This window comes from Glycine soja, chromosome 3 (genome assembly GCF_004193775.1).
Source record: "Glycine soja cultivar W05 chromosome 3, ASM419377v2, whole genome shotgun sequence".
Taxonomy (NCBI): domain Eukaryota; kingdom Viridiplantae; phylum Streptophyta; class Magnoliopsida; order Fabales; family Fabaceae; genus Glycine; species Glycine soja.
Genome location: NC_041004.1, coordinates 8434950 through 8579128, shown reverse-complemented (window position 1 = coordinate 8579128; position 144179 = coordinate 8434950). Strand labels below are relative to the sequence as shown.

Here is a 144179-nt window from a genome sequence, read left to right as displayed (position 1 = left end):
CCTTGAAAGTTGAAACAAAAATAACTTTCAATGCATCCATTCAACTAAGGTTCATCTCGTAAAATGTAATCTTCCACTTTGCATTTAAGCCACCTAAATCTTACTGATAAAAATTTAATTCTCAATATACATGCTTATCTTTTGGCTTGAAACTCTACAATTACTTGATGGAAATCTCTTATAAATTTTGGCATAGTAAGAGTGAAATATTGTCATTATAGGTTACTGAAGCCTTTGTTTTTTTTTTTACAAGATGATGCTCAATCATTTGTATTTGAATAAAATGCCTTTTAAATTCTTCCTTTCACTTCTTTTATGTGTGGGTGTGTGCGCGCACATTATATTAGACTAATTTGTTTCAAATTAAAAATAATAATAATTTTGATGTAAAATAATTTAGAGGTTATTATTAGATATTTAAACAAATAGAAGTTAGTTTACATTTACTTAAGATCATAAATTAGAAATTTTATTGGAATAAAACATTTAGGATTCTGCTAATCAAAATAGATTGCAAAACAAATATTATATCCTATCAAGTAGAAATTATTTTACAAGAAAAATCTCTCTCAATTTTACGTGTGTGTTCAACGACCATGCATTAGCACGTAAGCATGATTGTGCTTTAGGTTAGCATACAATGTGCTTTCCAAGCAATGGGGTGCTAAGGTGATGCTCTCAATTTGAAGAAAAATCTCCATTTCTGAGCACGACTGGATTTATTGGCAGAACATCATCTAATTTTCTTTCAACCAAAGAAGGATTCTACTAATCAAAATATATTACAAAACAAATATTATGTCATATCACTCCTGACTTACTAAAAAATCATCTAGGTCTTTTTTGGCATACTTTCAATATCACCTTGAGAAAGAACACCCAAGTATCATGTAATCACTCAATCACTTCTTGGCTTTCCAAACAACAAATTTGAATGATTACAAATCAAATAACTCTCAATAAGAGAATATACAATGAAGAATAGCATACTAAATACTCAGTGTTTGACCAACCAGAGATAAAACTTATATTAGAGTAAAAATTGCAACACTTCAAAATGTTAGATTTCAACAATTCAAGATGTTTGTTGCTGACCTTTCTTCTTGATTTATAGGCTTCAAGAATTACTGTTGTAGGGATCAGACCTTATGAAATATCCATTTTCTCGCAAAGCTTGACCTATTGCAACCTGACAACTTTGGGGCGAGAGAGAAACATGCAATAGTATTGTCCTTGCATGAGCAAAGTTCATGTTGTCTCTACTACTTGTACAAAAAGAATTTTTGCAAAGAGTGTGTGCACTGATATAATTCCTTTCTTTTGTCCTGCCTTTATACATACTTGAAATTCAAATGGTGAGATTAATTTTGAAAAGGCCATGGAACAAAAGTACACAAATATTTTTAGCTGAAAGCGTCTTTGTTCAGAGTACAAACATGTTCTTTCAAGATTGGACAAAAAGAGACTTTTTTCTATAAACTAATGTGTAAGTTATTTAACTCCAACTTAGGCTTTAAAAAAACTAGCACTTTGGATGCTAGTTTTCACAAACAATTATGGACATTTGTCTGATTGAAGTATGTTGGACGCTAGATTTATAATCTTTTAACAAATCAAGTGCCAGAGTCCATAAATATATATTAGATGCATAAAGTTCATGTTCATAACTCAATTAAGGTTAAGAAATACAATATCAAAATTGTCGTGAACATTTATGTTCCTAAAATGCTTAAAGAAACTCACTACTCCATCAAATTTTAATATATTGTTATCATAAAAAATTTAATACTTTTGAAGGGTTAGACATTATTCATAGAACTGGCAAAATGGACCTAGGCCAATAGGCCAATCTAGTCGACTTGCAATTAGTGTCAGGCTAAGCTAATAAAATGCAGCCCAAATAGAAACGAGCCTTTTTTACCCAATCCATATAGCCCGACAGGCCAAATGGATTCGGACCAAGCATGCTCGACTAGTAATATATAATAAGTATTAAATAAAATATAGTACCTTATTAATATAATGGCTTGAATATGTTTTTGGTCCCTAATAAATACTCATTGTTTGCATTTGATCCCTAATAAATTTTTTCTTTTGATCGGGTCCCTAATATTTGAAAAAAAAAAATTTGAGGTCCTTGTCGTTAGTCGGGATCCGTTAACTGCTTACATGGTCGTTAACCGATCATACAGACATGTCAGTGTGATTTTTGTATCACTGAGATTACAAGTGTATGCTTAAAAAATTTCTTTTTTTCTCTTTTCTTTTTGTTCTTTCTTTTCCCAATATGTCCCTCTGGACAACCCTTTTCTCTGTTGACTCTCTTCTACCTCTCTCACTGTTGGGAATGGCATGGAAGAGTCCACCGTCATGACACCCTCCCGAAACTGCTCTCCACCCTGGTCCCCGTCGCCTAGCCCTTAGCCCGCCCCCCATCTCCAAGTTCTTCATCGCCACCCAACCTGAGCATCACCATCTCTTTTAACAAATCCACCATTCTAGTCTAAACATAACCACTAGAAATAAAACCTTTTTTTCATAACAAGTGAATAAACTTGTTTGCAAAATATTGGAGCTCGCAAAGCACAGCAGGCCGAAAGAATGTGAATGTATGTATACATGATTTTGATGATGCCAAAGATAAGCATTTCTCAAGTTTAAATCATCATTTAGAAATTCATCTTTAAGGGAACTTAGAACTTGCATAAAAATCTGAGTAGGTTTTAATTGGGGGAATAGTTAGCATAATCTTAATTCAACCCCCCCCTTCTTAAGATTTTTGAGGCCACTTGTCTAACAAGTGGTATCAAAGCAGAATTCTTGTATAAAGTTTAAAAACTTCAAGAATAGGCCTCTTATGTTCAATGGTGAGGGTTATCATTATTGGAAAACCCGAATGCAGATCTTTATAGAAGCCATAGATTTAAAGATATAGGAAGTCATTGAATTTGATTCCTTTATTCCTACAATGGTAGAGAGAAATGCAACTATATAAAAAAAATTAGAGAAGAAGATGATGATGATGAAAGAAAAAAGAAGAAGATTCCTCCTTAGCCCCAACATGCTGAATGTGATCAATCTTGGCATATGAGATTCAATTGTCCTATCTTCAAAAAAAGAATGAAAAATCTTATAAGAGGAATTTCAAAGAGAATAAAGAAAAGAAAGGATGCATCACTTGGGAAGATAATGTCATAAATTCTTCAAGTGATTCAGAGAATAAAATCATAAGTCTGAGTATCATGATGAAAGATTATGAAAACAGAGAAGAGCAAAGTCGATACATTGATAGCAATTTCTCCAAACACATGGCATGCATCAAAGTTTATTCATATTTATCCCCAAGATAAGTGGATATGTAATTTATGAAGACAGCAAACAAAGGTCACATTTCTCCCCAAGAAAAGTGAATCTCAGGAAAAGTGAATATGTGATTTATGGAGACAACAAAGGCCACTTGATCAACAAGCCCAACAAGTGATATCAAATGATAGCAACAAGTCACTTGTCTTTGATTGATTATTTTTTATGTTTGTTTTCTACTTGAGTTTAAATTGTCCTTGATGATTGTAATTGAATTTGATTGATTGTGTTTAATGATTGATTGCTTGTGTTTTTTTATTGATGTGTTTGTTTTTGCTTGATTGATATTCAATGTTTGTTAGTTTGATTGATTAATTATATTTTATATTTGATTAATTGTTTTTTATGATTGTTTTTTATTGTCTAATCTATTAAACTTTTCAAATTAGTTTCATATTTAAAAAAAACTATTTCAAATTTAGAAAAGGAAATTTTGAAATAGAAATTTTAAATTTTAAATTTGAATTTGAAAATTGAAAATTGAAAAAAAAAATTGAAAATTGAAATTTAAAATTAAAATTTGGAAGTTGGAAGTTGGAAGTTGAAAGTTGAAAATGGAAGTTGGAAGTTGGAAGTGGTAGTTACTGAAAGTTGAAGTTGGAAGTTGGAAATTGAAAGTTGAAAGTTGGAAGTTGGAATTTAAAATTTAAAATTTAAATATGAAATTTGAAAATAGAAATTATTGTGCATAGTTAGTTGATTGTTTAATTAATTTGATTTGAAACGTTTGATGATTGATTGTATTTGTTTGTGTTTGAAGGTTATGTTGATTATTGATTACTTTTGATGGTTTTTCTTGTTTTATACTGGATATGTGTTTAATGCCTTTTGGTATCACTTGATTTTCATACATTGCAACAAGTGGTAACATTTTTTCTCCTCTCTATTCATGATTTGTTTTTTTATGTTGACAAAGAGGGAGAGATAGATAAAAGATATATGAAATATTTGTGAGACAACTTTTTATATATGAAATCTTTAACTGTCTCATATAAGCAATCATTGCAAAACAAAGGAGGAGTAAAACTATATACAAATGGATATTTTTTTGTTGTTGTTGCTCCTAACCTATAGGTAGTTGTCATCATAAAAAAGGGGGAGAATGTAAATCATGCAGGTTTTGATGATGTCAAAGAGAATTTGCTTGACAATGAGCGTCATCATCAAAAAGGGGGAGAATATAAATCATGCAGATTCTGATGATGTCAAAAAGGATTTGCTTGATAATGAGTGTCATCATCAAAAATGGGGAGAATGTGGATCATACATTGTTTTGATGATGTCGAAAAGAAATTACTTGATTGTCATCATCAAAAAGGGGGAGAATGTGAATGTATGTATACATGATTTTGATGATGCCAAAGATAAGCGCTTCTCAAGTTTGATCCAAGTCAAGAATTCAGAAATTCAGAAAATAACTCCCAAGAGTCACAACTCTTCAGAAAATAACTCTTGAGAGTCACATTTGTTCAAGAGATTTTTGAATGGTCATCAAAGGCCTATAAATAAGTGACTTGGGACACAAAATTCAATGAGAGAGTTTTGCTTGTTCAAAATGTCTTATCATCTCAAAAGGAAATGAGAGAGATTCCAAGAGAACTTCATTGTCAAATGCTCTCTCAAAAGAACATCTTGGGCAAACACTTGCAAATCTACTAAGAGTTTCTCCATGGACTTCAATTGTAATATCCTTCTCTTCAAGAGAGAATTCTTCTTTCTTCTCATTCAAAGAGATTGATTAAGGAACTGGGGGTCTCTTAAGTTGTAAGGATTCATGAACACAAGGGATGGGTTGTCCCTGTGTGGTTCAAACTTTGTAAACGGAATTTTACAAAGGGAGTGGAAAATCTCAAGTGGGTTGCTTCAGTACTGGGCGTAGGCACGGAATTTGCCGAACCAGTATAAAATTGTGTTTGCATTCTCTCTTCCCTTATCTCATTTATTTTGTTGCAATCAATTTTGTCTTTCATGTTTAAAGAACATTATTAAATTGATTGTTGCTTCTTCTGCATTCTAAGCCTATCCCTCTTAAGTTATTGAGGCCGCTGGTCCAACAAAGAACACTCCCATAGTTAAACTCATAGGCTCAACACCAAGTAAATGCATCCTACAAAACATATCCAATGACTTCTCAAACATTTGATTATGGTCAAAACCTAAATATCACGGTGTTCCAAGAAACAAGATTTGGAAGAGCAGTTGTATCAAACAGCTTGCAGGCAACAACCATGTCAGTGGATTTGAAGTACAAATCAAGCAAAGAGTTCATCAAGAATATATTAGACTGTAAATCACGAGTTATAAGCAAAAGGGCATGCAAGGTTTTTGTGTTCCTGGAACTACATTACCTTGAAAACTTGTAATCACATAAGAACCCAAAAGGGTTGGAAAAGGTGGAATTTTGTCCATGTTTAACTCGTGAAACAAATGGGTTTTGTTCAAAAGCGAGGGAACATGAGAATCTACCAGCAAATTGGTGTGAACTTTTCCACTTAAACTTTTTATAAATTAGATAATTCGTTAAGATCATACGAAAGGGGCAGAATATGATAATTCTTCATTGCTGCCCACCACCAACCACAATCTCATTCCTTAAATTTTATTGTGTTTTCATCTCTCTCCCAACCCCATCACCACCATCGCGCGGGCCGCCACATGACCTCTCTACACCATCACCACACCACAGCTCCACATTCATCATAAGATTTGTCAAATCCACGCCCAAAACCATCACCATATCTAAACAGAAAAACATCAAAATCACTACCCCGTGTTGCAACCACCTCCACAACTCCATCCATACCCAAAATCCTGCGTGCAACCATCCCTCTATCACCATAAACGTCGCACGTGCAAAACTCTTACCATCGACTCTAAATCCCAATTTTTTTTAATTTGAAATTGGAGTTTTTATTTGGGATTGTAAATCTGAATTTTAGGGTGGCACAAGATTAGGGATGAAGAGTGGCTTATCGATTTGTATCCGGTATGATGTTTGTTGAGGCTTGGAGAGAGGAAAGAGATAAATGAAGGAGAAACAAAGGAGTGGTGGCTGTCTCGTTTTGCTCCAACGGAGAAATAGAGTGGCTTTCCAAACGACGTCGTAATTATTTTTAAAAAATTAAAATAAAAAACTCACTCAGACAACGAGTGTACGTGACATGTCTGCCTGGCCAGTTAACAGCCACATAATCAGATAGCGAATTTCAACTAATGACAGGGACCTTGGAAAAAAAATTCAAATACTAGGGACTCGATCCAAAGGAAATGTTTATTATGGACCAAACACAAAAAATAAATATTTATCAGAGACCAAAAACATATTTAAGTCTAATATAATTTATAATTTTATATTGCAATTTATATTTTTTTTAAAAAAAAAGTATATTCATTAAACATAAATAAGTGTCCATAAGAAATGACAACTCTAAGACAATATTATTAAATTGAATATTCGTTAATCATAATTTAAATGGTTTTGTAAATACTTATTAGGAGATATAAATGCATAATAAATAATTTTTTACCTTTAAATTTTTTTATATTTTTTTACATAAAATCAATTTTTTTAACCTTTCTATTAATTTTTAAATTGATTAGATTATATCTTGTGGCCCAACAGTCCAATGTAGGACTAGATCGGACATAAAAAATTTCAACCCAAAAAAATATGAATCGAACCAGCCCCAATATAATCTAATCCATTTTGTCAACCTTATTCATATATTTGGTTCTAGCAATAGGGAAGTTCAGGCATGAATATAAACATAATAAGCCAATAATGATCCAAAATCCCGCGCCCCTGTATCGAACACGTAAACTGAGTATTTATCACTGATAAAGAAAGAAAATTTTCTATGTTGACTTCATCCCTACAACAATCGTTGTAGAGATTGAATTTCTATATTGATTAAAAAATTGATTAAGAAAGTATTTACTTATATCGGTTGCTTTTATATCCATCTTGAAACCAATCTAGAATGTAAAAAAATAACCATCTGAATATGTTTTTTTTTTTTTTAATTTCAGTAGTAGTAGTGAGACTATTATCAAATGTAAATTTCTTTCAAATTTAAATTTCTTTGAAAGGTTGAACCAATAGTTTTGTTTTAGAATTTTAAAAGGAAAACAGAACATGTGCTAGATGCATATGTTAATTTTTCGCGAAAAATTAATTCATATGAAGTGAAAATAATATAATTTTTAAACAAATATTACACTTTTAATTACTTATATGTACAATAATTAAAACACCTACGTGAAAGTTTGTTTATTTGTGAAAATTATAAAATTCAGCCTAGCTACATGCATGACTAAGGTATTTTCATTACATATAATAATTTATTTAATTTGATGAAAAAAATCTTTTTTTATCATTAATTAAAAAGTTTAAGTGATTCTTATCAAACGGGATCAATCTTTGTCAGTAAAAAAAATTATAATAACCTAGTCAACTATTTTTTTTAACAAATTCTTTTAAGGAGTTTTTTTTTATTCTACTTTCACCTTGGATTTTACGTCGATTCAATTTCAACGAAAATACTTCTTGGTTAAGAAATCCTAATATGTATGAGTTTCTCTATCAAAAAGATTGAATAATGCATGTACTCTATAAAAACAAAAACAAAAAAAAAATTGTTGGGTCAAAAAATATTTACATCTTAAAGATGAATTATGACTCCTAATTATTTTGATTAGATGTAAATAAATATAAATGATAAAATATATGTTTGATGTGCTATCAAATCGTGATTTGTATTTCTATGTCTGTGTTTTCAGACGATACATTCATATGATGATCTAACATAATAATTAAGTAGTTCATTTAAGATCATCATTTAATACTCTATGTCAGAAATTCTTTCAGGCAAAAAATATTCTCTATGTCAAAGTCCTATAAAGAATAAATGGAATCCAAAATCTGAAAGAATCTTAACCTCTTCAAAAGGCACACTATGTTGTTGCAGACCTGTTATGATGAAATAAGTGACTTTCCTCCTGAAGTAGAAGACACACTAGCCTATCAGCATGGACTTTGCATGAAAAAGGACATGCATCTAGTGCAAGCATTAAATACTCCAACGAACTCAAGACTTCATATGAAGAACATAATGAAGAATCTAATCTTTGTGAGAAAATGGATACTTGAAGATGAAAGTTATATATAAAAGAAACTTTGAAAAAATAAGTTACGAATCATCTATGCGAACATATTCTTTTATTCTTTCTTGTGAAGCTTTCTATAAACCTTTCCATAGATACTAAGCTTTCAAAACACTTTATATACCTTTAGATAAAAGACTAAAATTGTTGAGTGATTTATCTATCTATAAGATAGACGATCACAACTTATTTGTGCAAACTTCCAACAAATCTTGTTGATTTGTTTAGAACCAGTAGTGACTTGATACGACAAAGAATATCGGGTTTAAGACAAGCTTGTGGTAGAACTTGCATGTGGTAGAGCTTGCATGTGCAAGAGCTATAAGTGACACTAAAAAATACTTGTAACTTTGATAGCTTAATAGAAATTTGATGGATTGTCAAGAAGTGAACGTAGTCTCAAGTTTGAGATGAACTAATACAATTCTCCGTGTGCTTTCTTTTTCTTGTTTTAATTGACAAAGAATTTAATGAATTTGTTTTTAAATCTTATATATTTTTTTGTTTCACAAAGAAAACAATTTTTCTCATTGTTTAACAAAGTCTGTATCAAAACCTTCTTTCATCTGTTTTTATGTTTATCTATATCAGACGATAAACATGTTTTTATCTTTAAAAAAAATTAAATGTCTAAAAACACAGTTGAATTGTTTATGTATATCCTTCTACAAGAATAATGCATGTACTATTCAGCTTGTGACTTTCTTTTTCTTAATTTGGGGTATGTCCGATTAAATGATTCTAGACAGAGATTTTTGTTTTACGGTTAGACACAGAATTGGAAGAGATATTCTCGTTGAAATAAGGTAGTTCCCGACAATATAAGTAAACAAAGAGAATCAAATTATATAATTAAAGAATGCCACACTTGGTAATTGGACAATTGGTCTATCCGAATTGCGTCTGACTAAAAACATCTAAAGAAAATTTAATCATTTTTAGTCACACGGAAGTCACAGCAGTTTGCGTTTAATTTAATATTGTGCACGATTGGTTCTCATTTAAGTGTCACTCAAATTCAAACTAAATGAAAGGGTAATTAATTTGCTAGCACTACTAAAATAAAAGATAGACCGACGCTTCTAATGTGAATTTTGGAATAAAAGAATATACAATTTGTCAAATAAATAAAAGGCATACTTCTTGAATTTTGGAAGGAACCTATCCCAGTTCTCCTGGGCAAGTGCTGGATCCTTTTCAAGTTCTTTCTTCATCATAAGAACCTGACAATGTGAAAAGAAGTGACATATTTTCTTCGGCCAAAATCTACACCACAAAGGCAATTTATTCAGCATGCATTCTTCAACAATTCTTCTGACTTGCTTCAAGCCTTTGAATGAACCCATAGCAGCAACCGTGTTTCCCTGTGGAATTGCGTGCAAAATTAAAAAGAAATCAACTGATTCTAGACTACGCTCATATCATAGTGAAAGTAAATGTACAGTCTTCACATTCTAAACTATGAAGCAGAAGTGAAAATTACCTGGACGTGGAGAATGTAGCAGCCAGTGGGTATTTCAAGAGCCTGCACGCCAGTATTTTAGTCGGAGAAAGGTGAGTTACAAAGTTGAAGCCAATAGTGGTGGTAAGCAGTACCAGAAAACCAAAGCAAGAAAGCAACAACAAAGGGTTTATCCCCCCTCCCCATTTCTTAAAAAATAAAATCTTCACAAAAAGCACACCAGTGAGAATTCTTTTTGTTCAATATGGAGAAAAGTGTATTTAGTATCGTGAGAGTTTTTTGATAGATTAAAATATTATGCTGTTTGTTTATGAATTAGACTGGTGTAGTGGTGTTCTTAGCTGTTTTTTTCGTGCCAGTCAGTGTTGTTTGGCTATTAGCGACAGTCACTAGTCTGTGTCCAAAGTTTGCAAGTGGCCATCCTAATGTTGCAATCTTTGGCATTGTACCATGTGTTATATATTGTATTGTATTGGCAATATGTTCAATGAAGGAGGGAGCAGGTGCAATTGCTGCAGTAGGAAAATAACACATTAAAGATTATGCAAATCAAATGGTACTACTATTTACCAGGGTGGAGTCCACTCTAGAGTTGGCTTACAGCTTCCAAACTACAGTTTGCCAAAAACAAAGCAATTTTTAACCTCTACTCAAACCATGACACTAATAAAAATACTATTTTTTACAACATGGAATTTAAGTCGGTCATAAAAATCCTTCTTTGTTTATATCACAATGACAAATTTGTAAATATTATTAATATTTTAAAAACGGTTTTGGAAAATCACCTTGGAATGCTTCAAAATAAAGACGGTCTTCGAAAAATCCGTCTTAAATGGTTACTATTTTTAATTAATATAATTTATCGCTTTCTCTTTCTCTCTTTATCGGGCAGTGTACCAGACCACTCTCTCTCATTCTCACATTCCTTGTTGTCACCTCAGCTTTTTTGATTCATCGCGACACTGTGGGAGATGAGGAAGCCCAAAAGCCCACCATTTCCTTCAAGTAACTCTACCACACCCGCCACTGCTGGGAGAATGTCCTCGGCTTTTGGTGCCGAAGCAGAACAAGACTCGGTTCGGGTTCAGACTCGCGGTCAGGGTCAATGGTGAGATTCTCCTGAAGACACTGCAAAGAATGCTCTCGATCTGCAACCACGTGTTCGTCAACATCCAGGCTCTGATTTGCAGGATCTTAATACTATACCAGACAAAGCAACAAGGAAGCAAAATTAAAAGCAAAAACAAAAAGGAAACTCTTTCTTTCGTGGCAAACCAGGAGAGGTTGAAGCTGTAGGAGGAGAAGGCCGAGGAGGACAAATCCAAGGTCGATGATCTCCGAGGTTCTCCTATGAGCATTGGAAACCTCGAGGAACTCATTGACGAGAGTTATGCCATAGTTTCATCCTCGGTGGGATCCGAGTACTATGTTGGTATCTTGTCTTTCGTCAATAAAGATCAGCTCGAGCCTGGATGGGCTATTTTGTTGCATAACAAGGTAGGGTTAGGGTATGCTGCTGATTTGTTGAATTGTTTTAGCGTTTTGATTGATTGACTGCCCTATTTTGTGATAGATTTTTTTTTTGGGGGGGGGGGGTTTAGACTTTAGTGGTTAGATTGTGTGTTTGGTTTGTGATGCAAGAGCTTGTAGGCCTAGGATCTTCTTCATTAATGGATTCCTTTGCTTCTTGGAAGATGAATGGTAGCGGAATGGAGAAGGAAGAGAGAGAGGAGACGTCACTTCAAGGAGAAGATGAGTCTAGAAGAAGCTCACCACCATAGGAGGCCATGGATAAGAGCCTGGAGGAAGAAGGAGATGAATGAAGGGAGAGGGAGAGAAGAGCACGAAATTTTGTGCTCCAAATGATCTTTGAAATCTGAAGTTTAATATTCAAATCATCAAAGTTGAAAAAAATGCACACACATGACCTCTATTTATAGCCTAAGTGTCACACAAAATTGGAGGGAAATTCAAATTTCACTTGAATTTGAAATTGAATTTGTGGAGCCAAACTTTGGAGCCAAAATTTCACTAATTATGATTAGTGAATTTTAGTTATGGTTCAGCCCACTAATACAAGATCAATTCCAAGATTATCCACTAAGTGTTCTTAGGTGTCATGAGGCATGAAAAGCATGAAGGACATGCACAAAGTGTGACTATATGATGTGGCAATGGGGTGTAGTAAGCAAATGTTCACCTCCCCCTCTAAAATTTAATTGGATTGGGCTTCTACCAATTCAATTAAATTTATTTCCAACCACACACATCAAATATCCACTTATGCATGTGAAATTACAAAACTACCCCTAATACAAAAACTAGTCTAGGTGCCCTAAAATACAAGAGCTAAAAAATCCTATATTTCTAGGGTACTCTACCTACATTATGGAGCCCTAAATACAAGGCCCAAAAATAATGAAACCTTAATCTAATATTTACAAAGATAAGTGGGCTCATACTTAGCCTATGGGCCCGAAATCTACCCTAAGGCTCATAAGAACCCTAGGGCCTTCTCTTGCATCTCTAGCTCAATCTACTTGGAGTTTTCTATCCAATGTCCTTGCGGGGTAGGATTGCATCAGTTTGTGGATTGGGATTTTGTGATTTTAGATTGAATTGCTTGGGGTTAGAGACATTGTGATGTAGTGGAGTTCAAATGAAAGCTGGTTTGGTCATTTTGAGTTGGTAGAAAATTGTTATTTCCCCTCTAATGCTCTCTCTCTCAATAGGGTTTTGATTATACTTATATTTTATAGCCTGTTTTGAAAATATATTTAGTTAATCAAAGGTATGCATTAGGTTGAACACTTGACATATTTGGTAACTTTTTGACATGATAATACTGTATTAGGAAGTACTAAAAGTTCCATTGATAATGGTGCTTGTTGGAATGGTTAATGGGTACACCCTGTTGTTTTTGTTTTGGGCGGCCAGGGGTGGTTGATCTTTCATGTATCTAAAAAATGTTATTAAGAGCTGTTGAATATATATTTTAAGGTTGTTCAAGGGTTTTCTGTAGATGTGGTAACATGTTTTAGGGTTCCTATCTTGTTGAAGAAGTTATAAATTTTGAGAGATGTGAAATAACACATTACTACCTTATAACTGACATGTGGACACCAGAACCTGGAAAGAGGGTGAGAAAATTTGTGAATAAAATATTTTTGTTGAACCATGTTTTTTTGGGAAAAATGGACATGGATATTGACATAATTGTTTTTGTATTAAGATCAGTCATCTCTTTTTGTGCAATTGATATGATTAGATGATGTTGGAAATGTAATGCTTCTTATCATGTATGGTTCTTTATCAGGTTCTCTCTATTGTTGGGCTTCTTCAAGATGAAGTTGATCCAATGGTCTCTGTTATGAAGGTTGAAAAGGCACCTTTGGAATCATATGCTGATATTGGTATCAAGCCTCCTAAGGGAGTCATTTTATACGGAGAACCTGGAACTGGGAAGACGTTGCTTGCTAAGGTGTGCATTTTTTGGGGTTTCTTATACGGGGCGATGGAATATAATCTTGACATATTTTTTATTTCTCATTTTCTCTGTTTAATAACTTGGAGTTTGAAATTCTTTCTCTGTTTTTTATTCCTCACTAAAAGGTCTTATACTTTTGATATTTAGATACACACTTTAAGGATGACATTAGCTGATGATGTCAACTTAGAAGAGTTTGTTATGACTAAGGATGAGTTCTCTCGAGCTGATATAAAAGCAATATGTACTGAAGCTGGCTTACTTGCTTTACGAGAACGCCGGATGAAGGTTAGTAGTATCTTCTATATATTTGTAGAGTTATGGCCTAAATAATGTGATCCTGTGGAAATATATTATTGTACTGTTGCTGTTAGGAATTACAAAGTTATTAATATGGACAAGCTCATTTTATGGCTCAAATTCATATATTAAGATAATTAACAAAATATAGCATAGGTTGGTTGGATATTTTAAGTTTTGACATACCAAACTTTCTCAGCCTACCCCATTGAAGAAAGTGGCAGAAAAATTGGAGTGAGTTGAGATGTTGGAAATATTGACGAAATGGATCTGGAAAACAATCTCCCTATATTGGAGTAAGTAGATGTCATGTCACTACTTATTCCACACAGCCAAAAATTTGAAGGACCTACTAAAAAGTAAATAACTGCCGTTGCTCTTCCCTATGTAGTTGCGCTTATATGGCAGATCAAATAGGGTGTTTTCCAATATTGTTATATTGCTCTCAAGAGGTTCTAATTGGAGAGGCACTTAATGTATAAGACATTAAGATTACACCCTTAGATATATGTATTATGTATAGTTGACTTGCACGGCTATTAATAGTGTAACTTATTGATTAATTAATATTTTAGCCTTTTCAGTGTAAATATATATGTATTTTTTATATATAACTAAAATTTATAATAAATAAAAAATTTGAAATATATAAATTATGTTATAATTAAAGTTTGTAATAAGTATATATTTTTAAAATTATTAATTATATTTTAGATTTACGATAAATAATTTATATTGTGATGCAATATTTTTTTTTCAATATTTGATATTTGTTAAAAAAATATTAAAATCCAATTTTAAAAAATGATAAAATTGATAAATTAAAAAAAGAAAAAGAAATGGGGGAATATCAAATTTATAGATAAAGATAGAAGGAGAGTGGTTTGAGATAGTTGAGAAACAATTTTTTTGGGCTATTTGTTAAATTAAATTAAATTTAAAATTTAAATTAAGAAAAATCAAAATATACATTTATTATTATTGTTAGTTTGGTTTGCTAATTGTTAGCTCTTTTAATTTTTTGGAAAGTATTTTTTAAATGCATAAACATATGAAAAAGATAAATATAAATAATTATTAATTATATGTTTAATTATCCATTTGGTCCCTATAGTTTCCAAACTTATCCAATTTAGTCCATATAGTTAATAAGTGGCTTTAGTAGTCCCTGTATTAATAAGTGATTTTTTTAGTCCCTTTAGTTTACCTTCTAATTCCCAATAGGTCCTTGTCGTTAAAATTGTTTAAGACCGTTAGAAGATTTGTCAAAGTCCACTATGAACTCTCACTTCAAGTGTGTTTTCACATCGCACCTCGGACCGAACTGCACCTCGCACTGCATGGCACCTCGCACCCGCACGACACCTCACACCGCACCTCACACCGCACATGTGCAGAATCTGCCCCATTTTCCTTTCAGTTCATGACATAAACAACCTTAACCTCCTTCCAGACTCGCAATAAATCAACTTTGATGAGCTCTGGATTTTGCAATAAATCAACCTTAACCTTAACCTGCCCTCATTCTCTGTTAAAGAAGAACACGTCTAATTTTCAGTTGGTTGCAACAATGGACGACATCGGCCAACGCTAGGTTGACTCAAATCACAATCAGTTTTGAGTGGCTGAGATTGAGATGAATTGAAAATGGAGAGGGAGTTTTGTGATGTTGTGCAAAAAGAACAACAAAACCTAAGGTCCTGGCAACAATCTTCTAACGGTGTTAAACAATTGCAACGGTAGGGACCTATTAGGAATTAAAAAGTAAATTACAAGGACTAAAAAAGCTACTTATTAATTATATGGACTAAATTAGATAAGTTTGAAAACTATAAGGACCAAATGGGTAATTAAACCTTAATTATATATAGAGTTAGTGCTAAAAATTCTGATTCAAAATTAAATAACATTAATTAACATTATAGAGTAAAAAATAAATTATAAAAAATGTCCTAAAAATTCTAATTCAAAATTAAATAACATTAATTATTTTGATGATAAAAATTAAATAATATTAATTATTTTTGTTGAGCTCCATAGAAAGATATTTGTGTCTGAACTCTTCTGAATTCCTTATGTTTACCTTATATGTGAACTGCATGGTTCTTGTGGATAGTCACAAAAAATGGATGAATACAAAGAAACTTCTGAACCAGATGCATGATAATGTGATTTTTGGTCTGTAGAATCTTGGCATTTAGGGAGCATTGCAAGTAAGACTCTTGTAGTGTATTATAAGTTTTAGTTTTGTAATCATTTGACTAGAAATATATTAATATAAGTCAATAATGTTTTTAGAAGAATCTATAAATAATAATACAGAGAAAATTTTTGTTGTTATTTGTTCCATTTTGTTGGTCCTCCAACGGGGCCCGCACGCCCAAAGATGAAAAAACCTAGGAAGAAAAATAAGCCTAGAACAGGCTATGGAATTTCTTAGTTATAATGTTAAGCTTACATAAATTAGACACAGTAGCAGACGCTCTACATTGATTCATATAGATGAATGGTTTAGAATGGTGTTTTGTTTCTTGAAGATGATGTCTTGGTAGTTGGTACCAATTCAGTTTTTGCTAGTGATGTAGATGGGATATTTGAAGATAAGGGGATGTTATTTGGAATTCATTTAGACAAGTCTTTTGAATACATGTTTTCCTTTGGTTTTGGTGTATTTCTATTTTTCCTTGGGTTTTGCTGTCACTAGCTTGGTTTTTATTCTTTTTCCTTTTCTAATATATGTGTTCACCTTCCAAGGCTAGTCATATTCTTTTGAGTGGTGATCATTCTGAGAGGCATGAATTAGTGGAGGCAGATGGAAATTCAAGTGATGACTCTCTGTGTGATAAATATCTTGCTCAGGCTGCTGAACTATTTACTTCACAATGCATGATAGGTATTTTGACATTACCTGATATTCTTTTAATCATGCCACTACTGTTACTAGGTTTTCTGGAAATTCAAGTGATGAGTCTGTAACAAATATGTGCTTCCATTTTGCTTGATGTGTTAGGCTAACATTTGTCTAGCAATGAATCAGTCTTTTTTATTATTGTTAATTTTTATGATAAGAGTCATGTCTCTACAAGGGTAATGGGCACCAATGCAGCTCATGAGTATATAGCCACAGGTATTTCTAAGACGGTTATTCTAATAACCAGCTTAGAAAGTAAAGGATACTAAGACGGTTATAAAATAACCGTCGTAGAAAGACAACTCCACTTAAGACATTCTACGATGATTATTCCAATAACCGTCTTAGTATGTATAATCTTCTAAGACGGTTATCCCGAGAACCGTCTTAGATTCTCGACTAAAATAATAACATACTAAGACGGTTAATACAATAACCGTCTTAGATTCCAATGACATATTAAGACGGTTATTCCAATAACTATTTTAAAAAGTTGGATATACCAAGACGATTATCGGAACCTTCATTATATTTAAATTGCCTTTTTACGAAACCTTTTTTTTATGACGGTTCAAAATCGTCGTAAAAGGTTCAATTTAACCGACTTAGTAAGTATTATTTCTAGTAGTGTGACTTGGGACTCTAAACTATGTTCAAATATAATTTAATCGTGAGTTTTCCAAATAAATAATTTATGGATGAAATTCATTTTGCAAAATTGGCTAGTAGCAAAGTTTTCAGTTCAACATTATCTCTACAAATTGAAGCATAAATATATTGGATTTGAATTTGCTATTGAATGCAGTACATCAGTTGACAAATATGCAAGTAAATGTATTATATTCCATATTTCATCAATATTAAATGCAAATAACTCATCAAGGTCAACTTCAAGAAGTGTCATTTTTTCCTTGCATGCATGAAAACATAATATAAGTAGAAAGGTCTTCACCTTTCCAAGTATCTTAAGGTCTCACCCAACCGGTTCCAAAAACTTCAGGTCAACATGGATTGGCCAGACCTGTCCAAACAAATTAAAAGGGCAAAAAGTTAAAGTGCATCTCTGCCAAAAACATAATCATTCTAAAGAGCATTATACCAAAAGAGAAAATTAAGAATAGAGAAGATGTAAACATAAACTAAAAGGGGGGAAAGATGTAAAGGCAGTGTAAGTGAAGAAGCATATATCCTCCCTTCAAAAGCATCCAAAATCTTCCATAAAGTGAAAGAAACTGAAAATCACCTTTTTAGGCCTCCTTTAAATTTTAAATTGCTTGTAGAAAGAGACATTTCATCTTGCTAATTTCATGACACCAACCCACCATCTCTCTTTTCTTTCTATTCTTGTTTAATTTATTTATATTATTAGAACATGCACACAAATCTAATTGCTTAAATCCTATGCACACAAGATTCTCTTACACATTATACTCTAGCTAGTGTACTTGATAAATTAATGAGATGCATGTATATATGACTATTTATTATAAATGGTTGTCTTTCTTTTTCTCAATACATATATCTTTCACACACAAAACCCCAATGCTTAGAGAAGGTAGGAGTTCTGGGATGATACGTAGTCATTTAAAAAGAGCACAGAAATAAAAGCATCTAAAAAGTTTCTTCTTGTCTTCTTATATATTCCTTCTTTATTCCCTTCAGAAATTACAATGAAGTTGCCCCCTCTTCATCTTGAACTTAGCTTTAGTGTAAGTGAAGTCTAAAGACAAGAAAAGAAAAACTAAGATCGATCAATGTAGAAGAATATGCCACACATGGACCAAACACCATAGAGCATTTGTGAGGACAAATAGGAAAACAAAATTTATACAGTGTATTTCGTATTTCTGAGCCGTGTGGCTATTTTGATTGAAGAAATATTTGCAATGGTTGAAAAACATGTACTTACCTGTGTCACAATGGCGCCACACAACGAAAACATGACACACAGGAGACAGACACGAGGGAAGGAGTAGGTGAGTGGCTGAGGAAATGACGGAAGAGACAATGGAGGAACAACGTCAAGGAAGGACGAACTTCTGATCGAAGACTACAGGAGTGGATGAAGAAAATGACAGACTTACGACAGAGGAACGAGGAGTCGCGAGGGATGCTAGAAGAAAGGAAAAGGAGACATGTCGTGGCAATTTTGTAAAAGTAACTGGAAACGACGACGGTTTTAAGAAAAACATCGTCGTTATGGTGGCCTCTACTTACAATATTGCCAATGTGTCAAATTCGACGACAGTTCCACATAATCGTTTTCGTTTTGACGTCATTGAATCTGTTTTTTTTAGTAGTGTATTGTTTTATTACTCTAATATATATGTTTTTACTTCTTTAATTTTCGTTTGGTGTCCTTTTGTATCCTAGTGCAAAGTGTTGGTTAGCATGAAAATCACCATCTGATCTTCTTTGTACAACAGCGCTAAATGCCACAGCAAAATACAAAGGCCGGGAAAGTGGCGAGAAATTTCCCAAGTGGAGACAAAAAAAGACAACAACGCTCTTTATCTACCCTATATATATTGCATATCTCAGTTGCAGAATAATTGGAGGGTGAGTTTTGGCAAATTAAAGAAACCATGATGAGAAGTAGTTTGAATCACTACTCTTTACTTAAGAAGGTAATGTCTTGCATGTATTTCCTTAATTTACGTGTTCTAGTTAAACTCGTTAGGTTTGACTTGACATATATATAGTATAAGAACCACTGTATTTTAAAACTATTTTTTTAGTTAGTGTTGAGTTAGGTCTTAGATTATTTCTGTGGAGTTGCGTTAGTTAATCCTAAAAGGTGGGGTGAAAGAGATTTTAATGAATGAAGTCAAAAAAAAATTGCGCGTTCCAAATTCCTACCACTATTGCCAGTTTGTTCTTTTTTTTTTAGTAGCCGCTATTGTTGGTCGCCACAATAGGTTTGAGAGCTATGTTATTTGTTTTAAGTCTAAATATGTTTTTCATATTTATAATATATTTCTTTTTTAATTTAATATCTAAATAAGATAATTTAATTTTATTATCAGATATTTAAAATTTTTACTTTTGGTGCTTGTCATTTGTTATTATTTAATAGATTTAGACTAACAACAAATACTAAAAATAAAAATTTGAAAATATCAAGTGGTAAAAAAAAATAGATAGTAAGTTAAAAAAGAAGTATTGTCTTTAACTATAAAAAATATATTTAACTTTTTATTTTATTTGTTTGTTTTTCATAGGTATTTTCTTTTTAAGATAATTGAGACATCTACGGTTGGATACTATAAACAAATATTTTTAATTCAAATCTTGATTCGTTACATTTTGAGAGACTAATCTCTTCTAGTAGACCCATCAACTAGACCCAACCCCATTAATTAGTTTGTTACTTGATTTGTCTTGTGTGTGATTCATATGTTATGAGAGGCATATATATGTTGCAATGTAATGAACCAAGGGCATTTGTCCCTTGGGCTTGACCCATCTGTTGTTGGGTCATGATCACGACCATGAGTTGGGGTGTGGGGTGTGGGGTGAAGCCCTTGTGGTACAATACAAGGGTGAGTTGGTAATATTGAATCGTAGGTTTAAGGTTGTTGAGATTGTTTAGTACCTCCAACTAATTTTGTAAAAGAAATAGATAATTTAGTACCTCCAACTAAGAGTATTGTTCATCATTTGAGTTGGTGACAATTTTAACTTATTATTATTATTAAGGCTTAAATATGTTGGAGATCTCTGAAATATATCCGAATTTCGTAACTAATCCCTGAAAAAATTTTACTTCTCGTTGTGTCCTTGAAACTTTAAAAGTTTTTGTGGGAAATCTCTGTCGAAGTCTTGCTCCAAAACATGATAGCATGTACGTTAGTTGAATACGTCAGCGATACATGTGCAGAGCCACGTCAAAGGTATTAATTGAACTTGTTATCACCACCAGAAATCTCTTGGAGATTCTCCAACCACCCAATTTCATAAAAAATGACACCTGTGACACCCTCTACCCTCACAAATATAAATAAATAATAAAAAGGAAATAAAATCATACAAAATTTATTTTTCAAGTTTTTAAACACATAATAATAGAAGGAAACAAAACCATGTGGAATTAATTCATTTAAAAAAAACATTTAATTTAAATCAATTCAAAAGGATAAAAGATTCACATCCACTTAGTGAAATCATAGTATAAATTGTTCGAATAAAAGATAAAGTTATCCCGGCTCAAAACAAGGTCGTCCATTCTGAATAAATATATAAAAAAAGCTAAAACATAACACAATTATATAATTCACAAAATTATAACATATGAAGTAAAATTCTATGCCCTGATGTCACACTTATCAGAGCATATCCCTATCACAGGCTAAGTCTCTCTATCTCTAGTATGGAACTCATTATATGTTGACTCACCTGAAACAAAATGACAATCAACCCAAATAGAAATATACACCGGGAGTGAGTTATCACATTTATAAATAAAATACAGATAAATAAAAGCATAAGCAAAAATACACTATACAATTATTTATAACATAACTCAACTTAATTCAATTCACGTTATTTCAACCCTTTATCATTTAAATTTCATATTTCAATCACCCATCACATTATCCATGAATCACACACTCAATCAAGACATAACAACACTAGCTGATTTCATAATAAACAATTCACATGTGTTATGCAACAATTATACTAAGACTCAAGCCTATATGCAATGTGGTACCATGTCAGTGAAAAACTACACTAGGGTGCTTAGTAGTACATAACAAGACACACTACACAATGGGTATGTCAAGTCACTCTTACTAAGTAAAATCATAAGGTGACCAGTCAGAGCTACTCTATTTTGCGAGAATGCTTCAACCATATGGGATCGACATAGGCTTAAAGGAGTGTCTTTACCCCAAGGCCTAGACTCTGAAGAATCTGTTTGGGCCTTACCTTCCTGATTCAGGTCCAACCCCTAAAACAATTTTTACACGCAGACATTGTTCATGAATTATACAATACCCATGACCTCACACTTATATTTCAAACACATTTAACACATTACGCTACAATTTAACCGTTCAGAATCCTAACTAGGAATCTTATATTTTTCCTTTAATGTTGCGCATAAAAACTTTTCTCAAGGTAAACACTAGTTGGATTATTGTATAACTCATAGCTCATAACACAAGCAATATCACTTCAAGTATTAATCACACACTCATTCACAACCATATCTCATATCTACAATTTAACTAATTACAAACTATATTTAACAATTAGATAAAAAAATGTATAATAATAAAAACATAACACATCTAACTTCAAGGCTTATAAATATATTTACATGTAACAAATATATATAACACACCACCATACAATTACATGCAATACTATATATATATATATATCACTAGATAAATACTATGTGCATATCGGTGCATAAAAAACATTAATTAAATTTATAAGAAATCAGATGTATTATAAATATTAATATGCATATATAAGTAATTAACGTATTAAAAACATTAACATAAATACATTAAAAGCTTATTAAGTATATGTATATAAATGTATTAACATAACATTAAAAGACTAACATAATTATATTAATTATATATATAAATTATATTAATGTAAACAAAATTAATATATACATATCAATGTAAACCTAAAATATTAACATAAATGTACATTAATATAAATATATTAAAATATTAAGTAAAGTCGTTTCCTTCTCAACTATAGTTCAATTTGGTGGACACGCGTAATAATTACTCGCTATAAACCCAATAAGATAAATATTTTCCCCATGTCCATAGGATTACCTATTAAGTGTACCGTTCATAAAACTTACAATTACTTTTTCTCTAATATAACCATATTAAAATATTAACGTACATTAATATATTAAATATATTATGTTAACATTCAAATTTACTAACATAATTACATTAAACATACATATAAATTATATTAACATAAACATAATTAATATATATATATATATATATATATATATATATATATATATATATATAACATGTGATGGAATAAAACTAGATCAGAAATTTTTAAGTAGTATAGCCATAGGTATCCAAATTAAGTAGTAATTAGTTAACATTCAGATGAGTGAATGTATTTTTGTATATAAGAGTATTTTTATTCTTTAATATAACTTATAAATGTTATATATGTTAAAATATATATAGTATTATTTTAAATATCAAACATATCATTAAATAAATATAATATGTATATAAAGAATAAAAAATTTATATATTTATATTGATTTACATGGAAAACATGTATACCTATATCCTAAACATATTTCAACAAAGTCACAGACATTAAGGAAATGCCTAATTATGATGTGAATAAAGCTTTAGTTAATTTCTTCGATGACTTTAGTCAATTCAATTATCCAATAACCATTGCACATATGAATTTCATGATGAGAAATCATGTACGCAGAAGAAAATATAATGTTTGTGAAATAAAAGTGTCAATATGTGTAGTGTATACACTGGGACGTCGAAAATTTAAAAAAGAAAAAAAATCAATAAGATTGAAAGGCCAATATATCCTATCTAAACAAAATCACTACCACATAATTTTTATGCTAATTATAAAGAGTCATAATTCCTAAGGTACACACTCAACACAAGAACACATCAATTTTACAACAAATTCGCATGAGAACACCAATTGGTCCATCTAATACACTCAATCTACGATTGAAACAAAAAAACATAATTGAACTTCATAAAACATCCCAAAATAACCCAAAAATTGATCTAGGAATTTCTACACATGTTCATTCTAATCCTCAAGCATGAGTAACTCGTCCCTTACCTCGATGTAGTCGTTCAAGCGTTCCCCATTAGCAATAGTGGCGTTTCTGGTGCTCTCTAGAGCTCCTCCTCCAACTGCTCTGTTAGAGTTTTTGTGTGTCAGAGAAAAAGAAAGAAAAATGTGTTTTTATAAAAGCTGCTTTGGGTTAAAAGTTAATTTATTAAGTGAGGGAACTTATGACCTAATTAATTTTATTTATTTATTTATTAAAATGGAAAACCCAAAAGGCACGACTGTTACAAAATCGGAGAAATTGTTCTAGGGAAAAATCAACAACGACAAATTCCCCGCCCCATCAATGGTCCTAGTGATTGGAACACTAAACGAGTTATTCCCCAGTTCAAGCAAATACACATGCGGAAGACCCACATACCAGCCAAAACCTTGACGAATAATCGATTGGTACCCAATCTCACACGCAACAAGCTCTGATAGCTGCCCAAACTAGTTGGAATCTCCCCAGAGAACTCGTTCTCTAGCATCAGCAACTCCTCCAACTTGTCATGCTTACTGAGACTCCCCGGAATCCAATCGGAGAACCAATTGGTGGAAACATCAAGCCACTTCAACGAAGCATTCTTCCCCAAATTCTTCAGCAATTTCCAAACGTGCTTGTTCCTGAACAACCTCAGCTCATAGAGGTTGGCAAGTCTACAATACTCAGCGGTAACTCGCCACTGAAGTGGTTCTCATAGAGGTTAAGACTCTTGAGAGGCAAATGACACAACTAATCAACAATGGTCCCACTCAAATGATTCATGGAAACATCAATGAGTCTCAGCGAAGTGAGGTTGGACATTCCCTTGGGTAACTCCCCGGAGAGTGAGTTGTTGTAGAACTTAATCTGCATGGGAGCGATGAGGCGAGTAAGCGAACTCAAGATAGAACCTTAGAGGTTTTTGAAGGAGAAGTCCAAGACACGAAGGTTAACAAGGTTCCCGAGGGGGTCCGGGATGGGGCTCACGAGGTTGCAGCCCTTGAGCCAGAGTTTCTGGGTTGGTGAGGTTGTTGAGAGAGTAAGGGATGAGAGAAGGGAGAAAAGGGTTGAAGAAGAAGTTAAGTGTTTAAAGAGTAGTGATGTTGAAGGGGGAAGGCGGAACTAAATAACCATATTTATAACTTGATCATGCCAACCCAAAAATGAATTTGATTAAAAGGGAGGCAAAAATCAAAATAGGGACGGAATACCAATACAAATCTATTGTGGTCTATTTTACACGATCATAAACAGTTACGACCAAAACGAAAAAATGAATTTATGTGATGTATAACAAGAAAATCAAGCAAGTCAAAGAAATTGTATCATAGTTACTCTTTGCTCAAACTGATAAAAAAAAGTTTTATAGTTGGAGAAAGTTATCAACTAGGAGCTTCAAAATAATTAATCTACAAAAGTTGTAACCATTAGCAAAACAAATTGTGTTAATGGACCAACCTTCCATTTTACACTTCATTCTTCTCCCATGCATGATTGATCGAATTCAAATTTCATTAATCAAACTTTTTTTTTCTAATATCTCATTTTCAAATAGTGTGTTTCATTAAGAGATTGAAAATAAAAAATATATATTTAAATTAAAAAATATAAAAAATATGAGACTCACATGAAACTCACACAATTTCTTTTTTATTTATCTCCTCATTCCCTGGACAAAATACAGTATGAGGGATTGATGTAATGTACACGAATCCAACATGCTTCACTTCTAGACCAGCTTAATCACAAGGGAGTTGTTACGTGCACCCAGCAATATTGCTGGGGCACCCAGAAAACAGTGAATGGGCGAAAATGTCCTTCCGCGAAGACCATTTCTGGAAGAACCTTCTTACGGAATCATTCCGGAAGACACTTCTTCCGGAAAATTTCCGGAAGACCCTTCTTTCGAAAGAAGATTTCGTGATTCCGGAAAAAATCAGGAACACTTTCCGGAAGAACTTCATCCAGAATGTTTCTGGAAGAAGGTTCTTCCGGAAGATAACCTTCTTCTTCCGGAAGGAGGGTCTTCCGAAATTTTTTTAAAAAAAAAACAATGATATTTTTTGTAATAATTTAATTTTAATGAATAAACTAAGTTATAAAATAATTAATATTATTATACATAAATAATTAGTGAACATAATTATGACTAATATTTGTAATTTCTTTTTTACACGCATATAAATGAAAATATTAATTTGTGTGACAATTTAGTATAATTTAAATCATAAAAATTAATTAATTTGTATATTTTATTAAAAATATAAAATATTTATTATGATAACATTTAATTTGTATTACAAAAGTTAATATATGATAAAAAAATGATTATTATTTTATAACAATGTCAAGAAAAAATAATTTTCATTTTATAATAATAGGTAAAAATAAAATAATATTTAATGCATATGTAATGACGATTTTGCCCCTGTGTAGTTTTCTTTAAATTTACTGCGCTTCACGCTTCCATTTCTTACTGCGCTTCATCCTTCATTGTTTTCTTTCCTTTTCTTGTTGTTGCTTTCCACCCTGTGTAGCTTTGAAGATTTGGTGGTCCCGTGAAGTAGGTGTTCCGTATTTGAAGATTTGGTGGTCCCCCGTGAAGCAGGTGTTCCGTATTTGAAGTTTTGTTAGTCGTTGTTCTTCCTATTTCGTCGGAGGAACGCATTTATGGGTATTTTTGCGTATTCTGGCTAGTTTTTAGAGAAGAAAAACAGCAAAAAGTTGTTTCCGAAAGAAATTTTAAGTACAGGAGGAAGAAGTTCCGGAATGAGAATGTTGTATTTCCGGAAGAACTTCTTCCGGAAGTTACTAAGGCGGATTCCGGAAGAAGTAGTTCCGGAAGTGTTTTCCGGAACTACTTCTCCCGGAATGGGCCATAGTAACTTCCAGAAGAAGTGCTTCTGAAAATTACTAAGGCCCATTTCGGAAGAAGTAGTTCCAGAAGTGTCTTCCGGAAATACTTCTTCCGGAATGGGCCTTAGTAACTTCCGGAAGAACTTTTTCCGGAATGTTACATTATTAACAAATTTTTTATTTCTGTTTTAAAATTTATATATATATATATATATATATATATATATATATATATATATTCAATTGTGGATTATTGGTTTAATTAGGTATAATGATTTGGTATAATATTAAATGATTTAGGTAACATAATTGTATTTTGTTGTAGTAGAAAAATGTTTTATTAGTTGTTTATTATAGTGATAAGTTTAGTTTAAGTAAATAATGTAGTTATAAATTTAGAATATATTTGTATCAGTTGTTAGTATGTTTGTTAGTTAATATGTAGTCAATTTGTGGATGTGGTTATATGATAATTTGAATATACTTCTGTATGATGCATATGTCCTGTTAATATGTTTTTTATTTAATGTGTAGTAAATTTTTGGATGTGGTTATATGATAATTTGAATGTACTTGTGTATGATGCATATGTCCTTAAGATGGACGAAGATCAATGGAGGTATGACTATGCGATGTCACAAGAAGTTCATATGGATTATGATTATGATAATGAAGAAGAATGTGGGCTGAATGAACCACATGTGGATTGTTCAAATGCTTTTAATACGTCTCAGGTAATCATAGATAATTTGAGTCATTTGGTTGAATTGATGTTTTGTATAAAAATTAATATGTTTGGATTGCGTTGTAGGTATTTGGTACTCGAGATGATGTTTTGCAATGGGCTCGAACAGTTGCCCATGAAAATGGATTTGTTTCAGTGATTATGAGGTCTGACACAGAGACCGGTAGCAGAGGAAGAAGTTCATTTGTCTTAATTGGGTGTGAAAGGAGTGGTACGTACAAGTGTAGGAATAAAGAATTCGTTAGAAAAGACACTGGGAGTAGGAAATGTGGTTGTCCCTTCAGGCTTCATGGGAAACCAGTGCATGGAGGGGAAGGTTGGATGGTGAAGTTGATCTGTGGGATTCACAATCTTGAATTGGCCAAGTCCTTAGTTGGACATCCATACACTAGGCGATTGACTAAGGATGAAAAGAAAATTATTGCTGATATGACAAAGTCGATGGTGAAACCAAAAAACATCTTGCTAATGTTGAAGGAACACAATGCCAACAGTTGCACCACGATAAAGCAAATTTACAATGCAAGAAGTGCATATCGTTCTTCAATAAGAGGAGCTGATACCAGAATGCAGCATCTGATGAAGCTTCTCGAACGTGATCAATACATTCATTGGCATAGATTGAAGGATGAAGTTATGGTGCATGATCTGTTTTGGTGTCACCCAGATGCAATAAAGTTATGCAATGCATGTCATTTGGTGTTTTTTATAGACAGTACCTACAAAACAAACAGGTACAGACTCCCACTACTTGACTTTGTTGGAGTGACACCAACGGCGATGACATTCTCTGCTGGGTTTGCATATCTGGAGGCTGAGCGTGTTAATAATATTGTATGGGCTTTGGAACGATTTCGAGGCCTATTTTTAAGAAACGATTGTCTTCCTGTTGTTATTGTCACTGATAGAGACCTAGCACTGATGAATGTAGTGAAAATTGTGTTCCAGGAGTGTACTAATTTGTTGTGCAGGTTTCATATCGATAAGAATGTGAAGGTGAAGTGCAAATCTTTAATCGGTAAAAAAAATGTGTGGGACTATGTAATGGATAACTGGGGTACTTTGGTTGATTGTCCGTCCGAACACCAGTTCCATGAGTCACTTCAGAAGTTTCAAGTTCCTTGTTCTCCTTGGCCGATGTTCATTGACTATGTTAACGACACGTGGATTATCCCCCACAAGGAAAAATTTATTACAGCATGGACGAATAAGGTCATGCACCTAGGCAACACAACAACAAACAGGTATTAAGAACTGATTTTATTTGTTAGTAAGGATTAGTAATAAATGGTATTTAATTGTTGTATATTTTCATGTTTGTTGTGTATTTTAAATGTAGGGTTGAATCAACTTATTGGGCTCTCAAAAGAGTGCTACAAAATAGCGTTGGAGACCTATGTAGTGTTTGGAATGCCATGAACAACATGATCACACTGCAACACATCGAAATTAAAGCATCCTTTGAAACCAGTACGCATGTTGTTAGGCATGTATATAAAAAAACCTTATACAAGAGGCTTCTTATGATGGTTTCAAGGGACGCTTTAAATCAGATTGTTTTTAAGGTTGACCGTCTACGTTATCTCGACAACAATCTCTCTTCTTGTGGTTGTGTGATGAGAAGCACGCACGGTCTTCCTTGTGCATGTGAGCTTTCTAGGTATACTGCTGGCATCATCCCATTGGAGTCAGTCCATCTTTTTTGGAGGAGACTTTGCTTTTCAGACCAAGGGTTATGTGAGACGGAAGTCAGCATCAAGGAAGAGATAGAAATCATATCTAAAAGGTTTGATGAACTTGAGGTGTCTGGCAAAGTAACTCTGAAGAGTAAACTTCGAGAAATTGCATACCCTGATCATAACTCTATGTACCCTCCTCCGTCAAAGATTAACACTAAAGGTGCACCGAAGAAACCGATGAAAAGAAGTCAAAGATCCACAAAGCGTGATCCCTCTTACTGGGAGTATGTTGATGCTTTTCATTCTGTTCAAAGCAGCAACTCTCCAGTCAAACATAGTGCATCATGTTCTGAACCGCCTCAGCCAACAAGGATCATCCCGATGTTGGATCAATTTGCGCCATTCATTCAAGGTTTCATTCGTGACGTTGTGGATGTGAAAGCGGACGGTAACTGTGGATATCGGTCCATTGCCGCTTTATTAGGTATGGGGGAAAATTCGTGGCCATTAGTGCGTAATGAATTGATTAAAGAACTTGGCAGGTGGTCGCATGAGTACATGAACCTCTTCGGTGGCACAGAGAGATTTGAACAATTAAAGTTGTCCCTACTTGTTGATGGGTTTTCGAAGGTATGTTTTTAGGTTAATTTTTTTAATAACAAACTTTAAATAACTTACATGTATATGTTTGGTTGATTCAGGTTAGTGTGGACAAGTGGATGGATATAACGGAGATGGGATATGTGATTGCATCACGGTATAACGTAATCCTTGTATCGTTGTCCTGACAACAAAGCATGACATTTTTTCCTCTTAGAAGTCAACCACCACCTGATTCATCTGGGCACCGCATGATATGTGTCGGTCACGTGTTTGGAAATCATTTTGTTTAGGTACATTGAATATAATTAGTATAACAATTATGCAATGACTTCGCTGGTTCGTTTGACACGGTCACCGCATGATATAATCTTTGTTCATGTACAACAGGTTTATTTGAAAGACCATTGTCCCTTACTGCCTCCAGCGTTGTTGTGGTCAAGCAATTGTTATTCTCAGGCAAAGCAGTGGACAATTCCATATATTAGTAGAATGCAACAATACACAAGCTTGATGTCATTCAAAAGACACTATGTCGACCTAAATGAAGACTAAACATGCATTGTTTATGTAATTATATTCATTATGCGATGTAATTTGTTGTAACCCATTACTAACCAATTAATATTATTAAGTACTCGTTTGGTTAAGCAAGAAAATTGTTAGTCCAACAAAAATCATTTACGCATGTAGCATACATCATTGTCATAATTGACAATACATAATGACATGCATGCGTATTAAAGTTTGAGCGCGATAACACATTGACTGACTTGACTACACATTCTGAAGGAAACATAAACACGAAACATGTTCACGCGTGTCTATTTTTTTGTAAACAAAGTTAAGCAATGGTTCGGTCACAACCATCTATATATATAGCAGACACGGCTAATAAATCACACATTATCTTGCTTTCAAATAGTCTCCCAATTGATACACAAAGTATGACATTTTTAGGAGAAACTAGCGGTCAGACGATTGTCAACTAAAGGTTGGCTTTTATTTTTCCAAATGGATCAATTATTCACAATGATACTGGCGTTTACTTCCAAACTTCAACTCTGGTGCCCATTCGAGTACCAAATAGTTGTGATTTTGTAAGCCTAAAAACCAAAATACGCAATACCCTTCAGCTATCCGACAAACAATTTTTGGATGAAATTCACTACCGGAAGCCATTCACCGATACAGGTAACCAAATTCGCTTTCAGTGTATGAAATTGATAAATGATGACGATGTCAACACAATGTTAATGTGTAATGATCAATTTTCTTGTGTTGGCCAGATGGAATAATAAACTTACTTGAACGCACTATGACCCGTACTCATGACGTGATCCTGTATTACAACGAGAAATGGAACATGCCACCGCAGAACAAATTTGTTGGATGCGCGTTCACAGGAAAAAATCCTAAGAAATTCCGAATTCCTTCAACATGTACCATCGATGAACTGAAGAATTTAATAAAGCAAGTTGCACCTAAAGAGATTCCCCCTCTTGGAATTCACGAATCACAAACGGTAAGACGATTGTTTTTCTGCCAACCAGCTCGCTTTGAGTATTCAGATATGCTTATAAAATATGAAATAAATGAGCTGAGGACCAACGAAGAACTGCTGAAGGTGTTAGTACAATCTAACTACTGGAAAAAATATGGACCAATAGAAATTTTAGTTGTCTTTACTAAATATGTTGTGAAAATCGAAGACGAGGTCACTGGGACATCGCTAAACAACTGAATGTGATGTTTATTCTTTTTCTTTTTCAGTGATGTAACCTTAATCTGTTTACAGCGTGTTTTATTCCCATAATAAAGTTGAATGTGTTGTTTCAATGGTCCAAAAAATTAATTGTTAGAAGGGTCGGATTCCTATTTTTTTGGATTTTCTGGTTTTGTTTTTAGGTGTTATTTGACGGAACCAAGAAACGAGAATAATTTTTTTGGGTTCTTTGACGTCCAAACATGAGAAATAGCGGCCCTCCATTGTCTCACGGCACTGGCACACCCACGGAAAAAAAATCCCAAACACCCACTTGAACATGAAAAAGGGTCGGATTCCTATTTTTTTTTGGATTTTCTGTCTTTGTTTTTAGGTGTTATTTGACGGAACCGGGGAACGAGAATAATTTTTTTGAGTTCTTTGACGTCCAAACATGAGAAATAGCAGCCCTCCATCGTCTCACAGCACTGGCACACCCACGGAAAAAAATCCCAAACATGGGTACTTGAACATGAAAAAGGGTTGGATTCCTATTTTTTTGGATTTTCTGGTTTTGTTTTTAGGTGTTATTTGATGAAACCGGGGAACGGGAATAATTTTTTTGGGTTCTTTGACATCCAATCATGAGAAATAGCAACCCTCCATTGTCTCACGGCACTGGCACACCCACGGAAAAAAATCCCAAACATGGATACTTGAACATGAAAAAGGGTCAGATTCCTATTTTTTTGGATTTTTTGGCTTTGTTTTTAGGTGTTATTTGACGGAACCGGGGAACGGGAATAATTTTTTTGGGTTCTTCGACGTCCAAACATGAGAAATAGCGGCCCTCCATTGTCTCACGGCACTGACACACACCCACGGAAAAAAAACCCCAAAAATGGGTACTTAAACATGAATTTTTTTTTAAAAGTGATCTTTGTAGTATCTTATATGGCGATTTCATTGTCATGTAATTTTTTAAAAAAATATTTTGTTTTTGGTACGAGCTTATTATTTTTTATATAAAAAAATTATATATTAATAGTGTAAATTATGATCGAATCATAATTTATTATATATGATAATTACTTTAAAAATCTTACTAACACATAATTATGAATTATGAATGATTTTAAAAACATTTATTTTTAATGTAATTCTTACAAACAAAACTCATGATTTTAGGTTCACTTTTTTTAAAAATAAATTTAATACACTCGCAAACTTCGCTTAAGGACCACAATCGGAATAATAAACTATATTATAAAATAATAAACTGTGCAAAACAAGTCAACTATATCAAACAAAAACTGTAATAATTACAAATATTCATGTCAACTACAAGACAAAAAATAAATACAATAATCAATGCTCCGTGCGGCGTCTCTGACGAGCCCTGACACTTCCATCAGCACTAGCTCCCCCTCTGGCGATCGTTAGGCAGTCCTGCATAATCTCATACAACTCTGTGCCTGCAGTGACCATCCTAAGGTTGAGCACACGCTCTAACCTCTGTGCAATCGCCTCATATCCGTCGTAATCATCCTGTCACAGTCATTAAAAACATTTATTATAAAATTAAAAATAAATAACAACTCATCAAACATTAAAGGCGCAAAAAATCTTAGCACATGTGGAGGGGGGTCAAATGGCACTGGAACCTGGGGGCTGGGCGGCTGTATATACTCCTCAGGGTCTGCAACTGGTGCATCTCTCGGCTGGTCACCTGCCTGGGTCGGTATCATGAATGGGTGAGATACGCGAAAAAATCACTCCATGTAATCCGCAGATACCTGCCCAGGCACTAGACAAAGCTCACCCGCAGGTAGTAAGTGCTCCTCAAAATGCATCCACATGTCATCTATATCATCGTGTGACAATCGAGCACTAACAAGCGGCAGAGGGATGCTCTAGATGTAACCAAATTGTCGAACCACCCTCTCTAGTCGAGCTGTGACCACCATAGGACCCCATCTCAGCTGACCCTGGAATGATGAAATCTCCTGAAAGGCCCTAACCCCCCGATGCTCCGTGTACGGCAACCAGGACACATCTGTGACGGTCAAATCATCACAACGTGCCCTATTAGGGTGCTCCTGTGATTCCCTTCATGTGCGCCTTCGACGTCAACCACCGGGAAGCACGTGGGGATGTCTCCTGGTATGTATCATCTGTCACGCACTAGTGCACACTAGGGAAGTGCTCATACATCCAGCACTATACAATAAATGAGGTTAACATAACATAAAAACATGTTTAAATCATAATCGAACGTAACATATTAAAAAACACAAAATTTACCTGTAATAACGTCAAGTACCCCGCAAGTTGTCGTGTGGTGGTCCTACAAGCCACATCTAACTGGTCATACATATGAACCAGCGCGGCAACTCCCCAAGCATAACCACCACTCTGAGCGAGGTCCCGGAAAGCGTCAAGGTGAACCACATGCACGTATGTTGCACTCTTATTAGCAAAAAGGGTGCAACCGACAAGGTGCAATAGATAAGCGCGAGCTGCGACAATCCACCACCGGGCCTGACATCTCGTCTCATAAATGTCTCAAACCCATCCTAGTCATACATATGTCCCAGTGTCAGTGCTGTCTCGGCTCTAGCCTCCTCGGCAGACACCTCAAGCAACTCTGTCAGCAAAAATCTGGCCTCCTCCGTAGAAAGAGCATGGAAACTGTGCAACGCGCCAGTGATGGGCAAATGAAGGAGTGACAACACATCATCCAATGTGATCGTCAACTCTCCTACCGGAAAGTGGAAGGTGTTGGTCTCACCATGCCACCTCTCCACGAATGCGGATATCAGTCCAGGATCGCCAGTAATAACTGAACAATCGATCAGTGGACTTAATCCTGTGGCAGCCACCAGGCCTTCAATCTCAGGCACTGGCCTCCCAATCAGTGTCACCTTCCTCCCATGTGACACTAACTTCAAATCAGGACGTTCCTGATTTGAAGTACAAATTATACAATTATTAAAAAAAATTAATGACAAACAAATAAATCAACAATGATAAATAATTAGCAAATTAAAATACCTGTCCACTCCAAACAGCATGTGCAACATGGTCCGCAAATGATGCCAGCACTGACGGGTCATGTGGCCCACCAGGGAATCCCTCAGCAGCATCATCAACATCTGACCCCTCAGCACCACCAGCACTCTGTACGTCCGCACGCATCTCAGGTGCCTCCGCAGCCAGATCAGGGACATCGTCAGTCATGTCAGCAACGTCCTCAGCCATATCACGTCCCTCCGCAGTCATCTGATGAACCCATTGCTTACGGGCTGAGGCAGTAGGCCTACGCCTCTTGGGAACATCAGCTGCATCATGGTCATCCTGTATATCTCTGCCTACAAGTCTACTTATGGCACGACCTAAATCTCGTGTTCTAACCATGATCTGCAAATCATGTCGAACACGTATTTTTTTCGGTCAAAATATACACAACTTTCTTTATAAAAATAAAACAAGTTTATTTATAAATAAATAAAACTAATTTAAATCAAATTATTTGAAAACAAACACAACATAATTTAAAAAAAATTAAACAACTTCATTTATAAAAAAAACACAACTAATGTTAAAAAAATTAATTAGTAAACATCCACAACTTAATTTTAAAAAAAATTTAAAAACTTCATTTATAAAAAAAACACAACTAAATTATTTGGTAAACATCCACAACTTAATTTTAAAAAAAAAATAAACAACTTCATTTATAAAAAATAACACAATTAATATAAAAATAATTAATTACTAAACATCCACAACTTAATTTAAAAAAATTCATTTATAAAAAACCACAACTAATGTAAAAAAAAATTAATTAGTAAACATCCACAACTTAATTTTTAAAAAAAATTAAAAAAATTCATTTATAAAAAAAACAACTCAATTATTTAGTAAACATCCACAACTTAATTTAAAAAAAAATAAAAAACTTCATTTATAAAAAAAACACAACTATTATAAAAATAATTGATTACTAAACATCCACAACTTAATTTTAAAAAAAAAACTTCATTTATAAAAAAACCACAACATATACAAATAATTAATTATTAAACATCCACAACTTAATTTTAAAAAAAATTAAACAACTTCATTTATAAAAAAATACTTCATTTATAATAAAATAAACAACTTTATTTATAATAAAATAAAAAAGTTTATTTATAGAAAAAAAACACAACTAATTTCAAAATATATAATTAGTAAACATACACAACTAAAATTATATATAAAAATAAAACAAAAATGGGAAAAAAAATTTCCAAACATACACAACTTAATTTATATCATATATAAAAAATAATTAGTATTTAAAAAAATTTCCAAACATACACAACTTTATTTATAAAAATAAACTACTTCATTTATAAAAAAAATACATAAGTAATTTAAAATTAAATAATTAGTAAAATACTCAACTAAAATGATATAAAAAATAAACAAAAATAACCAACCTAATTTATACAAATAACCAACTTTATTTATAAATAAAATACACTAACTTTTTTTTAAAAAAAACAATATTTTAAAAAAAAAACTAACTTCCAGAAGAAGTAGTTCTTCCGGAAACTTTCTGGAATAAGGGGTCTTCCGGAAAGTGCTTCCGAAAGCACTGAAAGGTCATCCGGAAGAACTCTTCTTCCGGAATGTTTCCGGAAGAACTACTTCTTCCGGAAACTTTCCGAAAGAGGTGTTCCGGGAGCTTTCCGGAAGACCTCCGAAAGTTCCGGAAGAACCCCAAACGAGTCTTCCGGAAGGCGCCACCGTCATCAAGCTTTCGCCATTTTTTCCGGCGTCTTCTACCCTAAGGTTTCACTAACGTTCCACTAACCTAAGGTTCAACTAACCTACCTTAAATGCTACAAATATAATGCATAACTAAACCAAAGCTAAGAAGAAGGTCACCTACCTCGAATGCAAATGGGTCCAAGGGCTGGCGGAGAAGCCTCGCGGAGAAGAAGACCACAACCGAGCTCGTCGCGGAAGAGAGAAGAGAAAGGAAGCTTTCGCGGAAGAGAGAAATAAAGAAGAGAGAATGCTTCCAAAAGAGGGAAAAAGCTTTTTAAGTTTTTTAATGAAGGGCAAAATTGACATTTCAATAAATTGCTGGGTGCACCTAGCATATCCCTAATCACAACCATTGAAGAAAGTAATTCATCTTTGACAGGACCTAAAGAGGTCCATTATTTGCAAAGTGTATGTGAGAAGAGGGAGTTACTATTATTACTCTCCATTTATTTATTCTCACTCCCCACCCTTATTGTATTTTTTCTATTCCAAAACTATCCTTTTGACATAAACTTGATTTTGTTATTATTGATTAAAAAAAATCATCTTTCCTTTACAAAAGGAAAAATTTTGATGATTATGCAATACAAACACAATTCTATTGTATATAAACAACAATAAAATTTTGTTTTCATTACATTTTTCTCACCTTATAATGCAATAGAAATATAATTTTGTTGTTATAACAAAAATGGGTTTCCATTACACTTTTTGAAAAATATATATCAGAATTGCATTTCTCTTATCTATTTTTTCAAAAAAAAAATCAACAAAAACTTGATTTTATTGTGTCTTTTCTTATTTGTAAGCCTTTAATAAATATTATAAATAGTAGCAATTTAACTAATAAGTCAACATTCTGTGAAAGGCGTAACGATTCAGTGACACATAAACAGTGAACGCATATGGATCAACGCAATCTGGATCGTTGAATTCTTTGGTGTAAATCTGAATCGTTTATTTTTTTGACTCATGGGACAACTATTTTAATGATGAACTATGCGTGAACAGTACCCTAATTTGAATCGGTGTAACATAAACCGTATATTTAGTTGGTATAATCTTGATTTTTTTTTTCTGAGCCCAAGACACAGCTTTTAATAATTGACTGACCCGTAAATAGTTTATGCACTTGTATAAAACAACAAAGGTAGCCTAAGGCAAATTCATTATCTTCATATTCACTATTTTTCTAACAAGATGGAGATATGATACGATTGTTTAGATAGATACCAACTTATAAACTCACTTCATAAGTCATACTAGAGAATTGGCAAATACAACAAATCCTTGCTTATATGACCTCTTGTTCCAAAAAGAAGTTCTCATTTTTCTTGAGAATCATGCCACAAGTCTCATCTATATTACATTATGAGATGAAAATTTTGTCAAAAAATCCATTGACCTATATACACAGACAACCAAATAGATTGCAAGCTACTGCATGCAAATTTCTTCAGGTTTCTGTCTGGGGATGACAATCAGTAAAATGAACAAATAACAAATCCATTGAATCTTATCCAAAGTTTGGATGTTGCAAACCTTTATCTCACAGAAACCAAAACCAGCAATATGCCTGCAATCAAGTGCCCAAAGATAATTAATTCCATAGAGTTCTTGAATGTGTAACATCCCAATTTTTCGTAAATAAATTTAAAAAGATTTTTAGTAAAAAAATAAATAAATAAATAAATATAGAGTAAATAATAGGCTGAGTAACCTAGGTATAAATAGTTATGTTAAGTCAGCTGCCTCCTTTTGGCCTCATTTTCGTTTTTTCCCTTCTTCTCTCAAAACCCTTTCTTTTTCTCGCAGCCAACCAAACTTGTCTCAGAAAAACGATGATCTCGAACCCGTTCATCGTAAAATTTGATTATCATGTTCGCAACCCAATTCCGAACATTCTCACCGTTGGGAATTTCAAAATCATATCTGAGCTTAGAGGAAAACCCTTCGCATTGTAGCATTTTAGTTTCCCGCAGAAACCCAAAACTGTCTCGGTAAAACTACGATCCCGGTTTCGTTAGCCGTTGGATTTTCATGAAATTTGGATATGTTGTTCGAAATTCAATTTCGCACGCTTCCACCGTTGGGATTTGCGAGATAATATTCTTGGAGGGAGAAAAAGGAATCGCATGAAGACAGTACAAGTGGAGGTTTCAATCTCTTCTCCGTCTCTCTGACGTTTGGGAATTCTATCGGAGCAGTCGGAGGAATAATTGAAAGAATTTCAGGGAACCGCTAGAGATGTTGCTATCGCTGGCTGAAGACACGTCAGTCCGCTCAGAGGTAAGGGATGAGTTATTCACAATTGAGAATTAGTGAGAACATGTGTAGGGATCCTTAGAGATATCAATTGGAATGAATTTTGGGGGTGTTTTTGCAATTTTCATTTTATCCTTATAATTACTACAGGGAATTATATATGTTTGACAGACCAATTGTTGTGGAATTGATATGCTATTGTGTTGAGCGTGAACCCTATAAATCGAGTACTTTCTAATTAATATGAATTGATGAAATAAAGGATAAATTTAGAGAGAGATATTGATTTTGTATTTTCTCTTTTTCTTGCTATTTAGGTTTTTATATATAATTTAAAAAGTCAATATCATAATTGAAATTGACCAAAGTGTTCATATAATTATTTAGAATCTGTGCATTGAAAGCTTACTTTGTAATTTGTGATTCAATATGATGTATGCTAGCTTATATATATATAGAGCTTGTTATTTATATTAATAATTTATGTTGGAGTTTGAGAATATTATGGTTAAATTTGATGAACATGTGTATGTTGTACCTTATGAATATCATTAGGAATGTTATGAAATGTTAAAGTGTGGACATGATATTCTATTGTAAATAAGTGGATGTGTTTAACACTTGATTTTACATTAATTATATCGTGAGCTATGAATTATACAATAACCCGACCAGTGTTTATGCGCAGTGTTAAAGAGAAAGTGCAGGTTCCTAGTTTAGGAACCAGTGTTAAATTGTAGCGCAATTGTGTTAAACATGTGTGAAACAAGAGTGTGAGGTCGTGGTATTGTATAATTCATGAGCAGTGCTTATAAATGAAATATGTGATGAATTGTGGAATAATATGTTGCCTTGAGATTGAGTAAAAGTGTAAAGTAGAACGGGTGTTGAATTGAGAGATACGTGAAAACATGTGATGGTAAATTGTGACATTATGAGATGTGAAATTGTGAATGAGTTTTGGTTGTGAATAAGTGTGTGATTAACTCTTGATGTGACATTATTTATGTTGTAAGCTGTGAATTGTACAATAACCCGACCAGTGTTATCTTGAAAAAAGTGTAAATGCGCAGTGTTAAAGAGAAAGTGTAGGTTTCCTATTTAAGAACCAGTGTTAAAGAGAAAGTGTAGGTTCCTGTTTAGGAACCAGTGTTAAATTGTAGCGCAATATGTTGTACGTGTTTAAGACACGAGTGTGAGGTCGTGGGTATTGTATAATTCACTAGCAGTGTCTGTGTGCTAAAATGATTTTAGGGGTTGGACCTGAATCAGGAGGGAGAGGCCCTGACGGACTCTTCGGAGTGTAGGCCTTGGGGGTCACCGGGTTTGAGTGCTCCTTTAAGCCTATGCTGATCCCATATGGTTGGAGCATTCTCGCAAAACATCGTGACCCTGACTGGTCTCCCTATAATCTTACTTAGTGAGAGTGACCTGACAAACCCATTGTGTGGTGTGTCTTGTTATGTACTCCTAAGCGCCCCAGGGTGGTTTTTCACTGACATGGTACCACATTGCATATAGGATTGAGTCTTAGCATAACTATTGCATATGCTTGCTAATTGATGTGTTATTATATCTTGATCGAAGTGTGGGATTCTTGTGTAATGTGATTGATAATTGAAAAGTGAATTTTGAATGACGAAGTGGTGAAGTTACGTGAGCTATGTTTAAGCAAGTGGTATCTCATTTATATAATATGTATATTTAATTGTCTTGTTTCTCTATTAGCTAGGAATGTGATAACTCACTCCTTGTGTGTTGTTGTGTTTGGATCCTGTGATGATCTTGAACTTGTGTTCGGGGGAGCAGATGAATAGGTGGATGACTATGAAGAACCTCATGCTAGAGGACACGGGAACACAACGCTCTGATAGGATGTGACATTAGGATATAGGTTCTATATTAATTGTATGAAGCTTAGACGACCTTGTTGAGTCGAGAATACTTTATTATTTATTTGGACAAGTTTGAATATGATGTAGAAGAAAATGAATGTGAGCCTTTTTCCCCTTTGAAAGACTTGTTTAAAAAAAATGTTTTAAAAATACTTTTAATTAATATTTGAATTTTTTTATTCCTTATTAGTATATATGTGAGGGGTAGAGGGTGTCACATTTAGTGGTATCAGAGCAGGTCGAACCTTTCGGCCAGTGTGTTATGTGCTTACCATATTCTGGTGTGTACTCTGTGTGGTTACTTATGAGTACTTTTATTGAACATGCTTAAATTTTTATTTGTATTTTCTCCTACATGATTAAATAAGACTTAATAATAATGCTTGTATGTGCCTTGCATCCTTAATGTCTGTTATACCATAAATCCACTGTTGAGTCATGAGTTATGAGACTGGCCATCTCTATAATTTGTGAAGCGCGGTTGGACATTATGGCAAGCCATTGGGTGATGCAAGTAGTCTTGATATTGATTGATAATGTGTTAACGAACCTCTATCATCCTGTGTGTATGTTGTTAGTTAGCTTATTTCTCCTTTGATGCGTGGATTAGTGTTGCAAGAACCTTTTGGACCATATATATATCTTGGATGAGTGTGTCTTTCTTGATGTGTAAACGCATGACTACTTAACTCCCTTATTTTGTGTGTAGTCGTGAATGTAGTTATTGAAGCTTGTGATTACTCAATACATCTTTATTAATTGTTTAATTCTTACTTCTTAAATGTACGTTATATACTTGTTATGGGAACCTTATAATTCTAAGTATATATAGTTGTAGTATGGTGTTCTGCCTTAATTGCATAGATAGTATGGTTGTTTGTGATTTCTTGTTCTTAGTGATGCTAATACTCTATAGTTGGATGACTTATATCAAGTTATATTTCATAAGGAATACTCTTTTGATCGTACCTTCTAATTCTAGTGCAACCTATTTTTTTTGTGTTGCGTGCTTAAGTCAAATAAATTGATTTCACTTGAAAGCCTGAGTATAATTAATTCTTTGTGTTATGAGACTACATCAAACAATTGGATTACTGATGTTTCTATCACAATCAAGTGATTGTTAATGTCTTCATATGGGTGTACATTGTGGTCATGTTTTTGTTTCTAGAATTCATTGAAATATTGTTGTTGATTCTAAATAAGTGATCATTTTTTTTATTCAAAATTATTATCTCCTAATCAATCGAGTGTTCATCTTGTTATTAGTTGCTCATCTTCCAATCATGTCTAGTTAAACTGCTTGATAATCTTTCTTGTTGTTACTTCTATTACGAATAAAGAGAGACTTCGTCCTTGACAATCATGTTAAGATGTTTTGAGAGGAAACACTTGAGTATGCATTATCCTTGTTACCCATAGACGAAAGTCAAACTTAGTAAGTCATGTATTTGTGTTCCTTGAGGATATGCTTAGTTACCACCTAAGTGCAAGATTGAGAATCTTATAAGTGTAGTACCCATAGAAACTTGTAATCGTAGTTCGTGAGAAATATCTAGTATAGAGTTGTTTGAGAACATAGGGTAGTTGGAAAAGTTATGAAGTATAGCTAAGAGGTTTAATGTGGAACCTTAAGAAGAGTGTAAGGTAGTTAGTAAGACATTAATTGTTAAGCATAGAAGGATTCAAGAGTGAGTGTTCTTGCGTAAGGTAGGTGACCTAAAAGATTATTGATGATAGTTGTATGATTAGCGAGATAAATATTAGTTCTTTTTACCTTAATATGGAAAAAGTTTGTGGATGCTTTAAGAAATACCTTAGTACCTATTGTGACCTCTATGTGTACCTGGTCATGTCATAATATGATTGATGTACATGTGTGTTCGTGGAATGCGGGACAGGATCTCCCACCCTGAGTTAGCTCTTGTTATGGTTTTGATGATTAGTGTTTAGTATGTTTCCAGTTAAGTTGAATTATGATGTGTATTATAAGGTTGTTATAGACCCTTGGGACTCATGTTTCGTGCTAAGAGTTTTGTTATGCATTTTAGTTAGATGATGTTGACCCTTAGAGTATGTTATTTCTAGGTGAGAGATAACTTTAAATCCTTCTTGGGCAGAAGTTGTTTTGAGATGAATGAAACCTAAGATTAAGATAAAATTCCCTTAACCAGTAGTCGAACCAAAAGTTATTTTAGCATTCCTTGAATTAACCTTAATTCTAGTTGGAGATGACTCAAGTAAGTTTAAGTTTTCGGATGAGATCCTTGTAAGGTGTAAGTCATAAGTTCATAGAAAAGTCGGTCATTGTAAACCGTTGAGTGATATCTTGGCCGCGTAAATCCTTATTGGAGTAGTAAAATAATTGAAATAATTTTTAAGTTTAGAGGAGTGCTTGTAGAAGGACAAATAGTGATCAATGTTTCTTGATAACTTAAGACTTATGAAAAGATTTATCCTATATGTGATTTAGAATAGGTAACCATGGTGTTCACCATAAAATTTTGGGAGACATTACCGTTAGTTTGATACATTGTGAGGATCTTTGGAGTTGAATCCGGAATAAAAGAGATGGATAAAATTCTCAAGAATCTTGTTGTGAGTTTAGTTTTAAACGTTAGTACTAGCTTAGTAGTTAGAGCTTGAATAGGAAACCGATGATATGACTAGTGTCCTAGTTATAGAGTTAGATATTGTAAACAACAATCGAAACCTCAAGTTCAAGTACAAAGTTATAGGGTGACATGAGTATATATGTGTGAAGATTACCTTAAGGTGAACAAACTTACAGAAGTAAGGAGTAATCTGTATTGCTTATCTAATTAGCACCCAGTTACTATCAAGTAGGCAACCTTAGAGTTGAATCGTTACAATTTTTGGACCTAAGTGAGAGTTAAGAGTCAAGTATACGAAAATGAGAAAGATCATGTTGAAGGAAGAGGCTTAGACTTAAGGGTAGGCAAATCATGTATTCTCGATATCATTGTGAACTAGGATTGGTGGAGCGTGAAAGTCTCGCCACGTTTCTTCTTCCTTCTATTCTTGAACCGTCCCATGTTAAAAAAAAAAAAGGGTCGACCATGTGTTTAGTCGCATTTTCTTGTGTATATTTGTTTGTTTCTAATTGTTATTCATGTTTCTTATGATATTACCCTAATCCAAATAGTATGTCTTTAACATTCTATTATAGTTGAGATGTCACTCTCGTGAGAAGACTTACTTATGAAATACTATCATTGAGTAAACGAGGATCACCGGATTTAGTAGTTAAGTGCAAAGGAGTCTTGTGATCGGAGTAACGGAAAAAGAGTTTCAACTAGACACACAACTTGATATTGAGAATCATATGCGTGATATCTTTTTCTCGATCTTTCAGCAAGTTTCGGGGACGAAACTTCTTTTAAGAGGGGTGGAATTGTAACATCCCAATTTTTCGTAAATAAATTTAAAAAGATTTTTAGTAAAAAAATAAATAAATAAATAAATATAGAGTAAATAATAGGCTGAGTAACCTAGGTATAAATAGTTATGTTAAGTCAGCTGCCTCCTTTTGGCCTCATTTTCGTTTTTTCCCTTCTTCTCTCAAAACCCTTTCTTTTTCCCGCAGCCAACCAAACTTGTCTCAGAAAAACGATGATCTCGAACCCGTTCATCGTAAAATTTGATTATCATGTTCGCAACCCAATTCCGAACATTCTCACCGTTGGGAATTTCAAAATCATATCTGAGCTTAGAGGAAAACCCTTCGCATTGTAGCATTTTAGTTTCCCGCAGAAACCCAAAACTGTCTCGGTAAAACTACGATCCCGGTTTCGTTAGCCGTTGGATTTTCATGAAATTTGGATATGTTGTTCGAAATTCAATTTCGCACGCTTCCACCGTTGGGATTTGCGAGATAATATTCTTGGAGGGAGAAAAAGGAATCGCATGAAGACAGTACAAGTGGAGGTTTCAATCTCTTCTCCGTCTCTCTGACGTTTGGGAATTCTATCGGAGCAGTCGGAGGAATAATTGAAAGAATTTCAGAGAACCGCTAGAGATGTTGCTATCGCTGGCTGAAGGCACGTCAGTCCGCTCAGAGGTAAGGGATGAGTTATTCACAATTGAGAATTAGTGAGAACATGTGTAGGGATCCTTAGAGATATCAATTGGAATGAATTTTGGGGGTGTTTTTGCAATTTTCATTTTATCCTTATAATTATTACAGGGAATTATATATGTTTGACAGACCAATTGTTGTGGAATTGATATGCTATTGTGTTGAGCGTGAACCCTATAAATCGAGTACTTTCTAATTAATATGAATTGATGAAATAAAGGATAAATTTAGAGAGAGATATTGATTTTGTATTTTCTCTTTTTCTTGCTATTTAGGTTTTTATATATAATTTAAAAAGTCAATATCATAATTGAAATTGACCAAAGTGTTCATATAATTATTTAGAATCTGTGCATTGAAAGCTTACTTTGTAATTTGTGATTCAATATGATGTATGCTAGCTTATATATATATAGAGCTTGTTATTTATATTAATAATTTATGTAAATAATATTGTAGAGTGTTATAGTATGATTCCAAAAATTATTAAGTGTTGGAGTTTGAGAATATTATGGTTAAATTTGATGAACATGTGTATGTTGTACCTTATGAATATCATTAGGAATGTTATGAAATGTTAAAGTGTGGACATGATATTCTATTGTAAATAAGTGGATGTGTTTAACACTTGATTTTACATTAATTATATCGTGAGCTATGAATTATACAATAACCCGACCAGTGTTTATGCGCAGTGTTAAAGAGAAAGTGCAGGTTCCTAGTTTAGGAACCAGTGTTAAATTGTAGCGCAATTGTGTTAAACATGTGTGAAACAAGAGTGTGAGGTCGTGGTATTGTATAATTCATGAGCAGTGCTTATAAATGAAATATGTGATGAATTGTGGAATAATATGTTGCCTTGAGATTGAGTAAAAGTGTAAAGTAGAACGGGTGTTGAATTGAGAGATACGTGAAAACATGTGATGGTAAATTGTGACATTATGAGATGTGAAATTGTGAATGAGTTTTGGTTGTGAATAAGTGTGTGATTAACTCTTGATGTGACATTATTTATGTTGTAAGCTGTGAATTGTACAATAACCCAACCAGTGTTATCTTGAAAAAAGTGTAAATGCGCAGTGTTAAAGAGAAAGTGTAGGTTTCCTATTTAAGAACCAGTTTTAAAGAGAAAGTGTAGGTTCCTGTTTAGGAACCAGTGTTAAATTGTAGCGCAATATGTTGTACGTGTTTAAGACACGAGTGTGAGGTCGTGGGTATTGTATAATTCACTAGCAGTGTCTGTGTGCTAAAATGATTTTAGGGGTTGGACCTGAATCAGGAGGGAGAGGCCCTGACGGACTCTTCGGAGTGTAGGCCTTGGGGGTCACCGGGTTTGAGTGCTCCTTTAAGCCTATGCTGATCCCATATGGTTGGAGCATTCTCACAAAACATCGTGACCCTGACTGGTCTCCCTATAATCTTACTTAGTGAGAGTGACCTGACAAACCCATTGTGTGGTGTGTCTTGTTATGTACTCCTAAGCGCCCCAGGGTGGTTTTTCACTGACATGGTACCACATTGCATATAGGATTGAGTCTTAGCATAACTATTGCATATGCTTGCTAATTGATGTGTTATTATATCTTGATCGGAGTGTGGGATTCTTGTGTAATGTGATTGATAATTGAAAAGTGAATTTTGAATGACGAAGTGGTGAAGTTACGTGAGCTATGTTTAAGCAAGTGGTATCTCATTTATATAATATGTATATTTAATTGTCTTGTTTCTCTATTAGCTAGGAATGTGATAACTCACTCCCTGTGTGTTGTTGTGTTTGGATCCTGTGATGATCTTGAACTTGTGTTCGGGGGAGCAGATGAATAGGTGGATGAATATGAATAACCTCATGCTAGAGGACACGGGAACACAACGCTCTGATAGGATGTGACATTAGGATATAGGTTTTATATTAATTGTATGAAGCTTAGACGACCTTGTTGAGTCGAGAATACTTTATTATTTATTTGGACAAGTTTGAATATGATGTAGAAGAAAATGAATGTGAGCCTTTTTCCCCTTTGAAAGACTTGTTTAAAAAAAATGTTTTAAAAATACTTTTAATTAATATTTGAATTTTTTTTATTCCTTATTAGTATATATGTGAGGGGTAGAGGGTGTCACAGAATGCACACAAAAAAATTTGTCTGCATGTGTATATAGCTAGAGGACATATGAACTTACCTATTAAGCTCCAAAAACTGCTTCAGTTTGCGGATTTAAGCGTTATGTTAGAAACATTAGTTTGGTCTGGGAAAAAGATTGACCAAATTTTAGATATGGATTATAATTTCAGGATTATAAATATAAATTTTAAATATTTTTGTGACAACAAAGTGTCACATATTATACTTACTAGGGGGTGTTCTTTGTACGAAAAAGCATGCCCCAATAACAATATAGCAGAGTATGAGAACAAGGCCTTTCATGTAGTGAGAAGTTCCATCCTACAAAGATATACATGGAAAAGAAATAGTGAATCAAGATATATACCAAATCTATTTGTGATGTTTCAACCAATGAAATGATGGTATATAATAAGTATACCTGTAATGCGAAGGCTGTGATTGTTATTGCCAAAGAAAGAGAAGCTGTTTCTAGGAGGTTGAAGTTGAGGTCCATTTTGATACCCATAATCCAAGCAACAATCACACATAGGGGAACCTATATTGATATCAAACATCAAAGCTAAGTGGATGCAAACATTTTTTTTAAGGTGAATGCTTACCACAAACATGCTAATTTGAGTTGAAGAACCCAAAGAAACACCCAAAGAGATGTCCTGCAGTAACATCATTAGCTTAGTCTCAAGGAATTAAATCACATGCCCTCAATTTTTCTCCAATTAAAATAGAAGTATTTGAACTTCATAAAACTAGCTATTAAAGTTGGTACCAGTTTGTTCTTGAAACCAAATATGATTGCTGCTGCATGTTCAGTTGCATTGCCAAAAATTGGAAGCAAGATTATGCTAAGGAAGCTAACAGACAAACCCCATGAATCAGATGCATCCTGTTCAGATTCACATTTTTATAGGGGTAAAGTAGGGAGAAAATGTGTACACCAAAATTTCATATCGCCATTATATATTACTAGTGCAAAAATGTACACTTCCTGCTTGACTGGACTTGAAAGTTAATTGTATGTATATGTAATGTTTTTTTATTACATAGTGATTTGTTTTAAAAAATGTAACTACAGTTGGAAGTTAAAAATAAAATGTAATAATTTATAATAATTGAAGATAAAAATGCCAAAAAAATAGATGCCAAATATTTTTTTTATAATAGTTATAAATTATAAATTATAAATTTAATTAAAATGGATTGACAATGTAAATATTATTTTATATTGTCATATAATTAGATATGACGAATTAGATATTGTCATGTAAGATATAGGTTTCTTAACTTATACAATAACCATTATTTGCTTAAGATAATTTCTGATTAATTAATAGTGTAAAATGTTGAAATTAAACTCATGTACTATTATCTCAAGCAATAGAATAAAAGAATATTCTCATCTTTCAAAAAATAAAAAGCAGTCAGTCAATTACCTCAATTGTTTGCACCACATATTCAGACAACAAAGCAATGGTCATAGTCATCCCAACCAGCCAAGTAAACCCACTCCAGAATCCTATCACTGCTTCTGAATCACTGCCACCCTCTTCATCATCTTCCTGCAAAATGCATGATGGTAAATAATTAAGTTGTTTGGAAAAAAACAAATCATATATTATTTCTAAATTGTTGGGACAACTGGAATTTTTTTTATCTCAGCTTCTTTTTAGAAAAAAAAAATATTTGAAACATTAGCTGAAATTTGTAAAAATAAATAAATAAATAAACTATTTTCATACATTTTGAAAATTTAATGCTTATGATTATTTCCCAACAGTTTTTCCCTCAAAATGGTTATCCCCAAATTATTTTACAACTTTTTTCCAACTATTCATACCCTTTTTCGTAATTCATTAAATAAAAGCTTTTTTATTTTATCCCAAAAAAATTAATTATAAACAAATAAATTATTAGCATTATAATTGATTATTGAAATAATCTATATTTTTTTTGCAGCTGTCTTAAACACACTCTAATTAAACATTGACACGAATAACAATGCATACATTCTGGGCTTCAAATAGCTGCCTGTGAGTCCACAGTTGGAAGACAAGGTAAGCACAATATGCAATCACCATAACAATGCTAGCAGCTCTTGACAACTGCAGAGATGAGTCTCCAGTGTCAGCTGCTGAGGCACCAACATAATGAAACAACAATGGCAGCAAGTGGCAAAGCAATGCCACAAACAACATAAGCAAGTTCATATCTGCTTGTTTCTGCAAGAAAATTGCAAAACATTCAAATCCTTAATTAACACTAGCCCATATTTCACTATAAAAGAAAATAAAGAACCAAAACTATGCAATTCATAGGTGAAAGTTCTGAATGGACTAATGGAGTGCAGGGCTATACTCTGTCGTATTTTTGTTCCTGACTAAGATTTGCTAGGCCACCAATGAATAGAGAGGTTCCAAGAACCAGAAGAAGGTTAGAAATTATGGAACCCAAGAGAGAATATTTGACCAAAGCAATTTTGTTATGGCTAAGGGCAAAAATTGCTATGATGAGCTCTGTAGCATTCCCACATGTTGCATTCAAAAGTGCTCCCACTGTTATTCAAGAAATTACATAAAAGGTAACATGACAAACAATTATACTAAAGCTTCATTCGTATCAATAACCAACTTTGGTGTGAAGACAAAATCCAAAGAAGAGAGATTATGTAACAAGCATTGATGTCCTGTTATTCTATACTTTTTCTATGGTAACAATGTGATATTAATTTTTAGGTCCCGTGACGTGGGATCTATATTTTTATATTTTACTTTAATTCAAAATTTCTTAGACCGAATTAAAGAAAAATGACTAATATACATATTTAAAAAAAAATTGCTTTAATAGTACAGTTGTGGATCCATACACACCTGCAGGACCAGTGTAAAAAGCAACTTGTCTGCCAAATTTGAAAGTACCAAACACCAAGAGAGCAAATAAAACGAGAATCAGCATGCAAACATAAAGGGGTAAACGAAAGTAAAAATTGTACGTACAATGATTAATGATGACTAATGTACGATCTAACTATAAGCAGGAATGCAACAACTAACAAGATTTCCTTACTCTGTCAAGAAGCTGACTCGTTCCGCAAGTGGTGTGAGCCCAAGTAAACTCAACACAAAAACCCAAGACTTTACGAAACAAAGGAGAGAGAGAGTACAGGGTCATATCATCCCATAATATAACATTATTAACAACCGCAATATTAATCAATAGACAAGCGATAGCAAAATCCAACCTACATTGTATATACAGTTTCTAGAAACACATTTATGCATTATTATCTTTATGACAAATTCACGATATGTAGTAAAAAAGTATCCCAAGCATCCATTAACAATCTTATCATACGTAATTGCAAGACTAATTATCAAAAGTGATTGTTATGAAATAAATTTCAATGAATAAACCAGAACAGATATAACTCCATGATTGGCAAATTGGGTAGATAAAAACATTAGGGTATTATTAACCTTTTTTAAACCCGGCTAATATATATATATATATATATATTAATAAAACTCAGTTTCATATTTGAATTGGTGGGACAATGAATATTTCCTAAATCATATATGCCAAGAAAATATAGTTCACTCTAAAAGAATATAGATTCAATTTCTGTTATTGAGATAAAAATCTTGTTAATGAATAATTTTTAAATATATCTATAAACACTCTTTTGAAGCTTGAGACTTGTCTTAACTCTTATGAATCCTTTGGATTTAACTTACCTAAAGTTTTATAAGTTTTATGTATAAAAAAAAAATTCCTAGATCATATAATAAATTTTTAAAGCTGAGGGTATAAGTAAGAAGTACAGAATTAAGAAAAAGAGGGCTCACTCTTCCAAAGCCATAGCCTTCAGCAACAATGGCTAGGGGAATGGCAGGGAAAAGAATAGAGAGCTTGGTTCCAAGAATAACCTCTTGCAAATTCACCAACACATTCCTTACATGGCCAGAGCAAACCTTAGACACAAGAGTTAGGTCAGATTTCTTGCGCAAAGAAGATGATGACATGTTATGTGCCGTTCTGCCATGTCTCATTTCCTTGCTCAACCCCTTCAGGTTGTTCCCACCACCACCATTCTCCTTTACCATTGATACCTCATGGTTTCGAGAAGCCATTTTTTCTAGACCTGAAAATTATGATGCAGTGAATGACTAAGCAAAAAAGTTTATGCATGTGTTTATGATGACAACCTGACACGAATATGTATGAATTACTAGCCACGAGTAAAGCAAGGGGTGTCACATGTCGGCAGGAAGTGAAAGATCCAGCCGATAGGTTCCTGTAATTTTCTCACATAATTAAGATGGACATTATTAGTGAAAAGTCAAAACAATCTTACATAGTTGGAAAACAAACGGAGGAAGCCACATGGTGAAAAGTTACTAATAATGTATATAAATTGTGGTCATACCTACGTAGAAAAGTGTGTTAAAGTCTTATGTCATAAAAAAAATGACATTGAAATCCGATATCTAATAAAGATAGTCGAGATAAATTATATAAATAAGAAATAATCATTATTAATCAATTTTATAAGAATTAGTTAAGATGAAACTCATTATTATCATATTAGTAGGGGAGGTGTGGACACACTTAAAAATATATTTTAATTTAATGTTAAATTTGATTAGATTAATTAGATTAGTGAATTAAGATTGATCTATTTATATCACTTAAAAATTTTCTCATTTATTATAAAAACTGAGGTAGGTTATCAAAATTTATTCAAAATAGGGGAAGCCGTACATGTGAATCACGATTTCTAAATAGACGTAGTACCTATATTTTTTATCTTAGATTTTTTAAAAGAAAAATTGGATGAACATACGATATTGTGGCTTATGAAAGGCGTGGGTTTATCATCGCTTTTTCTTCAGAATATGAGCATTAATTCTGTTGGTTATACCAACATAATTGGCATTATTCCACAATGTTCATACATAAATATGTAGGTACACAATCGATATTGCTACTCTATTAAATTCTTAGTCGAACTCAGAGTGTCACTAGTGACTTAATTACTATGTACCCCCAAAAAAAAGTGACTTAATTACGGTCATGTTTAAGGTGTGTTCGATTTAAAGAATAAAAATAAAAGAAATTTTTTAAAATTAAAATAGATGGTAAAATGTGTGATTTTTATAAAAAAAATAAATAATTTTTTTCTTCAATATTATGTTTTTCCTCTCTACCAAACACACCATGCATTAACCACCAAATTTTTTTTTCAATGTACAATTTAGTGAAATCGGGAGCTGGCCTGATGGTGATTGATAGCTGCATTTATTTTGTATATGAGTGTAAGGAGCTATTCAACAAGCATATATGGATCAATATTTTTAATTTATTCAGAATTCTATAGTTGTTATTTACCTTATGTTCAAGTCTTTTTTATTAACTCCCAAGGATCATGCTTTGATCAAAAAGTTAGAGCCAACAAGACTCGCAACAATTAAGTAACTCTCCGGACATATTGATTTGAGGAACAGCTTATTTAATAGTGATTTGGGTGTATATGCAGACCGTGTAAGATTAATTATTGGTTTCAGTCTGGAGGATCCTTAATTTTATTTTGTCGTTAATTTTACTGGTTGTAGTTTCATGCATTAGACATTTAGACTTCTTCATCTTCTTCTTCTATATAGAAGTCTTAAATTAAATTCAGTACCGACTTCTGTTATTTTAAAAAATGTGAACTTTTTTCGCAAAATTAATTATTGAAGAATAGAAAAATTAATTGATTTAATATAATAATATTATATAAATTTGGAAGGACAAAAATTTATTAACTAAATAATATTAATTGATAAAATACTACAAACCATATACAAAACTTAAAATGTTTTAAAAAAATATAAGAAATTTAGAAACAAATATTTTAAAAAAAAATTCTAGTTTTTTTATAGAAACTACTAATAAAAAAATAATTTTCATTGTAAAAATTAAATGTAATGGAAATAATAAAACTAAAATTTAGAAATTAAATTAAATACTAAAACTAGATTTAAAACTAAATTAAAAAATGCCATATAATTTTATATCAAAAACTAAGAAAAACTAAAGTTGTGTTCGGTTCAGGTAAATATAGGGGATAAATGTTAAAAAGAGGGTTGAAAGTGGTCCTCATGTTGCACAGTGATTTGTAGGTGAAAGTTTTAAAAATTACATGGGCCACTGACTACACTTTCACCCAAGAATGAGGTGAAAGTTTGTGAAAATGCACAGTAAAATAAACCTCGTACAAGTACAAAATATTACTGCGAATAGTTTTTTAAAAATAAAAAATAAAACTTTGTTAACTTTAATTCTTGTATAACTTATAATTAAGAATTGAGGATTTTTTAAAAAAATAGACAAAATTAAATAATTATCAAAAGGAATTAATTTTTTTCCTTGTGAAGTTAAAGTATTTTTTTTTTTGGTTGTTTTTAGTCTGAACTAATGTGATTGTACCTCCAAATAATCCTTAGGACCAGCACCAATTTAAGTCTATCCCAATTTTATAGAAAGAATTATTTTTCATTAAAAAGATAAATTTTAAGATCAATTGTTCAAGTGTCTATCTGTAAAAATAAAAAAGTAAAATTTAAAGATTACTTAAAAATATAATTAAATTTTATGGTGTTTATCTGTGAAAGGATAAAGTTTAAGACTTAATTGGAACAAAATTAAATTTTAAGGTATCTATTTAGGAAAGACATAAATTTTAGGGATTAAAATAGTAAGATTTGAGAATTTATAAAATAAAACAGGACATGTTATATGTGTTATTTTTTGGGGCAAAATTAATTCATATGAAGCAAAATAATATAATTTTTAAATAAAAATTACACTTTTTATTATTTATATAAATTATTTAACAAATTTAAGACTAAAATATTATTTTAGTCTCCTATTTTACCTAATTTATAATTTTAGTCCCCATTTTAAAATAATGACATTCATTCTCTCAATTTTCAAAATTCCACAAACTGTGGTCAAATATATATTTTTATCACCTGATTGAAACTTTTTTCATCTTAATTACTCTCATCATATTAGTTTTTCTTAATAATACGACATTTTGTTAAAAGGATAAGCTCCACATCCTGGTGCAACACTTTTCTTACATTCATTTTATTCTAAAAGTAATGATTTTTCTTTTTATTTGATGCGTTGAAATTCATTATTGTGTATTGGAATTCTTGACGGTGTATTTGGACGAGAGAATTTAAAATTCAGACAAATTTAAAATTTTAAGAATTTTAAATATTTCAATTAAAAAAAATTATTTTTAAAATTTTGTGTTTGGATAAAAAAAATTAAAATTGTGAGGATGAAAAAAAATGAATGCAAAGAGAAGAGAAGATATAGTTGGTGTGCTTCCAAAGAGAACAATATTATATGGGGAAGGAGTCGTAGGAAAACCGGGACACGACGACATACACCATCATATTCGACCACAGCATTCAGGCCCAGGCTCTCTGCGTCGGTGAACACCTCTATCGCGTGATAGGCTGCTCCCCTGACTAGCGGGTGCAGTTCTACGTGTCCCCTACGCCCGCACTCGATCGACGTTCCGCGAACTCAAACGTTATTTCTTGAAGAATAGGATCATCATCATCAGCGTGAGGGAAGAGTCGTGAGTTCGAGAACAGAATTTCGAAAACTTTTAGGTGAAAGAGAGGATGAAGATTATAAAGGAAATACAAGAACATTTTGAAAGGTTCTCCTATCAAGAAGAGAATTTTAATTTCTCATTTTTTAGAAGAAAATTAAAATTACACATTTTTAGTTATTTAAAATTATGTTTTAAAATTTCAAAAATTTAAATTTTTCATAAAAAAATAGTCAAACAATGAATTTTAGATTAAAAAATTTAAATTCTCTAATAAATTATTTTTCTCAATTAAATTTTTTTATCCAAACGCACTCTAACAATGCGTTTGGATAGAGAATTTTAACTAAGGAAAGTAATTTATCAGAAAATTTGAATTTCTGTAATTTAGAATTCATTGTTTGGATGTTTTTTATGAAGAATTTAAAATTTTGGAATTTTAAATAAGTAAAAATATGGAATTTCAATTTCCTTCTAAAATGTGAGGAATTGAAATTCTCTTCTTACAGTCTTCTTCTTCAAGAAACACGTCTCACCTCCTAAAATATCGATCGGGTATGAACATACAGGAACACATATAACTAGCACACCAATCATATCTTCTCTTTTTTTCATTCATTTTTTTTTCATCCTCATAATTTTAATTTTTTTTATCCAAATACAAAATTTTAAAAATAAAAGAATTTCAATTGAAGTATTTAAAATTCTTAAAATTTAAAATATCTCAGAATTTTAAATTTCTCCGTCCAAACACACTTAAAGTATTTTAAAAAAAAAATAATTCAAGTATGACATTAGAGAAACGCAGTTTTTAATTCGGGCGAGAGAGTGAGAAATGAAAGTGAAAGATGTGAGTAAAGTTGTTTGATTAGACAAAGTGATATAGAAGTTAAAAAAATGAGTCCCACAAAATATTATTTGGTTGCAAAAATGAGATAAAAGTGTTGTGAAAACAACTACCAGTCTACCACTACCTTTCAACGCTTTTTTCTTCTTCTTTTACCTCATGTTTTATTAAATAATAATAATAATAATAATAATAATAATAATTAATAATATAAATAAAAATAATAAATAAGAATGACATTAACAATAAATAATTATAATAAAATTATATTTTTATCTAATATAAAGTTCTCTTATTTTTCATTTTTAATCTACTAAACAATTTTAATTTAAATATTTTTTCTCTTTTCTGCTGTATTTAACTTCAACCAAATCATCATACTTTCATTGTTTTTCTATATACTCTATTTCACTTATTTTCATTCTTTTTCCTAATTTTCTCATACAACTTTATTCATTTAATTTCTTTCCTTACCAACAAAAACACAATATAAGTCATGATAGAACAATTCAAGGGATATGTGTAATCGTCTAAGGATCCTAAAATTGTGTCTGTCCTTTTTAGTGACACTTATTTTCTTGTTGGGATCATAGAGGGATTATTGAGCTCTAATGGTGAGCTTCATTTGATCGAACCCATCAAAGCTAGGCTACATATATAATTCATTTGAAAATATCCCACCAGAAATTTCATTTTCATTCCATGAAAATAAAGCCATCGCCAGGTGACAGCTTAGACACGTACAATGTCTTACTATTTTGGGGCATTGTTCTATTCTGTCCATTTCTTCATAATGAAGTAGGCAAAGGTTCACATGCTAATCAGAGACAAATAACATCTGTGTCCTTTAATTTGTTGCTGTGTCCTTATCAATGCAGGCAGGGACGGATGCACTTACATAGTTATGGGGTAATTGTTTATATGAATATATCAAATAATTATTGTTTTTGCTCCTATAAAAAAAATAGGTATTACTCTCATAAAATATTTTTTAAAGAAAAGGAATTAAGAAATTAAAAAAGAGAAAATAGAAAATACATTTGTATTAATTTTATTTATTTTATCCTTTTAAATTCGTAAAATCTAAGGTATTTTGGGTTTTTTTATTATGAATTTATGTATTTTTTTTGTTATATGTTAGAAATCATAAATATCCTCTAACACACTGAGTCAGAGACTAATTTTACTCGCAATATATGATCATCATTGGTACAAAATAAATAAATTGTTCTCACTCACATGAACGCAACGGAACTTTACATCATTACTGTATCAATCCTCTGGATTTAAAATTATGTATTTAACAAAAATTTATAATATTTTTCATCTAAAAATATTATAGACTATTTCTTTGCCTCCACTAAAGAAAATTTTTTGGATAGGCTAATATATCTCAGCTTTACACTTACCAAATTAATATTATAGACTATTTCTTTACCTCCACCAAAGAAAATTTTTTGGATAGGCTAATATATTTCAGCTTCACACTTACCAAATTAATATTATAGACTATTTCTTTGCCTCCACCAAAGAAATTTTTTGGATAGGCTAATATATCTCAGCTTCACACCTACCAAATTATCACTTTCCCTCCAAAAGCATATTACCTGGAAATTTATGATTGCACTCCAATCCCAATCTGCTTCATTTATATAACCCTCACCCTAGCTTCAACACACCCAACAGCCACAGTAATTAGTTTTCACCTGCAAACGATAGCATGCCCCCACGTACATGTGTTTCTCAACACCTTTGCAGCTTCTGTGAAGCTTCCTCCTTTCCATTCAAAGATATATGTTGATCTATAACTTGTCTCACTAGCCAATTCAATCTCTACAAATAACTTGTTCCCCTCTTTTTTTCTTCTGACATGTTCTAAATGATCCCAATATCGTTGAGTGGCTTAAGAAATTAGAAATGCTCTTACATGAATAAATTAGAAGTACATTGACTATTGAAGCATTTGTTTGTGAAATGCGCTCAATATTTTTTAGGTCACCAGGTAATTTTATTGATAACTGTTATGGAGGTAATATTTGTTTTAATCCTTAAGTCAACATTGCTTATTCTAAATAATAATAACTTAGAATAATAACTTGGGGTAACTATTATGAAATAAATATTTGTTTTAATCTCAAGTCAGCACTGGTTAGTCTAAGCAATACTGACTTAGGAACAACCTACTTGGAGACTGACTTTGGGAAATATCCACCTTAATCCTTAAGTGAACAATGTTTATTCTAAGTAATACAGAGTTAGGGCAATTATTATGTACATCACCTCAGCTCTTTCTATTTAATTTGGGCTAAAAGGCAAACCGCTTCAAAGGGCATCGAGTTTAATAGCTAAAATCGACATCTAGACTTAACCCAAAAATATCAGTATAAGAGTAATACTTAGACTTGAGTAATCGAATACTTAGACATATGATCACGTGTTCCCACATATAACGAACCTAACAGTTTTTTCGCCAAATGTGCCTATATATAAGAACTCTCTACTCAGGTTTGGGCCTTAACTCATTTTCACTACTTTTCCATACACACTACAACTTGAATGTCAAAATCTCTACAAGTGTCACCATCAAAGTCACTCATCAAAAGCAACCAAGATACACCACACATTCCATTGGGTTATTGGCCGCAAACCTATTCTTGAAGACCAAATGTATTTTAAGAATATAGACATGTAACAACTAACTTATAATCAAGGCGTAATACCAGAGTCGTGCTAGAATATTTGGAACCTTAGATAAATTTTATATTTAAGTTCTAGTTTAATATAATAAATTTGATTTCTAACTTTTTGGACAAGAGAATCATTAATTAAAGTTTTATAATCAATTAATTTCAACATCCCACTTTATAATAATCCATTCAATCACTTTGTTGTCCATAGGATTAATTGTTCTAGTTTACCCACTTGGGAGAAGAAAATTGTCGATCATAATAATCCTATCCAAATCAAACATGATCCGCAGATTCAAATTTGATATAGACAAAAAAAAAAGTATTGCTAGCATAGATGATCTAGACAAAAAAAGTATTATGTATCATTATTGAATACCAATCTTTTACAACATAAAAGGTGATAAGTTTGATTTGTGAATCAGCTCAGAGCTTGGATCCTCCCATAGACAAAAAGGACTAAAAGCTATTACCAAAAAAGAAAGTTAGAGGATTTTAATCAGTCTTCGAAAAGTTCAGGAATTAAAACCATAAATTTGAAAAAGTTTAGGAAAAAAAACATATTTTACCCAAAAAATTACTTACCAAATATCTAATGAAATCAAACAATTTTTTTCACTGGTAAAAAAAATAAAAATAACTGAAAATGCTTACAAAACATAGCAAAAACAAGTCACTGCAAAAGAGTGATTAGTCCAAAGATTCTGTATCTCATGATATTTGAAATTAATGGTAAAGTACTAAAGTTAGTATCAATAACTTTAAAAGATGGTACCAACAACGGTTAGTATAAGTGGTAGCAGCTTCTTTTATTCTTTTACTAAGTGATCCATGGTTCGAACAAATGTATCAACCTTGAATTACTAGGCCAAGAGATCTCTATAAGGTCACATGATCTTGACAGTGACAAGCAAAACCAAGATTTAAATTTCAGTGATGTAACAACTAAAGAAAATAAAACATGATCTTTATGGTGACAACCAAAATCAAGAAATGAATTTCAGTGATGTAACAACTAATAAGAAAATAAAAACAAGTCAGAAATTGTAGCACAGTTGCTCTCGGCTCAAATTGATGAAAAGTTTTATAGTAGGTATGCGTGTTATCAAGTAGGATCCAGGAGCTGCAAATTACTCTATAGAAGCTATAACTATGACCAGAAGAAACTCTATTAATGGACCAACCTTCTAGTTTACACTTCTTTCTCCTCCCATGCATGCTTGAATACTAATTTCATTAATCAACCTTTTGTTTCTGATATCTCATTCTCTATGGAATTGATGCAATATACACGGGATCCAATATGCTTCACTTTTAGACCAGCTTTCTCACAACCATTGAAGAAAAGCAATTCATCTTCCTTCCCGATTCTGCGTCTCCAGCTCATTAAAAAGGCTGGCCGCGGCAACACTACATCTCCTGCCAGCACAAGATTCAGAAAATATGTAAACTTGAGTAGCTAAAGCATGTTGGTTAAAAGGGTCTATAACACAATACCATCATTCTCATCATTTCCAGTTGGAGAAACTGCTCTTCTCTCTTGCGGCTTGTAACAATTGAGAAGAAAGGAAATGGTCTGAATCAAATTTGCATACTGTTTCACATCTACAAATATTTAAGATTTGAGAGATATTAGGGACTATATGCATATGTAATAATCTCTTTTCTCTAGGAACGACGATCAAGAGGAAAGAAATCCATAAGACAAGATCAGAAACACAAATTAAAACATTTCCCAGAACATTGTCAAGTGGACATGTGACCGTGACCGGACACCATCCGCTCCTTGAATTTAACAAAAAAAAAATCGTTTAGGTTATTACAATTCACAAACAAAAAACTATATTCAATTGAATATTACAACAACAAAAGCCTTATCACACTAGGTGAGGAGGTTATATAAATCACATGTCATTCAGTTTGGTTAAAGACCAAAATCTTCATAGATCCAATTAAATATAACAAGATGATGAAATTAAATGACATATTTAATATTCATTAAACAAGTATAATAATTTAAATGCATCATTTTTTACTTTTAACCAAAACAGATTATTAGTGAGAATTAGAATCTGGAAATAAAAGGACAAAGTACTAGTTCACTCCATTCACAACAATCCTTCACAGATCAGATCAATCTGAGATTGAAATTACAAATCTTGGCATTCCAAGAAACAATAACCAACAAGTCACAGAGCTCAAAATAGATGGACATTGCAACTTAAATCATTGCAGAAAAAAATGAATAGTGAAACTAGGCTAGTCACTTTGATGTTATTCTCCATCACCACTTAAAGTGATACCAACTCAGCAGAGAACTAATGCATTCCAATGGGAACACGAGAACTAGCTTTTTAATTCTTCTAGTATCTTTATACATTTCCATCTGCAAGAAATACTGGTAGTTTTACTTTACAAACCATTAACAATGGCATGCTATTCCTTAATGGATGCATTGCATTAGTTACTATGAACTCATATTCAGTTTTTTAAAAAAGGAAAAATGGCTAACCAAGATAGTAAACAATAATAATCTTACATAATAGGATATCACTTGCAATGATCAGGTCCCAGTCAGGGTCAGAATTTGGAAACTTGTCTCCCCAGGTGTCTGAAATACAAGCACATTTAGTATTTGGAGAAGAGAAATTAATTATAGAATCAATAGTAATGCAAAGAACACGTAAAATGATGTGGAATTAGAGGAAGCATATTTGAGACTAATCAGTCACATATGCATAAATTCAATTTAATTTAATTTGTGTACAATATTAATTATAAATTTATAATCACCTACAAGTCAGTAACAGCTAAAACTACTCATTTTACATGTGCTTATTTCTAACAACTAATGCATGTTTTTAATTCTAACATCCCCCTCAAGTTCGCAGATATCTCACAAGAGACATCATAAATTCCGTGTCTAAACTACACAGTAGATCTAAATTATATAGACTAAAAGATAAGTCCAAAGATTAAAGTTATCCTTCTTGATGTAATAACATGATTTTGTTAGCCTATAAATGAACCTAGAGTCCTAGACATTAATTACATATTTTCTAACAGACACAAAAAACCAAGACAATGGCCAAGACTCCAAGAGTGGTGGAATAACACAGAAAGCCTAAAGTTCTTACTGAGTCTTGGGAAATGCCAAGTGAGTGAATTGAGTCTTCCAAACCAAGCATGGGAGTTTGTTTTAGGCAAGAGAGAGTGCCGCAGGTGGCGGACTAAGCCAAGTGCACTCTGTGCAGTAGAAAAAAAAGGCTATTGCATGTAAACCTTTTCATGTAATTCACCATATAAAAAGGCATTTTTAATGTCTAACAAACAATAGGGCCACTGATGAAGAGCAGTCACGACAAGAAGAGACAAATAAAAGCAAGCTTCCCCTTGGTGAAAAAGTCATGATTGAATATTTGCTAAAATCCTTTGGTCATTAACCATCAACTTTCCCATTGGGGCCCATACTGATAGTATAGACCCATGACAACCAATAGTTGTTTTGTCAGGAGCCAAGCAAAGAAAATACAGATATATTAAAAACAAGATAAATGGTGATAATTCAAATGACAGACAAAGTTAGAGGTCTATAAGTAGACTTGATATTGTGCAATGCTATAGTCAGTTCTAGTCAGTTTTAGGGCAGGAGGTGGAGCAGGAGATTTTCACTAAGATGAGAATGAAGTCTGGGAACTGAATTGGTAACAGGGAGATTTGGCTAATCAACTAGGTCTATCAACAGGTTTGAGATGTGATTGTCATTGCCTCATTGATATATGAGCAAGAAAGGAGGTGAGACAGGTCCTGAGTACTGAGCAGCCTGAATAGAAGAGTGACCAACTGGGACTGGGAGCATAGCATGAATGTCATGATGCACTCAAAAGTAGACGGGAAGAAGGAACGAGTTTCAAAGAAGCTACCTTAGCAAAGACAATAAATCTTTTGAGCTCTAGAGAGTAATACAGGTAGCAAGCGGATCAAATCACTCAAAGGAAGCAAGGTTTGTTAACTAAGCAACAAATAAGGCTCAAATATAAAATTGTTTTATGGCATAAAAGATTTTAAAGTACAATCATAAAGGCTACTTAACCAGCCAGAAAACACAGAATCTCCACTTTTAAACCCTTCTCAACAGCTAACTAAAAAGCAAAAGACAGCTAGATCAATTGAAAGAAGACTCACGTTTTATGTGAGGAACGATAGGTATTTCATTTGCCCTGCAGTTGTGAGCTATGTTCTTCTCTATTTCTTGGTCATCATAGTCTGAAGTTGTAATATCAAGATTGTAAGATTTTCGAAGAAATATGGCCAAAGCACCTGTGCCACTGAAATTGGATGCAACATGAGCAAAGCAAAAAAGAAATCAATTGTCTAAAATGTGAGATCAAAAGACATGGTGATACATTTTCATAAGAAATACAGTTAAGTATGCTTGTCACAGAAACGAAATGTACAACCAACAGCGATTATTGATAGATGTGTAGCTGGACGCAATCATAGGCTCAAGTTAAGATCCCTTCACATTGAAAATTTTGAGCAAAACTTCCACCCTTCGCAAATAAGTAATAATAACTATAGCTTAGACATAAATTAATGTACAAGTAATTTATATACCTCCCCAACTCAATGGCACGCCGTCCTTCAATGCATGACCTGTGCTGAACTAACCATTCTGCAAATGCAAATGTCCCTGGCCAGAGTAAATTAGCATTCAGTTGATGAAAGGAAAATTCTCGAATAACCAACTCCTGCACAAAAGATAATGGCATCGAGCAACTCAGACCAGTACAATACAAGTTAATGCTCTTAAAACCTCAAACATGGACAGAATTAGTAAGTTTGGAAATGATTTAAGTCATATAAAGGGAACTAACATAAAACTAGCATGTCTAGCAGCAAAAATATGATTGCCAAAATGACCATCTCAACAGAAACAACAAAAGCTATTGGCTCAACATAAATAGACAGGCAAACACACAAAGTACAGTAGAGATAAACTGAAATTTAATACCATGTCAAATCATTTGATTTAATAGTTAGGCCCACTCGTTGCAGTGAAACATTAACCAGCAAGAAACAGTGGGGTGAACATTATACAGACCTTAGAGAACCAAATCATAAAAGCTATACTATGTAGTAGACTGTAGATCACCTATCAATGGGGAAACTAACCCGGTTGTGTCTGAATGCTCCACAACATGTTTCCTTTGTCTTCATAAAACATCCTTTGACCCAAAGCATTATTAATGTATCATAAATTTTGGATCACAGTATTACTGTGATTAACACAGGGGGGGCATTAGTTTCACAAATTATTTCTTTAATCCTGGGAATATTTTTTCCTGGGAATATAAAATGGGAATGTTATTCCCAAGTATTTAAAAAAATATGTTGTATATTCGACAATAATTATTTTATTACCTCATAACAAGCATGGGAATAAATTTTTCCAACCTCATATTCCCGGGAATAAAAAAAAAGTATCCATGAAACAAACACCCCCAAGGTGATAGTATGAAATCACCACACTAAGTGCAATATATGTATGTATGTATATATATATATATATATATATATATATATATATATATATATGAGCTGGATCTTGTATGATAGTTTAGCTTCTAAGGTCCCAACTCCAAATCCACTTCCTATACCTGTCTTTCCTCTGATCCATCAAAAATTTGCTGCTTGGATCTACTAAATAAGAGGATCCATTGGGAGTATTAGTTGGTTTACAATTTATCATGCAAGTTTACTCCAATATATCCAAAGCAAATCTTTTTTTGCAATCGCAATGCCATTCCTTGACTAAGCCACCTCATGACCAAGGACGTATTTTAATTTTCCCAGGTCTTTGGTTTGAAAGTGCAAAACAAATAATTCTTCAATTCAAATATTCCCTTGTGATCATCATATGTAATAACTAATATATATATATATATATATATATATATATCATCCACATAAACAACCAGATAAATGCATCTACTGAATATGTGTCAATAAGATAACTAAACGATTAGCTTCTCACGAAATCATATAAAATTTCTATTTTCTGCACAATAACTAAACTTGTCAAACCAAACTCGAGAAGATTTTTAACCATAAAGAGTCACTTCAACTTACACACCATGCCTGACTCCCCCTAAACAATAAACCAAGCAAATATTAATCCTTCCTTCTCTTGTTTTCATCCCAAACAAGCAAACCCAATCTTTCTGAAGCAATACATAGGTTGCCCAAAAAATCGTATAACACTAAGATCTTCCTAAAAGATATAATTTCTTTCTAAGACCCTAAGCTTTCAACATTTTCCTCTTCCAAACAGTTAGGCACTTCGGTCAAATTTTGACCTTTCCATCACAAACCACACAGCATTCCCATGAGACAACACTACCTCAGCACCATTACAAAGCTCACAGCTGCTCCAGCACCAAGACTCTCATAGCAACCAACCCAATAAAAAAAATATCTAAATTGCAAATTCAGCTTCCTAAAGCGCAAAATACTTTAGCCAAAAAGCCTTCAAATAATACCCCAATTAAAACCCACATGATGAATTTGCTTAAGCAGCCAATTATGATATTAAAGAAGGAAACTTTACCATCCCAGGAAACTGGTGCTTCCTCTCAACATAGCTTTCTTGAGAGTCTGCATCTTCCTCGCCTGCATTCACAAACCCAAATTGTCTCAAAACATATAAATGACTATGAAGAGAGAGAGAGAGAGAGAGAGAGAGAGAGATTACGAGTAGGAATGTCATCTTCAGAGAAGAGGGATGATGGAGAGAAGATAGCTATATCCATTTGTTAGTGACAATGAGTGACAGAAAATTGAATAGCAGGTGAAGCTAATATACTGTTTAGCTGTTTAAGCATTCTTCTGTTAATAGTGATTTGATTTCGTTTTGGAATTTTGGGGCAAATAAGGATGCTCTTGGGTTGGTTTCGATTACATTTAAGATTTAACTCAATTAAATTTTATCGTTTGATTTTTTATAATTTTTTTAATTTAATTCAATTCAATTTATTTAGGAACGATTTGATTTGATTCAGGTTCACAATTTATTTATTTAAATTTGATTTTTTTAAACTATTATTTTATAGCATGATTTATTCAAATATCCAATATAATTAAGATAATATTATCAAATTTTTTAGGATAGTAAAATTGATTCATTTAATATCATCAACATAATATTCTAAAATAGACTAATATAAATTAAAATATAATATTCTTCAATGAAATTTATTATAATAGTCTGAATCACAAATATTTCTTATAAATTAATTTCTTACAATAAGCTTTGTTGTAATCATATATACTATAACCAGATTTGTTGCAACCATATTTGCTAAATAAATGAACAAAATATAATTCATTAATATTATAAACATAGTTACATAACAACAAAAATAAATAAAAAAGGTAAAACAAGCCGACGATTTATTCATTTAAATTTGATTTTTTTTAGAACTATTATTTATATCATGATTCATCCATCATGATTCATCCAAATGTCCAATATAATTAACATAATATTATCAAATTTTTTAAAGTAGTAAAATTGATTCATTTAATATCATCAACATAATATTCTAAAATAGACTAATACAAATTAAAATATAATATTTTTCAATGAGATTTACTATAATAGTTTGAATCACAAATATTTCTTATAAATTAATTTCTTACAATAAGCTTTGTTGCAATCATATTTGTTGCAACCATATTTCCTAAATAAATGAACAAAATATAATTCATTAGTATTGTAAACATAACAAAAATAAATAAAAAAAAGGTGAAACAAACAAGAAGTAATACTTAAGAAGGTCCAACACTAGTAATCCCCCAACACTTGGAGTCTCAATCCTAGTAGTATTTAAAGTTAAATCAAACAACTCTAGAACTTTTGATCGGTTTTAATTGGTTTAGTTTGGTTTTGATCGAATTTATAAATCTAAACTCGTGGCTCAACCCATACATGAACGGTTTGGATCGGTTTTGACCCAAATGCATAAATGACTCAATCCAAACGGTTTGGATTAGCTTGGGTCAATTCAAGTTCGTGGGTGACTCGTACCCATGAACACCCCTACTAGCCAATGATAATATGCAGACACAACGCATGTGTTTAGCCATGATTCCGTGTGTGATTCATTTTTTCCCAAAAATAGCTATTTTCTTCTCTCTTTTTTACAATTTTGAAAAAAATAAAAAAAATAGAAACTAAATTACTCACGTATTTCCTTAATTTTATGAATAAATGTCTATTTAGTCCTTGCATTTTGCGGTTGCTAACAATTCCATCCTTATATATTGTAAAAATGATCAATTTAGTTCACAAATGTATAAATGCATTGACAATTTAACCTAACCGTCAAGTTATCTTTGTTTTTGTTAACATTTAGTGCGTATTTGACATGTTGATGTTGACATGACAAATCTATGAGTGCAAGGGATGCTCCACATTAAACAATAGCATTTTGAACTAAGTTGTCAAGAAAAAAAATTAATTGTTAATTTTTAAATTTACGAAGATAATGGGTATTTGGAGAAGAAAGTTGTTCTTCATAATTTCATGTTAATATGTTCTTATGCAACAAAAAGATGGTCTTTAACAAATATAACTTACTCAAAAAAATGATTCATGATAATTATATGAATTTAAAAACACATATTCAACGGGAAGAAAACTTTTTCTTCAATTTCATTATAAATCCAAATATGAATCAATTCAAAATTTTAAGTTAGGAATTAGGATTATTAACTTAAAATCAACAAATCTCTTAACCAAATAATTTTCAATGCTCCAAAGTCCAAATCAATTTATGCACTTGAAAACAACAAAGATTTAGAAAAAGTACAACAAAGAAACCAAACAAATCCGTGTCATCAATTAGCAAAACAAACAAATACAACAAATAAAAGAAAAAGAAAAAATGGAGCATCAATCAATGAACGGTTGTCGTCGATGACCCGACAAAAATGTATGGAAAATGGTTCACTATTGGTCACTAGTGATGCAAAGGGTGGGAAAGAGCACACTTAGCAAGGATGAGTTCAGCCTCTCTCTCACAAAGGTAAAAAATGAAGCAGATAGATGAATAGTCACTTTGTGTGGTGACTTTTAGAGGTAAAACAGAAGGATAGAATTGACAACTTGGTCTACAGATACTTGGCCTGACACATGGAGATCACCTCCATCATGTGGATTAGGCACGTCGTCCTTCACATGCCACATTGCAAAAAATGTTAACAAAAATAAAGATAATTTGATGATCGAATTAAATTGTCGGTATATTTGCACATTTATGGACTAGAATGATCATTTTCATAGTATAACGACAAAATTGTTGGCGCTTGCAAAATGCAAGGACTAAAGTGAGCATTTATCCTAATTTTATTTTGGATATATACCAATTTTGGTCCCTGAAAGTGTAAGGCGGTGATAAATTAGTCTTTAAACGATGAAAAATTCAAATTTAGTCTTCGAATGTGCAAAAAATACAATAGATTTGTCTTGTCGCAAAATTTAGGAATCAATATTTCATTAATTTGCCTATAGTACTAATTTATCACACCTTTTCCACACTCAATTTATAGAGGTCAAAATTACAATTTAACCTAGTTAAAAAAGTAGATACTCAATTTGGTCCCTTAGTTTTCAATTATGCAATTGAGTCCCTTAGTTTTCTAATTTTACCTAATTGAGTCCTTTCTTTTTAGTCTGTTAAGTAGACTGATAGAAATGTCATATGTGGCACTTAGAGATAAAAAAAAATTGTTGTTTTGTCTATGACGTGTACATATAGCGACAGTTTTTAGTTGCCACTATGTTTATAATTATTTTGGAAAATCTAGCAAAACTTTGATCATCCTCTTCGCTCTATCTACCCAAACCAACCACACCCAAATCAGTCGCATGCACTGCAAAACAAAATGGGGATCAAAAGAACAAAATGAAGGAATAAGAAAAAAAATGAAGGATCACCCAAATCAACCACATGAAATGTGTTTTAGGCTCGCATCGGTGTATGCTATCAGATATGAGCATGTGAGCCATGTCTAAGATGAGTTTCAGGCATGATGCGGCGATTGTGGGGCGAGATGGGTTGATGTTGTGGTTATGGGTGAGATAGGTTTTGGTTGCAACATCGTTGTTGTCGACCGCTGCGCGACAAAAACATCATTTGGAAAGTCATCAAATTTGAGTGGGTGAGGTTGTTGTGGGTGAGATGGGTGGAAGAGTGGATCAAATTTTTCATTGAACACACAATGAGCATCAAATCTAAGTGGGAGCGAAAACTAAACTCAAGACATTATTATTGTCGAGATCAGATAAGTGTGGTTTAGATCATATACAAGATGATGAACATATGTTGCTGACGTTCTCAATGCCTTTCAGCCTCACTTCATTCACCCATACCTCGTTTATGACCTTGTTGTGGACTCCAATTAGAGCCAACTCCGACAACGAATGTTGCAACAGGGTTTCCACCTTGAAACGTTGCTCCAACAACCCATACCTGTTGGGCAATTTTGTTCTCAGAGTTTTATCTTATTTTTTGAAAATTGTTAATAAATATAGTGATGATTAAAAACAACCACTATATGTACACAAAATAAAAAATACTTGTAGGTGCCACATATGATGCTTTCGCCCATCTAGTCAACAGACTTGACATGAAGGATCTAATTGGGTAAAATTAGAAAACTAGACGAAAACTCACTACAAGAATTGTGATTTTTAGTGACTAAAAAATTATGACAAAAATTAAAGTAGTCACTAATAGTATATCATTTGTGACTAAACTTTATTTTGTCACTAATATTATTTACAATAGTGACAAAAAAGGAAGTTGTCATTGTAATTTTATTATTAGTGTTGAAAAAAATATTTATCACAAAAGACTTGTCACTAATATCTACATATTTTACTTCCATATTTTAAAATTGTCATTAATGCACATTTTAGTCAAGTAGTTAACGTTATTAAGGTATCCTTGACAAAAAAACATTGAGTTTGTCATAAATAATATATTATATTTGATTAGTCTATTTATTTTCAATTACAATGGACAAATTATTCATCATTAGAAATTTAAAGCAAAAAGAAGGGTTAAACATGTAACTTGTCACTATAAGAAACAAACCAAACCAAACCACTAAGCCACCTTTATTTCTTGTAAATTAAGTGAGAATTAATTTATTCACATTCAATTTATGTTATAAATTTACATATTGTATTATTAATATTAAAATATTAGTATTTTATTATTTATAAATAATAAAACATAAATAAGATCATATAAGTAATAAAAATATGCATGAAATATATACATAATAAAATATAATGATGCAAATATAAATATATAAATTTTAAAATTAATTACTAGTCATGAACATGAGTATCTGTCAACATAGCACAATGCTTGGTGTGTTAATATTTTAGATAAGTAATTTAAAATACTTATGATATGTCAAAAAAAACTTAAAATATTAAAATCATTCAATTATATATTTATTATCACATAATTTATTCAAACTTCTCCAATTTCTTCTATATTAATTATTACTAACATTTAAATTTTTACTGTAAAACAACTTTAAATTATTTATTGAAGTTTTCAAGAACATATATTAATTTTTCAGTGACCTTAAACTATTATTAGAATAAAATATTATTTTTTGATTGAAGGGATAGTTTTTTTAATAGAATGTCACTACACCAGTAACAACAACTTTTAGGCAATCAATTTTCATCATGTGTGAAAAAAGTACCACATGTCTTTTAGTATTAGCCTATTAAATCAACTTTTTCATCTATTATTTCTATCAAACTAAAAATATAAATTTAAATTTTAAACTCGATTGTATTCATAGAATTTTTTATTTAAAATAAATGTTAAGAAATGAAAGTATAACCTTCACAATATCAATTATTATAGCAAGCAACACACATAATATATGATTAAAAAAAATACTAAAAGTAACTAATAATAAAGTTTGGTGTACAAAAAATAATATATACAATACTAATAATCATCATCACTATTATTAGCTTCATCAATATAATCACTTTCTTCATCTTTTACTAAATAAATAATTTCGTATCACTTTCTTCTTTTTCACTGTCACTAACTTTTGAAGGTACACCAGTTTTCCATCAATTATGATTCGAGCTAAATCATTCCTATCCAAAGACAATCATTGATCTAGGGCATTACATGTAAAGAGGATCAAGTTAATATCATCATTTTCTTGACAAGCCTGAGGTATAGCTTTCTTAGGCACATCATACAAAATAACATTATTTACACCAGAATAACTTAATTCAATAATATCTATTATGACACAAAGTAAATTAGGTGCACTATTTTGTGATTTCAAATGCATATCATGGTCCTTTATGTTAAACCTCCAACCATTTATAAGATAACATCGAAAAACATGTGTATAAGGTCTACAAGTTAAGTTAAATAATGATTCGTTCATACTTTTTCTCCCATGCCTTCAAAAGTTTGCTTTATTTTGAAAAAAAAATATAAGTGATATATTCTTAAATTATATAGTAATAATAATAATTAATAACAATAATAAATAATATTATTATTATAACTAGAGGGAAACGAGACACTTTGTGTCTCTCTAAATTTTTAAAATAATAATAAAATAAAAAGAAAAAAAAGAAGTAAAAAAAATATATATGAAAAAAGAATTAATAATGGGTAATTATAAATGGTAGGATAGATGTAGAAATCTAGACATCAAAAAATGATTATACAAAAATGATATCCTCTTTATATATTGTTATAAATTATAAATAACAAACATATATAAGATCATATAAATAACAAAAATGATATCCTTTTATGCTTTTGTTCCATGTTGTGAGAATTTGCTTTCTCTAATTCTTCTTTGTATAGTCTAATCATTTAAATACATATATAATAAATATGATAAATTACAATTAGAATAAAGTAAATATATAATTTAAGAAAATTATTTGTTAGCTAATAGATGATGATACTTCATCGCAATTTTAGAAAACATAAATTTTTGCTTGCACGTTTTCTACTCAATTCTATATTTTCCTGAGCAATTGGTTGCCCATCGAGCTCAACTCTATTTTTTTGCTTTTCTTTTTTCTTATTGTTTTACCTTTTCTGATATTACCCTTCTATTTGGTTTAGTGTTTTCTAGTGTCGCATCCTCCATCTCGAGGCCATCCATGTCACCCTCACCCATCTTAAAATCGTTGTGGACGACGAACTCATGGTCCAATCATCTCATTCACTGAGAAGTTTCATCTCAGCATCTTGAGCATGTTGACCCAAGAAGCTCCCCTAGTTGTCTTTGATTAAAAAACTTAGAAGCTATAAAACATTTTCACATAATCCTCACAAACTTACGCACGGTTGACAACGATTTTACCTTTAGCACCCTAGTCTTGGGAAGAAAACTAAAAGACATAATTGCATAATAAAAAATCGAAAAACCTAATTCAACACTTTAATAATTAAAGGACCAAATTTGATATCAAGCCAAAAAAGTAAAAATAAAGGTTATTTTCGCTCTCGTTTGCCGCGGAACTTCCAAGTTCCAACCTATTTATTTGCCAGCGGTTTCCAAAGTGCATCCTTGGACGCTTACGTCACATCCTTAAACAAACAAACCAATTTTGTATTTTTTATAAAGAAAAAAAAAACATCAGTGCAAAACAAACGGCGCATCGTAAGCATTCAAATTCAACCTCGACTCACTACTATAGTACAGCCTGGTCCTGGTCTGAAGAACTTTGGAAGCTGCTACTCTTCTCTTCTCACAGCTCACACCCACCCAACCAATAAACAAAACAAACTCCCATGCCACAAGGGCAAAACGGTAATTCCACATTCCCACCCCCAACCCCAACAACGGAACCAAACAGCCAACCAAAAACCTTTCTTCTCTTCTTCCCCAATCCCCCATTCAGATCCGATTAAGCCCTAACCCTAATTTCTCCCACCAACAATGGGGGACTTCAACCTGGCGCTGGTGATCGTGGCGATCGTGGTGTGCGTCATCGTGTTCCTCTTCAACGTCTACCTCCTCGTCAACTTCCAGCACCCCGACGACGTCAACCAGGCCTACTTCCCTAAATTCGTCGTCGTCCTCGGCCTCTCTGTCGCCGCTATCTCCATTCTCATGCTCCCCGCCGACGTCGCCAACCGCCAGGCCTGCCGCCATGCCATCTACAATGGCGCCTGCAGCCTCACGCTCCCCATGAAGGACCTCTGGCTCGCAATTTACATCCTCGACGCCGTCCTCGTCTTCTTCGTCATCCCCTTCGCCATGTTCTACTACGAAGGCGACCAGGACAAGTAAGTGTATGTGGTGCTTTTTAATTTTTAAAAAATTTAAGTTTTGTGATTATTAGATACTGAAATTGATACTTTGTGCTAATAGCATGGTAACAAAAAAAATACTGAAATTGAAAATGTGTTGTGATTTTGGGAATGTGCAGGAGTGTTGGGAAGCGGATTAAGAGCGCCTTGTTGTGGATGGTGACCACTGCCATTGTGTGCGCTCTTGTTTTGGGGATTTTATATGGTACGTTCTGTTGGTCTTGTTGGTTGTTTTTGTTTTATTTTCTATTTTCAGTTGTACTTTCTTTGTTGTTTTGCTTTGTGTTTGTGTGTGAGGTGGGGGTAAGGTGGTAATTTTGCTGCGTGTGATTTGAGGGTGTAGTGTATGGATTTGGTTAATGGTGTTGGGTGGGTGGATTTGTTTGGATTAGTGAGAGTTATGTGAGACTGAACGGAATAATGTTGTTTGAGTATTGATATACAGCCACTCTTATATATCATAGTTCCTGTCAACACCTATTATTTCTGTTTTGCTCTTGATATCATATCATCTATCATATTTACATTTTTCTCTCTAAGTGTCATTTAGTGTTGGGTGTCCATAGATTATTTTGCATGTTGTTTTGGGATGGTGGTTAGCGTGTTTGAGCAGTGGGATGAAAATTTGAAACTAGAGTGAAATTGGCTGAGATGAAATTGATGTGATATTGTTGTGATAGGATTTTGATAGTTTCATGCTGTTGATCACTTGTTGGTTAGTACTTGGTAGGCATAGAAATCCATTGGTTGTGGTGCTGCCTGCTTTGGATGTGAAGCTAAATACCATGCATCCATCTCGTAATAACTTCCACATTAAGGAAAAAGTAAAACAGTGGGGTTTAGTGATATTTGTTAGTCTGTTCTTGGGGCGGTGGGGGTGAGATTATAAAGCCATGTTCAAGGATTATATGCTAAGGAAAAGAAGTTGTTTGATGTGGATTGATGGTAGCATTTAAGGTAGGGATTTAACCTAGAATAGGTTGGGTTGCACTTTTATAGCAATATTAGTGCACTGTGAGCACTAGGAAATATTTCAGTCTGTGAGTGAAAATGTTATGTGTTTTGTAGTTCCTAAATTAGTTGTGGAACTTGAACGGATAGTCGGATATTGTAAGGTAAGGTGGGAAAGACAAGGAATAACAGGTTAAAAAAATTAAGCATTGGGTATGGTGTACTTTTGACTACAATATATTTCAGAATTTCAACATATAGCATTTATTACAACTTTACAAGTTGGTTTGAGACTATATAAGTATGAGAAGTGAAAAAATGATATCCTTTCTTATGAAGATTATCATAGATGTTATTTTATTAGATGGATTTTTTTTGTACCAGAAGGTTTCATACCCCTGCCCTGTTGGATTAATTTGGATACTGTCAAGACTACAACGGTGCCGAAAATTTGGGGTTACCTAAGAAATATGCTTTTACTAGTTTATAATAATTACTGTGCTAGGACTAATCTATTTTATATGTTGTGTATATATAAAAGGCCCAAAGAAATACTTAAGCTGCTCGTATGTTTAAGGTCAAATAAACTTGTAAAAGACAAATGAAATCCTGGGAGTTGAGTCAACACCCTCAAATATGTAACTAGCAAGATAAGACGAGTTGCAGAATTTATTGCATTTTAGTTTTTAGAGACAGTTGATGGCCTGTAATACAAGATGTAAAAACCCTATCAATGCCTTTTCAGTTATTTGAGATTGACTTCAGAATGATGTGTTATTGTGGTTCTTTTCTGAATTGTTTGATTTGCAACCATTTCGCCTGATCTGGTCTAGTTCTTTTATTGAAGCATCATGTTGCCTAATTTTGTTAGAAATAAGTGAAACTGAAGAGACTTTTTCTGTGTGTTAGAAATTCAGAGCCATTCCTGGCCTTCATCTTAGAGGTTGTGTGAGAGATATAAACTTTTGTAGCCTCCATCTAACAGGTTAAGCTTTTAGAATTGGTCCTTGACATGTTTTCTGAGTCACTATGACTAAGTGGGCAGGAATTTGATTATCGCTGCCCCCATTCTTCATAAATCATAATTAAATAAAATTTCAACAAGGTAACATTGGCTTGTGTTTTATCTGTGTTTCAAGCCCAAAGGGCTCTTTCATGAAGGTGTGTGTTTTGCATATAAGACCATCTTGATCCTCCAAAATCCATAAGTATAAGGTTCCAACTTGCAAGGTATTAACTTCGCCTATGCACCAAGTATCACCCTCTTAAATTTTACTTCATTCTAATCTTTCCTAATTATACTTATTAAATGGAAAATTTGTTACTAAGTGTAAAATCTGATTGTTCAATGCTAACCACCCACAATTGAGTCAACATTTTAAATCCACTTTTGCTTGATGCCTTGATGTGAACGTTAACCTGTGTCTGACTGATGTTTTAGGACTTATTGGGAAGGTGGACTTTACTGTTAGGCATCTCTCTTCTTCCACAAGCCAATTTCCTAGCACATGGGACTTCAATAGTGGTCAACAATGTATTGGAAGCACACATCAGGTCTGTTTGTTTCTCTCTCTCTCTCTCTCACCAACAGTCCATATTTTTTTTGCCAGTTTTGTTGCTCTTAGAAGTATTTTATTTTTATTTTTTTGCTGTTTCTCATTCTGGTTTTTTTTTACCTTTGTCCTAAAATCAGTGTTCTGCATTCACTGCCAGTCCTTCATCAGAGAAAACATGGACCATGCGTACTACCTTTCCAGAATATGTTGTTGCTCTTGCCACTATTGTTGGATCTGTGCTTTTTGCTGTAAGTTAATCGTATATCGTATGCTGCCTAGGTAGTTTATGGGTTTATCTGTACTACTTTCTTTCAATTTTCATTTTTTTTCCTTGTGAAAGTGTGTGTGAATTAGGATATTGTGTTAGATGTTTTTGAATCCCTAAAAAATTTCCACTGATTGGCTGATCCCGTAAACTGCACCAAAGCAGAAGCAATTACTTGTAATAACTTTCTAAAGTCTTCAATCCCAGGTCACATTTACTTTTATTTTTCATATTAGTGATATCAACTATTGTTTTCTTTCCATTCAATCCAGATATTTGGTGGTGTTGGTATTGCTTGTCTTCCATTGGGACTTATATTTTCATTCATTCGACGTCCAAAGGCTGTTATCACTCGTTCACAGTATATCAAGGTGCTATATGCTTTTATAGCAGGAGACATACTAAATATTGATTGAATATGCTGTATTATATTTATTGTGTGGTTGGCTGGTTATGGTTGCAGGAAGCAACTGAACTGGGTAAAAAAGCAAAAGAACTGAAGAAAGCAGCTGAATCACTTCATCAGGAAGAAAGAAGTGGTTCGAAGGGTAGGAAATTTCGTAAAAATGTGAAATCAGTAGAAAAGGTAAAACAATATTGGTGATTTATCAGTACTTTATAATGCAAATTGCAAAAGTTTCTTTCAAGTATTTTATGTGTTCACATGGACTTGCATATTGTAATTTGATGTGTGCTCTTATAGTCGTGGCTGAAAGTTGTCTACAGTTAATGATTAGTGAAATGTTCTTGTTCTAGTTTGAGTGGTTCTGGTTTTTTTACTCATCTATCTCACTTAATTTGCCAGGAGTTGTTTCAATTAGAAGAAGATGTCAAGCTTCTTGAGGAGATGTATCCACAAGGGGAAAAGGTAGATACTTGATTGCTAAGCATAAACAATATCAATATGCAATGGTTCTCCCACTTATTGATCCTGTATGAATGCAGGCTGAGACAACATGGGCACTAACAGTTCTAGGGTATCTGGCAAAATTCGTTTTGGGAATATTAGGGTAAGCAATGACATAAGAATCTGAGTTGCTTGGAATGCTGGATGCTGTATGACCCCCTATGCATAGTTTTACAGATTTTCTTCCTTCCTCGAATGGGTTATTTATTACTGTTGGGCCGATTTGTTAAACTGAGCTGTATGTGATAATTTTCAAATGTTTCTCTCACCTGATACATTTCATATAGATGGATACATTTAATGGTTTCTTTTCATTATTAATTGATAGAAGAATTTAAAAATTAATGAATGAAATTACTGATAAGGAGTTTAAGTAAAATTAGGTGTGGTAATAGAAAATTAATTTAACTAGGAGAAAATAATGATATTGATAAAATAGATATGAATTAGTTGAATTGGATACAAGAGTAACAAGAGTGACAATAGACACTCCTTTGATGGGGCATTGAATACAGCTGCATAACTATTGCTGGGATATTACTCTTACTATCTCACTGTAATGAGCATTGCTTATTCTATAACAGGTGTTGTGTCTCTCGTCCCATGTATTATCTAACCTAAGTTTTGAAAACTGTGCCAGGCTTATTGTTTCTGTGGCATGGGTTGCTCATATCATTATCTATCTATTAATTGACCCTCCTCTTTCTCCTTTCTTGAATGAAGTTTTCATCAAGTTGGATGATATCTGGGGTATGTTGGATTACTCTTACCTTTAGTGATTATTCCATTACCATAAGCTAGAGAGTATACAGACATTATATATTTTAATTTTCATTCAGTTATTCTTCATGATGTCTGCATTCTACTTTCATCAGGTCTTCTGGGTACAGCTGCATTTGCATTTTTCTGCTTCTACCTTCTCCTTGCTGTGATTGCTGGAGCCATGATGCTTGGGCTGAGACTAGTTTTCATTACTATACATCCCATGAAGTAATTAAACTTTGCAATCTATGACTATCTATCATTCATATTGCTTTTTAATTTGCAATGGTCACATACTGCTTCTATTGATTACTCACTATGTGAACTTATCTATGGCAGGTGGGGAGCGACACTCATGAACTCTTTTCTGTTCAATGTGGGGCTTATTCTTCTTTGTTCCATTAGGTTAGTGTAGCCTGTATGATACATTTCCAAATGGATATTATGTGTAGTAGTTTACTTTTAAGATGGCTGCCGTTGTGATTCAACATTTATGTTAAGTATTTATTTTGGAACATGATAAATTTTAGGTTTAATTATATTTTTGGTCCTCTTATTATTTATATGTTCAATTAGGTCCTGTGTTTTTTTTTTAAATTGTTCAATTAGTTGTGTCAGTGGTATTATTAGTATCTGAGGAAGTTGTTATGGAAATGTACCAAGTCATGTTCTATACATAGTGAAAAATTGTGGTGCTTTCATGATAATGTCATGGTGTGATAACATCGATGAAAGTTCAGTTTTTTACCTTTTCAGTGTGATCCAGTTCTGCTCCACAGCATTTGCCTACTATGCTCAAGCAACTGCAGCACAGGAAATATTTGGCCACACCTTGGAGTCTCTTCGTGGAATTAAATATTTGTACAAGTAAGTCAAGCTGGATATTTTTCCCTCACTCTCCCCAACCCTCTGATTGGGTGAAGATGTGAAGTATAGAACCTAAACTTTTCGTTTACTTGCAAATTGTGACCATGTGATGGGATGGTCCTTCCAACTCCCATAAATCACTTATACAGTTGAGATTCTCTGCGGAATGCTTCTATTCACATTTCACGCACCCAAAATATGGAAAACATAAAATAAATTCTGCAGGCCATATATTGACATGACACCCGAGTATACGGCACATTGTTGAGATCTAATGACAAGCAGAGTTTTTTTTCTTGTGTGTTTTGGGTGTTTGAGACTTTAGTATGATTAACCTCTACATTGCCCACATTAGGGGACTAGTTTTTACGATTATCTGTGGTGAGTTAACTAGGGTTTGCATGTAGTATTTGGTATTGACATTTTTTATGCCTTATTATAATTAACCTATGCATTTTTCACATCACAGGTACAACGTCTTTCAGATTGCATTCGTTGCATTGGCTGGATTGACTTTTGTATATTATGCTGCCTTTGTAAGTTTGCCTATGGAAAATTTTCTTTTCTATTGTGCATGTTAATGTTCTTGCTGATACTGAAGGGTTTTGAGTTTGGAAATATCAGGGATGGAGAAGAAAGAAGCCTAGTGGCAGGTTCCAATTGTCTTCATAAAGAAAATAGCATGGAAGGGTGTCTTCTAAAGGGAGCCATTGAGTATTCTTGTCAGAAAATCTCACTTGAAGTGGCTTTTATTCGGATGTGCATTGGCCTAGTTTTGTTTTAATATTGAAAGCTATAGAGTTGGCTGATCAGCATCCGAATAGAATCATTTTCCTGCGGTGTAATCATTAGGTGGGTGCTTGTGGTGCCACTTAGGTCTTGATTATTCTTTCGTAACCCTTGTATGTATTATTCCTTCGTTTGATTTGTGCAACACATTCTTCTGATTATGTAATTGAATATATCATATGCACAAGAGACTACTGGGTTTCTACTGACCCGTTGATGTATAATGCAACTCTTCCCAAACATAAATTGTACCTGTGGACCTTTTAATGTTCATGTCTTTGTGTGTCATTCCTATATTAACAGGGTGTGTGTGTGTGTGTGTAGGGGGGGGGGGGGGGGGGAACTTGCGGGTCTTCTGAAGAATGTAATAATCTGGCAGCATAAACGTTAGTTTTCAAATTATGGTTTGACCTAAAAGGAAAGTATTATTTTTGTTCTATTAAAATCATGATTTGAGGCTAAAAAATAAAATTATGCACTTGCTCAAAATTTTTTTTGTTCGACTGTTTTAGTGCATAAAATTCCACAGTATATAGCTGTCAAAATGGACGAGACACAATCGTAAGATGCTGACACCCCGTCACAAGTTCACAACACGCTAACTAGCTCAAATGCTCAATATGCACCAAGAACACCATATTTCTTTAAGCACAATAAAAGTAATATAACCCCGCCACTTTGTGACTCAGTACATTATGGACATTTCTGTAGCGTGAAAATGCGCAATTATTCTTTCTTATATATAGGCATCAAAGATAGGAACTAGGGATTTATAATGACATGTATTCTGCTTAATCAACTGAGCTAAATCCCTTGGTCAATGCGCAATTACTCATTTCCAGTTGAGACTTTCCCTGGATGTTGTTCCAGTTAGAGACATCTATATGAGTGTTTTCATCCGCACCAATTGGTTCATATGGTGAATCTTCTGCAAACTCAACTGGCATTGACTTCCAGTCCAGACTAGGTTCCCAGTCTGCTTCTCTGAGGACTTTCAATATCTCTTTTGCCACTATCTTGCTTCCCTCATTTGACAAATGAATTCCATCCCTATCAATCACCACCACCATCAAATGGAACTTGAGTATATTTTCACTTTTCCTTCAGATACATTATAGTTTAGACATAGAGCAATTGACATATAAATACTTACGTAAAGCAAACATCTAACCAGTCATGCCTTTGCCGGAGTGCAGACCAGAGATCAATGGCTTTCACATTCATCTCGTGGCATAGCTCCAAACATGCTTCCGAGTATGTTCGACAAGCTTCATTTGTCCTTCTTAGTGGCCCCAATAGATCACTGGATTCAGTTCAACCATTAATTCATTAGAGTACAAGATTGAGATGAATTTTTTAAGAAAATCAGTTAACAAGAATGTTCAATCTATTAGGAACGATCCTTCAATCCTCTAAGTTTATCATGTGCCAGCATAATAGATTCGGGTCTTGTTAGTATAAAGCCGAAGATGCCAAGTTTTACATATCAGACAAGCCAGTATTGAAGCTTAGTCTCAAGTTTGAATACCATCACATAACCTTTGGGGCTTTGGGCCATGGTACAGGTTTGACCTTTTATATTAGTAAATACCAACCTTCGAGTTTATGAATATATGTGTCAGTGAGGTTACAAGTAGCGCACCATCAACAGGTATGTGTCTTTGTTAATCATATAGCACAAATAAAAGCAAGGTCTTAATAAAAAAATAGAAGTGCAGGCATCACTATCATAGCCTCAAGATAATGTGAAGTTATATACAATAACCAAAATGAATTGTAGTCAGAACCTGAGAGTTTCATGCATTTGCACCTCATTGATGGGAGGGGAACTGAGAAATATTATACGAGTCTTCTTTGAAAGGCTCTGACAACCATAGAGATTTTGGGTCAAATTTCATAGAAATAAATAAGGATGTAAAGAATACTTGAATCAATATCAATAAATAGTACTTGAATTCTTGAAGATATAACTTTTTTTTTTTCAAGTGATAATGTGTGGAAAAAGAGAGGAAACTTGTACTCTTGTTGTAAAAGTTTACCTTGAGATGGATAGCAATCTTCTTCATATTTTCAATGTATTCTTGGAGAGGTACATGAGGGCTAAGGCCAGATGGATGTGGATGCATAGAATCATTACCACCAAAGTACACAATTATCAGTGATGGTTGATCAGTGGCATCCTGAATTAAGATGACAGAGTAATAGGGTGATTCCCTTTAAGTCAGTCTGAGCGAGAATCAAAGTGATCACAATGTGCAAAAATGAATCTGAAGATTAATATGTGTGCGTGCGCATATGCTGCAATCATGAAATGAAGTTTATAATAATACATTTGATCTTTTAAACTTCAAACCAATGTTCTTAATATATACATGCTCAGTTCTAAGGCAAATAGAAGGCTATCATATGCTAGAATGTTTAATCTAGTCTTCAGCATAAACAAGCCAATTTACAACTAGAGATAAAATTATCACATTTTATCATTTGTCAAGAAAGGTTGAGATATTGAAGTTGAAGAAAAGGTGTGATTTATCAACACAGGGAATTACCACAGATGCTCAATACCTTGGGAAATATTTTATCCAGATTCTGAAGAGCACGCCTTGAATTCCAACCAGCGTATCCTCGCAAAACTATATCTGCCTTTGTCAAGTCAATGTGTGATAAGTTATACTCTTTTACCATCATAATGCTAAACTCACAAAAAGCATATACAAATGTAAATTGACTAGCTCTGTAAGCTTCCTTCATACGTTAAAATTAACTTATGTATAAGTAAATATGTAGAAGATTTCTCAAAAAACTGATTTTAACTAATGCGTAAACTAATTTTAACTTACGATAGAAGTTTAATTTCATTTTTTTTATTCTTATCAGTTTTACAGAGAAGTTTATCCAAATGAAACGTTTGTTATTTTGCCTTGTATTTCAAATATAGACACTTTATATGCATGTGTTCTTAGACCACTCTATTTCAAATATTAGATATTACTCTATCTGTTCTCTTGTGCTAAAAGAAAGAAAGAATGATGGAGGGGAGAGGGGTCTCAAACATCTTGGAGTGTGTAATCTGTCATAGCATTCATCTTTTTTCTGTTTCATCATTTCTTTGTACATTCATTTCTGATCCTTTCTCGTATTGATCTAAATTCGGATATGGAGGAATCTTATCAATGAAATTTCCACTTTTTTTTGTCTAATTGCTAATCCAGTTGGATTACAGGACCACCACTTCCTCAAAAAGTTCTCAATATGGTGACTTATGTTGGCACTAAATAACTTTTTTCCTCAATAATTTGCATCTTACTTTCTCATTTCTCCACAAGAAAACGACTAGCCTTACTTTGCATATATTCATGGCAATCCGAGTTAGTGATAAATAGAAACTTTTTCTTTTTTCTTTTTTCCCAAAAGGAACTGTTCCATTGCGTGCATGCAGTCCTGTTCTTAATTGAAGATTAAAAACACAAACAAAATTGAACAAAAACAAATCTCAATAAGGATCATCCATAGATCACAAAAACCCACGTCTCTATATGAAACATGAGTTCATAAACAAAACAAAACAATTCTCCAGCGAAATCAAAGGAGAACACCAACAACTTTTACCCTCTTGCAATCATCATTCACAACTGAAGCTAGAAAAGAAAGTGAGTGAATAACCTTAAAACCACACAACCCAAGATTGTGCAAATCAAAGTGCATGCAATGAAAGAAAAAGAGAAAAAACACAACATTAATTAACCTGAAGACAAAGAAGATAAGAAAACCATAATGGAATGAACAATAACAACATGAAACATAACTATATAAGTACCTTTCGAGCATACAAGTTGGCAAGAATAGCTCCCCAACCTTCATCACTATAACTGAACTCAACTATGGACGAACCAAACAACACAAATTGAGGCCTCACTGGTCCTACCATCTCTCACTTCCACAATATCAATAATACACTTAACACACTAACTTGCATTCAAAATTTATAGACGTGGATTTTGCTTTCTTTCCCACGTTGCCTTCTCTTGTCAATGTCAACTTCCACAACATCAATTGCTTTCTCTTGCTGCCTACTCTTGTCATTGGCACAGAAAATTCAATTATCAATTATCTAGTTTGGATACAGAGTGTATGGTAACGGTGTAGATAACGATAGGGAACCTATTAACATTAATATACGTCCAAATTTTTAGAAAATGACCAATGACATAAATCGAATAACAATTGGTGTTTTATTTCAACAATTTTTATTTTCCAGTTAAAATTAACGTTGGTAATGTATGTCAATCTTTGATATGAATCTTTATTGCGTGAGTTAACGAGAAAATTTTCATTTTTTATTGAAAAGCCATACTAAAAAATTTTATGGTTTTATCCTAAGTCAAATTATAAGTTAGAAATCGTGTATCAATTGGTGCGTGGTTATTTAAGCTTAATAAGCTATTTTTGAGATCAAGGTTACTGCATTATATACTTGGCATATGAAACTTTTTCTCTCATGATATTCTTATTTTTCGTAAAAAATAACTATAATCTCGTACCCAAAAATCTATACGAGAAAATAACACAACTTTTGTATAAATGTAACAAGGCAAAACTCTACCTCCTATAAACTTTTCTTATTTTATTTTCTAATAACACGTACGTTTCTTTTAACTACTCTTTGTATTATAAAATTAGATTATATATAAATTAAAATTGAGACTCTCGTTCTCCACTTTTTCAATTAGTCATTCTTAACATTTTTACTTTTGAAATTCATTTCGCACATTATTCCGCAGCTAGCAAAAATATTTCTTTCTCAATCACTTAAAACTACCCTCTCTTTTTATTTATATATTTATCTTAATTTTTAAAGTGTCTACTCTATTCCTCTCCATTTTTCTTCTTCTATCTCTATTTATAAATTATATTTCAATAAGTTTTTGAAAAAATATCAATGATTAAAAATAATCTTTTATCATAGTTTAAATTCAAAATATATTTTTTATATTAAAATATATTTATTTTTATAAATTGTAATTATAATAGTAATTATATATAAAAAGCATATTTTAGGGGATATATATAAAGAGTTTCTAACCCAAATAATATAAATAAATTAATTATTTATCCAAATAATACATCCAAATTTTTATTTACATGGATGATACATTTCAGCATACAAGGTGAAAAATCGATTTCTCTGAAACCGATATCTCACTTGTTATTTTTTTTCTTAGTTAAGTTTCTAAATGTGATTTTTTTTTAAAATTCAGTTAAGAAATCGTTTTTTTTCTTAATTAAGTTTTTTTAAACGTTTTATTTTTTAATTATTTTAATTTTTTATTAATTTATATATATATATATATATTTTATTTGCATATGTTATTGTTAATTTTATATTAAATTTATTGTTTAAAATTATTTATAAATCTTTCTATCATGTTTTTAATTTCATACAACATGTCCTAAAGATTCATTTTAAATTAATTTATTTTAAAGAAATCACTTGTAATCTATTTTTTGTCAAATAGTATTTTTTAAAATAATCCTTAAATGAAAATATTTAGAATAGGTGCCATAATTTGAAAGTAAACGTACCTAAAAAAGAGAAAAGATGAAGCCAAGTTTATCTAGATTGAAGAAAATGAAAAAAAATAATAAAGAAAGCTTAAATAAATAACTCAGGGACTAACAAGATTAAAGTACATAAAAAAGTTAGAACAACTAGTTTGTGCAATGACTACACAGATTCATCACGCATCATAGCAGTGATCTCATTAGTAGTTCTTGGTTTTCTTGGTTTGTGCAACAAGACAAGGATTTCATCTGAAAAATGTCCAAAAGTTACATTCAACTTAATCGAACCTTTGGTACTAAATTTTGAATATATGAAAAACATTTTTTCCACATAATAGTCTCATTTAAGCTCCATACAATCATGTTCAACACAACCATCACCTATGTAAATTGGTTGATGGTAAAAAAGATCAAGTAAAATTCTATAACCTCTGTTTATGTAAAAAATTGTTTTCCTTAAGACATCAAGCGACATGTCCTCACTTATTGTGATGACTTTAGGATCATTAGGGCATTCAAACGTTATCCCTTCATATGATGAAATCATGTCACCGTCACAATATACAAGAGTGGATACACTCTCCATGTTTTACGCAATATGATGAATATCAGACAAAGGTGATGAGTTGCATCTAACCCCTATTGCTATTTATATTAGGTGATCAACTATTCTCCTGTGACTCATACCAACAAATGATATCGCACTGGCAATTAAAATGGTTTAGATTGTGTCTTAAATTATTACAGTTGGTTTGTGTAATTCGAAAAAGATAGTGTTTAATCAAATCATCTCATAAAAAGTATCGTTCAATCACATTATCTCAAAAAAGCAATGTGAGGTCAAATTGTTTGGGAAAAAGCATTGTGGGGTCAAATCATGTCGAAAAAAATAATGTTCAATCAATTCATCTTAGAAAAATACAGTTCTCAGTCAATAAATGCAATTTTCATTGTTCAATCAATAAACAAGGGCAAACTGACATTCATAGTATACAATAATTTAACAAGGGCAATTAATGTCATTAGTGTCCACTGGTTCCCTATCTGGGAGGTTGCTTGTTTCTTTTGTCAATTACTGATGTACCCGTTCATGTCTTGTGGTTGAAGTTGTTCATTGGGAACAACATGTTGCTCTTCCTGGACGAAATCATTAATATTTGGTTGATTGATTGAAGAACCACCGACAATAGTTTGATGAAAGGATGCAAATAAAGGTATGAGCATACTTTACATGTACGCATAAGCAGATTTCGGTGTTCGAAGATCTGTACCTATGATGTTGCTCATAAAATCTGCTTTGTTAGCATTGAAGAACTGCAAATTGTGCCCATAATCTTGATGATGATATTGTTGTGATATGTATTTGTATGATTGAAGAGGTGGTTATAGTCCTTCATCATGCATGTTGGCAACAACTATTGGGCTTTGTGGTGAAGGATGTTGTTTAGTTTCCATCTCTAGAGTTGAGCGAGATGTGGCGAACCGTTTGGATGAGTTACAAACCATGTCAGACAAAAATTTTAATTTTCTCAACACCAGTCATGTAATGGCTCATATGTTCAAGATGTCCTTGAATAGATTAGTCAATTAACCCGTATTTGCATCTTTCCTTCCAAATTGCAATCCATCATTGTTGATGTTCTTCTGTCCAATTTGTGTCACTGTATCCTCTCATGTCAATTTGATAGAGTTTGTCAATATTACGCGGTGGATTTGGTATGTTTTTTACAAAGTCTAAATTAGAGCACGACCTTGTCATTTTACTGCCATAATACCACTGGGAAACAAATTAAAATAACACAAACAATCCATATTTTGGAATCCTTGTATGCATGTTTTGACACAAATGACTCAAACCCTCTATAAAACATCCAATGGAACTAAAAAAATAATTTGCTTCAATAATTTATAAAACAATATAATTGAAGTTTGAATAAATAAAACAAAAATAAATGGTTTAACCACATTGTTACACATCTTAACAAATCTTGATTCATAGCCTATAACATCACTGTGTGGGACTCTAGAAAATTGTAGCCCTTTGCCTCTCCATTTAGTGAAATGTAATATGTTAGTGTCTAATAATTTATCAAAAATGGTATTAGTTCGAGTGAAAAAAATTTATTTACCTAGTTGCAAGTGGATAAGACGGTTGGTGCTCCACCCTTGGTTGAATGAATGACATGCGATACTATGCCCATAACTACAACAACAATGCACATCCTTCCATTTTTTTGGATGATGGATAAATTGTCCTACACATTTCTCTGTATAAATGTGCTAAACATGTCTAACCCCAGTTGTACCGTCTAGCCCATTCAAGATCTTCTAACAGAGGTAGATTGTTTCTCCCCCGCATTACTTGTTAAAATTGGTGATGCGAAATCTAACCAGCAAGTGTACCGAGTCGTGCAAGTAATAATAAAACGGTAAGAACCGAGTATCGAACTCAGGGAACTTGTTTTATTTGGCAAAACATCATTCAATAGGCAGACATTTGTGCAAAGAATTGATTGTCATGAATTAAAAACAAATGTGATTTCTATTCTAATTGAAAACAGTAAATATGAGCAAGTGGATGTGAAAACAGATATGTAAAAGTGTTGGGTCCTCCTACTGAGATACTTGATGCAATTAAAAGTATTTCTCTATTTAAGGTTATTTCTGTATTCTACGCAGAGGGCTAAAATACCAAACATCGATGTCTCGTGAGTTTGGACTAATTCAAATTAAGCTTCATTCTCAGATGTATCTTGTTGAACTTAGCCTAACCAAATAGTGTTACGACTACAGCATAATAAAAACTAAATTACCGCACTCTGTGTCCAAACATACGATAACTTAGCCCTGTCCTATCCAATACATTTTCCAATGCTAAAGCTCCTAACAACACATACAAATGGGTGATCAAGCCACAAGCATGCGATAATAAAGCACAAATAGAAACATTGAACACATAAAACAAATTTAAATAGATAGGATAAGAGTTTACATCAAGTACTCAGCATAATTCTCCAATAATGGGTTTAGCCTTCCATCACAAGGAAGCACCTTTTACAAGTAGAAGAAGGGGTTTGAGAGCAATTCACTGATACACAGTGGGGAGGATGTGTCCTCCACCTTTAAGGACCAAAAAATCACTCAAAAACCTATAATCTACCTAAAATCTAAGCTTTTTGCTCCCTTGCTCTGTTCTGCGCTTTTATTCTCTATTTTTCTCTATTCTCTGCCAAGCTTTCTTCTCTTCTTTCACTCCAGGCTTTAAAAAGGGCTTTCTGACCTCGGCGTCACGCTTAGCGCCATTTTCGCGCTTAGTGCGAGTAAGTGGACATCCGCTGAGTGAGCTAGGCGTGCTTAGCAAAGGAAGAGACAAATGTCGTGCTAAGCGAGCTGATGATGCTCTGAGTGCACAAATGCTTCTCAGATTCTCCTCCAGATTCTCCCAACTCGCTAAGTGGGTTGAGTGCCTCGCTTAACGCATGATTCTCGCTAAGCACACAAGCCTTGCTTAGTGAGACACCAGCCGCTAGCCTTCACAAATTTCATCCTTTTTACCTGAAATTGAAGTTGAAACACATTAAATTCACAATGTTAGGCATTTCTATTGAGCAAAACTATACTAAACCTAAGCGAGGCTTTCTGACCTCGACGTCGCGCTTAGCGCCATTTTCGCGCTTAGCGCGAGTAAGTGAACATCCGTTGAGCGAGTTGGGCGCGCTTAGCGCAGGAAGAGACAAGCGTCTCGCTGAGCGAGCTGATGATGTGCTGAGCTTGCAAATGCTTCTTAGATTCTCCTCCAGATTCTCCCAACTCGCTAAGCGGGCTGAGTCCCTCGCTTAGCGCATGATTCTCGCTAAGTGCACAAGCCTCACTTAGTGAGACACCAGCTGCTAGCCTTCACAAATTTCATCTTTTTTACCTTAAATTGAAGTTGAAACATATTAAATTCACAATGTTGGGCATTTCTACTGAACAAAACTAAACTAAACCTAAAAATATGTACAAACCTACAAAAAGAACCATAAATTGGGGAAAAGACAAACATTTTATAACACTTTTCTATATAAAAGTTAGTCATAAATGAAGACTAACATAGATACATCAGATGAACTCTATTTCATGACTTGTCTGGTATCAACACTCCACCAATCAACGCTACAATGTGTGCTCTACAATGGGCGGCTAATTGTTGTGTTGTGGGTTTTGCCGAGAGAGTCAACATGTTTTATTTCAACCATTTTAGTTTCAATGTTGATCCCACTAGTGCATTCTTTTGAGGAACAACACCTATATATTCTGCACACATTTATTCCCAATCATAATATGTTGAGCCAGTAACTGGTTTTGCATCAACCCGTAAATCTAGGTGAAGAGTAACATCTTCCAAAGTGATTGTGCACTCACTAACTGGAAGATGAAATATGTGTGATTCAGGTCTCCATTTTTCTATTGAAACATTCATTAAAGCATCATAGATTTTAATCTATTCGAGCTTTGTAACATTTGAAAATCCAGCTTGAACCAATAAAGATCAATTTTGGGATCTGGAGAAGGTATAGCTTGAGCATATGACTAGCTTACATCATCTATTACATGTAGAAATCAAATTAATAACAACATGAACATTTGTAAATCATAACATAATTAACATTGAAAAGTAAAACATGTATTACATACTTTTCTTGATCTACAAAGGTGTTATTTTGCAAAGAAGAGAAGCAGTTGTAGCTTCCATGGTTTAGGCTTTGCTACTAATGTCAAGAAGAAGTTAAAGAGAAATATATTAGAACGAGAGAAAGTGAGTCTGTTTGTGTATATGATGGCAATACATGCATTGTATTTATAGAAAAATTTAACAGTAACACAATTTATTTGGTGCAATCTTGGTCGTTGATTTTGTCGGTGAAATCTTGACTGCTCAACATGTGTTGCTCCAATTGGTGTTATTTAGGCCGTTGATTTTATTGGTGCGATCATGACCGTTCAACATGTGTTGCTCTAATCGATGTTATCTAGGCCATTGATTTTGTCGGTGGGATCTTGATTGTTTAACGTGCGTTCCTCAAATCGATGTTATCTAAGTCGTTGACTTTGTCAGTGGGATCTTGGCCATTTCTCTGAGGTAACCTTGACTTTTATGCCGTTCTCTTAGTTAGTTTGAGCTTCTCTTAGTGCCCCTTGTGTTTTGGGTACTGTAATATGATGTTTTTACACTTCCTTTGAAAAACCTTTGAAAATGAGACATTGTAGAAGTTACCTTTTCATAAAATTGATGTTATTTTTGTGACCTTTGCTGAACCCTGGTCACATTGGCGTGGTCGAAATTTTAAAATGACATCTCTTTATAGTAGAACCCGAAACATCCCTTAGCCATTTTTTGTTTTGTAGAAGTTACCTTTTTATAAAATTGATGTTATTTTCGTGGCCTTCGCTGAACCTTGGTCACATTGGCGTGGTCGAAATTTTAAAATGACATCTCTTTATAGTAGAACCCGAAACACCCCTTAGCCATTTTTTGTTTTGACAAAGGCAATTGACCCCAAATGTTATTATTAACCTTAATTTTTAAATCTATACTAAATTCCTTTCGATTTGGTATATAGAACTTTGTGTTTGGACCGACGAACGGGAACGAGAAAGGCCTCTGAGCGACGCAAAGAGAAGTTGACAAAAAGCTCATGATAGCCGATGGGAGTATAATTTATGCCTTTGATACCATAATTAGGGTCAGTGGACCCAATTATGGGAATGCATGTTAGTCCCTGTGCATGCTGGTTTTCAAGAAAAATAATGTTTTCAATGCGATACATCAACTATTGATAAATGATAGTATCGTTTTATTAGACTTATGTTGTTTGAAGACCCGGGAAGTGTGAATCTCAAGCATGAAATTTATATGTATGTATTTGTGGGATGGGAATATTAATGATGTTGTTATCGATGATAATGTTGATAGGATGTGATGATAATATTGATAAATAATAGTGTTGTTATAGATGATAATATTGATAAATAATGATGTTGTTATTGTTGATAATATTGATATGAGAATGATGTTGTTATTGATGATAATGTGACATGAGGTGATGTTGTTATTGATAATAATATTGAGATGAGATAATGTTGATGATGATAATGTCATTGAGATAAGATAATGTTGATAATGATAATGTCATTGAGATAAGATAATGTTGATGATGATAATGTCATTGAGATGAGATGAGATGATGTTGATGTTGAAAATGACATTGAGATGAGATGATGTTGATGTGATAATGACATCGAGATGGGGTGTTGTTGATGTTGAAAGTGTCATTGTGATGATGTATGTTGTGTATGCACATGGGGGGTGCAGTGACCATGATGGATATCCCTGGTGGCATAAATAAAGTGGTTAAAGAGTTTTAAGCATCTCTGAAATGGAATGACTTAGAATATTATTATCCACGGTCAATGCATTGATGGAGCCCATGTTTCTTACTTCATATTGCATGGAAATAGTATAAACTTTGTTAGTAAGTACTTGTAGTTTCTCGTGAGGGAAAATACTTGTACTTGGGGGCATGTCACTCGGTTTGGAACTCCCTTGAGACTCAGGTTGATCACCATGGGGGGTGGGGGGAGTTGTATGTGCATGACAGGGTGACCTCAACACTTGATGCCAAATTTTCCTAAGTGAGAGTGTCGCGAGGACATGCTTAGGCTATTTCTTGACAAATGGTACCATATTGCATTTGAGGATTGAGGTCATGCGCATGATTTATTGGAATTATGGAAAGTTGATGACTACTTGTTGAGTGTTTGTTGGACTAGTGAACATTTGTATATGATTATGATATTTATTAATGTTTTCTTGCTAATCACGGTCCTTCGATTTTCGTGTTGGTTCCTTTTATAATAAACTCACATTTGCAATTTTTGTACCATGTGGTTGGTACTTATGATGATCGTGAACCTTAATTTTTAGAAGCAGATGAACAATAGTAGATTACGTGAAGTGAGATTCCTTTTTTGGAGCCACCATGCCGGCGTAATGACCTTGGAATTATTTTTGGAGAGTGTTGTATTTTGTTAATCAACTCCTCTATAGCTGATTCTATAATTCTTTTTGAATTGAGGATGTAAATTACAAAATTAATTATATGTATGAACTAATTTACCTTCTATCATGTGAATGATGTGTATTGAGTTAATATATCTATATGTATCCATTTAAGTATTTGTCCGTTGTTTGGTGAACATATATCGTGAAAAATTTACTCTCAGTTTTCATAAGCAAATTAAAGGAGTTTTCATTTAAAAAATTGCAATTTACAAGGTTTAGAATATTGATATCGTAGGGACGAGGCGAGTCGTTACACTCTGTTCTTGGATTTTGGGCTGTGAATTTGGACCTTTACATTGTGTAATTAGATTAATTAAATAGGCCTAATTAGGGCCCATCCATTACTTCTGATTAGTTAGAGTATATATTAGTGTAGTTTATTACTTAGTTATTTACATTTTGCACAAATAGATTTTAGAAACTTCAAGTGCAAGTTTTTAAGATCAAACTCTTTTTTCTTTTTTTCTCTCGATTGTTCTTCAACTCTTTTCTTGCTCAATTTTTGTGGTTCTTCCATTGATGATGACTATGGAAGGCTAAACAACTAAACAATCTAAGGATCTAGTCCAAGCAATGAGGAATTTGAGTTTTGGTTAAGTATTCTGAATTCTGTTGTGAATATTTTTCCTCTTCTCCAATTCTATTTTTATATTCATGATTTTGAATGTGTTTAGGATTGAAAATAAATTAGGCTATTGATTAATTTTCTAATTTGAATCTAATTACAAATTAGTTGTATGATATTTCAATTTGATTTGTGATCTCAATGAATTTACGGATTAGTTCGATTGAATTACCTCTAATGAGGTTGACTGAACTTTCATAACATAATCATCATCTGTAGAAAACTGTGATAATTCAAATTTCTTGGATTTGGTGAATTGGATTGATACTCTAAAATTTGTTTCATTTTTTTTTTGTTTCTACAATTCTATTTTTGCAATTTTTATCAATTGTTTGCAACTTGTTTGTTGAAATCCCCAGGTATTTATAAGTGAATTGAAGTCGGAATCAAATTAGATTGTGTCTTTGAATCGACTTAGGTTAATGTGTACTGCAGAATTAATCCTAGATTGTTTTAGAATGATTCGACAATCGTTAACAGTTAGCCTTAAATAGAGTTTACATAGAGACTTGTCATCCTATCCTGTTCATGGTAACGCTATTGTGTTGATTATTACCTAATTAGAAATAAAGTCAAATCCAAATAACCTTATTAACCCATAATTAATTAATTAGTATACCTATGTCATTCGTCTTTTTTGTATTTTTAAGTTTTGTTGTCACACTTGTTATTTGGTTTTGAATGATATGAATCATCCTATATTTTGCACCCCAAGAAACCCAAACTCAATTGTCGCAAATTCTAAAATTCTAAAATGTATAACTAGGTCATTAAAAGACATATTTGCTAATTAAGAGATTGATTTTCTCATTAAGTGTGATCTACTCATTATTATTATAGGCAAACCTTTTATTAACACTACTAGAAAAAACATATTTTACGTTGATTATTGATCACATTTTACGTCGGTTACTTTCCACGACGGTTTTTAAACCATCTTAGATTGTCAAGAATCTAAGACGATTTTCTGGTGATAATCGTCTTAGAATACTAAAATTTTAAGATGAGTATCACCTAAAACCACTTTATTATATCATACATTTTAAGATGGTTTTCGACGAAAACTGATGTTGATTTTTTTATTTTATTTTTTTACATGAAATCATACATGCAATTTTAGTCATTCGGACCCAATAATAAAATATTACTAAATTAATTTTTTCTCTAATTTGGGATTGGTATGAAGAAAACATAGTACTATAAGCAAATAAAGTTATATTTAGTGAATAAGCTATCCTTAGATATAGAAAGAACAACGCAAAAATAAAATTAAAAAAATAAGCACATATTATGGGTAGTACCTGAAAAAACTATAAGCACTTAACATTGAAAAGGAGTAATAATCAATGAACTATAGAGAAAATACCATTTTGCATGTATGCCTGCATGTTAATAAATTGTCAGCAAGATGGTTATTAAATATTAGAAAGGTTCTACATCGATTCTAGAGAACCGTCTTAGAAAGGTTAGCGGTGACATTTTTGTAATAAACTCAAACGTAACGACGGCGTTTGCGTAAAAAACTCAAACGTAACGACGACGTTTGCATAAAACCGCCTTTGATGAGTTTACGGGATGGCAGATTGGTAATTTTCTATTAGGGTACAAAGACGGTTTTCTCCTAAAGACCGTCTTTGTTTGCTTATTTGCGTATTAACAAGAGAAGCCCTAGCATTTTCGCACTCCCGTGACTTTCGTGCCAACCTAGCTCCATCATCCCCACTGTTATCTAGCTTTTGTGCCGCCGTCTCCCGTGCCCGTTGTTTGAGTGCGATCGAAGGTCCGACATGTCCCCACATTGTCTCTGGATTCCACCTCTTCCAGTCGTTCGTGACGGTCCTCTTCCTTCGACCTCTTCATGTTTTTCCTCTTTTCTTCCTTTTTCTCTTCCTTCGATTCAGATCCGATCTGATCTCATTTGCAATCTTGTCTCTTTCGATTCCGTTATTATCATTTTGCACTTCGTTGAGCATTCTTGAATTTTATGTGATCTTTTTTTTTAATTCAAAATCCCTATATATTGATTGTGGAATGGTTGTCGTTTCATGATTTGGGATTTGATTTCGCTGTTGTAGGATTTTTGCAAAGGAGGTTGGGATTTGTTTTCTTGATGTTCTTTAATTAAGGGTTAATTAGGGTTTGGATTCGAGATTGTTTTTTTTTATTGTGCTTCTGACCAAGTCTGAATGTTATTATTAGATGTTTTCAACTTCAACTTTCTGAGAAAAATATCTCGAGAAATATGTTAAAAAATTTGTGTAAATTATGGTTAAAAATATCTTGTTTTAATAAAATTATGGTTGTATCATTCTCGCTAAATTCAAGGAACCTAGTAGTATCTGTAAATTTTGATTAAGGGATTTAGTAATTCTCTGAAGGTTGTAGTTCAGAATTTTGAAATGTTGGCTGCCTGTTTGTGTTATCAATGGTGATCTACCTTGTATGCTAGTTTATTGATTTCTTTTGATGTAAATGGATGGTCCAAAAATAGTCCTATTTGTTACACATAACTCTTATTTGTTTTATGATACTTATTTTGTTTTCTATTTACAAACTGCTTCATCTTTAGCATATGCTGCGGTTTCCAAAAGTGCTCAAGAAAATCTCCTTCAGGCTCCCTTATTGTCTAGATCAAATAGCATGGAGGCTTCCTTGGCAAAGGATACTTCCCCTAATGATGTGAAAAATGGTCAAGGGTATATGGTTCTTCTATGATAACTTCTTACCACCTTTTGATCATGTGTGCTTTTGTGTATTGATAGTAGCTTTGTCTTGCATGTCTCTTAATTGGTATAGTGCCTTTAAACTCAATATCACAATCATTGCTTTCTATAATAAAATATGGTGCTGAATATTGTCGCTTTGCTTTTTCTTTTGAGATTTCAAGCTAATTGTATTAAACTGGAGGTATGAATAGCCTTTTATTATCCAAAGGGAGAAGTGAGTGACTAGGACATCTCTCTGGTCAGTATTTATGATTTTGATGCAATCAAGAGTATGTTGAATGCATTATCTAACACCTCTCTTTTCTCTTTAGATTCCTATTTTAAGTTCACTGGCAGTTATGATAACTATAAATTGAAAAGATATTCATTTGGAGAGTCCATGTATGAACTCTATTCTTTTTTTTTGTTTAACAAAACAATGACAAATCAGTTTGAAGTTATAAATTTGCAAACCCTATATGTTTAGTGTCAGTAAAATTGCTGAATTGCTTCAATTTTGTCAGGTTCAAAGGCCATAGCATGCTTGCTCCTTTCACAGCTGGGTGGCAGACTACTGATTTGCATCCTCTGGTCATAGAAAAGTCAGAGGTGAACTTTGTTGTTGTTTTTGTGATTTTTTAGATATTACTTTAATGTGATATATTTAGGAAATCACAGTTTCCTTTGTTTTCATTTTAAAGATTTAATGATAATTACTTTTTCAATTATGTTATTTACCTGATTAATTGATCCAGGGAAGCTATGTATATGACATTAACGGGAAGAAATATCTTGATGCACTTGCTGGTCTATGGGCCACTTCTTTAGGTATGTAAGATATCTTTGTTCAGTACTTCACACTTATTTATTTTGCTTATGCTTTCTGAATTATATATTTCTTATGGTTGATGTTCTCAATCCATCTTAGAAGCAAGGATGGATATAAATTTATCAAATATATATTGATATTTTAGCATTCTCTCTCTTCAGCTATCCACCAAATCATGCCTAAGTTGCTTGGGGATCCATCTCCTTCCCTATACTTAGTCTGGAACATTTCCTTTTTAGAATACATTTCATGCGAATAAAAAAATGATGAAGTACCTTGCTTGTGATGTACATAGTTGATAATATACAATTTTTTGTAAGCATGTACACAGTTGACATTATTGGACACGCAGTAAGAATGAATGCAATTTCTACTTTAAGGTTGTTATATACAGGCTACATGTCTTCAAGGATGCAAAGTGAATTGATTTGTGGGGAACATTGATCATCAGTTGCAGGTACATTTTTGCTATTTATATAGTATGTCTTAGTCAAGTTATATGATTCTAATATACTGTCGGTGAGTGTATATGAGTTATAGCATTTAAGTGCATACAATGAATTTTCAATTTAATTATTAGATTTTTAAGTTGGTAGGCCTTGCTTCCTTCTTTCTTTTAATGACTAGGGTGGTCATGATCTTACTGAAATTGGTGAAAGAGGGGTAAACATCAGCGGTGGCCAAAAGCAGAGAGTATCCATGGCTAGAGCTGTCTACTCCAATTCTCATGTGTACATCTTTGATGATCCCCTAGGTGCTCTCGATGCGCATGTGGCTAGACAGGTTACCTTTATGCCAACTAACTTCTCTATAGCTTCTGTTATCTCTATATTAGCACTCAATGAGATATAACAATGTGTTAGTAATTTATTTTTCCTTTTATTAAGTGTTATTATAACTTTTGTGAGTATAGTTTTTGTCTCATTAAAATTAAATTGTTAATAAAACAATTATACATTTATATTAAAATTATGATATATTATACTAACACTTAATATTTCAACAATACATATTAATTTTTAATATAATATATTATTTATAAATATAAAATCGTACTAATAATTTAGTTTCTATTAATATTTAAAAAAATTCCTATAAGTAGGTCGTATTACCTAAATTAAACAAAATTAGTAGGTCGTAGTTTTGTTGTTTTCCTTGTCCCACTGATAATTAAAAAAAATAGCCAGAATCAGAAGGGGGAAAATATCATTAGAAAAATTATGTGAATTATGCCGCATGCTTTACAGGAACCAAGTCATTAGCAAGAATACCAATTAATTGCTCTAGCAAGAATACCAAATCAAAAGGGGGGAATATCCTTAGATAGATAGTGGGTGGCGAGCTTGAGATATTGTTGGGTCGCAAGCTTCCTTCTCCAATTTATTATTAGGAAATCACAGTTTGGTTCCACTAGACATATGCACGAGTTTGGGTTACGATCAATAGTTGAGTTAAGAATAAAAAAAATCTACACTTGTCTTTTGTGAGGTAAATTTAATTAACAAGAAAATCATTACATAAACATGCTAAAATTTACCTTTCCTCAAGCCTTGAATATTATTCAGTTCCTTTGTTTGGGAAGTTTTAATTTGGAAATATTAGTTAATGCATTTAGGAAATAGTATGTTCATGTATAACATGATAAAATGCAATCAGTACTCATGGGTACTAGTGTATAGGAAGTTGTAGTCAATTAATATTTGCCTAGGAAGTTGTAGTCAATAAATTGAACTTGATGGCTTGTACATGGTTAGTGCTTTATTTTTTTTTTTTATCTTGAGGGATTACGAGGTCCTAGTAAATTTTTTGGGAGATAAAAATTATTAACAGTATTTTCTTAAATTTTATTTTATTTTTACCTTTAGGACAACAACATTTAGGAGATAAAATTCCTTTTAACTACTTATTTCTTATTTTATTTAAGAAAACGAACATTATACTATAACCCTTTATATGAGAAATGTATAATTTATATCTTAATTAGAGTCTTGCCTTAAAAATTATATTAAAATATCCTTAAATTATAAAAATTTAATTTTAATTAGAAAACAACATAAAAATTGCATCTATTTGCTACTTTAAACACTAACATTATCTTATATGATTATATTTAAAATATGACTTAGATTGAGTTATAAGAAGAAAAGTGAAAAGTGAGTGCATCGACTCTCAAAGGATGCATATATAGTACTGAGTCTCTTGTTGATTTATCCTATTTGTGTGTTTGAATTGATGGTAAAAGATAAATTACAATAATGACCTTGATATCTCATGATCTTTTTTCCTTATCTTTAAAAACTTTTCTTTAACTATTGTATCTGTATTGTATTGTCTGAAAAAGTTAGTTGTTGTTTTTGCTTTGACTTTATTAGTTAGTATAACTTAGGTGTAAAATTTTTATCAGTGCTAATTCATAACATAATGAAGAAAAAACTTTGAAAAAAGGTTTTCTAAAACCTACGACGATTGGTAACTGATCATCTTAGAATGTATGTTTTTCTAAGACGATTGTTAGCTGGAACCGTCTTAGAAAATGAAGATTTTAAGACGTTTGTTAGCAAACAACCGTCTTAGAAAGTGAATATTCTAAGACGATCATAATTAACAACCGTCGTAAAAAATTAAACTTTTTATGATGGTTGTTTTATAACCATCATTAACTTTTTTACGATACTGGCTTTAAAGACGATTAAAAATCGTCGTTGAATGTATTTTTTAACCGTCATGAAATGCCTTTTTTGTAGTAGTGTAATTAGGGTGTGATGACAATATATTATTACATCCATAATTGAAGAGCCTAAGATGTCCAAGAACGCTAAGGAGAAACAAAGTGTTACATTGAAGGGTCAAAAATGAATCTTAATTGCTCTGTGTGGTTCAAATTGCAATTAGAGTAGAATCCAGGAAAGCAAACGTTAATTGGTTTAATGGCTAGGCCAACAAATCGATGCTTGATTATGAGTGAGGCTGCACTCTTGACATTTTATCGACTTAGGACTAAAAAATAGATAAGACTCTTGTATGACCGTTACTACAAGGATTTGGTCCATTTGGTTTCTTACCTAAAACTTTAAAATAGAACCCAACCCACAATACATAGTAAAAACCAATCCAAAGATTTAAACATTTTATCATAAAATTTATCCTAGAACAAACATTTCATACCTAAACCATAGGTAGACATTGCCGCAAGAAGTATCCAACCCAGAGGTTTTTCTTTGCCAACTAATTATCTTCTCCACTATTATCACCTTGAGCTACCTGTATGGAGAATAATAATTCTAATGCTTACAATCTTAAATAAGGAGTGTTAGCAATCACTAATAAGAAATTCTTAAAGATAAAACTTTAATTTATATTCAAAACTAGATTAAAAGGAACAAGTATTATTAAGAGAAATAATTTTTTTAAGTGACAAGAGAGGAAAATAATTGACATGAAATAGTAAAATAATAATCGTGGGAATGAAAACTAATAGCAAGTATATCAATGGGAAGTTGAAATAAGGACTAAACTCACAATTTTCTTTATTTTAATAAGAAATGCTAGCCAATCCAGTCCAAAGGGATAGAAAATAATAAAACAAAGAAGAAAAAATTAACAAGAAGATATATAGTTAAATTAATAGATTGGGAGTATGAACCCTCTCACATGCAACTGCTGCAGGAATATATTCTTTGGGACCACTAGCAACAACACTTGAGCTTCAACCTCTCTATTTCCTCTCAGAAGGAGTAATAAGAAAATGCCTCCTTGGTTGACCTTGTCACATTAATGAATGGGATAACAAAAATTCCATGTAATAAAGCATATGAGTACCATGTCTCTAACATTCTTCATCTGATGCAAATCACAATATTCATTCATTCATTCAGAATTTGAACATGCAACTACAATTTACTACTCATATCAAAACCAATTCACCTCTATCATTTTTTTCTTCTTAATTTTTATTTTAATAAATAAAAAAACACTAAAATTCTAATGTAATTGTTTGTTATTTAATAGCTAAATAACTACAGTAAATGAACAAATGGAATATTTACAAATAAATTGCTTCTCCATATACAAATGAACATGAGCACTTGGATTTTTACATAAGATAGTCACTTAGTCACTGCTTTATTAGAAATATGAGAGGAAGAATATCTCCTCATCATCGGACAACTCAATCCAATTATCAAGGTCAAAATAAAGCAAGCAGATTGTGGATTATGCAATTCTCCTTTAAGTACGATATCTATTAATAAAACATGAGTTTATTATAGTTATGCAACAAAACATGTATAAGTAGATAATTCTTATACATCAAATTCAAGAGCAGTAAGTTTGTCCCATGCACATATAACAACTCATTCTTAAACAAAATAGAAAATGCAAGACCAAATGGCAGTAATAGAATTATCATCCTATCCAGACAATGCAAAGCTCTCCTGAGTCAGTGTGGTGGATCCATCACAACACAGGGATCTGACTTCTCAAAATTAGCAACCTACACATGAACATAACGATAAAGCAATTGAGTTGCAATTGGATATTTGGATCAATGCTATTAATATTGATGAGATACTACATTTTCTTGACATTTAGGACATTACTACATTTTCTTAAAATGTTAAATATAATTTACATATATATCTAAATTTATCTCAACCATAATTTTATATCAGCGTGTGTATTTTTTATTAGAAAATGCAAAAAATGATTTTCTAACGTTAGACCTTAATTTTTTTTATTCTGAAAAAAAAATGAAGTTTGGTGTAAAGAGTGCATTGCTGTTTGTAATATGTAATAAATAATAAATGCGTGTATTGAAAACTAATATCTGCTGATTACTTCGATTTTACACCACTATAACTTGATAGTGGATAGGACTTTTGTTATCGTTATATAACTCGCTTGGTAGCATAAACTTTGATACTAATTGGATGCGGGGTTGATGAATTCCTTGCTAATCATAACAATATATACATTACATAAATAATAAGTTTAACAATGAACAACCGGTGGAAATGTACAATTTTTGCATAAGAAAGGTGACACCTACTGAACACATAAATTGCTTAACAAAACTAAAATTAATAATAATCAACAATTAACCATGGAGATTTTAGATTTTGTAAGCCTAACTTGTACCTATAAAACCAATTTGTAACGTGATGATGTTTAAACTTTACAATTTTTATCATGCACTAGTATCTCGTTAATTAACGTGACACTTAGGTTTTTCTCAATAGATATGCATTCGAACCTTGTACCACGCTCTCTTGCAACATCCCACGAACGTCCATCTACTCCTGATTAAAAATCCGTAGCTCTTAGACAACCTCATCTGGGTATTTTCTTCTGGCTTTGGAGCACATCCAGACATCTTCAACATTCAATGCAAAATAAGCAATGTGAAATCAAACTGAAGGTCTTTGATTCAATATGTTTCTCTTAACTCTTTGTTTAGGGACAATAATGCTTTCCTTAAGGAATGACACCGAGTTCTTTCCTTAATTTGTACCTTCTAGTTTAGTTTGTGCTTTATATATATAATGCCTTATGGGGCTGTTATATTTGTTAGCTAAATGCATGATAATGGAGTGCATGTCTTCTTCGCGTGACAAGGAAATCTTACATGTTTGTTGTATCATTCTACGTGTATATTTAGTGTGTTTGCTAGGTTCCGCTTTGTTTGATTAACTAGTATTGGCTGGCCCTTTTTTCTAATATTCTTGGCTAATGACGAGTACTTGACGTGTTCGTGTCTTATATGTTGTATCAAATTTTACAAGTTTTTCTTCTTTGATTAGATGAATTTGAGAAAATTAGGGTGTGTTTAATTTGTATTTTTATTTTCTATTTTCATTCGTGTTTTCATTTTATCCAAAATGAGATTTCTGGTCTCAACTAAAATCATTGAAAACGAGATTTTATTGTTTTCAGTTTCTAATTCGTTTTGAGAAAATATTTTCACTAAAAATATTTTCAAAAATTCAACAAAACACATTTTTATCACCATTTTTTATTTCCTGAAAAAATGAAAACAAAAAATAATCAAACCAAACACTAATTTAAGTGTATCTAGTGTAAAAAAAAAAAAGTGGCGTGTGACACACACCCAAAAAATAGTATATACACGGTGCCACGCACGCCGCACACCTATTGAAGATAAAAGAATGGATAAGGTTACTTAGCAACGGTAATTTTAGGGGATTCTTTGAATATGGAGAGAGAAAATTCAAATAAATTAGAATGAATTTGTTTTTTTGTAACAAATTTTTTGCCACTGAAAAAGTTCTAGACTCAAAAAACACTATATTTACCTTATTTTAAATAGACAAGTAAACATACTCAACAAACCCCTTAGCACTAATTAAAGTGAATTGATTTGATTTCCTTCAATTTTATAAATATATTTTTTCGTGAAATCCAAACTAAAATTAACTTATAATGAACAATAGAATTTTTTTTTTGGTTGCTTAAAAAGACAAATCTTATATGTCGGTCTTATAAAATTATTATGAAGAATAAATTTTTTCTTTTAAATATTTGATAAAATAACATGTGAATTGGATATTTTCTATTTTTATTTTAAAAATTGGAGGAAATTCAACTAATGATTTAATTGTAAATCATTTTTTTTGAAAGATTGTTTTTTATAAGCTAAATTGAATGTTATTAAAAATAGACTAAAATATGTTTTTGTCCACATAAATATGGAAATATTTAAAATATATTACTATAAAAATTTTAGTATATTTTTTATTCAGACATAAATTCAAGTAAATAACCTACCATAATGATATTTTACACCAATTATTCATATAATTACAATAAGTGGCAAACCTAACTACTATTGAGCTGGAGCAAACACATCCTCTGATTTTTGTGGGGAAATAGAGATAAATCTAGTATTGTGCCCTCCCGCCCCCCCCACCACCCCCCACTATTTTCTTTTATATGTTTTGTTCTTTTTATGCTTATTCGGTTTGAGGTTTCATTATCTTCTTGAAGATAAAATATGTTTTTTAGTTCTTCTAAAAAAATGATTCAATTTTAGCTCCTTTACTTTTTTTCTTTTTTTCTCCTAATTTTGAAATACTTCACTTTTTCTCCTCAAAATTATTTAGATAATGATTTATAGAAGGAAGAAAAATAGTTTAGATAGTGCTTTGAGGATCAAAAGTTGTGCATTTCAAAATCAAGGGACAAAAAATGAATAATTTTTTTTTGGAAACACTAAAATAAAACTTTGAAAATTTTAGAGGGATAAAACATATTTTACCATACTTTATATTTTGTTTTGATATGTATGATAATATTATTATTAATTTCTTTAATTGTCCCCACTAACTCCAAGTCTTACTTGTGTCATTACATATAATAAATGTAAATGTAATGTTTTTTACAACGTTTATACATATAATTAATGTAAAAAAATAACATATATATATTTGAATGTTTAAATTTTGTCCTAGACAAAAAAAAATAACAGATTTTAATTTTGAGTCCTTAAAATTATATCCGGATAAATTTTAAATATTTTTATATTTATTGAAACAAAATATATATTTTAACCTTAAAAATAAGATTTAGTTGATCGATGTAACCACCAATATATAACATACCAGTTCAACCAAAACATACACCAACTACAGGAATTACATCAGCTACGCTTTGAGCACAACTTATAACATTTAGGATGAATTATGTTTTTAATCCATGAATTTTTTGAGTTGTTATTTTTAGTTTTTGATAAAAAAAAATGTATTAGTTTTAGTCTTGGATGTTTTTGTCCGTTAATTTTTTTAATTTTTGCTGTCAAATATTGTGTTAAATGGTGACACGAGGACGTTAATTTTATTACATTTTACGGCTGTTATTTTTATGTGGTTGATAGCTATTATGAAAGAAAAAAAAAACGGTGACCAACTAACACCCACCACAGACTGATTTCCATTTAGCATTTGCCCACCAGCTATTTGCTTTATTTCTTCTGAACCAAAACCCACAGTCCGAGAAAACAGTTTACAAAACATGATCTTCCCCACAATCCCCAATTTGAATCCATTGTATTTTACCGCACTCTCTTTCACCTTAATCTCTCCACACTGCCCACCTTCTCAGCTCGCTTGTAAACAATCCCTGTGATGATCAAACCAGCTTGATAGAGGAAAACTAAGATCACCATTAGCTTTAAGCCATTGCCAAGATAACAATTTCACCCCTTCCAACAATTCACTCGCCGGACACTTGCTGAAAAAACAAGGGCATTTCTACTTTTCTATATTGACCATACAACAGTGAACCAAATTAATTGCGAAAGAAAAGATTTGATAGCCGATTATCCAGATTGTGTGTTTAAGGTCTCCAACAAAAATTTGTAACTGCTTTTGGTAAAAACAAAAGACAACTTCGTACATGGTTACCCAAAAAAAAAATTACTTGCCAAATCCTGAACTTTTTTGAATACCAACCCCTCAAGACCCTTTATGTATATATGAGAGAAAAAGAAAAAAAATATTAAAAGAAATACTAATAAGGCAAATGAATAAGAAAACCCAATCACCACCACCTCAAAGACTCAAACACTCCCTCCAAATTGAAGAGGAAAACTCACATTCAAAAAATAAAAGGCTCTTTCTTGAGCTTTAGAACATCCTAGACACAGATTGTTATTTGGTGGAATAACATTTCTATGAATTAGATTGTGTCCAGTAGGAATCCGGTCACAGAACATCTTCCAAGCAAAAGATTTAACCTTTAGGGTCAGGACATGACAAAACAACTATAGTTGTTCTGTTTGTTGTGAAAAAAAATCATGAAACAACACAACAAAAGTAATGATGGACAGTACAAAAGCTTCTATTTTTGTTACTCAATTAACCGCGAGACAACTTTTTGTTTCCAGCACAAACCGGTTAAAAGACAAAGATGCCCACTTTATTTATTTTGTTCATTATTCACCAAATAATATATAAGACAAAAAGTTGTTCAGTAACCCACGAGCTTATGTATTGTTCTTCTTGTGCTGTACCTTTGTGCTTATCAAAGGCTCCTTTAGAGGCACTTTTGATGACCACAGAAACTTAAAAGTCACATTCAGCTCCAATTAATTATATTTAAGAAGAATATAGAATATGATGATCTCATACTCTTTTTTTTATATAAAAATATACAGGATCCTTATCGGTTTTTTGGATATCAAGCCTAGCACTGAAGATCTTTACCAGTTCACACTCTTTGGGTCTTACGATGATCTTATTTTCTTCCAAGCACCAGCCTAACTATAAAGGATTTTCATTGCTTTTCAAAAATAAATATTAAGGGCACACCTTTGCAGGCTTACAAATCCCAGTTTTCGAAAAATAAAACAAAAATTTCAAAAGTAAAGTAAACATCTGGGTTCTAAATCATATTCGCATTTTTTAAATGAAAATAACTAATAGTCTTTACTTGAGGAGTGTCTTCTGTGTATTTTATTTATTTGTTATAATATAATATAAATCTAACTAGGAGGCTCTGCCACCTTTGCTGATCTATATTATATTATCTTATGTACTATTGATACCAATAAGCTACCGAGTCGAAAAGTAAAAATAGTAGTACGTAAAACAATAGTAAGTAAGATAATATAATATAGATCAACAACAGAGGACACTCCTCAAGTGATAAGCGGAAGAAAAGATCAAATTAGATGGATAGAGGACACTCCTCAAGTGGACACTATTAGTTATCTCATTTAAGAAAAATATAAAATATGATGATCCCAGACTCTTTTTTTTAAAAAAAAAAAATATACAAGATCCTTATCGATTTTCTGGATATTAAGCCGAGTACTGAAGATCCTTACCAACCCACACTCTTTGGGTCTTACGATGATCTTATTTTCCTCCAAGCACCAGCCTAACCATAAAGGATTTTCATTGCTTTTCAAAGACAGATATCAAAGGCACACCTTTGCAGGCTTACAAATCCTAGGTTTTTGAAAAACAAAACAAAAATTTCAAAAGTAAAGTAAACATTTGGGTTCTAAATCATATTCTCATTTTCTAAATGAAGATAACTAAGGCCCCTTAAGGGTGCCTTCAGAGAATTTAGCCAGACATGGTAGGTGTTTACTTATAGATTGATGAAAAAAAATCAAGAGGGGAAGAGGGGGAAAGATCCGAAAAGAAGCTTGGTATTATTGCACAAAGCACTATTACAAACTTTTTCCTTTCTATTTCTCTCACTTATTTTTCTAGTGTTTTCCCGTGTGTGCACAACTGAGCCCGAAGACCCTTTATATAGAAAAACGGAAAGGAAAAGACAAAAGCCCCTTTAGTCAACAGTAAAGTTATTATTCATTTACTTTGTCACAGGGCTCTTTTTACAATGAAATTTTGTAGATAGACTCAGTGTCAGAGTCTTTGCAACAATAAAGATTATCGCCTTAAATTTACAGCTGTATTTTGACAGGATGCTTTGTCTTTAGTTCTTTGTTGATTTTGTAATAGTAACATCTTCTTCGTCTTGGATATTTCCAGAATAGAAAATGTCTGATGAGTCTTCTATTAAGAGATCAATGGATGGAAAAGGAGGAGTTTGTTGTCCTTGACATCCACTTGCTTTGTAAATTTCTTTATCTTTCTTCTCTTTTTGGAAGAATTGGACCAATTTATTGTTATGATCAATCGAGAAAGGAATGAAGAACTTCCCATTGTATGATGGCTAGAAGAGTTTTGTGTCATGAGTTTCTCTTATTAAGTCAAACTCTCATTTGTCTGATTCTGAGAAGAACCATTGGTACCCTTATATTTGTGCCCTCATGAGGCTGTATTGGTATTGTGTGTTACCTTGTACATCCCAACTTTCATATTCATCATTGAACAGATAGGAAAAGTTTCTATGATCCTCTGGTAGGAGTTTCATGACATGGCAAAGGTAATTTTGAGCAGAAAAATTGCTCGAGCAGGTTGTTAATTTGATGGCAATGTAATCCATCATTTCTGCCAGTATTAGGTTTATAGCCTCATTAATTGAGGGGTTAAATCCTTCAAATCTATCTGATGGAGGAATCAAGATTGATTCCAAACATCTATAGTCCAGTAGACTCTTTGTGGAAATTGCTAAGTCCTCATATCCAAAGGACTTAAACTGGTCTAGGTCTAATCTGGCTTTTATGAAAAGGAATTTTATTTTGCAAGGACAATTGGTTTTGTCTTCGTAGAAAGGGGTTTTATTGGTGCATACAAATTTTTGGTTGAAATAAGCATACACGCCTATGTAGAGTCCTGGAATTTGGTTTGGTTGTTGTGTACCTTAAACAACAATAAGTTCTGTATTTTCTTGAAATTGTCTAGGTTCAAGCCATTTATTGGTTCGGGGATATTTGGGCTGATTGAATCTTTATAGGTTTTGTGGTTGGTCTTGGTTTGGTCAGCATTTATGACTATAGTCATGTTTTGTGGCTCAAGAGCCTTTTTTATTTTATTGATGTCTGTGGTATTTAGTTCAAGGGTTTTTTCTGCTTCTTCCCTTGAATAAAGTCCTTTGTAGATTGGGCTTTGAATACCCTCCTTCGCAAGGTAAAGGTCTTTAAAATTGGTATAAACACCTTTATAGGGTCCTAATAACAAGACAAAAGTTGTATAACCTTTCCTAGAAGGGGAAGCTTTTGTAAGGAGAAGGACTCCTTGGTTATCTGCTATGCAGAAGTTGTATAAGGCACAAATTATGCCCTTTTTCACTAAACACACAAATTGCTCATTATTGTTTGTATGTTTTGGAATATTTCGAATATTATCAATAAGGCAATTGAATTTGTCATTGACAGCTTCCCTGCCAGGGTAGTGAAACTCGTTTGTAGGTACAGGCAATTCCTGATTACCAAACTTTATTTTTTGTTTTATACTTTGGTATGAGACCTTACAAGGCTTCATCTTGTTGTATCCCTGCAAAACGAGAAAGAATATCAGCAGCAACATTCCTAACTCCTTTTTATGTGTTCAAAATTTATTTTTATTCCATTATGATAAACATACTCTTGAAATAAAAGCCTTTTTTGTGAGACTTTTTATCAGTATTTATTTGTTGGCTATCATAAGCGACTATTGCTTCACAATTGGTTCTTATGGTAATTTCCCTTTTATTAATTAAGAAGAGTTTAAATCCCTCTAAAGCATTTATTACGGCGTTTACTTCATAATCTGTAGAAGTTGAGTATACCTGTGGTTTTGTGTGGTATTTTCCTAAAGCATATCTATAAATTTCTTCATCATGAATTTTTTCGTATTTATTTTTCTTTTTCTTTAGGACGGCTCCCCATCCCTGTTTACAACCATCATATTCTATGACCAAATAGTCGGAGTCTAGTGGTAAAGATAGATATGGCAAATTATTAACCATTTCTTTTATTTTCTGGACTAATTTTATAGCCTCTGTATTGAATTTTCTTTGTCCAGTCAAAGATTTTTTGTTGTAAAGAGGAGCTATGTATTTTCCTAGATCTTTAATAAAATTTCTTGCATAATTAAGCAGACCTAGAAAAGCTCTCAAGGTTTTTATGTCTTCCATTTTGTCTGGGAAACCAAGAATTTTTTTGGGAGATATGAGGCTAGAGCCTTATTTTTCCGTTTCCTATTTCTGTTCCTAGGAAAGATATATGAGTTTTACAAATCTCCATTTTTGACTTTGAGATAATTAAGCCAAAATTTTCAAATAAATGAAGAACTTGTTTAAGATGTAAATAATGTTCTTCTTTAGTTCTTGAAAAGACTAGTACATCATTTATATATGTACAAGTAAATTCTTTATAATTCCCAAAAATATTATCCATTTTTCTTTGGAAAATTTGTGGTGCGTTTTTCAATCTGAAAGGTATTACTTTCCATTCGAATAATCCTTCTGAACAAGAAAAGGCAGCCCATTTTATAGAATCAAGATGCATCTTAGCTTGGTGAAATCCAGATTTCAGATCAAATTTAGAAAACCATTTGGTTTTCTGTATCCTGTTTATCAACACATCCTTAGAAGGAGTAGTGTATCCATCTATGTGTGTGTTGTCATTAAGCCTTTTGTAGTTATAAAGCATTCTAGTTTTTCCTCTTTTTTGTTCTGAATGTTTATTAACAATAAAAGCAGGGCTTCTATGGGGACTAGTGCTAGGTACTTTAACTTTTAGATCCTAGAGGGTTTTTATGTGGTTTTTACATTCCTCTTGTTTGAATTTCCCATACTAAATATCTTTAGTTTTAATTATCAGGTCTGGGTTTATAATTTCTAATTTGCATATAACAAGATCTTTTTCCCAATATTTTGTAGGGTCTTCTCCTATTATACTTATTTTGTTTAATCCGTCTATAATCTGTTGTATATTATTGAAATTTATGATTTTGTTGATTTTAACGGAATAATAATCAGATTTTGCTATGGATAACTCATATTGTAGCTCGGTTTCTGTTTTTATACTTTCTAAAATATTTTCATGGTAAGGATCATGGGATGTTTCTAAAGTTCCTATCCTACCATAATTTTTTGATTCTTTTATTTTACAGCTATCAAGTGTGTCACAAGGACATTGGTTACTAACGTTAGTAGTGGGGGCATCACCACGCTTTGCTTGTAACTCTGATGTGAGTTCGTCTATTATGGGTGACATTTGTGAATTTGTAGAAATTAACAAGTAGTCTTTTGTAATAGTGACTGACCTGTTATCGTGTACGATAAAATCAAGTCCTAAAATCATTTTTTCTTTAGCCGGTTGCAAGTCTACAACATCTTCTTTATTTATAAAGATTTTGTTGCCGAAAATATCACAATTTGTAGATAATTGAATAGTAAAATTTCTAGTTTATGTATCATTTGTTATTATATCTCCAAACATTGTTCTGATTTTGGTTATTATATTACTTCTAAAACAATTATGTTGGGGTACAACACTTTTGCATATGGAAGTAAAAGAACAACCAGTATCTACCAAGGCTTGCAAAATTACTTTAGTTTGGTCAAAGTTGTTTATTTTAGGAAAATTTATTTTAACCAAAATATGCAGCCTTTTATTTTTCTGTTTATTGCAAATTATGGGGATGCAACCTTTGTTTTGTAGTGCCATAAGCCCACTTGTATGTTCTTTAGAAAAATTATGGGGATGCAATCTTTTTTTGCAAGTTTACGATTTTTTCCATTTGGTTTAATTTGATTTCTAGAGTGGAAATCCTATTATTCATGATTTCATTTCCAGAATCATTTTGTTTCTTAAAATCTGGAAATTCTATTTTCAAAACCGTTTGTACACAAGTTTTGCAAAAGATCTTGTAGCATAGACTATAGTGAGCTCTTAACGTTTTGTGGGGATATCTTTTACAGAAATGACAGTCCTTATGATTTGGTCCTATGTGAAATTGTATTTCATGTTCACAATCATTTAGTTATGTTTTGAACATTAAGTTGCATCCTACATCATCAAGGATTTCTCCATACTGATTGTATTTGTCATCCACTGGGTATAGATCAGTATACTCATTTCTAGTGAATTCGTTTTGGATTTTATAATCTTTATTAAGTTCTTCTTCTTCAAAAGTATAGTCAGACCAACTAACTATTGAATATATTTCTGAGTCAGTAGAGACTGTCTCATCTATGGGAATAAGATTCATCCTACAACTTTTTATCAATTCTACTTCTCTTGTAAACAGATTGGTTTTGTTCGGGCAATCTCTGGAATAATGCCCTGGTTGGTGGCAAGCATAACATTCTAATTGTTTTGTATATGTTTTATTATTTCTAAGTTTTCTAACATGTCTTTCTTTGTTAAGAGTAGGTTTTCTAGAATTAGAGGCTCCAATTGAATACCTACGGGTTGGATTTTTTTTCCTAGAGGGTTGTTTATTGGGAGGTCTGTATTGAGGTCATTTTCTCCTAATTTCTTTATGGTATTGTTGAGGAGTGTAGATCTATTTACAAATTTCTGAATCAACCATTTTTATTTGTTTATTAATGGTTATGTTGGTACATGTGTCTTCCATTACTTTCATAATGTGTTGGATTCTGACTGTTAGATTATTCATGACTGGGTCAATTTGGTCATTATTCCAACTGTCTCTAATTTTTTGTCCTAATTTACCCGGGAGTTTTAAGAATAAATTTTCTCCTAAAAATTTATCTGTAAAAACTCCTACTATAAAGGCATACATTAGGTAATCTTGGGTAAATTCTTTTATTTTACCGAAATAGGTTATAGAGAGTCTTTCTAGGTTACGTAGATAAATTTTTTGTCTGATGGTATTTCCATCATTTACAGATTGGGCTGTAAAAATTCTTTGTATTAGGCTACAGAAATTGTAGATATTTGGACCAGGGTCTTCTAGATTTGTTTTGGGAAAGTTTGTTTGAAAGATTCCCAACAGGCTCTAGCTATGTCTCCTAGATATGTTTCAGCCCTTGCTATCATGTCTTGGCTGTTAGATACATGACTTTCATGATTTACTCTATAGTCTCTTATAACAACAGAAGTCCATTGTTCTATGTAGTTCGAAACTAATTAGGGGTCAATACTTCCTATGTTTAGTAGAAGGGATGGCATATTGAATGTCGGCTCTATGGGTAATCTTTTCCCTTTTGATTTTATATTATCTCCTAGAGTTAAATCTACTAGAGGGATAACTTTTTCACGAGGGGGAAATCCCATGTTGTAGTCTTCTGTAATATAATCAAATTAAGGGGTAAAATTTGAACTTGAAGCATCATCCATGAGACCTTTATGAGTTTCAGGAAATGAAACTAGTGATTTTGTTTCATCAATCTCGGAATTTTGTCCTAAAGTATTTTTGAAGTTTATTTATTTTTCATAAAATTCATGTAGATTGATTTTTTCAAGTAAATCTTCAATATTCTCTGTATCAGAATTTTCTTTATCTATCATTGAGAATAATCTTTGTCTGAAAACATATATGTTTTCTTCATCAATGTCATCAGAATCGGTTTCATTATTTACAAAACTTTGTCCTTGACATTTCTTATCTTCCTCTCATTTTTCAATTGCTTTAATGAGTTTTTGGGAAAGACAGGTTTTTTTGTAAAAAAGAGGTTTTAGTTTGTTTATGCTCTTCATATGAAATATATGATTCGAAATATGAACAATGCCATAGATTCATCATAGACATCCTAGAGGGTTCCATTTCCTCTTCTGGAGGATTTTGTATGTCTTCATAATCAGTAAATCTTACTGAAAGACTATTTCTTCTGTTTGTTATTATAGCTAATCTGTGAGTGGTTATTGCACTCCTAGAGGATCCAGCCTCAATATGTGTTTGCCATTGATTGTTATGGTTTCTGGAGGAATCAAAGATTTCAGGTGGCAAAAATTGGATTCCATCATATGATAAGGCTATCACTAATGGATTAGTGTTTATCCTGTATCTGGGGGATATTTGATCACTTATTCTACCAATAAAGGTAATATCCAAGTGTAAGTTGTGTCCCTCAAAGTTTCTTCCAAATCCTATTGTCTGGACTTCTAGGTTTATGTTTTGTATGAAATTGCTAAGATCTATTTCTATCATCCCTATTATGGCCTGAGAATTGTTATCACTGAACCTTTGATCAAAGAGGACTACAAAAGCTTTAGCTCCTATGAAAGATCTTGTTAATGACTTGACACCTATGGCAATTAACCCTAGATGTACATATCTTCTATTTGTATTAAGGACTTGTCATCCGGTTTGTTCTGAGATTAATATGATAATCTCGTGTCTTCCGTCAGGGAAATGAAAATCATCAATCCTTCTGTATCTGTATAAGCTGGTTTTATCATAAGCAAACTAGTTTAGATTATATAATTGTCTAGGATTGAGAGAGTTTATCCTAGAATTTGATCCAATATCAATATTAGATTCTATATCTACTATTTGTTCCAGTTGTCTGGTTCGGGAGTTTGTTCTTCTAAAGAGTCTGTCCAAGATTCCAGGATGTTGGTTTATAGATTCAGTAACAAGATTGTGTCCTGAAACTATGTGTGAGGTTCCTGTAAAAGGTATTGTCCTCATTTTCTAGGCTTTGCTAAAATGAATTTGGTTGAGGCTTGACTTGTTGTCTTTCCTAAATCAAGTTTAGAAAGCTGCATTTTAATTTTATCGAGTTCGTTTGTAGAAAAACGAATTTGTTGTTCTTTAGATTTAAGAATATTCAAAATATTGTTAACTTTATTTTCTAAAGTTTGTATTTTGTTAAACAACAAATTTTGTGCTTTTGTTAGGCTATCTAAAGTTTCAGATAAGTCTTCAAAATATTTTATAGTAAGTTTGTTATGCTTGGTCATTTGATTTAGACTATGTCTATTGAGATGTAGTTGTGATTTTTAGTGTTTGAAGTTAAATCCAGGCAAAGATTTGAAGTTAAACCCAAGTTGAATATTTTAAGTGTTGAAGAAGATGAGAGCAATTTTGTCAAAAAATTTCATTAAATGAGCATGTGCGCAACAAATGATGGTTAGGAGTAACAGAAAAAAGTCTACTACAGTGCAGGGTAGCTGTGTAACAAAACCCCAAAAGTTAGGAGAGGTTTGTGTAAGAATTCAAAAATAAGGGGATGCCGGTATAATAATTGATAAACACGGGAGGTAGGGGAGGTAAGTGTAATTTGTTCAAATTTTTTTAACCCCTCAAAATATTGGGTCAAAATCTACCACTCAGCCAACAAGACCTAACAAATTAAGCCGTTTGACATAACTCATAAGCCTATATGCACCAATCCATATCTCATGACAGTATCACACCTCAACCTTAATTTCTATTGATTTGAAAGTCCTACTACTACTAGCAAAGAAAATGAAACACATTCCATTACAAAATCAACAATAGAAGGTCATCCACTAATTCACCAAAGGCTGCCTAGAGAATCTCTAACTCAGGATTGAAGTCTATGTAAACCATTTTATGATGCATAGTAGTAAATAACCACCATTGTGGCCTTTCACAATCTTGAAGTTGATACAAAATAATATATAAGAGTCAGTATGCCAATACTTTCATAATGAGGTTTGTAAACAAAGAATAGGAAATTCTTACTCAGGAAATAAATTTGATTCTTCCCATAAACGTATGATACTAGAAAAAGAAATTTAATGCTAATGTGATAATTGACATAACTACTTCAGCAAATGCATTTGTGAAATATGGAAACCTGGCATGAATATCTACAAAATTTCAAAGTCTTAATTTAAATGGAATTTGAATAAAATGTACTTGCCACTAGGCTACAGAGGCTTACAAGTTTAAAAGATGCACATACATGAAAAGTAATACGTTGTAAAAATAATTCCTTAGTCAACATCCTTTAGAAATAAGAAGCACCCCCTACAGTTGCATGCTGCAACTTTTCTTTTCCTTCTACTGTTGGGAAGTCATTGTTCTTTGAAAGATTAAAGCCTCCAGCCAACCATCCAAGATTTTTGTAACCTCCATTGTATAGTTTTGAAGCTGCTGCCATTGACCTGAATCACCCACCAAAGTCAACAAATTATCATTTTCCTTCATCGTCAAAATCAACTTGTTCTTCTTGCCGTGATGATTTTAAGATCTGATTTTGTGAATTGGAAAAAGTCACATATATAGAACATAATCTAATATAAAGCTCTAAATCAAAGTCATTAATAATTTTATTGATTAGAAAAGGAATATTTTAGAGTATATTCACATGAAATTAGTTGTGACCATTGCTAAAAAAAGGGTTTTCTACGATGGTCGCAAACAACATACAAAGACGGTTGTCAACCATCGTAGAAGCTAACATCGTTGAAAGTGTTAACTTTCAACGACGGGTAAGAAAACACCGTCTTAGAAAATGACCACCTTTCGAGGATGATGCTTATGTAGACACTGTCTTAGAAGGCAAGCTTTCTAAGATGGTGTTTACGTAAGCACCGTCTTCGAAAGCGAGCCTTCTAAGGCGGTGCCTACGTAAGCACCGTCATCGAGAAATAAGTATTTTTAAATATATAAATCATATTTTAGATATAAGATAATCAATTTTTATTATAATATAAGATTATCCCCCTGAATTAGATGGAAAAAATCATAGTCTTTATTTTAAAATAATAATAATAATAATAATAATAATAATAATAATAATAATAATATGCTTAAATGGAACAGAGCTGGTAATTTGCAAGAGTAACCCCTCCATGAAAGAGTAATGCATGATTTCTTAGGCCAATAAACACTCATGATAACTAAAGTGCATAAATAGGGCATATGATAAATGGTTGCCTATCCCCCTGAATCACGTGATTTCTTAGTATGCAAAAAGAAAGAGAGAGAGAAAGAGAGAGAGAGAGAGAGACATGTTTTAGTCAACAGTGTTACCTGAAAATTTTGGCACACCCATATATCCAACCACTAATAAAAGTCGTGACCATGAATTTTCAGGCAATTTCACGACTTAGACAGTCTAATAAAAGTTTGTTACCATGAAAACTGAAAAGAACAACCAATGTAAACATCAAGCAAAACAAGTGTAATAAGGACATGGAAAACAGGCAATGAACAATAATTCTTAACATTTCACCCTCAAGCACAATCATGCACATACACATATACACTCAAAATATAAAGTGATTGGATGCTGGTCTGTTGGGGTTTCTTGTTATATATTAACAATATCAAATTCAAGTATTATCAATAACATCAAATCAATACAAGAGAAAAAAATATGGGTTTTAGGAAATGGAGAGAAGTGAGCTAATAGGAAGCATCTAGAAGAAAGGACATAATGAATGACATAACTGAATACAAAATATTTTTTCAAGCATATCCTACAACATAGTAAAAAAACACGCATATATACAGTATAATATCAAATCAATAAGTTGTCTTAATATTTATGGATTAATTAACGAAAACTAAGTTTCACATACTGTTTTACATTGAAGACAAAAATTTCAAGTACTCTAGCATCATGGAAAGTGATTAAACAACAAATGGTGAAAGAATTTGGCATATGAACAGTTTGTACTTTGCAGACAATTTCACAAACAATCAGAAGCAATTAACACAATCCTCCTAAGTTCAAGTAAAATATGCATGTCGAAAAGACAAGATGGTCAAGCATATAAGGACTTATAGCTAAAGCATTTGTATAGTCAAAACACCTGCAGGAAAAAAAATAAAAAAAAACTCTGACAACTTAGTGCAACGTATAGCGAAAGAGAAAATAAGAAATTAAAGTAAAAGTAAACTTGTGATTGTTATGTTTAAAAAATTAAAATAACAACAAAAATTACCTGTAAGAAAATGGGGCAATAACATGAACCAAATCATTTGCTGGCAGACAGAAATAAGGAACCTGTTTAACATAAAATTTGAAACTGAACGAAGTTGCTTGCCTGCATGTGAAACCCATGGACACAGTAAAATAAAAGGGATCTTTTTATACCTCTTCTATATGACCATCCAAATTGTTCAAGTGAACCTGCCAGAATGTTTAAAACAAAAATTGAGTCACATATAATAAACTTGGTCATACAAAAAGATGCTATGATAAACTTGGTCATACAGAAAGCTCCCTTTCACATTAACAGGGTGAGAGTCTCAAAGATAGATAAACTCTTTCATTACCCTTCCCTAGTGACCAAACTAAGAATTTAGCCATAAGGTTAAGCAAAAATGTGCAAATGTAGAAATGAGAAGCAAGTACCTACTCCAATAACACATTAAATTTTCCCCTTGAAACATGGTGTGTCTCACCAAGAATGGGATTATAAGGACCAGGGGTTATGCTTTCATTGAGTATCTGCATACAACAGACATGAAAGGTTGAGACTGATTGCTTAATTTGTTTATTATCACTATGGCTTTTAATTCACATTTTTGGTTAATTTTGCAGTTGCTTATAAACAAGCTGATGGTAGGAAAATTGATGGTAGAAGGGTGCTTATGGATGTTAAGCGTGGGAGGACTGTTCCAAATTGGAGACATATTTTACAATAAAATGGTGTCCATTCAAGTGATGAAAGATTATTCAAGTGATGCACTTCAAAAACTTTATCTGGTTTAGACCATTTTTACAAATTTATCTAGTTTAGAGCATTTTATTGTCACTTAAAATGTCGTTCATTGATAGTAAGAGAGTTTTACAATTAATATATAAACGGAGATATCATCATAGATTTTGTACTCAATAAACACACCCAAAGCCAATGTGAAAGTAAGGAAACCTATATGAAATTAAAGTCCTCACTTTTCATCCAATCAAAAGGAGTAAATATATACCTAATTTCCAGGCAGTCCTTGCAGAGCAGAGAGCAGGAAAGGGGTTCCCTAAATGAGCTTCACATCTCAATTGAGATAAGCGTAATCTTTTCACAGGTACAAATTCCTTTTGCGCTTCTGAGTTCGCTACTAAAATACATTAAGTTGTCAGATGTATATATATATATATATATATATATATATATATATATATATATGCGCATTCAATACTGAATCAAGAATGCATAACTTGGACATCTATTTAATATCAAAATATTTTAATACACATATATTAAACCCATTTGAATATAAAAAATCATGTGTGCTTTGCCAGTATGGGCATGAAGACCATTTGCACCTCAGCCAGCAACCACCATGTTCATCCAATTGCTTTCCAAGAATAATATTTGACAACTTTGTTTCAGTTACATACATATTGTACATATCACAGCTCAGAATCAAGTAAATTGTTGAAGTGGAAAATAAAAAAAAAAAAAACATTGTAGAAATAGTACAAAAGTGCATTTGTTTTACAGATAACTAGCATCAAAACCCATTTATTTTAAGACAACATTTGACAACTTTGTTTCAGGTTGAAGATGCATTTCTAAGCAATCTGACCCAGAACATTAAATCATGCCACTAATTTGGTGTAAACACTTATCCTACACAATGTCCGTCAAATCGAATATGCAGCATTGATCACATTTCACATTTTAATAAATAAATAAAAAAGATCAGAAAAGCCATACTTCTGTCTTACCTCTTCGTTCTGAAATATAACACTAAAAGTCTAACCAATCACTTCAACCAGAGGGATTCCTTCTTGCTATTCAGGTGCTAAGTTGTCCTTCTATTTCTTTAAGCAACACTGAATCAATGAAATGAAATGCTATTACTCTATGTTTTATACAAGTTCTCCCATCCTGTCATCAGGCACAAAACACAATACCACTAATTGGGCAAAAATTTGAATAGAAATTTAATGAAGAAAATTAATTGAGCAGAAACAATTATTGTTGTGGACATAACCTCACTGGCTTCTCTCTTGTCTTTTTAGGTTGTCATGCTGGATTTTTTCATGGCTGATCAACTTTGTAGTCAGGTAGTAAGGCCCCTTTTTTACTATCAAGGAATACCTTACTCTATGGGGAAAATTAATAAATATTTAATAATTGTATCAGGACAAAGCACTATAGAGATCTAGCTTATGCAATCATTTCTACCCTATTATTGGAGGGCTATGCAGGTAAATATTGAGTATATTACACTTATACTGCTTGAGGTTTCATCAAAATTTGTCCTAATACTCCTTACTCTTTTACCCTTATACTACTCTCTTAATAAAATGCATTACACTGACACCCCCTATTACCCAAGAAACACATTATACCGTGTAACCCTTAAGGGGGTTGCTTAACTGTTAAAAAACCACGGAGGTCATGTGTAATCTCAACAAACCTCAGGGGTGTCAGCGTAATTGACTATAAAATATTTTCCTTTCCTTCCATTGAAGCATATTATCCAATCCAATAATTAAGAAATGGATAGGACTAATGTCTTGTAATTGATTTTGCAGTATGCTAGAAGATGGTTTGGTGAAGGGCATACAAGCCACCTTGTGAATCTACGCAAATATGTATCAGCAATATTAGCAGCAGGAGCCTAAGTGGCTTATGAGAAAGATGGGAGTGTAGGATGTCTTTGTGTTAAATAGTGATAATGTCAGGTGCAGCAACTATGTACCAATTGTACTGGGACTTTGTAAAAGACTGGGGTTTGCTTCAAATGAATTCCAAGAATCCATGGCTAAGCAATGAATTAATGCTTCAGAGAAAAGCCATTTACTACTTGTCAACGGTACATATCAGGCCCCTCTCTCTTTCTTCACTAAGGAGCCTATGGTGTGGGCCATTGGCATGCAATTGGCACCCCAAAAGCTAGCTTCACTTATCAAAATTAGACTAACTAGCTAATTATTATCATGGTCTAAGCAAAGAGAACACTAACCTTACTATTAGGTGTTTCATGACAATAAAATGCCACAAAGTGGAGAATAAACATATTCTCAAAAGAAATGCTGACATTCCAATTCTAGATCAAAAAAAGGACAAAATATAACAACAGAGGATTATATTTTGCTTAATAATACTAAAAGCACACATTGTAGAAGCAAATTTTCTATTTCTTTTTAGATTTACAAATATGGGGGCATTGCTTTGTTGGGAGGTGTACAATGTTTGCTTCAGAAGTATGCCAATAAGTGGTTAGGCCCCCTAATGGAACTCATGCAAACAATGTAAGTTACACACTATTGTAAAAAACAATTTGAAAATTAAGAAACATTTATTGTCAAGCATGCAACCTTTTTGCTGAAGCTTTAAAATCATTGTATAGGTAGCATGTGGCGTCCCTAAATTAATGACTGGTTTAATAGTAATAATTTAAATAACAAAAACCATGGTAAATTTTTTTTTTCTTTTTCTTTTTCATTTCTTTTTCTTTTCACCATAACTAGGTTTAGAAGGAAAATCCTCACTATAGAGTCCTGAATGGCCAGTTCACAACTCTATTCGGAGTCATTTCTTTCTTACCACTCGTAATCTCTAAACTATTTTGCTTTTTCAAAAGGAAGAATGTACCAGCCATTACTTTAGGTCGTCACGTGAAAATAAAAGAATAAAATACGGTCGATAAACTCTTTTACAAATAAAGTTGCTAATGCTTTCTTTTCAAATAACAAGATCGATCATAAATGCATTCATCATTTAAAGCTGTCCAAAAATATGGGAGTTTTACAAAATATATATAGTGTCATCCAGAGCAAAGGTGTCCATAGTGGTGGCTTCAGCCACATGTATACAATCATCAAATGCCTATACATCAGGTCTACCCATACAAAAACAAAAGAGTAAACCTAACAGTTAGTCCTAGATACACCTACCCTCAAAAATACACAAAGCTAATCCAAGGAGCTGTCCACTCCACCGTGCGCTGAAGCGTCCGTGCAGGTTCATCTGGATGCACCAAAGAAGTAGCCGTGAATCGAATGGTGCCCCGAAATCGGCACCTCGTGTTACCTTCGAGGGTCTCCCAAGCTCCCTCTAGGCACTCCATCTCTACTCGATCACGGATTAGCTGCGCCGCCATCACGATCTACAAGGAAGAAAAGAAAGGGGCAGACTCTTTCACAAGAATCTAACTATGCCGCAACACAAAGCTTCTCATAACCATTACATGCAAGAAAAAAAATGGGTATTTTAAGGCTTTCCATCTCTGGTAATCGATTACACATCCTTGGTAATCGATTACCAGAGGCTAAACTTGAATTACACAGCCTCAGGACATGAAATATACAATAATACACTGTGTAATCGATTACACATGCCTGGTAATCGATTACCAGTGACCCATTCCTCTGTGTAATCGATTACACAGGCTGGTAATCGATTACCAGAGGCTTCTATCATCTCCCAAATCCCTTTTTAAGCCTGGTAATCGATTACACCCCTTGGTAATCGATTACCAGAGGCTTCCTTAGCTTCCTGACCTCGTTTTCAAGCCTGGTAATCGATTACACCCCGTGGTAATCGATTACCAGAGACCATCTTAGCCTCCTGTCTTCAATTTTAAGCCTTGTAATCGATTACCCACCCTTAGTAATCGATTACCAGAGGCCACAATCCACATATTACACAAAATTCACAGCTGGCCAGCCACCACAAGCCTCCTTGCTTTGTGGTCTTGTTTTCCTTTTATCTGTTGACTGCCAGGAGCTCGCCTGCTTAGGTACATCACAGGTTCTCACTGACCGACTATGCCCGGGTTGGGTCGGGATTGGTCAAGCTTGGTTTTGGGCAATAGCACCCCACCTGACGTCCCCAAGGTCTCCTGACCCCCGCGACATATCTCCAGGTACCACTCTGTGGTCAACAATAAAAGCAGGAAGTTTCACCCTTCAACACTTCCTCATCTCAAGCTTGTAGGATTATGGGGTACCCATCACATGTGGTACTAGGTGGCGGTCGGGCGATGGTGCACAACAAGTTTTCCACATCCACAATGCGCGCATAAACCCACCATCCCCTGTTGCCCACCTCCAACTGAGCTCACGTACTCCCACGTAGCCCATATCCTCGTTTCTCTCAACACCGGGTCCCCATCAATCCTCCCAAGCTTCCACAACATCCAAGCAAAACAACATTCAAACAGCACAAGCTATCACAGCCAAGCAAAACAGGGCAAAGGCAGAAAACTCTGCCAAAACACCAACCAAATCACAACTTTTCTCACTTAAAGACCCCAGTAACAATTCCTTCGTTCCGGTTCATTAACCGTTGGATCGACTCAAAAATTTTACTGGAAGTCTTTAGTACATAAGCCTACATTTTGACCGTTGGGATCTACTAGCAAACATCCAGAACTCATTCTACATTACTCTTTCCACAACCAGCAAATACATAGCATTTTTCTGCACTTGTGCAAAATCCTGCTGCACAATTTCACAGCAAAAATCTGCACAAAGTGCAGATTTCGAAAACCACACTTCCCCTCATCCAATCTTGCCCAAATCAAATCCTACAAGTCCCAAATCATGTATCAACCATGTCTAACCCAAAGTCAAGCTTCAAAACACAGCAACACAGAATCTAGGTGTCCAATACCTCTCAATTCAATGGGTTTTCTAGGTTTGAGAAGTGAAATTTAGAATGAGGTAAATTTGAGGCCAACTCTCACCTCACACCAGTCCATAACATCCATTTAGACTTGTTCAAACTGGATTTACACCTAAAATCTCACCGAATCAAAATTTGACTCTTCAACACCCAAATTTGCCCTAGCAATGGCTCTTTGTTCACTTTGGTCATTTGTTTTTCTCTCTAGCTCAGCCTAACCTTTCTCACATGTTCTAAATGACATTTCAAGCTAGTATTAACTCACTCTAACCTCCATTTACCACAGAATTCAGACTTAGCCTTCCAACTCTCAAAGTCTCACTCTTTTTCCACTCATAACATCACATTCTCACTTTCTAACCTTGGGTTAGTTCTACCCTTCGTCTCTAACAGATTTCCATCAGCAATTTCAGCATATAATCATCACAAAAACCCTAAAACAGAATGGGTATGTCTAACTCACCCAAACATGGCAATTTCGACAAGCTTTCAACAAATGTCTTCACAAATAATCATCACACAGCAGAAAACTAACAAAACTACCCCTCATATCTCCCAAAACCCCATACCCACGAAAATCAAGAGGGAAAGAAGTCCACCCAAACCTGAAATTTCGAAGTCCCACTCGTAGCCACGCACTTCACGACTCCAAAAACGCCCTCTTTTCACGATTTGGGGCAGAAATGATGGCCAAAGGTTGAAGCTTTGTTTGGAGCTTCAATGGAGAATGAAGAAGAAGAGAATGGCAACGTGAGGGAGAGAGAGAGCTGTCTGAAAAGTGTGGGGCTGAGTGAAGAGAGAGAGAGAGTTGCTTTTTGATTTTAAAAAGGCTTTTTCCTCATTTCTTATTATTTTATTATATACTATGCCACATGTCTCCATTTGAGTGGAGCAAAAAGGGCCCACTTTCCCTTTTGATTGTGACCCATACTCAGCCACAAAAGTGAGAAAAATCTGACCTTTGAAACGCTAAAATTCTGCCTCGGTTTGCGTGCTGTTTCTCTGGTTCCAGTTTCTCGCGTTTCTCTGCGTCCGTCGGGGCCAGTTTTTGAAAGTAAGCAATATATATATCAAAACGCTCAGAATAAAACCCCGAACGTGGTTCAGAGGTTGGTTTCGTTAAATTTTAAGTCGCACGCAAAACGATGATTTTTAACTAATTAATTAGGAATTAACTCATAACCTCCCAATTATGGATTTCTCTTCCTTAATTAGCCTAACCCACATATCTTGCCCCCACTATTCCTACTTCTACCAAGAACATATAGGCATAGACACTGAATAATACTTATATATATAATCATTCAAAATACATCGTTTCCAAAAACTCCGGGTAGAAATTTCCAGGATGTTACATAGCATAGTTTGTCTCTCTCTCTATCTCTAGTCTCAACACACGTGAATTTGAAGTTTAAAAACCAATAGAGAAAGAGAGAGACTATTATGTGAAGTGGAAGCAAAATTGTTTCTATTCCATACAATTAAAGACTATGATTACCTTGTCATTGAAGTAAAATGTATCGAAAAATACAAGAATTGAGTCAAAGACAAGAAGGCCAACCATCTTTTTTCTACCTCTCTCTTATGAATCTCCGTTTCTCTATAAGGTCCCCCTCCAATCCCTTTTCCACTCTAGCTATCAACCAACAAATAAACACAATCCCAAAATATATTTCTTTCTCTCTCTCTCCTCCGTCTCTCTCTTTATACCCTCATATTCATATTTTAAGCAAACCCCACAAGTCATCATCATCATTATTTACCATTCCCACCCCATGAAGCCTTCTTTTTGTCCCTCAAAACCATGATTCACCTATATAGCTTTCTCATAGATCTTCATCACATTCACAATCCACATCATAAAATAAGAAACTGAAGGCCTCAATGACTTCATATTTGATATAGCTGTCACGCCCCATTACCACTTGGCTCTCTGCGTAATGAGGAAACCTTATATGATGGGAAAAGACAAATGAACAACAACATTAAGAGCAACCTAAGGAAGGGATTGTGGTCACCTGAGGAAGATGAAAAACTCATAAGGTACATGATCACTAAGGGACAAAGGTGTTGGAGTGACATTGCTAGGAATGGTGGCCTTCAAAGGTGCGGCAAGAGTTGTCAGCTTCGTTGGATTAACTACTTCAGACCTGATCTCAAACGTGGTGTATTTTCACCCCAAGAGGAAGAACTCATCATTCATTTGCACTCTATTCTTGGCAACAACTACCTTCTCGATCTTAATTAATATTCATTTCCTTCCTTGCATTTGCTATAGTTTCTTATATACATCAAAGTTAATTCCCTTCCTCGCATTTCTATATATACGTTGTTACCTCAAAGTGTACAACTCCAATTAAAAAAAAACTATTTTGACTTTCGAACACAATACTTACCAGCACCTACTAAATTATAGACAAGCTCAGTTCATTTTACTGTTTTTATATTTTGTTGTTGCTTATGCAAAAGTTAGTCCAAGAGAGCCTAAAGTTCGAGGTCAACTCTAAATACCAACCTTAATGCAAGAGTATAAGGAACTGGTAAATGAGCAAAACTGACAAGTAATTAACAAACTTTACTTACCTCACCAAACTTCCACAACTTAGGCCGGAGAAGTTACCGGAAGGCACGACAGACGAAACGTGGAAGCCCACGAGGGAGGGCACGACGGCGGAGGCTAGGTAACACAAAGAACCAAAAACCTTAATGGAGTTTACCAGGCTAGGGATGGCAGCGCACGAGAGAGATCGAGGGCACAACGAAAGGTAATGGCGGCACAATTTTTTCTGAGATGAAATTTAATTTGCAAAATTGAAACAATGATGGTGTTGTCTTAAAAAACGTTGTATTCATTGCCTGTAGTCAAATACGATGATATTTTTTATTGAAACGTCGTTGTTTTTATGAGGGGTTATTTACAACACTATCATCGCGTCAAATATGACTACGGTTTTGGCCAAAAAGGTCGTCGTTCATGTCACCGTATTTACAATAATGCCACCGCGTTGTATTTGACGACGGTACCCGAAGCACCGTTGTTGTATTGATGTTATCATAAATGCTTTTTTTAGCAGTGGACATTTTTATAAGCTTGCAAATGGTGTTTTTTAACGGCAAAGAAAAATTTATCAAGAATAATCAAAGGTCTAAAACCACTACCTATGATCAAACCCCCATTAATCAATACAAAAGTGTTGTTTGCAGCAGCTAGAACAAAACAGAAAACAATACAAAGTAAAGCAAACTACAACAAGCACAAACCAGTACCCCCTAACATATAATGGAAGAATTGCATAGCCATTTCCTACCTGTATTTGGCAAATCATATATACCACATCCATTCCTACATGTATTGGCAAAATTTCAATTTCACCTACACCTCACCTGATAGGTCACTACTCGGTATACTGATATGCACATCTGATATACACCACACCTGATATGCATCTAAACTGGAGCACCAATAACACATATATTGATGAGAGCTTCAGTTTATTTCCCTCAAGCACATCAAGCCAAATAATCTCACCAATGTTTTCCCAACCAATGCAGCCTAAAATCCACGTTGTGCAGCAAGCTAAATGCAGCTATCCTCCCATACCATTCTTTCGCACCAGTATACGCTAGCTCAGGACCAGCTCAAGGTTAAAGCTTATGCTTTGGGCCCACCAACAAAAATATATTTTTTATTAGTTTTTTTATAAAATTAAAAAGGCCACATATGTTGGCAAAAATGCCACATATGTTGGTAAAAATGCCTAACATATAGGTCTTTCATATAAAATAAAAAATTTCTTTTACAATTTTTTTTAAGTCTCACTCACCATTAGGCCAGCCTTGCGCTAGCTTCTATATTATAGCACCCCTTATACATTATTGAGATGCACTGACCATTAACCAAACTTTTAGCAACCTTGACTTCTCTTTCAAAGCTGCTAACAAATTAACACCCTTGTTTTGCCTATGCTGCTGATATGATCCTCCTCTAATATTGATATAAGATAAACAGATTCTTTCTGGAAGAAAGCTAATAGGATCTACTTTCATGTTTACTTGATAAAAATTAAGATGGTTACTATTAAAATTACATTTTTTTCTCACCAAGAATAGGAACAACTTCGTTTCAATTAAGTGTAAGCAAGGGACCAAAATTTTCATTTCCATTCAAAATTCTAAGCTGCGTAAATAATGTTATAAAAAAAATTAATCATAATTTGATATAACTAATAACCATTTTCAGTAAAAACAAAAATTTCTTCCGTGTGCTCACCTTAATCCTCCTCCACACGCCACAAGAAGCTTGGTCTCCTTACCTGTAGGAATGGAATTTTCCACTTGACTAAGGAACTCAGAATTCAAAGTAGTGAGGTACTGGCCAGTCCACAACCCAATGTACCCAAAATGCACCCACTTCTTAAGCAGAGTTATTGGACTGTTATCAGTGTCCTCCACAAACATTGGCACGTGCAAAGACCCTGCCACACGTGCCTTCTCTCTCTCCCAAGTTGGCCTAATATCAAGGAGAACAAAGCCCTCTGAGTTAATAGTTGTGGAAGCATCTTTTGGCAAGAATGTGTTGCTCTGAAGGATTTGGTTTGACTTGTTTGGGATGATAAAATAAAAATCTGTTAAGGACCAAAACCATTGGTTCTCTGAGCTTTCATTTGTCTTTTGCCACTTACTTTTGCATCTTTGTATCTACAAAGAGTCAAAGACATTACAAGGACAAGAAAAGGATAAGATAAGAAAAAAGAAAAGGCTTAGGCAATTTTATTCTATGCTAAATATGCTTTATCAAACATTAAAAAATTTATTTTCTTCTGACTGTTGTGGTAGGAAACTAAAAAAAGTTTATGATGAGAAATATCTAAGAGTGTGTTTGGATGAGGAAATTTAAAATTCTGAGAAATTTTAAATTCTAAGAACTTCAAATACTTCAATTGAAATTCTTTTATTTTCAAAATTTTGTGTTTGGATAAAAAAAATTAAAATTGTGAGGGTGAAAGAAAATGGATGCAAAGAGAAGAGAAGATATGGTTGATGTGCTTCCAAAGAGAAGAATATTGATGCGGCATGAGAAGTCACAGGGGAACCGGAACACGACGGCGTACACCACCATACTCGACTACAACATTCAGTCAACGACGCAAGGCATGACCCAGGCCCTCTGCACCGGCGAGCACCTCCACCGCATGATAGGCAGTGACGGCTTCTCCCCTGACTTACGGGTGCAGTTCTATATGTCCCCCTACGCCTGCACCCGGTCGACGCTCCCCAAGCTCAAACTCTCGAAGAAGAGGATCATTGGCATGAGGGAAGAGTCGCGAGTTCGAGAATGGGATTTCGGGAACTTTCAGGTAGAAGAAAGGATGAAGGTTATAAAGGAAATAAACAAACATTTTGGAAGGTTGTTCTATCAAGGAGAGAATTTCAATTTCCCACCTTTTAGAAAGAAATTAAAATTCCAAATTTTTAGTTGTTTAAAATTCTGTTTTAAAATTCCAAAAATTTAAATTCTTCATAAAAAAATCCAAACAATGAATTTTAGATTAAAGAAATTTAAATTCTCTATCCAAATACACTCTAAATGAGTTTAAACTTCGCTTTAATAAATTTTGTCCAGAAAAATTTGAAAATATAAAATTAAATTGCAAAATATTGGAAGTTGGTTACAAATAAATATTTGAATCAAGACGTAATGATAAGCTTAAATATTTTTTTAATGAACTTAAATGATTTAAAATAAGAGAAAGTAAAATTATAAACATACCAATTGGTTCAAACGATCAATAAATTAGAGAGTAAGCTTATTTTCCTTAAATTTCAAAAGCAAAGTAGTTTTTTATTATTAAAATCCCACTAGGTTGAATTGAAGGTAGATGTTAGGGAAATATGATAGTTTATAAGTTAATTAGCTGCACAGTCAAATTTAGAAAGTATGTTTCGAGAAGAAATATTCATTACTTAAAAAGTGCACATGGTAAAAAGAGAGCCAACTAAATTCTAGAAGAGATAAATCAAATTTCTTCATCTGGCTATATCAAAACCAGTGGGCTCCATTACATTATTGTGTTTGATTTAGAAGATAAAAATAAAAAATAAAATAAAAGATAATTTTTTTAATTAAAATAGAGTATATGAAGAAATGATTACCTGATTCAGGATTATTATGTCAACTGTAATCCTGACTAGTGATAGTGTACATGTGGACGAGTGGTATGCTCAATTAACAACAAGGCTTAACAAACTTTGGGTTAATAGGAATTTAATGTTTAAAAAACAAATTAATCTATTTATTCGGGAAATCATTCACAAATCGTAATATCTGCTGATTTGAGAGTAAACAAAAATCTGAAATTTAAAAATAAGTTAATATATCTATCCGCTAATCATGCAAACCATATTTAATCAAATCCTAATACATCCGTTTCCAAAATTAAACCCCTGATTATGTATGCAAATTAACAAGAACCCCTTAACTGATCACAAATTTCAGTACCTCTCAAAATTTAGGAACACAAAAGGTGAAGAAAAATATAAAACAGAAAGACAAGAAATGAAATAGACATCTCATTGCAAGAAATGAAAGTCAAGAGGATTAACCACAAAGAATCTTTGATAAGAATCAAAAGGTCTTAATCCAAGAAGCAAAAGACAATTCTCTCACATAGCACAAAGCTACATCTGATTGCATGATCATCCAAATCTAAGTTCTTATTTCATTAATAAAATTGTGAGATACACATAGTTGGCATGCAAGCTGTTGGTTAATTTGAAAAATCGAGATGATACTGGATAAATCTGAAGTCGTGTATAACACTTTCAGATTGAATCAAATTTCGGGGTTCAACCAAAATTGTTCAATCGGATAAAATCAGAAGATTATAATTCAAAAGTTTTGTTTTGGTCTTGTATGTTTTGTCACCCGTTATGCTTTCTGAACCAGAATGATTATTTATGATCAAAGAACAGGTGGTTTTTGGTGGTTGATGGAAGTTTTAGTAACTTCCATGTAACTTTCAATCGTTGATGGAAGTTTTAGTAACTTCCATGTAACTTCCAAAATTTGCCTAAACTGAACATCTCGTTATTACATTAAAACAAGCGTGCACTCTTATTTTAACATAATAAAGAGATCAATTACACTAAAATGTCCAACAAACCTCCCCCATTTTAGTGTAATTACCGATCAAATCACCAAAGTCATAACATACAACAAACTACTGCATAGATGAAATATCGTGACGATTGAATTTCATCTTAGCAAATTACACGTTTCAAATATTCGAATATCAGGGTGTCACTAAGGATTGAACCCTTTCTATTCATAATTAATACATGAAGATAATCTGCACAATAGTTTATAACATTACTCTTGCTCGACACTAGTTTACTAGCCTGTGTCCCTATCCTTCATAAGCATATCAAAGCCAAGTCCCAGCTTCTTGAAGCGGCTAAACTTCATGCTTATATAGGTAGTCATTTTCTTTCTTGCACCTGCAAATGCAATTTTTCAAAAGAACCATTGAGAAGTTATACTTCAACCTCCTTAACTTGCAGAACTGAACACATACCTTTTGGGATACTTTCGATGATGTGTTCCAATCTCTACATGTTAAGCTTTCCACATTGAATTCAGCACCTAATGTCATATTAGATGGGAATTGGGTATCTTAACATAAGAGATTTCAGATGGACTTTAATCCTAATCCCACAGCCGACCTTTTCACGAGATCTCTACTTAACCCTTTGGTTAAATGATCGGCCAAATTATGCTGAGTTCTCACAGCCCTACATCCCCAAATTTTGAGATAACTCAAATTTGGTGTCTTTTTGTGCCAAAGTTCATATGGGGTAACTTTATTCCTTTTGTTAGGAATTCGGTTCAACAAGTAACAGGCTGTCAACATAGCCTCACCCCAAAATCCTTCACTTAAACCCGAATAGGATAACATGGAATTCACCATTTCTTTCAAGGTTCTATTCTTCCTTTCGGCTACACCATTCTGTTGTGGTGTATAAGGAGCTGTAGTTTGATGTATTATTCCAGTAGATTGAAAATAAATCGGATCATAATACTCACCTCCCCTATCCGTATGAAGAGTTTTGATTAGCCCATTTTGATGAAGTTCTACCTCTTTCTTATAAATTTTAAATTTATCAAGAGCTTCATCTTTTGTATTTAATAAATATGCATAACAATACCTTGAAGCATCATCAATAAAAGTAACAAGATATTTTTTATGACCTAATGATGGAGTAGCATGCAAATCACACAAATCACTATGAATAAGGTCTGAGACTTTAGTCTCACTTTTAACATCCTTAAAAGGTTTCCTAGTGGTCTTGGTCAACATGCAAGCTTTGCATTTTTCAATGTTCATATCAAAAGGAGGAATCATACTTGTTTTTGACATATCTTTTAATCTTTTGTAATGAACATGTCCTAATCTAGCATGCCAAATTTCTGATTTTGTCATATTAGTTATAGAACTACATAAGGCCATACAAACAGATTCATGAACAAAAGGAACATCAATGTTTAATTTAAACATTCCATTACAACGATAACCAAATCCAACAATTGACAAGATGTACTTGTCACTTTCAAGTACTTGCTTGAAACCACAATTATTTAAAACCATACCAGACAATAAGTTCTTACGAATACCAGGTACAAATAAGACATTATCCAAATACAAACTTTTTCCGGAAGTAAAAACTAAATTCACACAACCTAATCCTAGGATTGGTTCAGTTGCAACATTGCCCATCTTCACAATAGAGCCATCATCGATTGGTCTAAATTCCTTGAACCAACGACAATCTTTGCACACAAGGCTTGTTGCTCCCGAATCAAACCACCAAGCAACGTCATCATCCTGCGCATAGAATGCATAAGATATTAGTGATACATAATTTGAATTCGTATTCGAATTAAAATTATTCGCTACAATCTGACCTTGTTGCTTTTCAGGATCATTAGACCTACTTGGACCAGCCTTGTTCTTTCCTTTGAACACCCGACAATCCCTCTTTAAATGACCAGGTTTCCCACACTTCCAACATGACAATTTTGTCTGTTTGTTTGGACCTTTGTTCTTATTTCCTTGAAATTTTCGTTTGTTACCTTTAGCATTGTAATTTTGCTTAATTGTTCCACTTTCCTCTACCATATTAACGGAAGAGGAACCTGCTACGTTTTTATCATTGACTTTGTCAATTTCCTGAGCCCTCAGCGACTCCTCAATCATGAAATGACTACCGAGTTGAACCAGAGTCAACTCTTCCTTCTTATGTTTCAAGGTATGCTTGAAGTCTTTCCAAGAAGAAGGCAGTTTATCAATTATAGATGAAACTGCAATGGATTCATCCATTTTCAAATCATGTTGAGTAAACTGACCCAAAATCCGCAGTAGTTCATTATATTGTTCCATAACAGGCCTCGAATCAATCATTTTGTAATTAAAGAAATTACTAAGAATTTGTTACTTGAGGCATCTTCTGCCATATACTTGGATTCAAGAGAGTCCCATAATTTCTTAGCAGACTCAACATTTTGATAAATATCAAAGAGAGAGTCAGACATACCGTTCAGAATGTGTCCACGACAAATGTAATCGTCGTTCTCCCATTTCGAACGCTTCCTTGTTTGATCCAGAGTTCCGTCTTCCATATACACCGGCATCGGTGTACTCAGCACATACACCACATTCAATGTTGTTAAGAGAAAGTGCATCTTCTTCTGAAATCCTGCCCTTCAAACTTGTCCAACTTCGCAAACTTGCTTGTCATCTTCGAACTATCATTCGTCATCTCGAAAAATTTGATTCAATCTTTTGTTGGTTAATTTGAAAAATCGAGATGATACTGGATAAATCTGAAGTCGTGTATAACACTTTCAGATTGAATTAAATTTCGGGGTTCAACCAAAATTGTTCAATCGGATAAAATCAGAAGATTATAATTCAAGAGTTTTGTTTTGGTCTTGTATTTTTTGTTACCCGTTATGCTTTCTGAACCAGAATGATTATTTATGATCAAAGAACAGGTGGTTTTTGGCGATTCATGGAAGTTTTTTTTTTCTTTTTAAAAACTGTCGTTGATGGAAGTTTTAGTAACTTCCATGTAACTTCCAACCGTTGATGGAAGTTTTAGTAACTTCCATGTAACTTCCAAAATTTTCCTAAACTGAACATCTCGTTATTACATTAAAACAAGCGTGCACTCTTATTTTAACATAATAAAGAGATCAATTACACTAAAATGTCCAACACAAGCCAACAATCAAATACAATTTGTTGAGCATAAATCAATTATTTGACAGTAGGTGTGATGTTTCCTTTTACTCTTTGCTACAAAGTGGAAAAGAAATCTTTAGTGTAGCAATGACCATCAACATTATAAATGGAGAAATGATAAAAAAAAGGTTTGGTGTTGTCATCTCGAGAATTAATGGCAGCCATGGATGGTCAAAAAGAGAAGGACCGAAGCTGATACCATGAAAAGAAATGTAAAGAAGAAGAATGATTTGGTAGGATTGTGTTGTATATTCACCAAATACGAGCATATTCCACATACTTCAAAGTTAGAGTGTCTTCATCCACCCCTTCTAAGCTTCCAACCTTGTTAGCTAACAAAGATAAAAAAAATTCCTCCCAGGCTTGAAGAGGAATACTGTAGCATCTAACCCACACCACTTTGTTACCTGATGCAATGTCGGGGTCCCATTTTTGGACTGAATGAAACAAAGATAGAACTTCATGGTTTGGCTAATTCCATGTCTCTAGCATTATTTCATCATAGATCCCAGTTATTAACACATAATCGTCTCCCATATATCAGAATACAGCTACCCTTATACCTTCTTGCACCTTCATCCCTTGTAACTTACCAAAGTCCTTCAAGTTCTTCAACCTTCCCACCTATCCCCCCCACCCCACCAACCACTCCTTACCATTCATATCCACTACTACCTTCCTCCCCTACCATTTCTCCTTGTCGCCTCTATCACTACCACCATTTTGCCTCCATAATTTTTTTCTGTGGTCCCAAGTACCTTTCATGTCCTTCTTGTCCCTAATGTCTTCTCAATGTCTACACATATGTCCTACCTGGAACCCTGTACTTGCATCACCTCGTGTCTACTATCTGGTATGGAATGCTCGCCTTCCCAGCATCATACGTTGTGTGCTTATACTCCTTATCCACACCCACTATTGGCTCGTTATTTCTTCTTATTAGTTTCCCATGATCCACCTTCTCCTTGTATCTGGTATATTTATGAACATGAGCTTCTGCACCTCAAGATGCATAAAATATGTTTTGCTCAAGGGCAAGTGTACCCTAGGCAGTAGTAACATTGGACCTAGTCCAGATATCGTACCCAAGGGACCAGTTGTGTTCCTAAATAGTAAAAATTATTAAACTAAAAGGTTGGAATTAATTAAAAAGAGATTGAATTATTCTTTATTTTAATTTTTAAAATAGAAGTAAAATAAGATAAATGAGAAAATTAGGTGATATTTAAAGCAACCGGAGATTATGATTCACTAGTACCAATTTTCCCCCAACCTTATTCCTAAGAAATTCCTACCCTAAATTATTTACCAATTCCTAAAGTCACCTAAATCCTTTGATTTGGGTCAATAGATGATTTTGCCTTAAATCAATACTCCAATGATCATGAATGTATCAAATTAAGACAAAGGATAAAATAAAGTCTAGGGATGACTAATTTAAAGATAAACTTATTAGAAATTACCCAAATAGTTTGATTATGCAGTTTAGTATACACTACTGCAAAAAGTATTTTCTACGACACCGAAACAAAGACGATTCCTCAAGAACCGGCTTAGTATATAAGGTGGTGGCATTTTTGTAAATAAAAGCAACCACTCTACGACAGTTTTACGAAAACCATCGTAGAAGGAGGTTATTCTAAGACGGTTTTACGAAAACCATCTTCGAAGGCGGTTATTCTAAGACGGTTTTCACAAAATCGTCTTAGAAGGTTTTAGCTGTTTTTAATATTTGATTTCTTTCTCCCTCTTCCTCTCAGACTTTGACTCCCCTCTAAGGTTCCCAAGCGTGTCGCAACTACACCTGTTGGTGCTCCCACCTCCCTACCAAACCCTCTGTCTATCTCCCCGACAACAAAAACAACTCCTCCATGATCACTCACCCAACCCTATCAAAATGCACAACGCAACGCGCACTGAAGCAGAACGTCTTGTCAGGATCATGGAGAAGCTCCTCCAGAACCACGATCTGATTGGCTACGCAAGTTCACGTTCCTGGTTCAAAAAATTGAGCATCTCCTAGAAGGCTCCAAGCAGATCCTGGGGTTTGAATTGCTTCATGTGAGACTCTAAGGCCCAAAAATGTCCCTTCGCACTAAGTGGTTCGACACTCCTTTCCTTCTAGAAGCCGAGTACGCCTCCTTCTCTTCAATTTCAATTCACATTCTTCTTTTTTATTATCAACAACATTTCATTCATTCGGAGTGAGTTGTCATCTAAAAAAGAGCCACGCCTTTTTATTTAGTTGCTATTGACAATCAATCTCATTCTGCAAAAGCTTGTGTCATCGAAATTCTACAACACGCGCGTCCTCTTTCCAGACAACCATTAGCGCCCTTGTTCAAGTTCTCTCTTATTCTCAAATCAGCTTCCCTTGCTCTTGTGCTTTACTGCTAGTTAGCTCACAATTCTCTTGTGTCTTTCCCTCTCCAAGATACTGATGCTAAAATTACCAAATTAGACCTCTTGCGTGTTGGGATAAGCCTCAAAATCCTCAGAGGGAAGTGTTGTTGGGTTGACACTGCCAAAAACTGGCAATGCAGTACTTCTTGTTAGTTTGCGTTGTTGTCCCAGTTGACACTGATTAAAGGGTGTATAATACATGCATCTGAGTTACTCAAACATTACAAAATAAGAGTATGTAGTATAGTATTCAGTTATAGCATGATATGTGGAAAGGACCATCAAAAATCAAATTTTCAATAGAAACTTATAGAGAAAAGTCATTTTTTATGGTTATCTCAAAGTTATCTTTTATCTTCCTTTTCTCCTTTTCATTGGACCATCTTCCATTGATGCCTTGCCTTTTGATTGTATCATTGCAATATAATTATTTACATGCTTATCCTTCAAAATTATTGTTTTATAGTTTGTATTCCTCCTTTTGTTTCTTAGAAAACTATGATTGGCTGCAAAGATAGTTATATTATATGGTTTTTTAATGTCTACATATGATTGGCATGATGTTTGAATCAACAGTGAACAGGCTACGAGTGTTGAAGAGTTCTAAGCTTTCTGCATTTCCAACATGAATCCTGCTTCAATCTCATAAGAACCTTGGGAAAACCTCACCACAAAAGCTAACTTTTGTAGTTGGAGATCTGAAGGCCTTATAGACCCCATGTAATTTAACTCTTTTTTTCTTCAAATATGTCTTTTTTATTTTTAAATGTTGATCATGGAAAGTTTAGTCTATGTACATATCAAGCTACCCCAATTTAATGTTTTTTTATCCCTCTAGACTGTCATTGGATATCATAGATAAGAATTATGCTTTTAATGCAACCTTTTTTTATTCAATTGTTTATGGTGATAATTTTTTTTGGAAAGGCCAATGTGAGAAAATATTAATAAGCATACTACTTACTATATTGTTGTCTAATTTCCTTGGTTTATTATCAAAGAAATTAAGTAAGATGCCATAAGAGAGCTCCCAAAACTCATTTTTCACATCTCCTTCAAAGAGAGGATTGAAGAGTTTGGTCTCCATCAACCACAAAAGAGAGTTTCAATGATAATGAATTGACTCAGAGGAAGACAGAGGAAGTAGATATGCTTTTTAATGTGGGTATCATTTGTCTCCTACTAGCTACACCATGCCATTAATATCTACTTAAATATAAATACAAGTATATATATATATATATATATATATATATATATATATATATATATATATATATATATATATATATATCACACACATATATAATGAGTGCAGTTAAATAACAGATTCAAAAATAGGATAGTTTAATCTTCAAATTATTAGTATATTTTTTTTACAATAAAAACCATTAAAATAACTTTATGTATAAGTTTCTGAAATAATTATTATAAATATTAATAATTTTTTGATATGATGATTCGGGATTGATTGGTAATATAAAAAAACCACATTCCCCTAATTTATAAGAAACAAATCCCTTGACATAAATATTTAAGCATGAAGTTTTTCTTAGTCCTAAGTCATATGCATCTAGTGTTTTTTCTTTTTAAAAGTCTCATATTCATCCAGCATAATAAAGACGAAATATCTTTTCCACCTCGTCCATTTCTCAATCCCCCCCTCACTTGAGATTTTGCGTCTCTTCCTTCCCACCTTCACCTTCACCTTCACCCCATGCTTATCATGTGCACTTCTCCATCCCATTACTATTATTACTATTAATTATTAACCTTCTTCCCTTAACCCATCATCACCACTCACCATGTTGCCATGTGACTACTGCAACTCCAAACCCGCCTTACTCTTCTGTCGAGCAGATTCTGCTAAACTTTGTTTAGTTTGTGACCAGCATGTGCATGCCGCCAATGTCCTCTCCCTCAAGCACGTGCACTTCTAGATTTGTGACTCCTACAAGTCTGACACCGCTGTCCTCCGCTGCTCCACCCATAACCTCGTCCTCCGCTTCAAGAGTTGCTTACTCCCTCTTATAATATTTAGTTGCATAACTGTCTAACCTTGGATTTTTCACTTCTGTGTTTATTATTATATTTAATGATTCAATATTTCCTTGAGGTCCTTCAAAGAAAGATTGAAGAGGCTGCAATGGCCACCAAGAGGTTAAAAAAGTTGTTAGAAGCTCGTAAATCTTCCAGTCGAGACACTTCAGGTTTGGTTTCTTTTTAGCACAGCTTATGCTCACTTTTAATGATAAGCATGTTGTTTTTACATAGGAAGAGGTTTTCTCCACAACTAATGGTTTCTCTGTTACAAGTCTACTTAGGCATGGAACATATGGTTCTGTTTATTATAGCCTCCTCCATGATCAGGTTTTTGGCATTATACTTTAAGTCTGTTATGATATAAAGTGAGTATTTTTTTTCTCAGATCATTTTTGCTTAAATCTTTGTAGGAAGTTGCTATTAAAAGAATGACAACTACTAAAACAAAAGAGTTTATGTCAGAGATGAAAGTTTTGTGCAAGGTTCATCATGCTAATCTAGTAACTTCTTTTTTAATCAAAATAAATTATATGCATTGATTTTGGAGCCAATAGCTTTGCACATTTCAAAAGTCTGAGTCATACTTTTGATTGATGTTGTCAAGGTAGAATTGATTGGCTATGCAACTAGTCATGAGGAGATTTTCCTTGTATATGAATATGCTTAGAATGGGTTCACTCAAAAGCCATTTGCACGATCCTCAAAATAAGGTTAAGATTATGCATCTACGCTTTGGTCTATAGAATATTGATCATCACTATATGTGTGGACTTGGTGCTTATAAATTTTCAAAATTTTTGAAAATTTACTGAAAATTTTATGAATATACTTTCTTCAGTGCAATTTTGGAAATTAACTGCTTGTAGCATTTTGCCTGGTTATTGTGATGAGACGGGCAAATGTGCAATAAGAAAAATAACATCGAGGATTTTCTTTTTCCCAATAGGTTTAAGGGGTTCAATCTGATTCCAACATTAATTTTGAGAGCACTCTTTATTGTTTGTGTCCATTTTCTATCTTGCTTATAGCCCACTCCCCACTTTCTTGGATCATAAGGGTCCAGATTGCACTTAATGCTGCTAGGGGCCTTGAATACATACATGAGCACACAAAAACTCATTATGTTCACCGTGATATCAAGACAAGTAACATTTTACTTGATGCTTCCTTAAGATGAATGGGCCTTTTAGTATCTCTCTTGGGTCGAGGGTGTTGGGTTGTATTGCTATCATAATGTCTAATCTAAATATTACAAGTTTAGCATATAAATTTTCACGAGATTGAATGATGCGTGATGATTTTGGAGGCCAAATACTTGTACAACATTCTTAAATGTTATAGTCATTATTTTTATTGAGTTTTTAAATATTTAGCTTTAAGTATGTTGTCAAATGTTAAACTCTAGAATAAACTTATAAAGAATATTTAACAAGGATAAGATTATGCATGATATTCTTTTTCAGTTTTGATCTTGGCTAATTAAAATCATACTTGCCAAGTTTCATTTATTCCTTTGTCCAATGGGAATCCAACACTGGACCTTGCATCTTTAATTAGATTGATCGTGTTATGCTGGATTGTTGGAAGATATCATTGATTGGTTTTCATGTAGAATATTTAGACTTTTTCTCTATGCTTATCTAGTTTTTTCTGGAATTATGTTTTCATGTTGTGTAGCTGGTGGAGGGTTCTTCCTTCCTGGGTATCTTCCTATATGCTTATTCTTGTATATATCAAGATTCTTGTATATCCTTCCTGGGTGTCTTTTCATGTTGCTTATTAAAAAAAACGTACTAATAATTTTGTCTCGAAACATTTATTAATGTTGGGTATGTACATGCTCTCAAAAAGGCACCCAATTGATTGAATATAACTTTACTGCACTTACCTTTAATTGTGTTCTCACTTACAATATTAGTGTACTTGCACAATATGCTAGTATCCAACATTATATTGATGACAAGAATGTTGTTGTTCTCACTACTTGCTAGAACTTCTTTTCTAATTGACAACAAGAAATTATTTTGTAGGTGAGATACTAATTTGTTTGGTTGCCTTTTTTCTGTTTTTGTAAAGTATTTTTTTATTTTTAATTTTTTTAAATAAAACATTTTAAGACGGTTATTTAAAAAAATGTGTTAGAAAGTATATATTCTAATACGATTCTTAACTAAGAACCTTCTTATAAATGTATCATTCTAAGATAGTTTTTAGATAATAATAAAAAAAAACTTATAAGGTTATCCTAGAAGGATACCCTTTTCTAAGACGGTTCAAAATCGTCTTTTTGCAGTAGTGATAAAACATTCATTACCTAGATCCACCATATGCACGTACATGATCACCATTGTATATTCGATTAAGTTAAGATTGATCAAGTCTTAATTAACAATAAAAAAGGTAGAGAATTAATTAATATAAAACATTGAAAAATTTCATTAAGAATAAGAGAAGAAGTACAATTAGACAGTTACATCATAATCCCTGGACTAGGGGAGACTATCCGCTCATGGCCAAAGCAAAAATAGAAAGCCTATAAGAAATTAGGATAGACATACTAGTAGGGAAGGAATGATGATCATGATCCATTTTCACGGTGTTGCCCACACCTAAAAAACCTCTCAAAGCTCTAAAAAACATAGACTAAATGTTGAATTTCGAATGTCCTAAAGTACAAACTCCAACTTCTTATTTATAGACACCTAAAGATAATTACTTTAATTAGACACAATATAGATAGATATACTTATATGATCTCTAAACATAATTACTTTAATTAGGCACATTATAAATAGATATTATAATATGATCTCTAAAGATAATTACTTTAATTGGATGCACTATAGAATAATATTTTGACTAAATCCCTAAAGATAATTACTTTAATTAGATGCCTAAGGATAGTTTCCTTAATTACGCTCGCTACGACCATGGTGATATCCACCATGATTGTTATCGGAATCCTGACACTGAGGCTTGAGATGTTGTGAAATGACGAGGGCCTCGTGGTTGACCACGATTGCTGTTGGAAATTATGACATTTGGAACATTGCAAACTGATCATGATCCTCATGATGTTGACCATGACCCTCTTGGAGCTGACCATGACCATGGTCAATTTACCACAATTGTTATTAAGTGAAAATAGCATCAAATCTTCATGAAATTATGCATTTTCCAATTTTTCCACTTGATTGAGCAACTATACTTCTGGAAGGTAAAAACTAATGTCCAAACATGGGTTCTACCAAGAAAATATATGAAACAATTTGAAAAGTCACATAAAATATTACTCAAATTATGGTTAATCAAGCTTCTGCACCTCGATTTTTCGTTGCTTGTATATTTCTCCTATCATGTTTAGGAATATTAACATTCCTCTTCACAATTCTTATGCATATCTTATCCAATTGCATTTAAAGACCTAACAAATCCTTCACATCAACAAATCTCACAAAACCATATCAATTGCCCCACGCATTCTTCCTCTTTACATTGTACACTTGCCAAACCTTCCCATATCTCTGAAGTAACCTCAATAACTCATATTCTCTAAATTCTATAGGGGATTTCTTAAAGAAAAATATGGCAATATTCAACTTGTCCCTCCATCCTTATTCCTTGCCTATGTCGTCCACTCACACTCCCCCTTGTCATTGTGTGTGTGTATTCTCTCCCTCTCATTTCCTTCTCACACTTCATTGGCTTGCTATGTCTTTTTTGTGGTACATGCACATATTATATCAATGGCATGTCTTATGTTACCCTAACTGAAAAGTGAACTAAGGAATAACAATTGTTGTCTTCCTTCTTCCTACGTAGCTCATTTTTGAAGCCCTAATACAAACAAATCTTTTTATGGTCATTCTTCATTTTTTTTATTTTTTTTTTGTTTTCATTAAAACCCTTTTACCCATTAAGTCATAAGACAAATCAAGACTCTTAATTGTTTTGATTTGGTGCAAATAACTATTAGTTTTAAAAGTTACATCTAAAAATGCATACAAATGGAGAGTGTTGAGTCTGCGTCTGATGGATTAAATGATACTAGACATATGCTTTTAAGTCTTCAGCATTTAAGATCAAGTTAATGGATGTATGCTTGATCCTGTGTAGGCCTAGCCCTGAACTATGTTTAGAGGTGCACTTGCACTGGGTCCATAAATTTGAGGGGCCTAAATTTTTATTTTGTTGTAATATTTAAAAAAAAAATCAGTTTAATATGGCTTACCAATTCTCACACTAATCAACCAACAAAAAAAGTTCACGCCCACTCACCCTTTCAACTTCTTCTCCATTTGTCAATATAGCGCACCCAACGACTATTCCCAAATTCCAACCTTAAATTTAAAGGTTACAAGCAATTGAACATTGAATTTCCACCAAATTATTCAATAGCCTGCACCAATTTCTAGCTTTGTGGAAATCGTGATATTTTTTTATAAAAGGTATGGAAAAGCAAGGAACTATAGAAGGGAAAATCCATAAAAAAAGAAAGAGTAATACACTTATTATTAATATCATAGTGAGTCTAAGTAGTGACTATCATTGCCAACGACATTTGGATTGTGATTTCCTTTCTAAACTTAAGCCAACAAGTCAAGGAGGGAAGAACCAAATCGCAAAGAGGGTCAAGAACGATGTCACCACCAATCTCGCACGCGACGGTTACAAAATATCAAGTGGATTCTTGAACTCCAAGACTAGAAATTTGAAGGTTATTTTTTATTCGTTCACTCTATAATGTCATGCCGATATATATATATATATATATATATATATATATATATATATATATATATATATAAGTTTGACTTGGATAATTGGTGTTGGATTGATTATATAATGCATCAATGTTGCTTTACTTGCTGCTTGTCACGATTTGGTACTATTGTTGCGGCTTAATATTTAAAGTGAAATAAAGCTTGTTTCGCCTTAATTAAAAATTTATGCTAGATCTATGCTATTCAATAATAATACAATTTTTAATGAGATTACATATCTATTTTATTTTTAAAATAGGACCAACCCAATCTCTGTGCACGAAATGTCTAAACATTCTTATTAAGATCTACTAAAGAGTAAAAAAGAAACAAAAAGGCCAAAGATTACAACTATCTCGTATATCAAAAGGTGTGTCATATTGGACAACACTTTGAATAAGGAGTGCTCTACAAGGAAGACAAACAAAATGTTTTTATCAATCTTTAGTGCCTAGTTGGTGACAAGCATTAATTGTTGTATTAATGCTCTAATGAATATGTAATTATTAATATTATCTAATATGTAATTAATTAATTTTTATTTTTATTTGAAATTGCATTGCACAATAATTGTTATTTGTTTACTTATTTAATAATTTATGATATCTAAAGAATCTAATAATTATTAGATTTTATTTATTTCCTTATTTAACAATATATTAATTATCTTATTTAACAACAAAAATACTGATTCATTTTTTGAATTTTTTTAGTTATTAATTTAATATTTTTATATTTTCTTTGACTACTGATGCAAATAAATTCATTATCAGTTTTGATTAATAAACCATTGATTAATGAAATTTTTAAAATATTTATTTAATAATCATTATATTCATTTACACTTGTAAATGATTTGTCTATCATTTATTATTGTCTTATTGATAAAATAATAATGAAAATAAATTATTTTTTTTCTTATTTTTATATAAAATGCATCTTTATATATTTATTTAATATATTATTAAATTTAGTGAAACTTATTTATTTAATTATTTTATTAACTGTGTATAATTGTTTAACTAAATAATTCTTAATTATATTTAACTTTATTTGATTATAAATTTAATATTTTTAATGGTCACTAAAATTTTAATAGAAAAATATTTATTATTATGTCAATGATATATCTGAAGAATATTGGTTAAAATTTTAATGAATCAAAAACTTTTTAGTTGTAAGTATTTTTTTTTCTATTACGATGGACAAAAAGAAGAAAAAAAATCATCAAGTATATTAGATAGAATATATGGAAGCAAATTTGTATTCATACAAAAGACTTTTTTCTTTTGTTTTGTTCTGTAAAAGAAAGAAGTTTGACGTATGTTGATTTAGTAAATCATATGATGGAACAAAAATTATTTTAAATTGAATTAAAAAGTGAGACACAACATAATATTTTGAGATAACTAATTATGTGCTTTAAATGAGCTTTTATATGTATGTTTGTTAACATGTAATATGCAACACACATTACCTTGCATTTGGAAAAATAATCATAAACAGAAAACATGAAAAAAATGATACGATGAAAAGGATGTGAAATCGTTATAAAAGAGAATTTGTTTGACCTAAAGTCTCAATTTACACCAACTTGTTATAGCTATAAATGACTCTAAACAATTGTGCAATTCCTTACATAGTTTGATATAAGTCATTGTCAATTCTTAAAAATTCTATTCAAATCATTATTGTAAATTCTATTAACCTACTACAACAACCAATGGAAACAAATTTTTTACATATGTATTTAATCTACATTTAGTTACCAGTTATGTCGCTACAAAACTTTCTATTATAAAAGCAACAAACAAGAACTCCATATATGCACACCAATTTATCTTAACAATTGCTTCGATTTTCAACAAAGACCAAAAATGACATCATGTTGAATCCTTCATTCTCTTCTCATGTGGTATGCAATATTTGTATCTTTTTTTATATCAATTACTTAATCTACCTATTTTTTAATCATGTGTTTGAATTATATGTAATTAAGTTTACCTTAAAAGAATAACATCACAAACATAATTCATAGTTCATTTTGTAACACTACTTGTTTATGTCTAGGATAACATGAAGATTATCTCTAATGCAAAGATATTTTCATTTTCAATACTATTGTTGCTACCAAGTACATCATACTCACTATATGAAAAGCCTAAAAACCATATCAAGACTACTACTTTTGTATCTAAGAGTTTTGAAATGGGACTAGGATCAATTGCAGCAAAAACATTTGAGGATATAAAGTTTCCAAAAGGTCATATTGGAATTAAGAGTTTTGATGCCGAACTAGTCAATCAAGAGGGAAACTCTATACCTTCGTATGAAACTTACCTTTATCATTGGTTTGCAATAAAGTACCATAAAAACATTACTATGTCATTGAATCCTAAACTTCATCGTCCTGAGGATGCTTTTTTCAAAAGAAATGAAGGCACATGTAATGGTGGTATTCTTTCACATTATTGGGGATTCAGAGTTGAATCACGAGGAACATCGTCAAACATTCTTGATCCTTTTGCTATAGAACAAGGTAATCCAACAAAAATTAAAAAGGGATATGAAGAGAAATGGTTGTTCAACATCATGGTCATTGATACACGTGGTGCACAAGATAAGAAATGTTGCATTGAATGTAGATGTGACCATATGAATCTCCCAAAGGACTTTTATAATGTCACAAGGGATATACATAACCAGCCATTGACTACAAATTACAAAGGAGGTCTCTTTTTGTTGTCATGATAACTTACAATGAAAACAAATAAAAGGTTTTCAAGGTTCAAGAAGAATGGTTTCCTTCAGATACAAAATTAGTTGGGTTGATTGGAACAAACACCAAGTACCAGTTAAAGTTTACATACTTGATTCCACCAACAGAATTAGATCAAATGGTTCCAAAATAATTCATGATTGCCAGGTAGATAAGTTATTCAAGATAGTACTTTTTGGGGAAAAAATAGACTTTTCAATCTTTATTAGAGTGAGTGAACAAAAATCAAATTTGTAATTCCTTGCAGGTAGAATATACCATTCCAGAAAATGGTGATGGTGATTCTCCTCATGTCCAAAAGGCAAACATCCCAATAGAAAAAGGAGGTTATCTCATTTATGGCACTGCTCATATGCATTCAGGCATTGTAAATGTAACTTTATATGGACAGGTGATGAACAATATTTTTCATTATTCTTATATACTTCTTTTGTGGTTAGTTACATATTAATTTTTATGAAATATTTTATGGATGATTTTTTATGTGATAAATTTTCTTATTCCATGTCATTGCAAAAAATCATATATTGTAATGTATCTTGAACTTTGTATTTTATGTTCTCTTATCATTTAGGATGGGAGGACATTGTGTACTTCAACACCAAAATATGGAAGAGGAAATGAGGCAGGAAATGAGAAAGGTTATCTCATTGGAATGTTTGTTTGTTATCCACAACCAGGTTCTATCAAGATTCATGATGGTGAAATTTTGGCTTTAGAATCTAGATATAAAAATGAGTTTTGTAGTGGAGCTATGAGACATTTCTACATCTATTTGGCAGAGGAACTACCATAAAAATATTAAAAATGTAATTTGCAATTATTCATGTTCCTTCACCTATTACTTAGTTTGATTTTGGGATAATTGGTTCATGACAACATGAATATAAAAATTTCTTTTGTCCTTAGCTTAGTTGATATAGAGTTTTTTATTTCATATATCATCAAGAGGCCCATAAAAGAGAAAAGAACAAAATACACTAGAGATCACACATTTTATTCTTCTTTTTATTTAATATTTAATGTCTAATTATTTAAAAGTGTATTATTCATTTTGTTCCAAATATGTTTTCAACATTTTTTATGAACACGGTTCCTAATTTAATTTGAACCCACACACATACTACTTCTTTCGATCTTTATGAATCACATATAGATTTTATTTTATTATTCATTTTTGCTCTTTAATGACATAATTTTTTAGTGGTTAATTATATGCTTGATCATTTTCGCTTACTTTTGAACAACAAAG

General features: G+C 32.9%; 7 protein-coding genes, 2 long non-coding RNA genes and 1 pseudogene across 13 annotated transcripts; 5 read left to right on the top strand and 5 right to left on the bottom strand.

Moving 5' to 3' along the window:
• Positions 1–9434: 9434 nt before the first annotated feature.
• Positions 9435–10402, bottom strand: LOC114405401. Its single transcript, XR_003665196.1, has 2 exons — positions 10010–10402; positions 9435–9890 (listed from the first exon to the last, which is right to left on the bottom strand). It is a non-coding gene; the product is annotated as an uncharacterized LOC114405401 (long non-coding RNA).
• Positions 10403–10962: 560 nt separating this feature from the next.
• On the top strand, positions 10963–14016 carry LOC114404918 (annotated as a pseudogene).
• A 23096-nt stretch (positions 14017–37112) lies between these two features.
• LOC114406132 (vacuolar cation/proton exchanger 3-like) lies at positions 37113–50554 on the bottom strand. 5 transcript variants are annotated; one of them, XM_028368717.1, is made up of 12 exons: positions 50128–50550; positions 49349–49416; positions 49153–49181; positions 48641–48837; positions 48292–48504; positions 47719–47844; positions 47055–47171; positions 46888–46941; positions 46707–46823; positions 46516–46606; positions 46344–46409; positions 37113–37479 (listed from the first exon to the last, which is right to left on the bottom strand). In XM_028368717.1, the coding sequence occupies exons 1-11, from the start codon at positions 50410–50412 to the stop codon at positions 46366–46368; spliced, it is 1341 nt and encodes a 446-aa protein (XP_028224518.1). In that variant the 5' UTR covers positions 50413–50550; the 3' UTR covers positions 37113–37479; positions 46344–46365. The 5 variants fall into 5 exon arrangements, 3 of the variants coding, with proteins under 3 accessions (XP_028224518.1, XP_028224519.1, XP_028224517.1); XR_003665382.1 differs by having other exon boundaries at positions 46707–46941; positions 48641–48798; positions 50128–50554; XR_003665381.1 differs by having other exon boundaries at positions 46707–46941; positions 50128–50553.
• A 7756-nt stretch (positions 50555–58310) lies between these two features.
• Positions 58311–64342, bottom strand: LOC114406131 (EEF1A lysine methyltransferase 3). The gene is made up of 7 exons (XM_028368715.1): positions 64183–64342; positions 64039–64100; positions 62046–62179; positions 61614–61756; positions 59968–60039; positions 58926–59033; positions 58311–58847 (listed from the first exon to the last, which is right to left on the bottom strand). The coding sequence occupies exons 1-7, from the start codon at positions 64238–64240 to the stop codon at positions 58669–58671; spliced, it is 756 nt and encodes a 251-aa protein (XP_028224516.1). The 5' UTR covers positions 64241–64342; the 3' UTR covers positions 58311–58668.
• Positions 64343–71138: 6796 nt separating this feature from the next.
• Positions 71139–78209, top strand: LOC114406130 (LIMR family protein At3g08930-like). The gene is made up of 14 exons (XM_028368714.1): positions 71139–71800; positions 71944–72029; positions 74217–74329; positions 74469–74579; positions 74869–74967; positions 75060–75182; positions 75402–75464; positions 75542–75606; positions 76144–76253; positions 76379–76493; positions 76605–76670; positions 77022–77132; positions 77602–77668; positions 77757–78209. The coding sequence occupies exons 1-14, from the start codon at positions 71451–71453 to the stop codon at positions 77802–77804; spliced, it is 1527 nt and encodes a 508-aa protein (XP_028224515.1). The 5' UTR covers positions 71139–71450; the 3' UTR covers positions 77805–78209.
• Positions 78210–78520: 311 nt separating this feature from the next.
• Positions 78521–81999, bottom strand: LOC114406129 (GDSL esterase/lipase CPRD49-like). Its single transcript, XM_028368713.1, has 6 exons — positions 81739–81999; positions 80487–80564; positions 79961–80101; positions 79709–79785; positions 79075–79224; positions 78521–78971 (listed from the first exon to the last, which is right to left on the bottom strand). Exons 1-6 carry the CDS (start codon positions 81847–81849, stop codon positions 78713–78715), a joined length of 816 nt encoding a protein of 271 aa, XP_028224514.1. The 5' UTR covers positions 81850–81999; the 3' UTR covers positions 78521–78712.
• Positions 82000–93564: 11565 nt separating this feature from the next.
• On the top strand, positions 93565–94847 carry LOC114405400 (gamma aminobutyrate transaminase 3, chloroplastic-like). The gene is made up of 3 exons (XM_028367960.1): positions 93565–93909; positions 94443–94527; positions 94674–94847. Exons 1-3 carry the CDS (start codon positions 93686–93688, stop codon positions 94752–94754), a joined length of 390 nt encoding a protein of 129 aa, XP_028223761.1. The 5' UTR covers positions 93565–93685; the 3' UTR covers positions 94755–94847.
• A 291-nt stretch (positions 94848–95138) lies between these two features.
• Positions 95139–95657, top strand: LOC114405513. The gene is made up of 2 exons (XR_003665252.1): positions 95139–95204; positions 95375–95657. It is a non-coding gene; the product is annotated as an uncharacterized LOC114405513 (long non-coding RNA).
• Positions 95658–112853: 17196 nt separating this feature from the next.
• Positions 112854–126037, bottom strand: LOC114404917 (rhodanese-like domain-containing protein 10). Its single transcript, XM_028367640.1, has 3 exons — positions 125891–126037; positions 124909–125336; positions 112854–113207 (listed from the first exon to the last, which is right to left on the bottom strand). The coding sequence occupies exons 1-3, from the start codon at positions 126035–126037 to the stop codon at positions 113051–113053; spliced, it is 732 nt and encodes a 243-aa protein (XP_028223441.1). The 3' UTR covers positions 112854–113050.
• Positions 126038–142945: 16908 nt separating this feature from the next.
• Positions 142946–143723, top strand: LOC114404916. Its single transcript, XM_028367639.1, has 3 exons — positions 142946–143074; positions 143175–143318; positions 143502–143723. The coding sequence occupies exons 1-3, from the start codon at positions 142946–142948 to the stop codon at positions 143721–143723; spliced, it is 495 nt and encodes a 164-aa protein (XP_028223440.1).
• Positions 143724–144179: the final 456 nt, after the last annotated feature.

Bases quoted from the DNA above. Each gene is read 5' to 3' on its own strand.
- LOC114406132 (XM_028368716.1), bottom strand. From the start codon at position 50,412: ATGGCTTCTCGAAACCATGAGGTATCAATGGTAAAGGAGAATGGTGGT. The intron at 47,845-48,291 runs GTATGCATTGTT...TGCATTTTGCAG, and splicing joins AGCTATTTGAAGCCCAGAAT to GAAGATGATGAAGAGGGTGG. The intron at 46,607-46,706 runs GTATACTTATTA...ATATCTTTGTAG, and splicing joins TCACAGCCTTCGCATTACAG to GATGGAACTTCTCACTACAT.
- LOC114406131 (XM_028368715.1), bottom strand. From the start codon at position 64,240: ATGGATATAGCTATCTTCTCTCCATCATCCCTCTTCTCTGAAGATGAC. The intron at 62,180-64,038 runs GTAAAGTTTCCT...TCTTTTGTGCAG, and splicing joins AGCACCAGTTTCCTGGGATG to GAGTTGGTTATTCGAGAATT. The intron at 61,757-62,045 runs GTATATAAATTA...ATCCAATTTCAG, and splicing joins CGTGCCATTGAGTTGGGGAG to TGGCACAGGTGCTTTGGCCA.
- LOC114406130 (XM_028368714.1), top strand. From the start codon at position 71,451: ATGGGGGACTTCAACCTGGCGCTGGTGATCGTGGCGATCGTGGTGTGC. The intron at 75,465-75,541 runs GTAGATACTTGA...GTATGAATGCAG, and splicing joins TGTATCCACAAGGGGAAAAG to GCTGAGACAACATGGGCACT. The intron at 76,671-77,021 runs GTTAGTGTAGCC...TTACCTTTTCAG, and splicing joins ATTCTTCTTTGTTCCATTAG to TGTGATCCAGTTCTGCTCCA.
- LOC114406129 (XM_028368713.1), bottom strand. From the start codon at position 81,849: ATGGTAGGACCAGTGAGGCCTCAATTTGTGTTGTTTGGTTCGTCCATA. The intron at 80,102-80,486 runs GTATTGAGCATC...ATCTTAATTCAG, and splicing joins TGGATAAAATATTTCCCAAG to GATGCCACTGATCAACCATC. The intron at 78,972-79,074 runs GTAAGTATTTAT...GGTGATTGATAG, and splicing joins TGGTTAGATGTTTGCTTTAC to GGATGGAATTCATTTGTCAA.
- LOC114405400 (XM_028367960.1), top strand. From the start codon at position 93,686: ATGGATGGTCCAAAAATAGTCCTATTTGTTACACATAACTCTTATTTG. The intron at 93,910-94,442 runs GTATATGGTTCT...CAATTTTGTCAG, and splicing joins GATGTGAAAAATGGTCAAGG to GTTCAAAGGCCATAGCATGC. The intron at 94,528-94,673 runs GTGAACTTTGTT...TAATTGATCCAG, and splicing joins TGGTCATAGAAAAGTCAGAG to GGAAGCTATGTATATGACAT.
- LOC114404917 (XM_028367640.1), bottom strand. From the start codon at position 126,037: ATGTTTGTTTATTTCCTTTATAACCTTCATCCTTTCTTCTACCTGAAA. The intron at 125,337-125,890 runs GTAGGGGGACAT...GACTCTTTGTAG, and splicing joins AGCGTCGACCGGGTGCAGGC to ATACAAAGATGCAAAAGTAA. The intron at 113,208-124,908 runs GTGAGCACACGG...TGGGTGATTCAG, and splicing joins GCGTGTGGAGGAGGATTAAG to GTCAATGGCAGCAGCTTCAA.
- LOC114404916 (XM_028367639.1), top strand. From the start codon at position 142,946: ATGGTTTCCTTCAGATACAAAATTAGTTGGGTTGATTGGAACAAACAC. The intron at 143,075-143,174 runs GTAGATAAGTTA...AATTCCTTGCAG, and splicing joins AAATAATTCATGATTGCCAG to GTAGAATATACCATTCCAGA. The intron at 143,319-143,501 runs GTGATGAACAAT...CTTATCATTTAG, and splicing joins ATGTAACTTTATATGGACAG to GATGGGAGGACATTGTGTAC.